This window comes from Erpetoichthys calabaricus, chromosome 12 (assembly GCF_900747795.2).
Source record: "Erpetoichthys calabaricus chromosome 12, fErpCal1.3, whole genome shotgun sequence".
NCBI lineage: Eukaryota > Metazoa > Chordata > Cladistia > Polypteriformes > Polypteridae > Erpetoichthys > Erpetoichthys calabaricus.
This window is the reverse complement of record NC_041405.2, coordinates 93,118,894-93,233,150: the sequence shown is the minus strand read 5'-3', so window position 1 is coordinate 93,233,150 and position 114,257 is coordinate 93,118,894. Positions and strand designations below refer to the sequence as shown.

The following is a 114,257-nucleotide window of genomic DNA, read 5'->3' as shown; positions in this document are numbered from 1 at the left end:
CAGGGAAGGAATTTTTCTGTTTGTCGTGCCAAAACATTATCATTGAACACTGTGCAGAATTCATTTAAATGCAAAGGAAGGGCTGTTGAGCTCTTGTAAAAACGAGAAAAATAAATAAGGGAGTGTTTATCTTCTAAGATCTTCTAACCCACCTTTTCAGTTCAGGATGGTGGGTAGCTTAAGTGCCTTTTCCAGAGCGGCAAATGGGGAAGCAGTCTCAGAAAGCGTGCCAGCCCATTGTAGGGTACACTGACAATCACAAAAGATCAATCCTAACTCGTACAACGGCAGTTCATAGTTGACAATTAACATAACATCTCCAGGATATAGGAGAAAACCTGAGAAAAACCTGCATTGGATTAGAGAATATGTTCCCAATAAAATGTATTTTGTGATCTGCCAAATTTGGGCATTTCAAATACTAATTAAATACTTTAAACGAATACATGTCATTGCTGTTGTTACTATTTTATTACTGGGACTTGAATTTTTATTGCATTGTGCAACTTAGGAAGCCTGGATTTTTTAAGTTATACTGAAAATGAATTCCACTATATGTGTGGAAAATTTCCAAAGAAACGTTTTTGGAGCACTTTCGTTTAAAGTGCCTGTCTTATATCTCCATTGACTGTGTGGGTACCCCATCAACACTTTGAGCAACACTGCACCAGCACCATATTGGTGCCACATTTGTTCCTGACTTCCTTGGCATACCTGGGAAATAAAAACTGTACCATTCCAGATACATAATGGACAAGGAGGCAAGGCCTAGAAGATGATGAAACTTGGTATTCAGTAATATGGTATATTAGTTATTTATCACATTGTAGGTTTTTTGGAAAAGGTGCTATATAAATAAAATGTATTATTTTGTTTTCTGAGAACATTATCCATATATATATATATATATATATATATATACTGTATATATGGGGCTTGTAACGGATTTGTACTTCTTGGTTCTTCCCTTGTCTCATTTATTTCAAAAGATTTTATTAACAGTGATACTTCTTGATGTATGTGCACATATTTAAATGGAAGCACGTTAGCTGGAGAGTTGCTTTGTCATTTCAGTTGTCATTTGCACCACATTATTAACTCATTGCTGTTTAAGAAAGTGGGCAACAATTAAATCTGAAATGCAACTGTTTAAAAGTAAAATAGGTAGCTAAGATTTCTGAGTCTTAACACGCAAGTTAACTAAAACTAAGCCCAAAAAACATACTGCTTTAGTAATAACCAGTTTCTAATTAAGAAATTGTTTAAAGCAAAGATCTGCAGCCACTGTAGCCTCCAAGGTGCAATTAAGGAGCCCTATGTTAGGGGTTGAGATGTAGATCCTTTATGCACAAAGGTAGTAGTGGACGTCAGGAAAAAAAAATACATAATTTGATGTCATTTACAGACTTTAAGCCATAGTAGAGGAAAGGGGAGAATCTGCAAGCTATGTAAGGGATCACAGTTTCACTCAAGGGCATTTATGGACATCTGAACCTTTTTCTTCAATGTGGGATTAAGAGATGAGAAGTAAGGTGGATTCATCAAAAGAAATTCTAACATGTTGACTTTGTAGAAGTAGTACCATAGTAGCATTCTCTGCAAAAAAGGCCTGGTGCCAAGATTTGAGACAGTGTAGCCATTTGCTAAATAAATTGAGAAAAGGAGGAGTAAAATTGAGAGCTTTGGTTGATTATTTGTACTTGTAGGAAGTGTACATGTTACTCAGGAAGACCATTAGGGACTTTTTATACCTAGGTATAAATGGAATACAAAGGTTTATTCCATTGTTACATTGGTTTCTCTTTGTGATCATCCCTGCCCTGTTATACATTGGTTTCTCTTTGTGATCATCCCTGCCCTGTTATACATTCTACTCATTTATCATCCTGTTTTTACCACAGATATGCACATTATATACATGGGTTGGTGCTTCTTCCTGTGCCAGGTCCAGACAGAGGAATTTATTAGCTACGTAATTCACCATTTTTTATCAGTCATCAACTTAGCAATTTTGAGCAACCTTCTACCTTAATCTTTAAAGTCTGTTTTGCTGTTTTTAAGAATATGTGCGGTGATGAACCTGGCTTCCACAATGAAGCATACTGAGAAGTTTTCATTTGATCAAGACATCTTTCTTCAACAAATAATAACAAAAAAACTTTTGCCCAGCTGCAAGCAGTACCTACATTGTTCATCCTGTATGAATAACCAAAAGCAAAAACCTTTTTTGTACACTTTTTCCCTTGCATTCTGTAATTCCTCTCTGTGGCTTAAACTCGTAGATTTGGCAATCTTTGCAATAATCTGACAAGTCCACCCATGGGAGAGCCATGGATAAACAGGTAAAGCTGAAAATAGTACATTTTCACATATAACATGAATGAGAAGTCATAGGAGGTGGTATAATGGGTCTGTAAGCATTTGTCCTAACCTGTTTCTTAATTTAATGTCAATTTTGCTTCCAAAAGAACTCACTGTATAATCAGATAACTTGCTTTAGCTTTCTTCATCTCAAAAATAATATCTACAATAATAATAATAATTCATTACATTTATATAGTGCTTTTCTCAGTAATCAAAGCGCTATCCACTCAGGGAGGAACTGGGAAGCGAACCCAGTCTCCTTACTGCAAAGCAGCAGCACTACCACTGCGCCACCTGTAATAATGTCACTATTATTTTTATTTAGAATTTAGAAAGATACACACTGCTGCCGGTACTTTAATTCCATATAATGTGAGTCTCTTCATTGTTTGTCTCTTCCATTTCACTTCACTAAATTTTCAAGAATTTGAAAGACTTTGTTCTTTTTTATTAACTAGAAGGTAATTAGAATAAATAACAGTGTTGAATAGCAAGAGAAAGACAACAGCTTAATGTGGTGCCATTTTCATATTTACCTGTTTGTAGGTTCATCATTAAGTTGCTGCTTTTCATAAAGTAAGCACCACCACCCCTGCAGTCATGGTGTTGATTTTCCTGGTAAAGTATGCAGGAAGGAATGTGAGACAGTGCAAACTGGAAATGGGTAGAATAAGAATACTTCATTAAATGTCGTGCTTCATAAGCCCAGAGAATTGGTTTCTAATTAGGAAATAGGACTAAACAAAATCCAGCAGACATTATGGATCATCAGGGTTTGGATTGACATCCCTTGTTAAATCCATCCATTCTGCATTGATTTTCCTAAGCCACTTGTACAGAACAGAGTGGCGGGGCAACTGGAACCTATAATGTAGCCAATAAAATGTAATATACAAACCTGAATGATTGTTTGTCCTCACCTTTAACCTGTCTCTGCCACATTTTGCATGGATTCCCCATTTCTACAGGGAAAAACCGTAGGCAATGGTTCATTCAGATATTTGACCACACCTGCAGTTTATTAGCGAAGTGCCCCTAGGAAGCATTTTTGGGACTTGGCACACATATGCAAAGTTGATCCCCATGGTGAGTTTAGTCGGTGCAATTTTGGTTTGGGGCCAAACATTTTCCCCTGGGGAATTTATTTAGTTTCTGTATTTTATTTTAAGTACCACTGATATTAATAAAATTAAAGAGATCTACTTCTGCATGGTGAAACATCCATTAAAAAGAAGTACATAAGAAAAAGTTTTATGAACTGTTTAATTAAATAAATGCATTCACTTTTTGCAGAATATATAAACTGCCAAATTAAAAACCATTGACAGTGGCAGTGGCTTTACCTGCATGCCTGTAAACATGATTTTTTCTTTTCTGTGTATGAGTGTCTAAGTGCTATGGTGAGTCCTTGTCTGGCCGGGAAGCCATAACAGAAGGACTGCATAGAAGGAGGCATAACCTGGCCAGGATGGGGCTAGATTGCTATCCCGCTCAAAAGGAAGAATTAGTGGATGGAAAAGGGGAGGTTGGATATCAAGATATCAAGACCAGTATCCCCATCCCAGAGAGTCCCCACCCACCCCCAGAGCCCAGTATGATAGTTGACAGTACTCTGCTTGCTTGGACCCAGTACGGACACCCGCAGGGATCCATGGGATTCATCGTCCTGAGGGACGATTCTGCCAGGGCCTTTGGGTGCCGCCAGAGGACACTGCAGGAAGAAGGACTTCCTATTTCAAGGAGCTTCTGTCTGACATGGAAGTGCTTCCATTAGGCAATGACCTGACACCACAGTACTCCTGGATCTAACATAAAAGGGAGCCGTCCAGCCTTCTCCACTTGAGGCAGAAGGCAAAGCTCACCTGGAGGAGGAAAAGAAGGATTGTTAATTGGAAATTGTGGAATGGACCGTGAAATGTATTTGTGAAATAAAAATGTTTATTTTGCACCTGGGACTGTTTTGGTGTAGTTGGGGTTTTGGGACTTAGTGGCGCCCCATTTCATCTAATGTGATTAAAACACAAAAAAGTTTAGAAGTATTGTAACCACTATAACATAATTGCAAATTCTTTTATTTTAAATTAATCTGAAAAAAACCCAAAATGTGACAGATATTATCAAACAGATTACAAATACTGACGTTTAAAATGTAAGTAACCCATTTTTTTTTTTTTTTTTACTAAAAAAAAGGTTTTGGGGGCAAAACCACCTAAGACACTTAAAATGATTCAAAGATGAATCTTTGTTTCAATGGAGAGTAACTTGAAACTCTGCTCACATCTCACAATGACATTAATTTTTCACAAGATTGTAGCATTATGTCTGGCTTTGTCCTTTCACATATGTATATATAATAGTCCCATCCTATTGTAAGAAAATGGAAATTACATTTATTTCATTATCTACTTTTAAAAAAACATCAAAATGGACAATTGAAAGTATGCATAAATGTTAAAGAATAGAAGTCATGGAAACCATACAGAAATAAAATGAAATACCATACAGCAAACAAGATTATCTTTTTTCTTGTTTATTTTGTTAAAATTTATAGGGCTAGAGCTCAAAATACATTTGGGGCTTTGCATGATTCCAAAATTCCCATCTTCATTTAGCACATTTTTTTTATGTCTGCAAAGCCTTTATTTTAAGTGTCTGACCCAATTTATCACATAAAAGCTGCATAACAGACATTAAGTCAATTTCACACTAGATATTTCAGAAAGATTAGATTTTGCCAATGAGTACAAGGTATCCATAAAGAGTGTTGAACTAAATGGAAGCTTAAGAGAGTGCTGAAAGTAAATACATAATGCAAAAAAAAATCATAGTTTACAGCAGGGGATAATACAACTAACAGTCTTAGTAAAACAAAACAAATTGTCATTTTCCCCATATAGAATATAAAGATTTTTATTCATATCCAAATGCACTGAAACATTTGAGCACTGAAAATGTTGCTGCAAAAAAAAAATAAAAATAAAAGCAAAGTCATGTCTGACAGTGATTATGAAGACATGTTTGAACAGCCTACTTGCACATCATATGCTTTGTTGGAGTTCTGAAGTATTTTTCCACCCTTCCAAATGTAGGCTTGTACTTTACATTAAATTACCTTATTACGTGGGGAAAAACTATAAAACTTCAAAAATGTCCTGCTTTAGCTTCCTGTTTTATTATAACTGTTTATTGGCAACTAGTGTCAGTGAAATTGACAACTGTCTGTTGATGTTTTAAGAGGCAGCTTTCATTTAGTGGCAAGTTCTCAGTATGAACAGCCATACCTTTCTTTGGTAAGGCTAAACATGTGTTTATTAGATTACGAAACCTTCATTTTACTCTTTTCCTGTGCATTGACCTGTCCATCTCTGCTCTCATCTTTTTCTGGCCGCTCCTCAGTCTGCCTAGCAATGAGCAACCGACATGTTAACAGGATACCAAAAACCAAAGCATGAGCATAGCGTTTTAATGGGTCTCCCACCAGCTGATGGAAGAACAAAACTGCCAGCATGACTAGGAGGAGAAGGAAATTGGCCACATCCTTTGGTCGTCCAGGAACCAGGGTCAGAACAATGCCACATGTGACTTCTAGTGTTCCAATGATCTTGCGCAGTAGTATGGAACTCACACCCATCTTCTTTAACCCTGGTAAGGCCTTGGCATAATTTTTATAGGCACGTTTCTGCAAATAAAAAAAGAAAAGAAACAAAATAGTTTTAGACACAACAATTGTGAAAGGAGAGATACAGCTGTAGTTATACACGTGTGTTTATTTTTTCTGATATGTTACACCACATGGAATGTTGACCTTTATAATCGTCCATCCATTTTCCAAATACAAATATAGTGCTGCTGAGAGCCTATTCCAGCATCACTGAGTGCAAGGCAATAACCATTGCTTGAGCACATTCCTAAGAAACATCTGCCAATCATATGAAGCTGATTTGATTTTTCCATTATAAGTTAATATATACATTCACTCCTTCAAACACCCAGACCAATTTTGAGTCTGCAATCAGTCTAACATATGTATTTGAGATTAAACCAGAGTGCCTGAGGAAACTGCAGTGACATATGGGGAAACATGCACATGCAAACAGTGAATAGGCTGGCATTTGTACCCGTGAGGTCACATTGCTAACTGTGGCACTGTGCTGCCCTTAACTGATCTTAATTGAATTTCAGGAAAAATGTCAATCTAGGTAGCGTGTGTTAATACGTGTGCACAGAACACTGTCTGTTCTGTATCTGGCATTGTTCAAAAACTCTGAAATAAACTGAATGCTGGGTGATGCACAAAGAAAAAAAATGAATACAAAAGGAAAATCAGAAAAAGAAAGATGTTTCCCTTTGAAATGTAGGTGTTCTGATGCATCCCTCTAGCTGTCTGTAATTTATTCATCTTGGCTGCTGAAATCCGTGCTTTGCATTATTCCCTTACAAGTATTCAGCTTTAATTAACTTAAGCACTTGTTCAGTCATTCTCTGTTCATTTTCTGTCAAAGTGTTACAAGCCGCCTTAGATAATGGTACAGATATTTTTTTTATTTGTTTCCTGAACTAGCAGAGTAAAATAAAATGACCTCCATCCATCCATCCATCCATTGTCTCCCGCTTATCCGAGGTCCAGACTTCCCTCTCCCCGGCCACTTCTTCTAGCTCTTCCGGGAGAATCCCAAGGCGTTCCCAGGCCAGTCGAGAGACATAGTCCCTCCAGCGTGTCCTGGGTCTTCCCCGGGGCCTCCTCCCGGTTAGACGTGCCCGGAACACCTCACCAGGGAGGCGTCCAGGAGGCATCCTGATCAGATGCCCGAGCCACCTCATCTGACTCCTCTCGATGCGGAGGAGCAGCGGCTCTACTCTGAGCCCCTCCCGGATGACTGAGCTTCTCACCCTATCTTTAAGGGAAAGCCCAGACACCCTGCGGAGGAAACTCATTTCAGCCGCTTGTATTCGCAATCTCGTTCTTTCGGTCACTACCCATAGCTCATGACCATAGGTGAGGGTAGGAACATAGATCGACTGGTAAATTGAGAGCTTTGCCTTGCGGCTCAGCTCCTTTTTTACCACGACAGACCGATGCAGCGCCCGCATTACTGCGGATGCCGCACCGATCCGCCTGTCGATCTCACGCTCCACTCTTCCCTCACTCGTGAACAAGACCCCGAGATACTTGAACTCCTCCACTTGGGGCAGGATCTTGCTACCAACCCTGAGAGGGCACTCCACCCTTTTCCGGCTGAGGACCATGGTCTCGGATTTGGAGGTGCTGATTCTCATCCCAGCCACTTCACACTCGGCTGCGAACCGATCCAGAGAGAGCTGAAGATCACGGCCTGATGAAGCAAACAGGACAACATCATCTGCAAAAAGCAGTGACCCAATCCTGAGCCCACCAAACCGGACCCCCTCAACGCCCTGGCTGCGCCTAGAAATTCTGTCCATAAAAGTTATGAACAGAATCGGTGACAAAGGGCAGCCCTGGCGGAGTCCAACTCTCACTGGAAACGGGTTCGACTTACTGCCGGCAATGCGGACCAAGCTCTGGCACTGATCGTACAGGGACCGAACAGCCCTTATCAGGGGGGCCGGTACCCCATACTCTCGGAGTACCCCCCCACAGGATTCCCCGAGGGACACGGTCGAATGCCTTTTCCAAGTCCACAAAACACATGTAGACTGGTTGGGCGAACTCCCATGCACCCTCCAGGACCCTGCTAAGGGTATAGAGCTGGTCCACTGTTCCGCGACCAGGACGAAAACCACACTGTTCCTCCTGAATCCGAGGCTCGACTATCCGACGGACCCTCCTCTCCAGGACCCCTGAATAGACTTTTCCAGGGAGGCTGAGGAGTGTGATCCCTCTGTAGTTGGAACACACCCTCTGATCCCCCTTCTTAAAGAGGGGGACCACCACCCCAGTCTGCCAATCCAGAGGCACTGTCCCTGATGTCCATGCGATGTTGCAGAGGCGTGTCAACCAAGACAGCCCTACAACATCCAGAGCCTTGAGGAACTCCGGGCATATCTCATCCACCCCCGGGGCCCTGCCACCAAGGAGTTTTTTGACCACCTCGGTGACCTCAGTCCCAGAGATGGGGGAGCCCACCTCTGAGTCCCCAGGCTCTGCTTCCTCATTGGAAGGCATGTTAATGGGATTGAGGAGGTCTTCGAAGTACTCCCCCCACCGACCCAAAACGTCCCGAGTCGAGGTCAGCAGCGCACCATCCCCACCATATACAGTGTTGACACTGCACTGCTTCCCCTTCCTGAGACGCCAGATGGTGGACCAGAATCTCCTCGAAGCCGTCCGAAAGTCGTTCTCCATGGCCTCCCCAAACTCCTCCCACGCCCGTGTTTTTGCCTCAGCAACCACCAAAGCCGCATTCCGCTTGGCCTGCTGGTACCTATCAGCTGCCTCCAGGGTCCCACAGGACAAAAGGGTCCTGTAGGACTCCTTCTTCAGCTTGACGGCATCCTTCACCGCCGGTGTCCACCAACGGGTTCGGGGATTGCCGCCACGACAGGCACCAACCACCTTACGGCCACAGCTCCGGTCAGCTGCCTCAACAATAGAGGCACGGAACATGGCCCATTCGGACTTAATGTCCCCCACCTCCCTTCGACATGGTCGAAGTTCTGCCGGAGGTGGGAGTTGAAGCTACTTCTGACAGGGGGCTCTGCCAGACGTTCCCAGCAGACCCTCACAACACGTTTGGGGCCTACCACGCCTGACCAGCATCCTCCCCCACCATCGAAGCCAACTCACCACCAGGTGGTGATCAGTTGACAGCTCCGCCCCTCTCTTCACCCGAGTGTCCCAGACATGTGGCCGCAAGTCCGATGACACGACCACAAAGTCGATCATCGAACTGAGGCCTAGGGTGTCCTGGTGCCAAGTACACATATGAACACCCCTATGCTTGAACATTGTGTTCGTTATGGACAATCCGTGACGAGCACAGAAGTCCAATAACAAAACACCGCTCGGGTTCAGATCGGGGGGGGCCATTCCTCCCAATCACGCCCTTCCAGGTCTCACTGTCATTGCCCACGTGAGCATTGAAGTCTCCCAGCAGAACGAGGGAGTCCCCAGAAGGTATGCCCTCTAGCACCCCCTCCAGGGACTCCAAAAAGGGTGGGTACTCCGAACTGCTGTTCGGTGCATACGCACAAACAACAGTTAGGACCCGTCCCCCTACCCGAAGGCGAAGGGAGGCTACCCTCTCGTCCACCGGGGTAAACCCCAATGTACAGGCTCCAAGTCGGGGGGCAATAAGTATACCCACACCCGCTCGGCGCCTCACCGGGGGCAACTCCAGAATGGTACAGAGTCCAGCCCCTCTCAAGGAGATTGGTTCCAGAGTCCAAGCTGTGCGTCGAGGTGAGTCCGACTATATCTAGCCGGAACCTCTCAACTTCGTGCACTAGCTCAGGCTCCTTCCCCTTCAGAGAGATGACATTCCTCGTCCCAAGAGCCAGCTTCTGTAGCCGAGAATCGGACCGCCAAGGTCCCCGCCTTCGGCCACCACCCAACTCGCACTGCACCCGACCTCCTTGGCCCCTCCCATAGGTGGTGAGCCCATGGGAAGGGGGACCCACGTTGCCTCTTCGGGCTGTGCCCGGCCGAGCCCAATGGGTGCAGGCCCGGCCACCAGCCGCTCGCCATCGAGCCCCACCTCAAGGCCTGGCTCCAGAGTGGGGCCCCGGTGACCCGCGTCCGGGCAATGGAAAACGCCGTCCAAAATTGTTTTTCATCATAGGAGGTTTGTTTAAAATGACCTGTCTACAGTTTACATACTGTATACAATATATTAAAAAATACGTCTAGCATTAGCAGAAATCATGTGCATTTTTTTTGCTAGCTAGTTATTATACTGTATTTCTTTAAATAGGAACTAGCTGTGCTACCCATTTAAGATTAGTTGAAATCTAAGCAATTAATGAAGACCTCATGCTTTTCATTTGATTCATGGGTTGTCTATTTGTTCTGGCATACTAATGTGTACCTGATCCATTTCCCTCATGGCAGCCTTTGCCTCTTTGGATGGAGTCACCTGTTTTCACTGCTTCCTCTCTCAGCATCATTCATTGAACTTGCCACTCTTATAGTCAAAGTTTTTCTGGCAAATGTGGTGGAGGCGACTACCCCATTGGCCTGATTTAGTGTCTCTAGCTAAGTTGTGTCACTGCATGCATGTCAATTTATCATTATTTTCACTCATTCATTCCAAAATATCAGTCATTTGTAAACCTTGTTAATGTAGCCCAAGCAGGTGCAAGAAAGTCATTACCATACTGCTGTTGCCACCATATAACATCGGACAACAAAATAGGCTGAAAAGGACAATTTTTTTATTTTTAGATTATTTGGCTTTTTTATGATCATTTTTGATTTTTTTTTACCCTTCTTCTACATGTTTTGCCTCTTTTTAAAATTTTTTCCTAATCCTAGCAACTAGGTGGATACACAGGCACGTGTCCGTTTATTAAGGTGGATGAACTGATTTCTGTCTGTCTGTCAGTTACACTCTGTTGGATGTATTTAGCATTAACATTTTCAGTGCTCCAGCTGTTAGAATGTACAACAATCAGCCACAACATTAAAACCACTGACAGGTGAAGTGAATACCATTGATAATCTCATTACAATGGCACCTGTCAAGGAGGTGGGATATATTAGGCAGCAAGTGAACAGTAAGTTCTTGAAGTAGATATGTCGGAAGCAGGAAAAAGTGTAACGATTTCAGCAGCTTTGACAAGGCCAAATTGTGATGGCTAGACTTCTGGAGCAGAGCATCTCCAAAATGTCAGGTCTTGCAGGATGTCCCCAGTATACAGTGATTAGTACCTACCAAAAGAGGTTCAAGGGAGGACAACCGGTGAACCAGCGATAGTGTCATGGGCACCTAAGGTCACTGATGTATGTTGGGAACGAAGGCTAGCCCATCTGGTCTGATTCCACAAAAAAGTTATGGCACAAATTGCTGAAAGAAATGTTGTCCATGAGAAAAAGACTAGTCAGAGTGCCCATGCTCTCCCTGTCCACCACCGAAATCATCTACAATGGACACATGAGTGTCACAACTGGACCATGGAGCAATGGAAGAAGTTGACAGGGTCTGATGAATCACATTTTCTTTTAGAAGATATGGATGGCTGGGTACTTGTTCGTCATTTATCTGGGATGGCAGCAGGTTGCACTACGGGAAGAAGGCAAGCAGGCGGACACAGTATGACGTTCTGGACTGTGTTCTGTTAGAAAACAAGGGGGCTTTGCCCCCTGCTCGTTTCGCTCGCCTACCCCCGGCGTTTTGAACCGTGCCCACTGGGCAGCCGTAGTTTCAGACGCGCGTTGTAGGAGCTTGCGTTGTTTTGAATCCGTGCTTGCCCTGCTTCTGTGGTTTGAGACGCACGTTGTAGGCGTCTATCCGTCAGTCGAGCTCGTTCAGTTTGAACCCGTGCCTGCTTTGCCTCCACAGTTTCAGACGGTGGGTCACGTTCGGCGTTTTGTACGATCCCAAGCAGCACATTATTCCTAACTTGACTCCGCAGTAGTGCCACTCACAATATGGCGGTGACGCCTGCGCCTTCCTTATTATGTCGGCTTTTACCATGCTGTGTAGGCGCCTTTGCCTTTCGTACTTTCCCGCGCCTTCCGACGCGCGATGTAGGCACCTGCACCTTCCGGGTTTGCCTCCGCTGTGTGGTGTGGACGTTTAACTGTCGTATTTTCTGCTTTTATATTCTATATCTCGCTGTGCATGTGTTTCGTGCCTAGGTTTTTTTGAAGCTGTTGCATTCCAGTTTTCATCATCTGTAACCTGCTCTCCATGTGTTTGGCCCCGTTCTTTAACCTCTTTATGACGTTTTACTTTGTTTCCTACTCTGTCTTTTATTTCTGACCTCGCTTTATCCTGCTTGCGGCATGTCAGACGATTCGTAGTCTCTCCCGTTTCACTCTGGGGAGGGGGGCTTTGTGTGGCGCCTGCGCACTATGTCTCCTGCATCCACGGGCAGGTCCCTGCATCCATATCCGGTTTACCATTCTCGGTTAGTAATATGGATACTGGGACCTTTAATTCATGTGGATGTTAATTTGACATGTGCCGCCTATTTAATGTGTGTTGCAAACTACATACACACATGGCAATGATATTCCCTGATGGCAGTGACTTCTTTCACCATGATAATGTGACCTGCCAAAACTGCAAACGTTGTTCAGAAATGGTTTGAGGAACACGACAAAGAGTTCAAGGTGTTGTGGCAGACGACCAGGGATCTTACCCCACCGGGAGAGGGGCACTATCTTTCCCTGGGCGGTATCGGGGCCTCAATCGTGGAACACCGGAGCTCATGCCTTTTGGGCTCCGTGGCCACCGCCAGGAAGAGCGGAACGACTTAACAAGCCCGTTTGGGCTGTGATGCAGCCACACCTGGAAGTGCAGCCTATTTAGGCTAATTACCACCTGAAGCACTTCCGGGTGGGCTATAAGAGGAGCCTGCAGCCACCACTCAAGGCGCCAGAGTCGGGTGGAAGAGAACAGAGCTTATGAGTTAGAGTGGAGGCGGCTGAAGAGTAGAGAAAAGGACTGGGTTTGTGGTTTGTCCACGATATTGTGTGTGATGTATAATAAACGGTGCGTGTTTTTGTACATCTTGAGTCTGTGTCTGTCTGTGCTGAGGCTGATCTCTTACAGTGTTAACTTGGCCTCCGATTTCCCTAGACCACAATCCCATTGAGTGTCTGTGGGATGTGTTAGAAAAACTAGTCTGATCCATGGGGGCCACACCTCGCAAGTTACAGATCTTACAAGGATCTGCTGCTAACATCTTGGTGCCATAGACCACAGGACACCTGCAGACGTCCATGCCTCCAAGGGTCAGAGCAGTTTTCGTGGCATGCAAGAGAGGGGGACCTACACAATATTAGGCAGGTAGTTTTAATGTGGGCGGCACAGTGGTGCAGTGGGTAGCGCTGCTGCCTCGCAGTTAGGAGACCTGGAGACCTGGGTTCGCTTCCCAGGTCCTCCCTGCGTGGAGTTTGCATGTTCTCCCCGTGTCTGCATGGGTTTCCTCCCACGGTCCAAAGACATGCAGGTTAGGTGGATTGGCGATTCTAAATTGGCCCTAGTGTATGCCTGGTGTGTGGGTGTGTTTGTGTGTGTCCTGCGGTGGGTTGGCACCCTGCCCGCTCCAGCAGACCCCCGTGACCCTGTGTTCGGATTCAGCGGGTTGGAAAATGGATGGATGGATAGTTTTAATGTTGTTGCTGATCAATGCATGTAGTAATAAAATGTATTGCAATTTTCATTCCAAACATTAGCACTGGTTTTACGAATCTTACCAAATGGCATATAAAAGAGACTAAGGAACTGGACAGAAACACAGATACACAGACACTTATCCTTTTATTAAGGTGGATATTGTTATTTATTAAATGCTGCATAATTCTTTCAGAACAAAATGACTGTACTTTTTGCAGCTGACCTGTGGTCTTGCTGCATTATATAAAGGCATAATTTTAAGTTGAGTGCAATATCACACAGAAATAACTGTGAGTTACCCTTGTGCACACAACTGATCTTCATCATTTGGTATAAAGGTTAAAGATCATGAATATTAATCACATTTATTTTACAATATGCTATTTGTTGTGTTTTGAGAAGGCAATGATAATTCAGGTTACCAGTGGTAACAGAAGTTAAGGGCATTGTGTTTCATACCGTTGAGGACAGGCTGCAGTGTTTAGCTGCCAACACAGACAAAAACCCCAATACACTGCCAGCACATCAATATCCAAAGAGTGTGTGATGACAGCAGGTGTCACGACAGCTACTAGTCTCAACAACCAACGTGGAATGCAGCAGAGTGTCGGTGTGCTGACACTACAGAACAGGGTGAGCAAAATGAGGATCCAAGGGCTCTGGATAAGAGGTCAACTCAAACGAGTTGACTAGTGAACGCTCTAGCGGTGTAATCTCCATAGACAGCAGATCAACTTGCATGGGCTTGCTGGTAAAGAGACATGTGAAGTTTTACATTAATGGGAGGCAAGATTTTCACCGATGTTAATCAGAAATACAGGAACTCAGTTTCCACATTGCCTCCTTCATACCCTGCAGTCAAGACTGCCTATGGTGGGAGCCAGATTCACAGGATGCCAGTTCTTTAAGCAGTTACAGATGAGTTTGTCAGTTACAGTACATTATCTAGTGCTGTAGCAAGTCTACATTTATTCACTACTGCTGGGGAAATTTATGTTGCTCTTTTTAAAATTACAACGGAGCAACATTGTAAAGCAAGAGCTCAGCAATTTTACCAACGAGGCAAACACTTAGAATATGCAACAGACTGTTTAATGTAGGAAAATACAAAGCAATACATGTGCGTAAAGAGAAGGTCATTCATAAATACAAGCTGAGTGAGAAGAACCTGAAGGAAGCAAACTCTAAAAAAAAATGGCGCCAACTGGTGTGGCTGGCCGTCTGCTCGTCTCACTAGTCTATGTTTTAACTTTGTTTTTATGTTTTAGTTTATCCCAACGGCCACTGTCCTACGATCGTGAGTCTTTACTAGACATATTTTTTGGCTTGCTTTCCTCTCAATTTTCATCTCTTGGTTGGATTTTTTGTGAACCTCCACCTTTGTTTTATTCATCTCCTGACTTCTTCACCTGGACACCGGTGTTCACCTGTATCAGTGAATTGAATGCCCCTCGGAGACGCAAACGCACCTTCCGCCGTCGTGGGAAAAGAGCTGGAATTGCCGTTAAACAACGCCGACTCAAGTCCCAGAGCTTTGTTTCCCGATGCCTGCGAGTCGTTTATGACCCATCTTCTCCTGCTCAGGACTCCATCACTGGTTCATGGGCGCTGGACACCGGATTTAATCTCTCCATTTCAAGACAGCATCACTTTTCCTCGGCCTGCAATCGAGTAGTAAACATTGCTAATCTTCGCACGCTCACCCGTGCTCATCCTGCAGCGAGCTCTTCATCTATCAAGGCTGCTCTCTTGAACATGAGATCAGTGTCTAATAAAACTTTTATTCTGCAAGACTTTATTACCTCAAATAATCTGAATTTCTTCTTCATCACTGAGACTTGGATTTTAAATGGTGACTCTTCTTGTTTTACTGACTTGACTCCACCAGGTTACTTATTTTTAAACTCTCCTCGCCTGACTCGTCATGGGGGGTGGCATTGCCACTATTTTTAAAAGTATGTTCTTGTGTCGGAGCCTTACAAGGGGTCCGTTTAGCAGCTTTGAACTCCAACTTTTCGAAGTGTGCAGCTCCCCTTCTCTACTGTTTGCCGTGGTTTATAGACCTCCTGTAATTAATGATACTTTCATTTCTGAATTCTCTGATCTCTTGGCTGATATCACCCTCTCTCATGACAAAGTTCTTATTGTTGGTGATTTCAACATTCACGTTTGTTGTCAATCAAAACCTTTGGTCAACGACTTTTTATCACTTTTGAACTCATTTGATTTTATACAGCATATTAATACGCCAACCCACTCTCTCGGTCACACCCTCGATCTCATTCTTACTCGTGATATTTCAGTGAATAATATTGATTTATGTGATGTTTCTTTTACTGATCATTTTTCTATAATGGTGGACCTGAATATTACTGTCGATGTCCCTACTAATAGCTGTCCCCCACGCTGCTCGCGCTTTTTAAATTCTTCTATTATATCTGATTTTAAAACCATTTTCTCTAGTCTTTATGTGCATGACCAAAATAATGGTATTGATGATTCTGTCGTAAAATTTAATTCCTCCTGTAAAACGATTTTAGACTCAATTGCTCCGCCCAAGATAAGCAGTAATAAGGGTAGACCTGCTCCCTGGCTTAATGAAAATACACGATCACTGCGCCGCGCCTGTCAAACTGCTGAACGCCGTTGGAAAAAAGATGGACTGATTGTCTCTAAACAGATTTTTAGGACTTCTCTTTTCAATTTCCAGGCTGAAGTTAAGAAAACGAAACAAAATTTCTTTGCCGATTTAGTCTCCCGTCATTCAAAGAATCCTAGGGTCTTATTTATTTCAATTAATGCGGCCATTCATCCCCACTCTGCGATGGGATCAAATAGCACTGTTCATTCATGTGAACAGTTTCTATCATTCTTTGTCAGCAAAATTGATACTATCCACCGTGGCATTGTTCAGACGGGCTACGAACTTTCTACTGTTAATCATGACATTGTCTTAGAATCCTTTGATCTAGTTTCACTTTCACAGCTAAAAAGAACTATTGACACCCTTAAACCAGCCCCCAGTCCTCTGGATATTGTTCCACCACGTCTCCTAGTGGAAGCCTTTGATGTGTTGGGCCCACCCTTTATTAGCCATCATCAATGATTCTATTAGTTCGGGTGTTGTGCCCTCATTTTTTAAACATGCTGCAGTCCGCCCCGTCTTAAAAAGGCAGAATTAGACCCTGGAGTTTTAGCTAATTTTCGTCCAATTTCCCAACTGCCATTTCTGGCTAAAATTCTAGAAAGAATTATTTATAATCAATTGGTTGATCACCTTAACTCTAATAATTTATTTGAGATCTACCAATCTGGCTTTAGGCGTTATCATAGTGTTGAAACGGCACTCCTGAAAGTGTTCAACGACATCTCTCTTATTACTGACTCAGGTGATGCGGCAGTCCTTCTCCTCGTTGACCTGTCCGCTGCCTTTGACACCATTGACCATGAAATATTGCTGATGTGGCTTGAACATCTTGTTGGGCTTAAAGGGGCTGCTCTTAACTGGTTCAGGTCATATTTAACTCGTAGACACTTTTCAGTGACTTTTAATTCCTCTTCTTCATCTACTGCTCCTCTTAAATATGGTGTTCCTCAGGGATCCATTTTGGGTCCTATTTTATTCTCCATGTTACCTTCACCCTATTGGAGCAATGTTTAGGAAATTTAACATTTCTTTTCACTGCTATGCTGATGATACTCAGGTTTATATTCCTGTCTGCAACTCTGCAATAAATCAACTCCACAACTGTCTCTCTGAACTAAGATCCTGGATGGCTAATAATTTTCTTGATCTAAATCAAAATAAAACGGAGGTGCTTATAGTGGGTCCATCAGCTAAAGCCCAAATTGGTCTTGGTCTTCTCGGCTCTTTCTCTGTCTTTTCCAAACCTCAAGTCCGTAATCTTGGTGTTACCTTTGACAGTAACCTCTCTTTTGAGAAACAAATTCTGTAGTCAAGAGTTGCTTTTCCAACTTCGTCTATTAGGTAAGATAAAGCCTTTTTTATCTTCTAGGGATCTTGAGATAGCTACTCATGCGTTTATTTTTTCTCTCCTCGATTACTGCAACTCGCTGTATTCTGGGATTAACAAATCCTTCATACACAGGTTACAGTTGGTACAAAATGCTGCCGCTTGCTTTCTGGATGGGGCAAGAAAGTCTGATTCTGTTTCTCCTATTTTAGCTTTTTTACACTGGCTGCCTGTCAGTTTTCGAATTGATTTTAAAATCCTGCTGCTAGTTTTTAAATCTTTACATGGACTTGCTCCTGCCTATTTATCTGAACTGTGTGTTTTACACCAGCCATCCAGAGTGCTTAGATCTTCTGGTCAGCTGTCTCTGGTTGTCCCTCGTACCAAATGTAACTCTTTACCTCATCATATAAAGGAGTCGTCTACAATTGAACTGTTTAAAACAAGACTAAAGACTCATTTCTATTCACTTGCATTCAGTTACCTTCAGTAATACTGATTGCTTCCTCTTTGTGATTATATTACATTACTTCTATTTTTTATGTATATAACATTACTTCTATTTATTATGTATTTTATTTTATGTTCAAATATTTTATTTCTATTTATGTTTTATGTAAATTTGTTCTATTTTTGTAAAGCACTTTGGCCACAGCATTACTATGTTTGTTTAAATGTGCTATATAAATAAATTGACATTGACATTGATTTAGGGTTTACACAGAAACAAAATTATCATTCAGACACGAAGGACAAATGTTAAGTTTGATTAAAAACCAGAGGGGCCCAAATCAAGAAACAATACACTCAAACTTTATAATGCTCTAGCTTTGGAGTACCGTATGCAGTTTCGATAACCCAACTACAGACTAGGCACTGAATAAAAGCTCTGCTTGATAAAGTGCATCCCAGGACTAAAATATATGTCCTATTCTGATAAGCAAGGGGAAATGAAACATATTACTCTTGAACTAAGAAGGGGCTATAATCCAGAGCTTCATAATTAACAGACATCAATAAAGGAGATTTCCTCAGAATTCTTTCAGTTAAGCAGTGAGTCACAACAATTCTGAATGAGACATTTAATTATAAATATTATAAATTATAAAGATTTATGATACAATTGGTTACATTTCTTTTGGTTTTCCAATTGGAGCACAGGCAGATCAAATGACTTGCTCATGGTCAAACAGTGTCAGTAGCGGGACTTGAGACCACAACCGCAGAATTTGTAGTCCAAAGCCTTAACCACTACACCATACTCATATGTTCAGTTTAGCTGTTAACAAATGAAAACGTCTCATGTCAATTTGTTAAGATAGTTAACTAAGTCCCCAATTCCTACAATTCTTGTTTGGCACTATAAAAAAATGCCAGGATATAACAAAAATATAATTAAAAGCTTTTAAAAATTAATGATAAGATGCACTGATTTCTAAAATTAATTTCTGTTGGGATTTAAAATATCTCTGGAAACAATGGAGTTGATTCAGAAGTAAAATTTAACTGACAAATATGAACAATAAACATACAGAAGAAAGCAAGCACACCTCAACAGTGTGCATGAGTGTAGAAATTTCCTTTTCATTCCAAACCTCACTTCAGAGCTCCTGTTTAGCAGTATGACATTCTTATTTCCTAAAAAGACAAAATAAGAACTGACCTAATTACTTTGCCAGTTGCCAGAACTGCTGCACTCAACAGCACAACTGACACTTCTTTAAATTTTCCAAATTAATTATACGTTATTTTAAAGCAAATCTCTAGCAACAAGCACTTCAGTCTATAAAGAATTCCAATACTGTACATGTTTTGAATATGGCACAAAATCACTGAAGTGTCATGGGTAGCACCTTAAGTTACAATAAAACTCTGCCCACCCCCAGTCAGTCTGCCATCATATAAAAGCTCCAACACAATTAAATCAGTTTCAAATCGCATAAACAGTTGCGCTTTATACTCAAGTTGTCTGAAAGCCAAATAGTTCCAGCTTACTAATCAGTGCCTGCTCTGTGTTAGCTTTAAAGATTAAAAAAGGAGTTGCATTTAATGGAGGAGGTGGCAGAATGGCTGGATACATAATTACGAAAGATATGTGGGTATTAAGATAAGCTTAGCTTGCCATGTGACAGCCATTTAACTTGTCATGTCCAAGAGTTAAAAATACATTTGGCAGTTTATCTTTAACATGTTCTGCACTGTGTGAATACAAAGTCATTTATGGGTATCTGCGTACAATATGCTTATCAGAGGCCAAAGTAAGAATGGATCATGACATTGCACATAATTGTTGAAACACAATTGTCACAACGATTACTGCTACTCAGTCACTCCACGAGTGACCAGCATATCTAATGAGATAATGACATTTGTGACATACGCCAGACAAATTCAGCATTAATACTGAACTATTGTCACAATAAAGACCACTGGAGGTGTAAAACTGTGTCCTAGTAAGCTAATAACAAAACAAGTTAATGTTAACTTCAATGGCAAGCTACGAGTTACTGCATTTTAGAACTCTACACATAATAATAATAATAATAACAATTAGTTGTATAGCACATTTTCATACAAAAAAGTAGCTCAAAGTGCTTTACATAATGAAGAACAGTAAATAAAAAAAAATAAGAAATTAAAATAAGACAATATTAGTTAACATAAAAAAAAAGAGTAAGGTCCGATGGCCAGGGTAGACAGAAAAAAAAACAAAAAACCTCCAGATGGCTGGAGAAAAAAATAAAATCTGCAGGGGTTCCAGACTACGAGACCACCCAGTCCAACAAGATAAGATAAAAATAAGATAAAATAAGGACCAACGTTAATTTTTGAATAAGCAGAATAAACAACCTAGCTGTTTGGTATAGACTATGAAGTTGAGGGTTGTGGAGTCTGTCTAGGAATCACAGAAAACTGTATTTTAAAGTGCCATTTAACTTGAAAACTGAGAACTAACGAATTACCAGAGAAGCTGCTATAAAATGAAACAAGTATTGATGAGCACTTGGCTTTTAAGCACACACTGTAATGTTCAGAAAATGTAAGCAATAATTAGTATGACATTGTGATTTATTCTTTACATGGGTATATAAACATATATTGAGTTTTTCCAATGTCTACAATTTTTACACACTGATTTATTTTGCATTTATAAACACATGTAAAAGTTCTTCAGCTTGTACTATGAATAGCATACTTTACATTAGATGTGTGAAAGGGACCTTCTAAAATGGAAATATCCAAAAAAATAATAATTAAAAACAAGATAAATTTGAAGGTCAGGCAGAAAAAATCTTTTGATATAACCAAAAATATTACAAAATATCCTGATGAAATAGAGACAGAACCACCCCTGTGATGTGGGGATTAAATAAGATCACCATCTTATGTCTGCTTCGGTAACCCAAAATTCATTTTGGGGGCAGCCATCAAAAATAGGACTGAACACAGAAAACTGATGTTAAACTGGTAATGAAAAGCCAAGAAGCACAAGATAGAAAGGAGAAAATGTGTGTTTGGATTAACTGTAATTTGTTACAATACTTTTTTTATAAGTAAAGTGTAAATAAAACAGCTCAGTGGTGCATTAGTGCTGCCACAAGGATCCAACATCCTGCACCACATCATCCTCTGCGTGGCATTTTCTTCTGTCCATATCCCTAAAGACATGCAGGTCAGATAACCTGGTGACTCTAAATTGGCCCCAGTGTGAGTGAGTTTGGGTGTGTGCCCTCTAATAGACTGCTAGACTACCCAGAGATGTCTTCTGCCTTGTGCCCACTGCTGCCTCAATATGTTCTGGCTTCTTGTGTCATTGAATTGGATTAAGCAGGTCTGAGACTGTTGTGGACCACCCAGGCTGGTACTGCCACCTGAACTCGCCACAGACAAGCGTGGGACACAAGTTCAAGGCACATACGTTTTATTTATTTTTTCCCATGTGGGAAACGTCTTCCCCGTTCCCCACAAGTATAACACAGTCCAAGCAGAGCACAATGCACTAACAATAAATCTACCTTCACTCTTTTCCTTCTCCTGCACTCCTCTGGTCAAGTTTCACCTTCCTCCTCCTGACTGTGGCATCCCCAGTAGTGGCTTCTGGCTCCAGGTGCTTGATTACTCATTTCCGGGAGCACTTCCGGGTGTGGCGGAAGAACTGCCCATAAGGGCTCAGCAGCTTCTGCTGCAGCAGCCCCTGGCGGCGCGTATGGATCCCATTAGGGCTGCACCACACTCCAACTCCCATGAAGCCCTGCGGGTGTCTAGCGTCCCGGGGGAGGTAACGCTATGCTTGCTCACCCGGTCCTCCCAGCATGGAGGCGTCCCAGCCTGGACATGCTACACTGTTTATACTTGTGTATATTTGAATAACACAGTAAAAGAGCAGCCACCATGACAGCCTGCTGATTGGTGGTTGGCCTATTATAATGGTTTTGTCCTGAGCTTTGGATCCTTTCTTTAAACAAACCCCTACTAGACATGGTGGAAGACCTCAGCCACTGACAAAATTAAGTACTGTATGTTTCTGTTGTGCTAGAGACTCCCATACTGATAAAATGGTGCATCACTTTTGTTCTGCCATAAATGAAAACCTGGCTGGCTTCAATGACATGGAATTAATTACCAAGAGATTAGTCAAAGTCAAAGTGAACTTTATTGTCATCTCAACCATATACAAGTATACAGATAGACGAAATTGCGAAGCTCAGGGTCCACAGTGTAACAACATAACGTGCAAATAATAATTTAAAAATAGAATTAAAATTTTAAATTAAAACACAAACAAGACAAGTCATTGTGCAAAGACAAGACAAAGACAAAGAAGTAGCAGCAATACTGATGTGTAAGATATGTAATATAATAAATAAATAATAAATAATAGATATAGATTAAATCAGAAACCAAAAAAATCTAGCAAAGGTCGTAGCTGGACATGAAAGGCAAACAATTGTGCAACAAAAGCCTACCCATGAATTACAACTCAAAGTCTAAACATTCTTAGTCGAACTGTCAAAAAGAAAAGCACTTGCAAAAGGTTTTAAACAATTATCCACAAAGTTGGACAATTATCTGATATGTAGGGATAATTTAAATATTTCCATGTGGAAAATGTCATGGGATGTGACTTCCCAGAATATGTAATATATAGAAATGCACTGCTGCCTCTCAGAAAACAAGCTGCGAAATGACGGCGCCCATAAAGAAAACAATATGGCATTGTCAAAATAACAATAAAATACAACTACAAGTGAAAGAAAAAAATGAAGTATCAAAATGAAAACAACACTTGAAAAAAGTGACATTTAAAACCTTTCCAAACAAAATTATTATCAACATTAAAACACAAGTTGCCTTTAATGACCAAGTGTTTTATCCTCCTTCCCTGGCATTTTTGAGGCGAGATTGTACAGTACTATGCAAAAGTTTTAGGCAGGTGTGAAAAAATGCTGTAAACAAAGAATGCTTTCAAAAATGGAAGTGTTAATCATTTATTTTCATCAATCAACAAAATGCAGTGAATGAACAAAAGAGAAATCTAAATCAAATCAATATTTGGTGTGACCACCCTTTGCCTTCAAAACAGCATCAATTCTTCTAGGTACACTTGCACACAATTTTTTGAAGGAACTCGGCTGGTAGGTTGTTCCAAACATCTTGGAGAACTAACCACAGATCTTCTGTGGATGTAGGCTTCCTCACATCCTTCTGTCTCTTCATATAATCCCAGACACAGTCAATGATGTTGAGATCAGGGCTCTGTGGGGGCCATACCATCACTTCCAGGATTTCTTGTTCTTCTTTACGCTGAAGATAGTTCTTAATGACTTTGGCTGTATGTTTGGGGTCATGTCCTGCTGCAGAATAAATTTGGGGCCAATCATATGCCTCCCTGATGGTGTTGCATGATGGATAAGTAAGTATCTGCCTGTATTTCTCAGCATTGAGAACACCATTAATCCTGACCAAATCTCCAACTCCATTTGCAGAAATGCAGCCCCAAACATTCAAGGAACCTCCACAATGCTTCACTGTTGCCTGCAGACACTCATTATTGTACCGCTGTCCAGCCCTTCGACGAACAAACTGCCTTCTGCTACAGCCAAATATTTCAAATTTTCACTCATCAGTCCAGAGCGCCTGCTGCCATTTTTCTGCACCCCAGTTCCTATGTTTTCGTGCATACTTGAGAACTTCCGGTTTGAGTGAACGCTGGCGGGACTGGTCGCCACTGCTCACCGGTAACCAGACTATTGATTTTGCTATGACTAGTGATTTTGATGGTATTTTTTGCCATTTTGCTGACATCTGTGCGTGGCTGTATATCCTGTGTATGCATATAGCTTCAGCCTAACCCCCGTTTCGTTTGAAACTTACCGGTTTGTTCTCTGGACGCCTGAGCTGCCTGTGGCCTCCTCGCCTACAATGTGGACTGGTAGGATATTCGCCTGGTTAATGTTTGTTTGAAGTCTTCTGTCGCTCGTTATCCAACCTGCGACTGGCCTCCTCCAGTACCCAGCTGTTGAGCTTCTTCGACTGCGTCTTCTCCAGTCTGTGCCTCTACTGTCGGTGCTGTATTTCGACCCAGACGTCATACTTCTCCCTCGTCGGAGATACATCCACCGTGGGTCCCGAAGGAGATTCTGAACGGATGCCTTGAAAGGAATTAACTCTTTTTGGTCTGATTTTCGGCACCCTCCACATAACACAGATAGGAACGCTGACCATAGCGTGTTGGCCAGCTTAGCTCGGTCGACTAACACCACTGTCAAATGCGACAGCAACATTGTCAGCTTTGGTCTACTGAACATCTGCTCACTCACGAGCAAGGGACATCTCATTCAGGATCTCCTCATTTACCGTAAGTTTGACTTTCTCTGTTTAACTGAGACTTGGCAGCAACCTCAAGACTTTTCACAACTTAATGAATGCACCCCCCAGGGTTTGTTTACACTTGTCAACCCCGTGCCTCTGGCCGTGGAGGAGGTGTCACGATAATTTATCACGAGAAGTGGAAAGTCCTGCCGTTGCCTGCTCCTGCTGTTAGCTCTTTTGAATCAACAGTGTGTCAACTGTCTGGGCCAGTTCCTACCATCATTGCAACTGTCTACCATCCTCCTAAGTCAAACAACAATTTTTTGAACAATCTTGCTACCTTCCTTACCCATTTATCTATAATTACTCCAAATATAATTCTGCTGGGGGATTTTAATATACATCTGGACAATATCAATATCCCTCTCACTAGAGACTTTTTATCTTGCCTGGAGAGTTTTGGATACCAGCAGCACACTGATGTTCCTACCCATTGTAAAGGACATATTTTGGACCTGAATCTGCTGTTCCTTTTGATCTCACAGCAGATGAACTCACTACAACCAATCATTTTCTCCTTTCATTCAATGCCAAACTTACCTTTTCTGTTCCTAAGCTTCCACGTCTCATAGCCTTTCGTAACATTAAGAATATTAACTTGAATTTGCTGTCTTCTAGGATTGATTCCCAAATGCACTTTTATAATTTATCCACTCCCATAGAACTGGTCACATATTATAACACTTGTCTTAATGGTACTCTTAATTCTCTTGCTCCGCTAAAAACCAGATCTGTTTCTTTTTCTTTTTCTGCCCCCTGGTTTACGCCTGAACTTCGGCTTCTGAAAGCTAAGGGCAGGCAACTTGAAAGGTTGTTTAAAAAATCTGGACTCTTTGTCCACAAAGAGATGTATAAAAATCATCTACTCTATTACAAGGATTGTATAGCCCAAACCAAATCTAATTATTAAACTCAGTTAATTCCTTGTAATACAGGTAACACCAAGTCTTTGTTTTCTTTACTTAATAATGTTACATAACCTCCAGACTCTTTACCATCTCACCTTTACTCAACTGCTTTCTGTAATTCTCTTATGTCTTTTTTCAATGAGAAAATCCAAAGGATACATCAGCACCTTGGTCCAGATCCTCTCTATATTCCTTCTGAACTACACTCGCCTATTCACTCTTTCTCTTCTTTCCAGCTTCCCACTTCCTCTGAAATCTCAGATCTCATCTGCAAATTCAAGTCATCTACTTGTCAGCTGGACCCCCTGCCTACAGTTCTGGTTAAAGCCTGCCTCCCCTCTCTAGTCCCTCTCATTTCTGCCATCATTCACTCTTCTCTCACTACTGGTATTATTCCCTTATCTTTTAAAACTGCTGCTATAACCCCAATACTAAACAAACCTGGTGCTGATCCTACAAATTTCAACAATATTTGCCCCATTTCTAACTTGCCCTTTATCTCCAAAATTCTTGAAAAAATAGTAGCTATCCAACTTCACACCCACTTATCTCACAATAATCTATATGAAAAGTTCCAGTCTGGTTTTCGCCCTCTTCATAGTACAGAAACAGCACTTGTTAAAATTACCAATGACCTCCTTATGGCTGCTGACTCTGGTCTAATTACTATTCTCATCCTCCTTGATCTGAGTGCGGCCTTTGATACTATTTGTCATACCACTCTCCTTAATAGATTATCTCTGATTGGCATTACTCACACTCCACTTGATTGGTTTAGATCCTACCTCTCAGGCTGCACTCAGTTCATACAGCTTAAAACCTTCACATCCCAACCCACCGCTGTTACTTCTGGTGTGCCCCAGGGCTCTGTCCTGGGGCCTCTTCTTTTTATTATTTACCTTCTTCCCCTTGGCAATATTTTTCGCAAATATAACATTAATTTTCACTGTTATGCTGATGACACCCAGCTCTACCTTGCTGGTAAACCCACCTCCGCTTTTCCACCACCCTCGCTTATTGACTGCATTTCTGAAATTAAACCCTGGTTTTCTTCCAATTTTCTTAAATTAAACAGTGACAAAACTGAGGTTCTCCTCATTGGTTCAAAATCATCATTATCCAAAACCAATAATCTTTCTCTTATTATTGATAACTCTGTTGTTTCCCCATCATCTCAGGTCAAGAGTCTGGGTGTCATCCTCGACAGTACTCTATCTTTCCAATGTCACATTAATAACATCACCCGGTCTGCTTACTTCCACCTAAGTAATATTAATCGCATTCGCCCTTCCCTCACTCCTCATACTACTGCCATTCTTGTTCATAATCTTGTCACTTCTCGGCTGGACTACTGCAATTCACACCTCTTTGGTCTCCCTCATAAATCTCTTCATAAGCTTCAGTTAGTCCAGATTTCTGCAGCACTATCATCACTCGAACCCCATCTATTCACCATATTACTCTTGCGCAGCTTCATTGGCTCCCGATCTAGTTTCGTATTGATTTTAAGATTCTGCTATTAACATTTAAGGCCATCCATAACCTCGCCCCTCCATATCTGTCTGACCTTATTCATGTTGCCATTCCATCCCGTAACCTTAGATCCTCTTCCTCCACCCATCTGACCGTCCCTCCCGCCCGTCTAACCACCACGGGGAGCAGAGCTTTCAGCCGTTCTGCTCCCAAGCTCTGGAATTCATTACCTGCGGAGCTTCGAAACATCAAATCATATTCATTTTTCAAATGCAAACTTAAAACGCATCAGTTTAAAATGGCTTTTTCTTTTTCCATCTGATTATAGTGGTTTTGTTTGGTTTTAATTTTTAGATTTTCTGATGTTTTAAGTTGTTTATAATTGTATCTTTTATTTATTTATTTATTGTTTGTTCGGTGTCCTTGAGTTCTCTGAAAGGCGCCTTGTATAAATAAAATGTTTTATTATTATTGAGTCGCTTGGCCTTGTTTCCACGTCAGAGGTATGGCTTTTTGGCTGCAACTCTTCCATGAAGACCACTTCTGGCCAGACTTCTCCGAACAGTAGATGGGTGTACCTGGGTCCCACTGGTTTCTTCCAGTTCTGAGCTGATGGCACTGCTGGACATCGTCCGATTTCGAAGTGTAATAAGCTTGATGTGTCTTTCATCTGCTACACTGTTTCCTTGGCCGACTATTGCGTCTATGATCCTCAACGTTGCCCGTTTCTCTGTGCTTCTTCAAAAGAGCTTGAACAGCACATCTTGAAACCCGAGTCTGCTTTGAAATCTTTGTCTGGGAGAGACCTTGCTGATGCAGTATAGCTACCTTGTGTCTTGTTGCTGTGCTCAATCTTGCCATGAAATGAAACTGTCTTCCACAACCTCACCTTGGTAGCAGAGTTTGGCTGTTCCTCACCCAGTTTTAAGGCTCCTACACATATGTTTCTGTTTCAGTTAATGACTGTGTTTCAACCTACGTGTGACATTGATGATCATTAGCACCTGTTTGGTAGAATTGGTTGATCATACACCTGACTATAATCCTACAAAATCCCTGACTTTGTGAAAGTGTACCTATAAGAATTGATGCTGGTTTGAAGGCAAAAGATAGTAACACCAAATATTGATTTGATTTAGATTTTTCTTTTGTTCGCTCACTTTGCATTTTGTAAATTGATAACAATAAACAATCATTATTTATATTTCTGAAAGCATTCTTTGTTTACAGCATTTTTTCACACCTGCCTAAAACTTTTGCACAGTACTGTATATTTCAGTTATAAGGTTATGAAATAAAAAAAATAATTTTCAAAAATATACACAACCCACTTAACAATGCAATTGTAAAGGGTTTTAAAACAGTTTTGTTTCAATATAAAGGATGAAATAACTCTTTTTGTGACTATGTATGATGTGAGCCCATGGACATGTCATCTTAAGGCTATGTCATATTAGGTGACTTTTCTGGCAATTTTCTGTCATAGCCTTCATGTACATAATATTAGCCAGACTCAGTGACTCTCGCCAACTAGACCAAGATGTGCTCTGCTAAAGAGAGCTCACAACCAATGAATGCTCATCTGGAAATACAATGCATAGAATGTAGCAATGATCAATATGGAATATGTGTTTTGTTTGTTTCATTATGTGTTTTGAACCTCACAAAAAAGAAGAGAGGTCCATCTTTCTGACATCTTGTGTTTTATGTTCTAAAACAGTAGGGAAAAAGAGAAAAAAAGGGCAGAGACTGTGGCTGAACTCACTGTACCTGTTAACCACATAACCCTTCATACAATACTGGCTCATTCAGTCAGCTCGTTACTGGCTACCACAAAAAGAAGCGAGCACAACTGTGCAGAAAGGTTGGCATGCAATCGGTAAATGTGATGTTTAAATGTTTAAATTGACATGATCTGACAACCAGATTGACAACTGGTCAGCAAGTCTGACATACCCTATGACAAGAAGTCACGTAACGTGACATTGGCTTTATAACAAGTGGCCAGTTTCACTCAGCAGGAACAACAGCAGCCTTAGCTCAGCACCTCAATGGTTCCCACTTTTGTTTTCCAAACTGAATGTATTCAAACTGATGTCTTAAACTGAAACCTTGTCTTTTACTCTGTCTACTTTCCTAAGGTTACAGATGTAGCAGGGTGGAGGAAGTGCTGAACTACAGTACCTGACAGTGTCATTAGAGTATGGGATTTAAGATATTCTGGTAAAGTCTGCATAATAAAGCATATAAAAAGGGAAAATAGAATTACCTAGGTCTCTGTACAAAAAAGCATCAGACTATGCATGCCACCATCTTAAATAGGTACAGCACACCGGAGTCACATGTAGTGAGAAGGATGGACAACTGGTGAGGTGGTGTAGTGGAAATAATCTGTCTCTTAATGTCGATAACATAAAAGAGATACTTGTCGATTTCAGGAGAATATCAGCTAACTATTCCCCTCTGCTCATCTATGGCTCTGCACCTAAGAGAGATGCACATTTGTTGGTCTGTATATTTCTGATGACCTCTCCTGGACAATCAACACCAACTCTATTGTCAAGAAGGTACAACAATACCTTTATTTTCTGCAGAGACTGAAGAGAATCGGATTGCCACAACCCATTTTTACTAACTTTTACAGAGGAACAGTAGAGAGTGTGCTGACAAACTGCATCACTGTGTGGTTTGGGAACAGAAAAGCCAACGAGTGCAAGATTCTACAGTGTGTATTGAGCACAGCTGAAAGGATCGTAGGGGTGTTCCTCTCCTCGATCCAGGACATTTTTCAGACACGCTGTCTGCGTAGAGCCTCCGCCATTGTGAAAGACATCTCTCACCTGTCACACATACGGTTTGACCTTCTGCCGTCAGGTAGAAGATACCACAGCATTAGGATCAGCACAGCCAGGTCCTATAACAGCTTCTTTCCCCAAGCTGTCAGACTTCTGAAGTCCTACATGCCACTCAATGCCATATCCCTATAACGCTTCCCCAATTATGTACTGTCACTTGTGATAGACGGCCAGGAACCTTGCCCCGCCGGGATGCCTGCAGGAAGGAGGAACCGGGAGAGCAGCACTTCTTTTTTCTGGGTACCCGGCCGGTCCTTGATCCCTGGGGGACAGCACTTCCGGGACACCAGGAAGTGCTGACAGACCAGGGATGGTTTATGCCTGGAGTGCTTCTGGGTGCAAGGGCAGCACTTCCACCACACGGGAGAGTGCTGCCGGAAGTTCATCGCCAGGCACCTGGAGCACATCCGGGGCGGGATAAAAGGTGCCGCCTCACTCCAATCAGGGAGCCGGAGTTGGGTGGAGGAAGGATGGAGCTTGCAAGACAGGAGTGGAGGCAGCCACAAGATCCAAGGACTGTGCAAACGTGTAAATATTGTACATAGTGTTGTAAATAAACGGGTGTGTTGTGGACACTGCATTGTCGTGTCTGTCTGTGGCCAGGCTATTTCTTACACACTCTACACTCTGCACTTTACTATCGCTATTGAGCATGTTTGAGCTTCATAGTCCTGCATCTTTTGTTTTGTTACACTGCATTGTTGCACTGGTTTTGGTAATGTTATGGTGAATATTAAATGTATGTTGTGTTGCCAATTCACCGAGGAATATAAGGTATGGAATTTCATCAACCATATAGTATGAAAGTTTAATTGAGTTGAGTGTCGTCATTGAGTTATGTCCTAGGAACCAGCATAGCAACTGCCAACATGGCTACCGCCACAAGAAACCTCAACAGTCATTAAACAACAAACAAAATGGTGTCTTAATAAATAGTAATTAATAAAATAAGATTGATGATAACATAAGGAATATTGCAATAAATATAACATTGACAAAACAGCATTTATCCCACATAGCAACAAGTGCGACCTCAGTACTGATTGATGTCATCAAAAACTTGACAGAAACTTTTGAAATGTAAATACATTTTTAAAATCGGACAAATAAAATAATATCCCAAACACTCTAAAAATAACTGAAAACAACTATGCATCAGGACAGGTACCCTTGTGACTGAGGAGAGGAACAGCGAGAGAGAAAGAAGAGATAAAACCGAGTGTTGTTGGGGCACAGACATGTGAAAAGGAAAAGCCAACTTGGGTAGGCAGGGACTTAACTCCTTACTCCTCACTTAGGTAGGCAGGGACGCTGAAATTATATTGGGAAAGCCCAGAGTGGCTTCAGGTATTTGTTGTGCTTTTTTGATTACTTTGAGTTTGACCTGAATGTGTTTATTTCCATGCATTAGTTTTCCTAATAAATCTGCTTTTGTCCATTATTTTTGTTTCCTTTGCATTACTCTGTGTTCAGGTGTGGCTCAAGTGCACTGATACTTGTATCCTCCTCAACAGTAATAGCTTTCAGAGCACTGGAATGGATTCCATCTTATCTTTATCTTTCTGCATCATTTGACCTCTTTTGTATGGGCAGGTTATGACCCCTGGATTGTCTACTTTATTTATTAACTAGCTATCACTTAACAATAAGATGCAACTAGCAGTGGAGTTAACAATGGAGCAACTTACTTGGTAATATCTGCACCTGTATGAGGTTTTCCATAAAGTTCTCCATTTAAACATTAAGACATAAATAAGGGAAGAAAAAAATCAGTAAATTGTGGAGTGCTGATATGCAGTACTTTACATGTGTTCAGGGATTTATGACAAGGAATAAGGAGGGCAGGAGACAACTATACGATTACAAGTTGAAGCAGGCCTTTAATTAAGGGTCTGACTGAAGCAAATGCCGGCAATGACAGTGTGTCCCCAGAACTATGGCGAAGAACCACTGCATGAGCTTTTATTTAAACAGATTCTTTGGGACAGGGCATGGAAAGGCAATGCAGGCAAGGGAAGAAGGTGGAAATTCACAAATAGCGATTGGGATTCTAACACAAGAGTCTGGAGCTGCAAGGCCCCAGGGTTAAATAAGGCACTGCGCTGTTAACCTACATACATATAAGATACCTGAAGAAAAATGAAGAAATACTGTTTAAGAAGCAGACATAGTGAATGTTAGCAAATTACTGTTTAAGAACTAATCTCTGTCTTGGTGGTCTACAGGCCAGTTTCATAGGTCTAGCGTACTGTTTGGTTCAAAGTAAGTCAGTTCACACTAAAATACTTTACTCCCTTTATTGTACTGTGTGACGAATTCTAAGAAAAGCATCAATAATGGTGGTAGCATGTCATTGCAAACGTAACTAGTGAAACGCGTGGACCTACAAAACTCTCCGTCCGTGCTTTACAAACATAAGAACATACGCTTGATTATGAATTCTGAGCACGTATGTATGTTCCGTGTCCTGGGGGATTATCAATAGATGGGCTTGTGGGGGCCGTGCTTTAATTACAATAAACTTCTCTACCCATCAGGTTGGGTTCTACCTAACTTTTTCTTAAATTTGCAAAACATATCAGGTCATAAGCTTTCGATTAAAACAAAGATCAAAGTTCTAACCCCATTAGTTATGAGTAATTGTGCGGCAGGCAGACAGATATTAACATTTTATAAACAGTATATACAGTAGATAGATGTTCAAATGTTTATATGTCCACTATTCTGAAGTAAAACACAACTGTTTAACTGATTATCAGAATCAAAATGTATTTTAGTTTTTTGCTTACTTCAAATTCTTTTTGTTTTTCTTCAAAGTATGGTTTCTTCATTTCAAAATCCCTGCAGAACCATTACTTTTAAAACTTCTTCACAGCCAAAGGAAATAAAATGTGTACTTTAGTGTTTCATTGTATACCTGATGAAAATAACCCTTTTGGCATTATTCTGCCAAGACATGCAGCTTTTTTTATCTTCGACTATAGTTTATTTTTCAGATGTCTTTATGATATGACAGCTTGAAAACCACATCTTGAAAATCCAGTTTGATTGTTGATACAATACCATGATTTTATGTCTGCAAAAGTACATTAGCTTATCCCTTTCCAAACTTCTCCTCAAGACACCCCTGCATTTGTGGTTATCATCCTAAATTTCCATTTATGTGTTAAGCTGCACCACTAGCACATACTGTATGAGTTAGCTCATTCCTACCTCATTAATGTGAATAAGATGCTCTGTTAGTGGACTTTGACAAATACATGGAATGGCTGGGCTACCTCAAGGAGAGCTCTGGGAAGCAAGCTTGTGTTGTGCTACCCATCTCATTCACAACGGATCAATTTACAAGAAATTATTGTTACTTCGTTTGGTATTGATGTTTAGATAGATAGATAGATAGATAGATAGATAGATAGATAGATAGATAGATAGATAGATAGATAGATAGATTCCCACTAACACGAATAGCCAGCCTGGCCATCACTGGATCGCCATTCTCACGGGTACCCTCGCACGAACTGGACACACTTGAGCTCGACTCATCCAAAGGCCATCGTCAACTACAATATTTATATTTTATAGCGTCCTCTTACATAAAATGACGATGTTTCAAACTAAGATGAAATTTTATAATGTTTAAGTCTAAGCCACTTGATCCTAACGCTACATTGTGCGGTCAGACATTTAATTCCGTCAGCAGAAATAAATGTGGCCATAATAACGTTTTTGTATTCCTAATATGCAGGCAAAGACGCCTTTTCTACACCTCTTGCCCCCACCCAAAGAAAATCAAATGCTCTATCAGCGGGGGGTAACGGCTTCTCGCGGGTGCGAAAAGAATTTGCTGGAATCCGACGCCATTGTCCTCGGAGACAAGAGGGAGAAACAAGGCGGCAGCGGAGCGCGGATCCTAATCGGCATTCTGCCCTAGTTCTTATTAATGGAAATATCACCATGTCGCGATTCGCCAACGATCCCGTTTTGGGTTAAACGTCAACGATGTGAATATCAAACGTCCTGTCTTGGCTGCAAGTGCATCAAGAGGCGCTGCTTTTTGACAGATCCGTTACCTCGCTAACGTCATTCCATAGCCAGTTCACCAGCACACGCGTGCAGCTCAAATGTGCTCTTTCGGTGTTAATTCTGTAAATCAAGCTGTCGCGGTTTCGTGCACTGTAGTAAGGGTGAGTGCATTTTTGTGAAGTGGCATTCGGCTTTATCTTAAGCGCACGGAGTATAATTCTGTCGATAAACGAAAAAGCTCTTTGGCCAGACCATGTTCCTGACTGTAATCAGGTATGCTCTGGAACAGATGGATGTCCCGTTGTGGTTGTTTGAAAAGATGAAATGTGATAAAACCTAAACATCTACAAGATCGCAGTCGGTGTACGTGAAATCGTTTTTTGGGACGGAGGAGGCTCGTCCCGATTGTCTTGTCGTCCGCCCTGAAACGCCGGCTGCGCCTTGCCATCATCTTACACATCAGTGCCCCCCTTCCCCCAGGCGCAGCTCAGTCGCTTACCATTTCATTGTAGGCATCTTTACTGAGTCTCGGGGTGAGCTTGATTGTCCCCATAAAAACGAAGAAGAGCCCGAGAGCGATAGACAGAGCCACGATGGTTACGGTCCTGGGAGAAGCCATCCTGCCTCTATTGTTGATCCAGGAGGAGCGGCGAGAAGCTCTCCTTGTCCTTCTTTCCCTCTCGGGGCTAAAACCCTGCTTCATTCAGTACAAAGAGCAGATGCGAGATAAAGCAGGATTGGCAGACAGGAAAGTGTGAGTGTGCGGCAGCGCAGCCCTGGGTCCAAACGCCCCTTCCACGTCTTCTGAAGCTGTGAAGCGGCGCTGAGTGATCAGAGATGAGAGAATTGAGATTTTAAAAATCATAGACATGTCAACCGGTCGTATACTACTGAGAACTTTAATCAACCACAAAGTTGCGTGTAACTTCGACGGAAGCCTAGCAAGTTATGAATATTCCTTTCACGCCAATTACCGAGTACGCTTAATTCAGTGACCGGAACATCGGGCCACGTTATAGCACCGCTCCTCTCCACTTAACATTGCCAGGCAATAAACAATTACTTTGGATTCTCTCTTTTAATGCAATACAAACGGAACTGCAGTATCCAGCCTTTCTGTTAATAATACGTTCCTAGCTTTCTTTCCCTTCATTAACTTTTTAACTCGCTTATTCTGCTCAGTTTCAGGGCGCGCTCACACCCAACCAAACTGAATCACACTGCGCCAACAGCTGCTATTTTGCCAAATGTTCACAGTTTTGGAAGGTGGGAGCAAATCTTGAGTTGCCAAAGAAAAACCCACAGAACATGCAGAAACCTGCAAATGTCACAGAGGCAGCGCTGGGGCCCAGGAGTTTGGAGGCAGTAGCGCTAATCACTGCGCCACTCGAAGTGCTAGAATGGCCAAATGTAAGGCTATATTGTAATAACTCCTGAATATAAATCAAGGGCTGTTATGCTAAGACTCTATAATTAACTACATTTTTAGCCCTCTGTGCTGCATGTGGTTGCCATGTTAAAATAGCGCATAGATAAAATTGCACCTGCAAAAGAAATAATTTGCACTAAAGTTCTAATTTTACCGCATAATGCCAAGGGAATTTCATCTTTTTAATCTTAAAAAAGAAGATTGCATGAGGACCTAATTTGGAATTCTTCAAGGCTTTGATAACATCGATCAAGCAGTATCCTCTCACCTAAACAGTGGATTGTGGACTCTTGCAGTAATCAAAGAGACGTGCATTTAACACAGAATCCCTGAAACACTTCATTACACAAACATCTGGACAATTTTTTAAAAACTGTACCTTATCTCTAAGGTAACAAAACCAGGCGGTCTCCCCTTGTTTGTCAGACTCTGCCCTGTCCCTAACAACATGCTGTGTATCAGCGTCCTACTCATTCAATGCTGTGTTTGGTTGTTGGGTCAGATTGACTTAAGGGCCCATCACATTACAGGACTTTTCCAGCGATTTTCAATTGCAGGCTTCATTTACAGAATTTTTGCCCATTGGTGGCAGTCATGGCATGCTACCTTGTTGTCTGACATACCACCGACCCAACAGAAATCAAACTCAGTCATTGTGGTGAGCTCTGTGTGTGCGAGAGTTGAGAACCAATGAGCCCCTAGCTGGGAGTGCAATGCACAGAATGTAGCTTTGAGAAGTAAGGAACACGGGTGTTCTGGACTTCACAAACCGAAGAGAGGCTTCTATGTCTGATGTTTTATATTTTACATACTATGAGAGAACGGACAAAGAAAAAAAAGGTGTGAGATTTCAGCTGAACTCCCTATATCTGTAAAGCAGTCGCACAGCACCAGCCCTGTTAGTCAGCGCGCTACTGGCTGTCAGAAAAAGGGGCAAACTTGTGATACCCAGGCAATGTCAAACTGTGTGAGACATTTGTCACAAATCGTCACCCAATTTGTTACCCCTGTAATTTCTAGTCATGTAATCTGACATCCTCATGCAGCTGCAGGCCACAAGTTTGACATCCCTCCTGATTAGAAAGTCATGTAACGTGCCACTGGCTCAAGCTGCCGCTGTTTTCCTGAAAGCTTTTTTGTCTATCAGATGATCATTCCTTAAACTTCATTTTATTGAAATGGTCTATGCTGTCTCCCAATTAAATTAAAACTATCACATACAAATGTGTTCAATATGCTTAACCATACATTATATTATAACCTTATTATTATAGTACCTCAGATGATTGCTCCTAGTGTGAATTTCCCCTTGGGATTAATAAAGTATCTATCTATCTATCTATCTATCTATCTATCTATCTATCTATCTATCTATCTATCTATCTATCTATCTATCTATCTATCTATCTATCTATCTATCTATCTATCTATCTATCTATCGCAACTGCTGTGCCCTGTTGGCCCTCTTTTACTCTTCTGGCATCTTAAAATCAAGAAGAGATTCTTGAATAGGGAAAGCACAACTGAGGCCTGAAAAGTGTCCAGTTTGAGATTCTAAGACTGGTAACTCCGCTGTTTGATGGTGATGTTGTCTTCTTCATTTCCTGCAGTGTTTCACAGTTAAGCGTAATGTTTTTGAGATAACGCTTAACTGGTCGTACGTTTTCTCTAGAGATGAGTGCCTTACTCCCTATAGGCAAAGGCTGAGTAGCTGCTCCAGATAGAAGAGATTAAGTATTTTAGGGTTTTGCAAACAAGGAAAGGTAGAGATTATAATATCAAGCACTGAGTTAGTGGCAGCAGTTTTGCAAAAAGCTGTGCCAGACCATAGTGATAAAATGGGAGCCTCTGACCATACAGGCCTGAAAGAATGAAATTGCGAGTACAGTAACGTTCCTATGCCTGGTTACTTAACTCATCATCCATGACAGTTCAAGATGCTCAGCAATACTAGAGAATCTCAGAGTTGAACTGCTGCTTCTCCAGACTGAGGTTTGGTTTTGTAGTTATTATGTGCCCTTGACACTTGGTGACACTCTTGGGTGGTGTACCACGCACGCCCCACTACAAGAAGACCCAGGACAAACTGAACAGATTATATCGTGCAACTGGCCTGGAGGCAGCTGGAAATTTCCCAGGAGGTGATGAAAGACGATACTACAGGTACAGTGGCCTAGTCTGACAAGCTCAGCATGCTGCCATTGTGACCATTACCAGGATAAACAGAGTGAAAGTGAGATGAAGTGGAAAGCATATTCATTTATTTTTATGTACTATATATACAGTATGATATACATCTTAAGTCTTTTGAGATAATTTTTAAAACTGAGGAATGTTCACTGTAGGAGGAGAATGGGCATCCCAGCCAGGGAGGAGCATGGGTTATTATCTGGATGGGGGGCCCAAGAGGAATGATGGAGGGATTGGCCAGCTGGACAAAGGGATGACTTTGCACCCGGCCGCTGTGAAATAAGGGATGGACCAATGGAAAGCATTCCATCCCTCACATGCTAGGTGGCAGTGGTCCTGGTATGAGAACCCAGTTGGGACACCTGCAGGGGTGCTAGGGAAATGGTGTCTGGAAGTGCAGCCCTGTAGGGGTCCATTGGGATCTGTAGAGGGCGCTGTCAGGGGAGGACCACCCAACTTTGTCTATGGCCTGGAAGTGCTCCCTAGGGGAGACAGAATGGCACTGGAAGCGCACACAGGGACGAGTCAGAGTCGGGAGGCAGTGGGCAACACACAGCGGAAAAAAGAAGGAGGAAGAATTTGTGATTTATTGCATTAATTTATTATATGTTTGTGGCATTTTACTTGAAGGAAATCTACGAATAAATATTCTTAATTTTATTCTAACATGTGGAGCATTGCTGTGTATGTGGTTTGGGTAACTCTGGCACCCTCTTGTGGTCACATCATAAATAAGCAAATATTGTTCGTTCTTTTACTTAGCAAATACTTTTGAAGTAGTGCTGTGCTTCATTCCATCAAGTAGAGTAAGACCAGCATCTCTGAGAACAAACATAATTTTGGCCACAATCTCGTTTTATGATTTCTACCCAAAGTTCTTGAAAATAGCAAAAGAATGTAGACGAACTGCTAATTTTGATCTTTGTCCAAGGATTTAGGTCCCAACAGTCTGGTGCCATATCCATTATGTTGCCATTGGCACACCAATAGACAGGTTATTGCCCCCAAATGAACCCCTCTGGGTGTCTCTGTTATTACTATTATGTTAATATTAGTTTTCCAGTTGTACTATAAAGTCAGTACAAGGTATTGAATCCACCGTCTCTTAAATGGTTAAACAGTGTGAAGAGCTGCTGGGCACAAAGGCACACACAGCAAATAAAGTTTTCCTCAGCAAATTTCATTTCAAGTTACATTGATGTGAATTTGTAGTCTGCTACTGCAAACTCCATTTATGCAGGACCCATCTGAGACCTTGTGAGTATCAGCACATCAATCGGGGTCTTTCCAGTGGGACAACTCCACAACTAGAAAGAGACCAGTCTAAATCAACAAGCCAATGCCATGGATACATGAAAGGCTTGCTATACATTATATCAAACGAGTTGTTTTCAATTTAATTGTACAAATTCCAGGTCCTTCCCTGACATTGAAGTGAAAGAGGCAGTTGCCATGGCAGAACCCACCCTGGTAGTCAGGCTTGTGGACTGTATTTGCCCTCAAATGCCCAGATGGCAAGCTGATCCACTTGGCCCAAAGATGCAGCATGTAGCTGGCAGGGTCCTGTGAAATGGCAGACAGGTGGCAGGAACGTGTGGAACCGAGAGATACCTCTTTGTAACAAATCCTCTATGGAAAGGAAAGGAAAAAAGAGTACAAACAATATCCACAAATGAGACATTTATTACATAAATCCAAGGCACATTATATTACCAAGATTAACTATTCAAAGAGAAAATCATTCTGCTATCCCAAACAACGCAGACAATGTCTTCCAGTTCTATGAGATTATCATGTCATGTCTATAACACTCATCTATATTCTGTAAGAATGGAATATTTTTTGCAAAAATAAATAAAACAAGTCAAAAAGCAAGTGTGCAAAATGTTTAAAAATTTCAAACCATTAATATTTATTATTATCTACAGAACAACATCCAATTTAAATGCTTGTTGATTCCAGAATCATTCATTATTTTCTACACAGCAGACAAATTCTATAATTACAATTGTGAAATTTTGTTTTTTGAAAAGACAAAAACAATACAAAAGTTCATATCCAAAACGCCCAGTATGGTACTGGAAAAATAATTATATGATACTTCTATACAGGTAAAATCTCCATTACAATGAATATCTTTAAAACGAAATTTTCATTAAAACAAAGTATTTTTATGGTCCCGACAGTTTCCCCATATGACACGAGTCTATAGTAATCTCGTTACTACGAAGTACATTCAGCAGATACTTTCATTACAACGAAGTTACACAAGTTAAAGAAAGCACTATATCAATACATACAAAATCTCATTACAACGAAATTTTCATTACAACGAAATATTTTTTAGGTCCCTTGCAGTTCGTTGTAACGGAATTTTACCTGTATTTATTTTGGTTATGGTTATTCAGTTGTTCAGTAGTTAGCGTCATGATAGTTTCCTCAGCAGCCCAGGCAGACCAAATTTAATAATCAAATACCAAAGACTGTAAGAGCCTTAGAGATGTCAGCCATAGCCAGCCAGAGTACTAAAGATCAATAAATCATTTAGCCATTTTTAAGGATGCCTGGTAAACCGAAAGTTGTTGTCCAAACCTGAGACAAAAGCCATAACATTCTAAACTAACAGAATGCTCAAAAATGTTTAGTTACGTCATTGCTTTACTTTACAACAAAGCCGGGACACTGCACAAGGCAGGCAGCCATCTTTTATTACATGGTCACAATGGTATCATGGGTCATGTCTCAACTGGATCACATGCCCAGCAACTACTTAGCATTATAGTGAGCAGACACACAAAATGGTGATACCCGTTGTGAGCAGTGACACAAACTGGCATCTCCCATACAAAAAACAAACACATTCACAAAATGACATCACTGAAGTCACTAGAAAATTAATTACAAAATTAAAATGCAACATCAGCGGCACAATCCTAATGCTGCACACATGAAAAACCAAAACAATATAAAGTAAATCTGGTGAGCAGTGACTTGGGAATTGTACTCCTGATCTTTAGATTTTTTAGCAAGTGATTCTGTTTAAATATCACTTTAGAACAAACACATCCTTAGCCCCTCACTTTCATTGCTTCTTCATGATTTCAGTGAACGAATTTGATCTGTTAAATGAATGCAGAATAAGGAAGCTGAGTCAAGTTAAATATCTTTCACACAAGCAACTCAAAAGTCAAACCTGAACCTTTTAAAATCACTAACAAAATATACAGCGTTCATTATTTTATTATAAAGTAGGGTTTGATGGAAAACCTTTAGTCAGGGCTACCTGAAATAGTCAAGTTTATTTTATTTATTAACTGTATGCATTACCTCCACCCAAAAATGATATTTTTTATATTTTACTTACCTCATGTCATTTGCAGTGATTGCCAAGAAAAAATGTTTTTATGCAGAATGGTAATAACAAAGTTTCTTATATAGTAGGGGTCCATAGTTGTCAATTCTGGACAACAGCAAGCCATATCATAAAGTCCATGAAAAAAGCTTATGATACTTGAGTTGCATAATCCACATGCCCAGTCATCAATTTGTATAATTATAATGTTCTAAACCTATGCATTTTTACTAAAATATTGCTAAATAAACCACTTAGATGCATGCAAACATTTGAAAAATGAGTTATTCATCAAAGGATAAAGTATGAGCCACCATATGTTACATCCCATGACAAACTCGATGTGTGACAATTGTGGTCACGTGATGTATTAAACTGCATCACATTAACAAAGGAATGAAATAAAATAAAATACATTTTTTAAATTCACTTTGAAATGATCAGTCTCATAAATGGATGCTACAGGGTACAAAACAAGAAATAACCCTAAACAAAATGAGCTAATTGTTACAAAAGGTAAAATATATAATTAGTGAAATAGAAATTCAGACAGCAGAAGAAAAAAGTTGTAATTAGAGTATCTGATTACTGTGACCACAAACTACTCAGGACTGATCAAGACATGTTTAATAGTTATTGGACATTTCCAAATAACCGTAAGAAAAACATTTATGGTACTGTATGCTGGAAGGAACTTTTTCAACAGGGCGTGTATTATATAGAATAGTTCTAGAAATGGGTGATCTAATATTGTCAGTTTCTGGAACATCAGTGTTGCTGTCTAAAGGCAATCATTCAGCTTTAGCTTTAAACTCAGCCTCTGAACTTATAAACCAGGAAAAGTACGCAACATTCCCATCTTCAATTAAAATAAAAACACCCACCCTTCCTCATTCATAAGAATATGTTCAACATTTTCCTTGTTTGCCTATACTAAATTTGTTAATGTTTCAATTTCCACAGGATCTATTTTTTTAAAACCTGCTATTAAAAATGTGAATGCCTCTGTCTTCGATGGTAAACCCTTGAGTTTTGCACGGATACTGATAATCAAACCCAAACCCACCCAGGACCACTGCAATTTGTATCCAATCCCACCCATACTCGCTGAAGTTTGTAATCATACCTTAGCTTATCCTATACTCGTACAATGGATTTTGATTTCCTGACACTGAACATTGCTTGCTGTTACTTAAAAATAAACAATCTAACAGTCCTCAGTAGATTATACGTGGCTGTGTCCAAAAGCTTTATATTTGCAACAAATCCAGAGTCATGTATGCACATCCCAGTCCAGGCACTGACTGCACGGAGTTAACAGTGCAAGTTAAGGCTGATTGGTGGCACTAGAATGGCCTGTGATGAGTGAGGGTTTACGCCCTGTTGATTGGTAACCCATGTGGAGTTTCTTTCTGTGTGTTGCCTCTTACTGTAGAACTGACTCATCTCCCTACATACTTGTACTGAAAGAAATGGGAGGATATAAAAAGTAGAACTAAATTTAAAAATAGTGACAACATGTTTTCTTTTTCAAAGAAGGTCCTTATTATAGTAAGCAAATACATTTGTCTAGAAATGCACCTCTCAAATATTGGGGATATTGACACATCACCCAGTTCATCCTATAAGCATACTGATATAACATCAACATCATCATACATTTCTGAATGTGGATTTGCTTATTATATGAAATGGTTTTGCTGAATTATTACATTACATGTTACTACATTTATTTTTAATGACAATTACACTAATCTTTTAAAGATGCTTCCCTACTTCTGAATAAGGGTCCCTTTGATAGAATTATAAAAGAAATAAGAAAAGAACAAAAATCAAAACTACCAACTGGATTTTCTGTGTTCACTGCAGCTTATGCTAGTAACATATGCAAGACAGAGGCATATTCTAAAGTCTAAAGGTTCTATTACATATACACACACACCACAGAATTTCCAGAGTAAACTGAAATATAACAATATGGATGCTTCTGATTGTGTAAAAAAGCAGGAGTCTGTAGGTAATAAAGATAATCCTGTCCTTGAGAGAAAAAATCATCATTTTGGAATTGAAGATACAATTTTAAAAGCAATCCACAATCTGCCAAGGTTGCATGTTTTTTGCCCAGATGGACTGCAATGACCTCTAAAAGCATTCTTTGGGATTTTTTTCTCTGTTGTATTTTATCTAAATCTATATTTTTATTTAATTATGTAATCTTAATTTAGAATGTCCAGACAGTTTGTGGCCTAACAGAAAAGTGAACTGGACACAGCAAGAGGTTGCATAGATAAAGCACCCAGGGACAAAAAGCTTTTAGGGAACGCTGTGTACCACCACAACTAGCCAATCATCTATGTCACAAGGAGCAGAATCCCACTACCTCCATGTCAGAAAAAATATTGATCAGTCTTGAGGACTCAGACAGCATCTTCGTAATATATAAAAGCATTGCACCGTCCCTCTCATTCAAAGATTCCAGAGTGCAGTGGGAAAAGGATCTCTCACTCAACCTCTCAGAAAAGGAATGGAAGGTAGCAATGCACAGAATTCACTCGAGCTCCATATGCACAAAGCATACAATTATTCAACTTAAAATTATACATCGAGCGCATCTCTCTCGTATAAAATTGTCCAAAATGTTTCCAGGGCAAGATCCAACCTGCGAACGTTGCAATCAAGTTCCAGCCTCATTGGGCCATATGTTTTGGGCCTGCACCAAATTAACATCATTCTGGACCAAAATCTTTAAATGCTTTTCAGACAGCCTTGGTGTCACAATCCCTCCTAATCCACTAACAGCTGTGTTTGGTGGGCACACAGAGGGGCTTAAAGTGGAGAAGGACAAACAAACTGTGATTGCCTTTACTACCCTATTGGCACGTAGACTTATCTTGCTCAACTGGAAGAATCCTAACTCAATGGGAAACTGATGTTATATATTATCTAAAATTGGAAAAATTCAAATTCTCACTTAGAGGATCTGTATAAAACTTTTTCAAAACCTGGCAGGATCTAATCAATAACATTTTAGAATAAGTGCTTATATTGGAGAGATAGACTTCATTCCCTCTATACTACTCTCAAAAGTTTTACTCTGGCTGTTGGTTTCAAAACCTGGCAGAATCTAATCAATAACATTTTAAAATAAGCATTTTCATTGAGGAAGCAGATTCTCTCCCCTCTTTTTTTTTACTCTATTTATTTTTATTCATTTATTAATTTATCTATTTACTTATTTTTACTAGCTTAAAGTTTTCCTCTGCTGGCCTAGCTCTCTTTTTCATGGGTAGGGGTTGATTTGCTTCAAACCAAGTCTTGTAAAACTCGACTTATTTGTATAGAATGTTATTTGATTTTAATAAAATCAATAAAATCCAAAAAAATAAAAATAATATACTATATACATTAATAGATAGATAAATAAGAATAAATGAATATACACACACACTTTGGTCTAAACACCCACTGGATTTACTATAAAGCAAGAAAAATTCAAAAGAAAGAACAAGTTTGTGAATTGGCTGTCACCGTCTCAGCGAGGCATCCTACATAGAGAGGCACACGTCCTTTAATAGTGCTGCTGCTTTGCAGTAAGGAGATTGTGGGTTCGCTTCCTGGGTCCTCCCTGTGTGGAGAGCGCTTTGAGTAGTGAGAAAAGTGGTATATAAATGTAAAGAATTATTATTATTGCTGTTGGACATAAAGATTGGCTCTCTGATAGACAGAGAAAGAGAGAGAGAAAGAGAGAGAGAAAGAGAGGGAGAGGACTGAGAATCCATTTCCGCCAGAGGGACTCCATTCACTTGGACATTGAAAATGGCATCCACCCATCAGCCCAACTGCTGAATTTAAACAAGCTACTCAGGACGACACCCACTTTTGACATTGATGTTTCCTTTGCTGCTAATCTTCAGTAAGCTTTCTGACTTTAGTGTAAGAGTGTATTTTTATTTAAGGCTATAAACACAGTTTACTATCCATTTCAACTTTCTACTATATTTTTTAAATAAATGCTACTTTGCTGCTATATTTCTTGCAAATCTTAAGCAGTTAACATAATAAAGTAAATTCAGGGCACTTGGTGTAGGGAAACTGCGAGTTTTGTTTTTCTCACAGGGTTAGCAGGCTGAGAGATATGTTCCCAACAGAGAGCAGCGCAGTGAAAATAATGCATTGCTGTTTGGTATGTGGCATTAATCAAGGTGTGTCAGCCTTCATGTGTCTAGCTTAGTCTTGGGGGCCAATGTAGCCTTTAAGTGTAAATTACATCCAGGTACACCTGTGAGTTGTTCACACTGAAGCTAGTGAGTCCCCTGTGCTGAGTACTGAGAAGTGATAGGCTGTCCTTAGGTGGTGTAGCGGACAGCCAGAGCCTTTACCCGGCCTGGACACCTTCATAAAGGAAGGACTGGGGGATAGAGGATGCACAGGGCATTATCTCCCCCAGATCACTAGTTGGCAGCCCCCCTGGGTTGCAGTAGTGCCCCAGATTCCAACAGGACATCATGGGACTTGGAGTTTGCATACTGAACCTGTTGGGTTCCGTGGGTGCTACCAGGCGGTGCCTCTGGGACTGCTAAGCCCTATTTCTGGGCTACACTAACAAGCCACCGGAAGTACTCCCAAGTGTCACATAAAAGGAGCCAGCTGCCACTGCTCAAGAAGATAGAGTGGGGAGAAAGAAGACAAACCTTGCTGGGAGGAGTGCAGCCAGAGAGGGACAGAAAGAGAAGAAAAAGAGATAAGAAAAAGGGCGTTGCTGTGTGCTGCTTTGATTGTACTGTGCTTTGGTGGTGGGATACAATTGGGAAGAGTTTCCAACAGCAAAATAAAAAGCCATTGTTTGCAGAGACTTGTCTGCCTGTGTTGTGTGCTGGGGAGCTGGAGCACCCCTTTCAGGCCACAAGTCTTTTTTTGTAGGTCCCAGCCAGCAGATGACCAGGAAATCCTGCTGACTACTTCACTTGTGGCCTGAAGGGGGCGCTCTAGTACCCCAACACCCAGCACAGACAGACACAGGCACAATATTTGCACAGTAGACAAGTTTTTTATTCTGGTGGAAATGCTTCCCAAATCATTTCCCACCAGCAAGCAGTGTACAAAGCACCAAAAACAAAGAACACAACACTTTGTCTACTTTTCCTCTCCTCTTCTGTCTCTCTCTCTCTGTCTCCTCCTTCCTCCAGCAAGTTTCGTCTTCTCCTTCCCAACTTTCACTCCTGGAACCGTGGCAGCAGGCTTCTTTAATGTGACACCCGGGAGTACTTCCGGTGGTCAAGAAGCACTTCAGGGTGAGGCAATCCCAGCAACATCCCTTGGCAGCAAGCCTGGAACCCAACAGGGCTGAGCCCAGAAACTCCAAGTCCCAGCGTGCCCTGTGGGAATTCAGACTGATGTAGCAACTCAATGGGGCTGCGACCTAGCAATCCTGGGGAGATAATGCCTTATGCATGCTCTCTCCCCACAGGTCCTTCAGTTATGGGGGTCATCCCGGCTGGGTAAGGGTGTTGGCCATCTGCAACAGTGGACAGGACCTGTGTGTGTTTGTGTGCGTCTTTCTTTGTGTGTATTAATTTTACAGTGCAAGCACAGACTAATCCAAAAGTGAATTTGATAGATTCTGTTTTCCTCACAAAAATAAACAACCAAATACCAGAGAAATGTTTATTTAAATTTTCTGCATTTACTAATATCACTACTCATTTCAAAACATTTGGTTAAATTGTGCCATGTAACTTACATTTGCACATTACTTCTGATTTTAAAATAGCTTTCACGTTGCAGCAGCACTTATCTTAAAGTGAGTGTTTAACTTCTGTTGCTCTTCAATGTTAAAGTTAAAATCTCTTGTTGATGCACAAACCAACTCAGTTTACCATGAATACTTGATTTTTGCAACCATACATGGAGCATGCAGCAGTCGGTACTATCACTTCCTAAAAGATAAGCATCCTCACAGCAGTGGGGCAACAGTCCTGTCAGAGAGAAAGGATCTCACTGATAATGTGATCTTCATTCAACAGATCGGTACTGATTTCTGAGGAGCTATTCACTGCAGATAACAAAGTGAAAATTGGCACAGGCACAGATAAGTAAAAAAAAAGTTATGAAATACACAAGTGTCATCATCAGTTAGCAGCCAGTGGTTAAATTGCCTGTAAAGGCTTGATTTTTGTCTTTCCAGATAGGATGTTGCAACTTTTAGAACTCTGGCAAACAGTAAACAATATCAAAAACAGATTATGAACTTAATGCTGACAAGCATTTTTGCAAAAGACACAAAACAACTAATATGATGTGCCCTTAGCAAAATCTTGTGAAAACTAACACTGTGAACACTTAATAAATTCAGTTAAAGCATTGGCCATAGTAACAGAAACAAAATAATTCCACAATTCACTAGTCATTTTTCCACAATTTTTTTTCCAATAACAGCCAGATGATTTTTTTTTTATTTACCATCCCCTGGACACTAGAATTTTATGACATAAAGTCAACACTAACCCAGAAAAATCTAATTTGATTGTATACATGTTAAAAAGACATGGTAGATAAGTACAGTACTGTTTACTGTGTTTTGTTTTTTTTTTGTTTAAAAATACATAAACTTTACACTTTTTTCCTCTATGGTTAATCCAACTTTATTACCTCGGGTGAAGGACAAATCATTAAATCACACCCGCCTATCTCCTTGCCATAAATGTTTTCAAACCCATTGTGACCGTGGGTGTAAGGTAGTTCTTAAACCCACACCCATGGGAGTCCCACAGATACCAGTAGGCCTGAACTCACACCTGCACTCTAATGCAACTCTAATAAATGCCTCCTTTATGATGTCAGAGGCAAAGTTTAAAGCTGATTTTATGAAGGTGAATGACTGTCCTGGAACAACAACTCTGATGTTATTCCAGGAACAATGAAAACCCAGCCATATTAGATCCATCTTTTAGAATGAATACCATCCTCCAGCTCTTTACTTGTTTTCTTATTTTTCTTTTCTATTTAAAGAATATGGCAGACTTAAAGTCTGAAACAATCAGGTGTCAAAAAGCATAGAACCTATCTCTGGCTTTGAATTAAACGAAAGGACAGAGAGAGATCCATACTTCTGGGTAAGAATTTAGCGACCATAGTAATAAAGAAGAGATCACTAACCAAAGTAAAGATAAGCAATGGCAACTAAAGATTTTGTTTATATCCAAAGGCTAGGATAGTTAAAATGTCGTAACACCATCATAAATAGAGTAAATGGCTACTGTTATGTTTTTTAGTATATTATGTAATTTTAGAGTTTTAACAAAAATTTCACACAAGTTTAACATGAAAGATAACCTGCTGTAGTATTACGCCTTCTGTACTGTGGTCCATTGGGCAGTATATCATATGTACAGTATATTATATTTCTGCATACTATACATTACTGTCGAATGGGTTTACATTTTCTGAATTTCTGGTACAAGACTTACACTTGATCTTATATATGATCTGATCAACCAACAAAGTCTAGATAATAGAAAGAATTTTGGACTGGAATTACCCTTTAATGGACATGATTACTCTGGAGGTTTAAATACATTTTGCAGCAAAAAAAGCAAATTTCAGATCAATGTGTTCAAAAACGACATGCAGAGAACAACTTACTACTGGTTTATTTTGACTGACTTTTATGAAGACAGCTCACATTTTATGTCAAGTTTTACAGTATTTATAATACTCAAATCATTATAATGAAAAATAGTAAATAATCTAATTGACTTTAAGAATTGGCCATTTTCCACTACAGATTATAAGAAATGTGTAAATATAAATTGCAAAGAAAAATAACAATAAAATATGGCATTCTAATGATTCTTCTTACCCTGAAGCCAATCAACTCCTTCTTGCAGCCCTTCCCCTGTCAAAGCATTGCTGGCACTTTAATGACAGATAAATACAGATTAGTACAATTAAAGTATCAACTGATTATCCAAAACTAACAATATTTTGTCTTAGCTCTACTGTTCTGCATATTAATTATTAGGCTTTGCATTTAAAATATAAGAAAGAAAATCTTTTCTGAATTGTAAAATAAATATGTAAATATGTTTTAATTATGGCCTTAATTAAAAAGGTACAGTATATTTAAGTTTTATTTCTTAACTTTCTAGATGGCTAGGTGTGTGCATTATGGAATAAATAAACACTGTCTGAAGAACAGAACACTGACACTCTTTAATATAATTTATGTTGAGTCATACCCATGTTTTATTAATATGACCTGCAGTGGCACCATTTGTGTGACTGAAAAGCACAGCAACATATGAAGAAAGAAAAACAAAAGCAATATAACAATTTACCAATGCACACAGTAATACTTTAATGGACAGGATTACTCCATTCTTAAACATTAGGTTACCACAAGAACTGGCCCAGGCAGTGGGCCACAAGCTGCAGATTGTTGTAATAGTCAATAAACTGCTATGGCAGCTAGGAGGGAAAGGTCTTTGTTTGTGCAATCGTTTTGGATTGACCAATACTTAAAAAAAAATCCTTCACTTAAACAGGCCTAGAGTACATAACTGTTCCTTTCTATTAGCAATCAAGAATAAAAATCGACTCTTTTAAATTTGCTTATTCCATTACAGGGTTGGGCGGCACGGTGGCGCAGTGGGTAGCGCTGCTGCCTCGCAGTTGGGGGACCTGGGTTCGCTTCCCGGGTCCTCCCTGCGTGGAGTTTGCTTGTTCTCCCCGTGTCTGCGTGGGTTTCCTCTGGGCGCTCCGGTTTCCTCCCACAGTTCAAAGACATGCAGGTTAGGTGGATTGGCGATTCTAAATTGGCCCTAGTGTGTGCTTGGTGTGTGGGTATGTTTGTGTGCGTCCTGTGGTGGGTTGGCACCCTGCCCAGGATTGGTTCCCTGCCTTGTGCCCTGTGTTGGCTGGGATTGGCTCCAGCAGACCCCCGTGACCCTGTGTTCGGATTCAGCGGGTTGGAAAATGGATGGATGGATTACAGGGTTGCAGATACCTGGAGAATATACTGACCTCACCAAGCATCCTTTGAGTAAAAATACCTTTGAAAAAGTAGTACCTGCGTATACTTTAAAAAAAATTTCCTTTGTAATCAACAAAACATTAACAACCTATTCATTTTAAAACATACATTCCTTTACAGTTTTACAGTAAAATGGAACCTATCCCAGGAGCACATGGAACTACCCAAACAAGCATAAATGGACACAACTCGCATTCACACAGGGCCAATGTAGAGTTTCTAATTAACATAAAATGCACATCTTTTGTGAGAAAATCCACGTGAACCATTGCCGAACATGCAAACTGCAAACAGACAGTGACGTAGCTTCTCTAAGTTTTAACATAACATAACCTGCAAACCTGTTTAGTCCAATTCAGGGTCGTTGGTAGTTACTGAAATCTGTCCTTGCAGTAATGGGCACAAGGCAGACAACAGTCCTGGACAGGAAATTAGTTCAACACAGGGGACCCCACTCCCACTCCCACTCGTACACACACAAGACACCGTTTGAAAATAACAGCTAACCTGACCTGCACATCTTTAGAGATGGGAGAAGAAAACCCATACAGACACCCACACAGACAATGTCCAGGCACAAGATTCTGGGTCTATGAGGGAGCAGCACACTCACAGATGTATACAGACAGGTCTAAGCTGACGCCCTGATCAGGGTTGCATTAAGCAGGTTTGAAAACATTATGTCATGTGTTTTGTTTCGTTAAAATTATTATTAAAAATGCATATGCCTTATTCTTTACTGTGGTCTTGACAAGTATGATATATTTACCAAATATGCCAAGGCTTATTTTTAATGTTATCCAATCCCATCATCTGAGACACCTTAACAGAGGACAAGGAATCCTGTAGGTCTGATTTGTTGGCAAAGAAAAGGATTGGAATCCTCCTGTGTTTCACATCTGAGGTAAGAAAAGAATGCAACACAAAGAATGTACAGTAGAATGTTTAATAAGGAAGCAGGCCATGTGCTCAGCAGCACACAATAATGTATATAACCGTTATTTTTTACAATAATAAATTAGAATAAAAAATCTAATTATAAAAACACTAGTTGCAAAATATACAAATACTAGTCAAATTTAAATAGAAATTGAAAAAAAAAACAGTTGGGAATTTCTGATTTGACACAACGTATGAAGAAATAGCGGAAAACAAGCACATTTAATTAAGACAGGAGTTCAGGCATTGCATGGAACAAAAACTGCAGCTGTAGTCGCAGGGCTCTCCCACAAACAAATCTGAGAACTGCTCTTATACATCTGGCAATCTAAGTAAACTGCATTTTCTTTTACTTCCAGAATTCATTATGCCCCAAAACCTCTCTATACTATTATACCTTGTAATAATTTCAGCTCTACATTTTTTCTGGATTTGTGTGTCTAAATTGTGTAATTGATGAGTAAATGGGAGGCTGGGGAACTAAGAGGTTAAATTCACAATTATGGTCATTTTAAAGAGATGGTATAGTTGACCATTATATTTTGATCACATAATGCATTTTCTTTTAAGAATGATGTTATGTTACAAGTTGGATTTAGATCACTATCTGTATCATTTGCTGTTAGTAATGAATCAAATGTTTATTATCCATTAGGTAATATGAATTTGCAAACCTAATAGCTAGAAAGGGTCCTCCCTGCGTGGAGCTTGCATGTTCTCCCCGTGTCTGTGTAGGTTTCCTCCAGGTGCTCTGGTTTCCTCCCACAGTCCAAAGACATGCAGGTTAGGTGCATTGGCGATCCTAAATGGTCCCTGGTGTGTGCTTGGTGTGTGTGTGTGTATGTGTTTCTGTGCCCTGCGGTGGGCTGGCGCCCTGCCCAAGGTTTGTTTCCTGCATTGCGCCCTGTGTTGGCTGGGATTGGCTCCAGCAGACCCCCGTGACCCTGTAGTTAGGATATAGCAGGTTGGATAATGGATGGATATTAGCTAGGAACATTCATCTTAAAACACTAGTTGGCCCAAAGTAATCTCCTTTCAGGTATAAAATGTGTTTGTTTTGGGTATTCCTGTCGCTGTGTACTTAAATGATATAATTAGGCATCCATTGAACTAGTCAATGGAACATGAGAGAACACTACCGTTTGTTACACAGTAATTTAACCCTCAGTGTATAGCTTTTGCATTAAGGAGCTTTAAGAAAATTAACTAACTTAGTACGGCTTATGAGAGCATAGCACCAAAAGTTGGATAGGATATTACAAATAATTAAGGGTAATTAGAAACACAAATAGTAGAAATGGGAAAAGATAGCTTAAAGAGATTATTTCACTATTTCAGAAGTAAAGAAAAAAGTTATCCCATAATATAAAAAGGTGACTTGGTTGATACGAGAAACTACAGACCTGTAAGCTTAACATGCACAGGTAAATTAATGGAAGAAATTATTAAAGAAAATATTGAGCATCACATAGTAAGAATGGGTGTATTTGTAAACAGTCAGCTTGGGTTGAGACAGGAGAGATTGTGTTCCATGAATATGATGGAATTAAGCAATGAAAACATAGAGGTGCATATGATATTATTCATCTTGATCATCAGAATGCTCTTGATAAGGTCCCACATGAAAGTCTAATTATCAAACTAAAAGAAGTGGGAATTCAAGGCGCAGTACGTAGATGGGTGCAAAATTAACTTGAACAGTGAAAGCAAAGGATCATGGTGAGAGGAACATTTACAGAATTCAGCAATGTTAAAAGTGCACACCTGCAAGATAGGAGCTATGATGAAAGATTGAAGGAGATGGGAATTAAGAGGTGGCATGATTTAATTGTTTAAAATTTGTAAGGAAATCTGTATGTGGGATCCCAGCTATTCCTTTAAAATAAATTCTTTTAACCAAGAACCAATGAACACAGATAGAAAATTGTTAAGAGTACATTCAAAGAAATGATAGAAGATTTTTATTCAGACAAGGAATCGTAAGCACATGGAATAAATTACCAAGTAGTGTGGCAGGCACTGACCAGAAAGCAGGAGACAGAGCTGGAGGTGGCAGAGTTAAAGATGCTAAGATTTGCAATGGTGTGACGAGGATGGATAGGATTAGAAATGAGTACATTAGAAGGTCAGCTCAAGTTGGACAGTTGGGAGACAAAGTCAGAGAGGCGAGATTGCGTTGGTCTGGACATGTGCAGAGGACAGATGCTGGGTATATTGGGAGAAGGATGCTAAGGATAGAGCTGCCAGTGAAGAGGAAAAGAGGAAGGCCTAAGAGAAGGTTTATGGGTGTGGTGAGAGAGGACATGCAGATGATGGGTGTAACAGAGCAAGAGGCAGAGGACGGAAAGATATGGAAGAAGATGATCCGCTGTGGCGACCCCGAACAGGAGCAGCCGAAAGAAGAAGAAGAAGAAGTGTGGTAGGCAGAAAGACTGTCATTTTGGAAACTTTAGGTGAATATGACTGGCAGGCTTGTTGAGCCAAATAGTCTGTTTTTTCAAAATGTTTCTAATATTCTAATGTTATTATTACTGTGCATCAATTAAAGAATTTCCATCCATTATCCAACCCGCTATATCCTAACTACAGGGTCACGGGCGTCTGATGGAGAGAATTTCTTTATAGCTATTTATATACTGTGTGTCAGCAAAACTGAATAAGTGGACTTTTTGATTGAAGTGTTGAGAAACTGATTTCATTAATTTGCTGTTCATAATGAATAGCTTGAAAAGTTCACTTCAGCTGGGTACCTCGGTGGCGCAGTGGTTTGCACTGCTATCTTAAATCTTTAAGGAAAGGGCTCCATCTTCAGTCTTTCACTGCTTGTATGTAACTTGTGCTGATGTCTTTAAATTGACTGAGTGTGAATTAGCGTTGGTGTTTGTGTACTGGACATGTGTCCTCTGAAGGATCGACATCCTTGTTTGTTCTGGCTGTTTGCATGGGTATATACTGTAATTAAACTAAATATTTTAAGGAAATGGATGTAGGCAAATTTCACTCACTGTCAGAGTCTTTGGCTAAATTAGCTACTGACCTGGAGTATTGTGAATGACAAAATTAGTTTAATAATCCTCAATCAATGAACTGTAATGTATGACTCAGTATTATCATGTTGCATCTATTGCATCTATTGAATGAAGAAAGTCTCAGGGGAAAAAACTTTTTTGTAGTGAGCTCAACTAAAGTTTTGTTTAAAGGTTTTGAAAACTACATTAACAAAATGCACTTTCATCATCTATTGAGGTACTGTTATATTGCGTAAAGTTACAAAAAGTCTTCCCCACTGATACAAGGCAGCAGTTAGTCAATTATTTTTTTATTGGCGTTTATTTCATTAGACTATAAAGAAGGTCTAAATTTATACATTTTTATCTTAGATTTTTTTTTTTGAAGATTGCTTTCTAACTGAAATTAGTGGGGGAATAAGATTTTTAAAAAGATCTAGAAAGATTTTTAGAAAGATTTTTAAAACGGTTTAAAATATTCTAAAACTGAATTAAGATTATACTAATCTGCAGTTAGGATAGGCTACACTGACAAACAAACAGCACAAATACCATCCTAACCCTTAGGCTCATATACAGTAGAGTTATAGTATTGAAAGAGTAAATTCATTTTAATCTAGTATTGTAAGAACAACATTTTTACTACACAAAATCACCAAATTTCTACTGTTAACCAATCAAAATCAGTTTAAAACTTTTTCCCCAACATACACATAATAACATAAAATTACATGATGATTTTTTTTTAATTGAACAGTGCTGTATGATGTATTGAATAATTAAATGGCATATTTCCTATTAAAGACAGTAAACAGTTGCAAGAGGTAGAGCAATACCAGAATGATGAAGAAGCATATCCAGTTCTTCTTTGGCAACTACAATCCTCACTTTGTCTCCACTGTCAATTACGAAGATTATGGCATGGGCGTCCCTAAGAATGTTTGATAACATCAAAAAATGACTATGTGAAATTTACTGATGTATAATACCAACCACCAACCAAAATACCAACATGGATAAACAAGACAATAGATAGATAGATAGATAGATAGATAGATAGATAGATAGATAGATAGATAGATAGATAGATAGATAGATTATATGAATTTATCTTTCTTCAGCAGCAACATACAACATAAAGTCATAGTGTAAACTATGACATGTGAAAATAAAAGTGACATGAAAACTATACACAAAAGTCTCCATGAGTCTCCATTGCTTTCACTAAGCCTTCCAAAATGAAAGAGTAGCTTCCTTCACTGAGTCACTTTCTGTTCTAAGAAATAGTATTATAAATATTTTCCAGGTTCTTTGAAAAAATGTACTTTATTAGAATATTAGTTTACTTTTTCACCAAAAAGATAACAACTGAATATGCACAAATCAATTAATTAATTACAAAGGACAACAGAATAATATGAATTAGTAACTTTCTTAAACAGAGAATAAGAGAAAATGAATACCTGTAATAATGTTCCCAAAGGCTCCGGTACCGTCCTTGTCCTGACATATCAAATACAGTAAAAGTGAGGCTAATGAAAAAGAGAAAAAAACACATCGTAACTTCAATATGCCATGTTATTTAAGTATAGTAAAAATGATCAGACCTTTATTTTTATTAATTTTAATTCAATATTTTAATAATAGCATAACCTACAAGCCTGCTTAGTTCATTTTATTATTGCAGGAGTACAACAGCTTATCGTAGTAGCAATGGGCATAAGGCAGGACCCAGCTCTAGAAAAGTTACCAATCCATTGTAGGGCCCACACATGTACACAGTCACACTCAGGAAAATTTATAATTGACAATTACCCTAAACTGCACATCTCTGAGGGTGTGGGAGGCAAATCCACACAGACATGGAGACACAAACAGTGCAGACACAGGAATTGAGAGTGCTGGACCCTTAAGGCAATGGCAATATCAAATGTGCCTTGCTAATCTGATATTTTAAAAATGAAATACAGTTTTCAAACGTATGTTTTTATCAGAAAAAATCTACATTCATGGGAAAGTGTGAATTGACTGTCTTTCAGATGTGTATATTTGCACAAGCACATTTACATACTGTATCAGGACTTAATTAACAATCAACTAGTGTTTAGCAAGTCCTAAAAGTAGATGCTGCAGATAAATGGTGGGACTGGACCGCATGTCTGCCTGGGGGGGTGTAATACCAGGATCCCAAGCTGTTTCGTTGTGTGGTGGGTATGACAACATGCTGTACCAGTACATGCTCCCCAACCTGGCCTGACATGACAAACAACCCATAATACATTTTACTCTATTATTATTATTATTATTATTAATTAAAAACCAACTAAAAATGCTTTGAGGAATATTTTACCAAATATTCCTTCATATTACTGTATACTGTATTGTATTATAAGATTGTTATTGTTACCTGGAAGTGCTGAATTTTTCAACACAGAATCCTATAGTTGGCACAATATCTTGAGTCTGAGCCTAAGAACATAAGGAAAAAAAACATTTACTGTAAGTCAATCTTTTCTTCTAAAGTAACAGAAATGAAACAGCACACAAGACATAAAGTTGTACTTAGCTTTTAAAATCCATTGTAGAGTGTTTAATAGAAATACTGAAAATACATAGCAAATGTCCCAATAAATTACGTCATTTTATAATTAAAATTATATTCAATTATTTCTAATTGATTTTAGAAACTAGGGGGCTTCTCCCCCTGCTCGCTTCGCTCACCAACCCCTCCCTGCCCCAACACCAGCACTACGCTCCGTTGTGAAGAGGGGGGTTGAACGCACCCCAAAGAGATGCGGCCGCTCCTCTGAAACCCCTCTTAAACGGTGATACGATGGGAAACAAATAACAGTTCTTTTTTTTTACTTCCTCTTTGCTCAGTCAGCTGTTGGCTTGGTGCTTCTGCCATGCCACGTGATCTGCATTTTGTGCGGCGCTTCAAACATTTAAAAGCCTGTACAGCACCTGTCCTTTTGTCTCACTGCCTTGTCTCTTTGTCCTCCAAACATCCTCAAACACTATTCTATATGTTTTCACTGTTCTGTTGTTTCACCAAGTAATTTTTTCCATTTGTTTGCGCTAATGCAATCTTTACTCTCATTTTTTTTGAGGCTTTTGAATTTTCATACTTCCATTATCTCTAACCTGCTCTGCATGTGTATCACGGGACTTGCTTCCCAAGGTTGTAAGTATGACGTGACTTGTCCATCTCGCGGGACATGAAAGTGTCTTTCTGTCTCTCTTCCAAAGATCACGTATCGTTGCAAGATTTTTTTTATAATAGAGAGATAATATGCAGAAAGAATTTGCGTAAGAGCTAAGTTCATATGTTTTAGTGAACATCCATCCATCCATTATCCAACCCGCTATATCCTAACTACAGGGTCACAGGGGTCTACTGGAGCCAATCCCAGCCAACACAGAGTGCAAGGCAGGAAACAAACCCCGGGCAGGGCGCCAGTCCACCGCAGGTTTTAGTGAACGTATAGCTTAAATTTCCAAATAACCTCTTGTGAACAGTGCAGTTATATAAATAAATCTTTATCTTGAGAATCACTTTTCATGACACATCTACAGTACACAGTAAGCTTCATGTTTCTACAATGAAATGAAAGCCAGCTTCAATAATTTAGTGTAATGAAAGATTATTAAAAATATTAAAATATCCTATAGCTCTGGATAAGATTAAACATGTTCAAAGTCTGATGGACCATATGAGTAAAACTACAGAGTTATATTGAGCTTAGGAGATACAAAGGGTTACTTTGATTGTCATTTTATTGTATATTTGAGATCCATTATTTTAAGGACTATCTGGGACAAAATAACCACCCCTTTAACATTTAAGTCCCTTCATCCTATTTGGGCCTGCCTTCTTCGATGTGCCGCAGTCTTAAACCTTTTCTCACTATCTCTACCTCTGCATTTCTGTCACTCAAGTGAAAAGTGACGACTTTAGCTACTTCTTCTAGTCACCCATGCACCTACAAGCTGGGATTAACACACGCTGACCTTTCCCATAGTACACTTTAATAGAACTCTCAGCATCTCAGAACTGGCAGTAACAAAATAGTGTTTTACCACCGCCTGCTGGATACAACTGAGATATACATATAAGATGTACACAGATTTTCAACTAAAGGCAACATTCATAAAATGTTAGAGCTCAAAGAAGTATAAATGTGACACATATATGGACTGAATTGTCTAATGTAACAAGAAAGATAATAAAAACATGAGCATATAGGAAAAAGTGGAAAATATGGCTAGTGTTATATGGTCTGGGCATTTTAGACACATATTGAAGTGTTTGTGATTTTTTTTTACCGATTTAGTTTTTAAATTTTATTTTTATAAATGGTAGGCTTTGATGTAGTGTTTGCTTCATGCTCATTGCTTTAGAATGGTTTAGTGAACATATGTGGTAAGGAGCTTCTTAATAACACCAGGTTATTTAAAGGTGGCAGGTGAGATTCTAATTCTTTAATAATTCTTTGCATTTATATAGCGCTTTTCTCACTAGTCAAAGCGCTCAGCAATTGCAGGTTGAGAGCCTTGCTTAAGGGCCCAAAAGAGCAGAGTTCCCTTTTTGGCATTTTACGGGATATGAACCGGCAACCTTCCAGTTGCCAGTGCAAATCCGTAGCCTCAGAGGGGATCCAGGCAGTGGTGAGGATTGTGCAGGATATCCCACTTGTCATAAAATCATTGCAATTGTGAGTGAGGCTTTCTTTTAATAACTAATGGGGCATCATTTAAAAAATAATGACTATGCTTGTCTTTTTTAAGTAGAAAATGATGAAGGTGCTGCATACTGGTAGAAAAGACTTTGCTTACTGGTAGAAATCTGCTGTGCATGTTGATAGAGAATAAAAGATGATCGGCCTAAGTGGGAACACAGGCCGTTGCTGCACCACTACTGTATTATACTGTGATGATTTTACTCTTTTGATTGGTACGTGCTACCTGAAAATTTCTACCGCATGTTCAGTGGAACAAGTCATTATTAAAAACGACAACTCATCCAATTATGCTCTTAGGACAAATCATGGGTTCCTGGCAGCAGATTCCAACCCTAGAAACACCACACGTAAGGCATATGGGCACACCATTGTGATATGTCTCTTTAGACTACACTACTATGCTCCACTAGTCATGAAGTGTGTCCGACATACTGTACAGTAGTAAGAATTAACTAGAACTGTGGGTAACTGAGCTGAGTGCTGAGCTAGCAGGCAACCAAAGAAAACATGAAAACGTTTCTTTGTTAGGGTCTTAGCAAAAGCAGTGAACACAGCAGCTCTCCTTAGAAACACCTGGAACTGGAAACAGAAACTGTAGTGACATCTTTTGTTTAATAATACCAAAATAAGACTGTTTTCTCTATTTAACACATAAGGAATTTTTGGAATTGTTTTGCTGGTTCCTGAGAAATTGCAGAGAGACAGACATGGCAAAGACAGAAACTTCCTTTTATATGGAATACGCTAAAAACTAAAGCTGACCTAGGTTTAAATACAGATAAAAGTGAGCTGTTTCAAACTGGTGACTGCCTTGCTTGCTTGAACCACATTTTTCTTCTTAAAAGGAAATGCTAAATATAACTAAATTATATTGTCCACAATGCTCAGATAATAAAATGTGATGGAAAAAATGAAATGCTACATGGAGTTATAATCACCCAAGTGAGTCTCACGCTATCATGCATTACAGCATACACATAAAAATATTTCATAGCATAAGTAAGTAAAAATAAAACTTACAGAAGATGGCTTCAGCTGGTTAATAATTGTTGACTTCCCACTGTTGTCGAGCCCCACGCACAAGACATTGGCCTCTTGACGTTTTAAACGTAACCAGTTACTCAATTTATGAAAGAGGTTCATCACCGAAGTAGCAAAGGCAGATTAACTTTCAATGAAGAGTATCTATTATTTTTGAAAAGATAAAGTAAAGGTGTATTGGAATGAAAGTACTCTAGAGCAATAATCAAAGCTTTTACAGGATCACACAATATTAGGCTAAAATGTGAGAGCAGACTTTTGGAGAGGATTAGATCATAGAGTATATTTAAAAATTAGTATGCACAGCTTTTTTTCTGAGTACAGCATAACAAGAATTAAGAAAAGAATTATTATATATGATAGCGGGCAGGAAATGACTTTCTGATGGATCATACGCCAATCAGTCCCAACATTAAAAGCACCTGCCTAATATTGTGTAGGTCCCCCAAAACAGCTCTGACCTGTCAAGGCATGGACTCCACAAGACCTCTGAAGGTGTTCTGTGGTGTTTGGCACTAAGACATCAGCAGCAGATCCTTTAAGTTCTGCAGGTTGTGAGGTGGGACCTCCATGGATTGGACTTGTTTTTGTTTTTTTTGTTTGTTTGTTTCTCATACCATTCCTGAACAATTTTTGCAGAGTAGCACAACGCATTCTCCTGCTGAAAGAGGCCACTGCATTAAGAGGGTACCGTTGTCATGAAGGTTGCATGTGGTCTGCTACAATCTTTAAGTAGGTGGTACGTGTCAAAGTAAAATCCACATGAATGCCAGGACTCAAGGTTTCCCAACAGCCCGTTGCCTAGAGCATCACACTGTCTCTGCCGGCTTACCTTTTTCCAAAAGCACATCCTGCTGCCATCACTTCCCCCAGTAAATGACGCGCACGCACTCAGCCATCCACGTGATCTAAAAGGAAATGTGATTCATCAGACAAGGCCACCTTTTTCCATTGCTCCATGGTCCAGTTCTGATGCTCATGTTCCAAGTGTCAGTAGACAGGGGTCAGCATGGCCACTCTGACTACTCTGCAGCTACGCAGCCCCATACGCAGAAAGCTAACACCTTTCTCTCATGGTCAGCATTACGTTTTTCAGTAATTTGTGTTACAGTAGTTCTTCTGTGGGACAGGACCACACGGTCTAGCCTTGGATCCCCACACACATAGGCCCATGGGCACTCATAGCTCATCTCTGGTTCACCGGTTGTCCTTCCTTGGACCACTTTTTTCTTTTGGCAGACACTAAACACTGCATACCAGGAATACTCCACAAGACCTGCCATTTTGAAGATGCTCTGAACAGGTCATCTAGCCATCACAATTTGGCTTTTGTCAACCTCACTCAGATCCTTACGCCTGCCCATTTTTCCTGCTTCCAGCACATCTTCTTCAACAAGTTACTGTTCAGTTGCTACCTAATATATCCGACTCCTTGGCAGGTGCCACTGTAATGAAATAATCAATGGCATTCACTGCACCTGTCAGTAGTTTCAATGGTGTGGCTGATGGATGTAAATAACATTGTTTTACCGCTATGACAGAATTGACTTTTACAAGGATGCAATATGAGGACGGTAGTTTTTTAGCAGAATAACTGATGACATACATACAGTACAGCTTCACATGTGTTCTCTTCAACAGGGAAACAAAATATTGCGGAGAGGATAACAGTCTACCAGAAAATTATACTCTTTCATAGAATCACTGTGGGATCTCTTAAATGTGTACTCCCAAATATGTATCTTTCTTGGATTATTTAATTATATTAAAGTGTATAAGCACTCACCCATCCACATCAAGAAAGGATTAAATAATATTAATATATGCCAAGTGTGGGCTTTGCTGTGGGCAGCAAGTGTTTCTGCCAATCTGAAGGACACCTTTCCTCACTGGCATGGTGGAGCTTATGGGGCTGCACCCAATGTTTGTGATCAGTAATATTATAAAGATGACTGAAAATTATTCAGAGATAACATAAAAGTGCTGCCAATTGAAGCAGGGGAGGGATGGAGATATCTGTATTTATATACTTTCCTGATAGAATATACTTTATGTATTTGAATAAAGGTTATTTCCAGACTGAAAAGGAAAGAAGGTAAAGAGTACAGACACAATATTTACGCTGTGCAGCCTTATTTCGTTTTTGGCGTGAAGATAATCTTTAATTTTGTTTTTTCTTTGCAAATGACAGCTGATGCAGCCCTTTGCTAACTCTTCTTGAATAAATGCAAACCCACTACTAGCTCCAAAACTGATTAGTAGTTGTTGGTCCTTCGCTCATTTCTCCTAATCATTCCCAAATATTTCAACGAGATGGTTACTTTATCAAGAACACACACTAATTTTGCTGTTGAGTTGATAGGTTCTGTGTTATGGGTGTAACATAATATCACCCCAGCTTTGTCCAAATCAGGATCACAAAGGACTAAAGCCTATCCTGGCACATCTGGTACATGGTGGGTAACCCCTCTGGAATGAAAACCAGAGAAGCCACTCACACACACAACCACAACCACTCAAGGGCCAATATGCAATCACCAATTAACCAGAGCAGCACATCTTTGGGGATGTGAGAGGAAAACCTGCACAGCCATGGGCAGCATGTTTAAACTCCAAATGGACAACGTGCAGGTGCCAGACTCAAACCAGGAACTCTGGATTTGTGAGGCAGCAGCAAGATCCGGTGAGCCACTCTGTATAATAGCCTAACATGCTTAAACTGGCAGGGTCACATGGGGAAGAACCTGTCCATGTAGACCTTGAGGAAAGGCAGGACCCAATCCCAGATGGGATGCCATTTATAACACTGATGTACAAACACCTGCCACTAGAAATACTACAATCACCTCTATCTGAATTTTCATGCCAAAAATATAATGAGGATGTGATTCCATTATATTGGAATTGACAGAAAATAGATTGTAATGGAGTGACAGATGTTCAGATGATGGTAGCACACGCCAGTTTCTACAATTTAAGAAATGATTTGAAGCACTGTAATATAACAACCCTTTTTTTAAAGGTTGCCCTTTTTATAGTTGAAACTTTGAAATTGATGGGAGCTATTTTAGCAAGGGGAGATGGCTACAATATGGTGTTATACATCAGTTTATGAAGCAATTCTCAAAAAAGAGAAAATCAATAACAGCAAAAAAAGCACAATGCAGTGCCAGATTTTCTTTGAAGAGGACAATAGATTATTAATCCGAGTATCAATGTGTGAAAAATGTGGACACATTTTCTTTCAGGCACGCCAGATTTTCTTTGAAGAGGACAATAGATTATTAATCCGAGTACCAATGTGTGAAAAATGTGGACACATTTTCTTTTAGGCACATTGAACACATTACTACTACAAAGAATAAACATGCATATCCTTTAAAGTGCTTTAGATGGAGCTGACATGGTCATGTTAGTTATATTAGATGAAGAAACAATAAAACAATCTGCAATGCGAAAAAAAACAAAGACAACAGATACAAAATTTTCTTTAGAAACAGTTGTTTAGAAGAGAGCACATATAAAACATTTCAAAAGCACTAGACAACTGAATATGAAGTAAGGTACTGTTAAACATGTTACTGTATCGTGCCATATACTTCATTGTACAATATATTAGTCACAAACGTTTCCCGTTATATGCAGCATGGACTTGCCTTTAGGTGCAAATACCTCCGACACATCTAAATTCAATGCACGGAAGAAAATAACCGTAAACTTCTTGGACGTGATGGATGATCTCCAAGACAAAACAGCTTCACAGTCAATGGTGCAGGTTGGCAGTGCCCCATATCGGCGTCACCCCCAACCCAGTAAACGTATTAGTTCTCCGTTCAAGCTGCACGTCCCACGTCCGCCTTAATCAGATCACTTTTTTAAGCAGCCTTGAGATTATGGATAGGCGGATTTCTCAAGTCCCAGTTTCGCTGTGATATTCTCATCCTTTATATCCACAGCGAAGATCTTCTCACCGGCCTTCTAACGAGGACTCGATTTAAATCTTGTTTTCAACATCAGCATCGCGGCATATACCAAGACAACAGTGAGAGCGGGGATTGGCTGACAGAAATGACTGATATCAGTTTCAACCAATAAGAAGAAGTTAACAAGACAGAATCTCCTTGGAAACGCCCATCAGAGTAGAGGCGTAACGATTTGAGTCACAAATCAAACGGTGTAAGATTGGTAAAATACCAGCACTGCGCGGGAAACGTTAGTTTGGGCAAAACATTTATTCCGGACTATTCAAAATATTGCAAGATCTTCTTTCAGGCAAATTATCGTATATGTCTTAAAGCGACTCTTGTGGTGTCTCCAAAATGTTACCATCACTGACGTCTTTCTGCAGAGGTAAAGGCTGCCTTTGAAATTGTTCGCTTGGATTTTGTCCATATTATAGGTTTATAGGATCATTATCGTTATGTGTTCAGAGTACAGGGAAATTCTTACTTGTCTGTGTTAATTGTTCTGCTACACGCTCTGTCCTCTCCTGCTCCAGTATTCGAATAACCAATGCATAATAACCATAAAATAAGTTAAACTCTTACGTGAAATTTGTAAATTTATAGAAAGGAGTGCCTCTATTGACCGTGGAAGAATGAAAAGAAAGCATATGTTTTAATTACCTATCTGGGATATTAAATAGCAAGCCAAGCTAAATATTTAAAGGTACCTCTGGATTGTTTACAGATATCACTAAAGCTATACAGCATCATATTTCATTTCAAGAGGCCAACAAACAAAATGATTTGAAAGCATCTTTAAATTATTTCAACATATCTTTAGATGCAGTTTATGAAGGTATCTTGAACTGATTTGCAATTGTCTTACTTGTATTTAGTGTCACCCGTAAATGATCAAGATATCTTAACTATTTTAAGATATCTTTAACTCCATTTAAACTGTATCCCTATATGATAGTGTGGCTCGTCATATTGTTATGCCTTGTAATTCTGGTATTTATGTAGAAGAATGGTTTTCATATTGATTTCTGAGGTGCAAAGAAGAAACGTTAAAGTCGTTCCTTGAAGGGGCTTTGGAACATTTTTTTCTTTCACAATTTGACATAATCAGACATCAGCTCCATTCCTGTCCACATTTTGATAAAGATCAGATGAGAACATCCTTAACTTGATTTGATTAAGCTTTAGTGCAGAATTTTATACACAGAAGGCACAAAATCTGCTTTGACCTGTTCGCAAATGAGGTTCAGTTGTCACTCATTGACATTAGCTAGTCTTTATTTTACTAGACCATCCAAATATGAGTATTTTATTGATTTCATTTTTTTTTTGCACTACCCACTACATGACATCACCATTTGAAATATAATTCATCCATTTATCAATGCATTTTCTGAATCGTTTTGTATTTCAGGGTCAGTCTGAGCAGGAGAAAAACCTGGCAGCACCAGGCCCAAGGTACAGTACAGTAGGTATCAATCCTGGACAGGGCAGCAGTCAGTCGCTGGGCACTCTTATGCTAACCAACCCAAATTAGAGTCAACAGAATACCGAACACATTTATCTTTTAAATGATGGAGGAAAAGAGATCTAACTGCTGACTCAATGGCACCAAGATAATCATCTCACCCTCAATGTCAATGAAATCAATGAGCTGGTCATTGACTTCAGAAAGGAGAAGGTCTACCACACTTCCATCTACATTGGAAGGATGCCGTTGAAGTGGTGAGTAGCTTTAAATTTCTAGGAGTAATTATCACAGGTGAACTGGAGTGGGCACAACACATGTGGGCTCATGTAAAAAAAGCCCACCAGAGTCCTTCCACAAAGGACAGCTCACATTTCTCCATCAGTTCTCATAAAGTTTTACATTTGCACAGTAGAGCCCACCCTCGCTGGCTACGTAACATCCTGGTATGTCATCTGCTCAGCACAAGATCATAAAACACTGCTGATGAGGGGTGAGGGCCACACAGAATATTATGGGCATCCAGCAACTTTGTGTTTGGATATTTACAACACTCACTGGCTTAGGAAAATCAAACAGTACAATTAAAGACCTCAGCCATCTTGCACAGCCTCTTTCACTCATTCCTCCCTTTTAGCAAATGGTATAATGCCATAAGAAATTAAATCCTGTAACGTAACAAATATTGTGTATAAATATATAATAAACTCACAAATACATATTGTATATTTTTTGTATTGTGTTTTTGTCAGTTGTCATTGTATTATGAACACATGATTAAAAAGCCTGACTTAACTTGAAAGCCTAAACAGGAGCAGGCAAAGTGTAAAAATGTTACATGGGCAGTTACTGGAACTAAGAGGCAGCAGAGCTAGGGACTGAGCCACTTTATCACAATAACAATACTTATTTCTATAGAACAATTTCATACAAAGCTCAAAGTGTTTTGCAAAATGTCAAAGATTAGTTACAAACACAGAAAAAAAAACTAAGTAAAATTAGATTGAAACATTAAAGAATAAATGCATACAAAAGTAAATAATGCGTACTTACATATGATAGATATATAATTAAGAGAAATAGGGTCCTTAAATATAGAATGTTTTAAGACTCTAAATGACGGAAACAAACAAATCTGTAGGGGTTCCAGGAAAAACCCACTGTGTGCTGGTCATTCTATGTAACATAAAAATTCTTAAGTGGTTCTTTATTGTTTTTTTTTTTTAAGGCTTCATCTTTGAGGATTCTACACAGTGGGTCTCATGGCAGATTGGGGTGTCCGCTTCATTCAGGTGCTGGTGGCCACAGAAGAACCAGAACAGAAAACAAAGGAGAGTAAAGATTAATAATGAATTGCAAATTCATTGAAGAATATGATGACTCGGTACATATTTAGTTTATTAAGAGTTGATATAAAATATAGCTACCAAAAAGCAAAACTCAAAATAAAAAACAGTTTGTGAAACTTTATGCCTTCTGAGAAACTATTCTGATACCACAAGGTACAGGGTAAGGTCAGTTTTTGTCAGTCTTGCTACTCCATTGCAGGACTCACTCGACTACAGGTAATGGCTAACTTAAAGTTTCCAGACAGTTTAGGAGAATGTCTTCAGACCGTGAGTGGAGCATCACACAAACACGTGATAAACTCCTTAGAGAAGGCTCTCCTGAGAAAGACAGAAAATGAGTCAAGGCCCTAGCATTATGGGACCCGCTAACCAGTTGTGACACCTCTAGCCTTATTGTACATGTATTCCATGTTTTGTTTCTTATTAATGAGCCAGTGCCCTAGACCTTTTAATGAAGAAACTCCTGTTTTATGTATTTTTTATAATAATGTGTGTTTTTTCAGATGGAAGGTCTATCCCTCCATAAAGCAAATGGTATAATGCCATAAGAAATTAAATCCTGTAACGTTAAGCCCTTTCCTCTGGTATCTTTGTCATCTTTTTAAAAAGACTCGCCTGACCAGGATCACTCTGTAATGAAACAGAACTGGTGCCCCCTCTACAGGATGCATTGCATATTCTGTCTGTGTCCTCCAGCTTTACTGAAATTGCAGTTGTCCTCTGACAAAATAAGAAACATTGGTGGAAGCAAGTAGCTGTCAGTTTGGAAGACGAACAGTACAGAGAGTGAGCTTATGATGACACATTGAGTTTTAATACATTTGAAAACATTTCTGAAGACATGTTTTCAGTTTGCCATTATGGATTATTTAGTGTAGATTTATGAGTAACAATGGCAAATGTATCCATTTAAAATTAAATCTACAACACAATAAAGTATGCAAAAAAGAAGGGTGGGAATATTTTCTGAATCCTCCATACTAAATATGTATATGCTATCTTATTTTTAAACATCAATGTGTGGAAGTGTACCTGTCTGTCTGTCCGGCCCGGAAGTGAGAGGTGGAGTCGGGGTGAGGGCTCCATCTCCAAGGATACACAAGTGAGGCGAGCGCATCTGCAAAATGAAACCTCTGAAGAAAGAGTCACTCACTTAGCTGCTAATACAGAAGCAAGCCGAGCACGTCGACAAAACAAAACCTCCTAGGAGAGAGAGATGCCCAGAGTAGTTCCTTTCAATTACCTGACATCTCTACATTTCAATTTTTTTTCTGACAATTTCAATAGTTTCTAGGACCCTGGGCTTTTTACAGCGCGGGCTTACACAGCTAGTATATATATATTATATATATATATACATATACTTTGTATATGCCAAAACGCAGAAGTACACAGTCTTGAACGGAGGCTGGCACGTGAGTAAGGAGGGCTCTGACCGGCTCCCTAAACCTGACGTCACGCTTCCCACTCCCCTTGGCCCGCAGCCTCTGTCTCAGATTAGCGTGAATATATCACTCCAGCAAGCAAATTATGATTCTTAGTGTGATGAGAGAAGTTGCAAAATCAACTGGAATGTTCAAGCAAATTCTAGAAAAAAAGCCCAATCTAAATCCGTTAAGTAGTTCTCTCGTTCACTAGCTAAGCGGATGTAAGGAATGCCCCGAGGCTGGTGTGTGAGGAGGGCCCCACCCCCTTCCTTTTGACCCACTGCATCTCTCCTGGACTTGTGCAAATAAATCGGTACCACAAGCGAACTATGATACACTAGCCAACCCGCAGCGTAGCATACACCGCATAATTATGTATTGATGGGTGAAAACTTCCTGAAAGACACAGTTGTCCAAATGGGGTGGGTTTGAGGATACGACTGTAAGTGAATGAAAGGATAGAACTCTGGAGAGAGCAACATACGCACCTCTGAGCCACGTTTCGGGCCGGGTGAGGTATCCCATGTTGAGTCAAATTAAGCCAAAGGCTCCACACCTGCTGGTGCCCTTCCGTCAGTTCCTTTAAATTTCAGCTTTGCAACTATACTCCCCCCAGAACCCAAAGACTTTGGTTACCAGGTTGGCTGCCCGGCGGGTCATGGGAATAACGCCGCCGGATCGCCAGTCGGCATCGTTTATGGTCGGAACTACGATGGTATTTGATCTTCTTCAAACCTCCGACTTACGTTCTTGATTAATGAAAACGTTCTTGGCAAATGCTTTCGCACGAATTGTTGTCGTGCGTGTGCCATGGTCGGCTGCTTAGTGAATTGTTGGTGGGCGGGGCTCAGTCTTGCATGCGTCTTGCTTGCCATGGATTGCGTGCGTCCTGCTTGCCATGGACATAGTGAATTATGTCATGGGAATAACGCCGCCGGATCACCAGTCGGCATCGTTTATGGTCGGAACTACGACGGTATGTGATCTTCTTCAAACCTCTGACTTTCGTTCTTGATTAATGAAAACATTCTTGGCAAATGCTTTCACTCTTGCGTGAATTGTTGTTGTACGTGTGCCATGGTTGGCTGCTTAGTGAATTGTTGGTGGGCGGGGCTCGGTCTTGCGTGCGTCTTGCTTGCCATGGACTTAGTGAATTATATATATAGATAGCGTGATCAGACAGGTCGCAAAATCATTCACAATGTTCAAGCAAATTATAGTAAAAAACTCGATCTTAATCCATTAAGTAGTTCTCTCTTGAGAAGCGGACTGACATACAGAAAGACGTTGGATTTTATATTGTAAGATTTGCTCGGACACCACCAGTCGGAAACCACTTCTTTATAAATTGCACATGTTTATTAATCATAAATAAACACAGTCCCACAACACCACACAATGCACAAAGCAATAATCACCCCAAATATCTCTCTGTTTCAGTCCTTGGCAGCCTCTGTTCTCCTCCTGGGAGCTTCGTCCTGCTCCCACTCCCGACTCTGGCTCTCCGACTGTAGGAAGGCAGCGCCTTTTATCCCTGCCCGGATGTGCTCCAGGTGTCTGATGACATCCATCCGGCAGCACTTCCTGGTGTGGCGGAAGTGCTGCCCTTTGAACCGGAAGCACTCCAGGCGTCCCTGGCAGGTTCTTCCACCCTCTTGCCAAGTGTGGCGGAAGTAACTATTTCCAAGTCCTACGAGGCTTAAGGCGCCCCCTGTTGGTGGCCACAGGTCCCAACAGGCCAGAAGCTCTTTGTTCTTCTCCCGTGGTCCTCTCCTGCTCCAGGGCGGTTGCCCCCTTGTTGTCCGGAAGCTATTCCTGCCACATTCCGGTCCTTTTAGGCATCCCGGCCAGGTAATGACCCCGGCAATCTGCCACAATATATATATGCTATAAATACTCATATCTCTTTTGTATGTATGCTGTATCGTACATGTTCAAATATACATATATAAAAATTTGCAGCCTCCTGTGTCTACCTTTACAGATACTCCACTTCATGGCCGGATATATCATCAGGGTGACTCAGGTGTACACCCTGGGGTCATGCTCACAAAGGGTTCTTTGCATATGTGAGAAATAAAAATGCCTATTAACAGGAGAAGTCCAAGTTTTCACTGACTGGCACTCACAGCAACACACTATTCAGCACCCATCCCTTCCCCATTTCAATCCCCATTGTTATAAACCTAAATAAAGACATTTTAAAACAAAACCACAAGTGGGTAGACACAATCAGTAGTGTAGTGCAGTAGAGCGACGGTCTTAGTGGTCACATTTATGAGATTGTACATTTGATGTGTTACCAGGCCGCATAAGAGAAAATGGATGGGCATTCAAAGCAAGAGAACAGTAGTGATGCTAAAGGAAAAATAAATTAAGAGAGAGAGAGAAGCAAAAGATGCTGTTTTGCCCAAAAATACCTGTACTGACATTTGCAGTTTTTAAAACAAACAAAATGAACCTAAATGATGATGTGAACAAGCCATAAATACCGCAGTTCAGACTAATAAAACTGACATTACAGAGAGTTAGGAAACAGCTAATACAGTAAGTCTGCTTTTAGTAACTTTAGCAGCAATGCACAGTCCTGTAACAACAACATAGATGTGGACAACAATGTAGAAGACACCAAACAATGTCACAACTTCATGATTTTTGGTGTAAATACAGTATGTGAACACAAAGCACTCAGTTATATATTATCTTTTTGCCACAAAGTTGCGTAAGCCTTTTAAAAATGCTGAACAGATGTTCATTAACTGGGATATCAGAAGAAAGTTGATTCCCCATAGATGTGATGCTGCACTCATTAATTCATTTTTCACATTAATTGTAATACATTAATGAACAGCCATCGAGGGCCTGTGGAGGCCAGGCTCCCCCATCCCAACACATTTGCTTAGCCCAAAATGAATTCTTAATTTGCATAATATTATATGTATTATATACAGTATATACTGTATATATACATAGTGTGAGTTCTACGCACGGCGTTATGCATGAGGCCCCTGGCCCCATCAGGATGCCGCGAGAAGGGAAGGACGGGGAGAAGGGCAGAATCTTCCCTGGAACGTAAAAGGGTAGCCACCCTGGATTGTATGGGGGCCACGAACCTGGGGAGCCCAACCCTGTGGAGGGACGTGGCCACCGCTAGGGGACGCCTGGGATGCTCCGGAACTGGGGTATGCAGCACTTTAGCCACACCCGGAAGTGCTGCCGGATGTTAATTGGGGAGCACCTGGAGCACTTCCGGGTGCTGTATAAAAGAGGCCACCTCACTCCACTCGGAAGCCAGTGTCAGGTGGAAGAGGACGGAGCTTGTGAGTGAGGAGTTGGAGGTGGCAGAAGAGAGAGCATTATTATTGCTATTTTGTGCACTGTGGTGTTAGCCTGTAGATAAACGTGTGTGTTTTGGGACATTCTGTGTCTGCTTGTTTGTGTCCAAGTCCGAATTACTACTATATATATATATATATATATATAATTATATATCTTTATTAACATAATAAAAATACACAATACAAACAAAAAAAATACTGGTTTGTGAAAAATGTAAAATGTACCATTTTTCCTGGACAGTAATTCACTAAGATTTTAAGAATACTGTATAAACTAACAGTGCAGGACAAAATTGTTTCAAAAAAAGGCGTAACAACTGTGTTCACACTCAAGGCATTGCCTCACCTCCCTGGGGCCCGTGGTGGTCTTAATCCAGCTTTGCTCATCTTATTACCTTTAAAGGTCTTGTTGAGCCCTTTTCTGTTCGGTACTATCATCATTTTAGGCGTAGATGCCCCAGAGGACCAGTATTGTCCCCATTTAGTCCATCCTTCCATTATGGTATCCAGGCCGGGTAAGGACTTCACCTTCATAGTGGATGGGATGCTCAACTCTCCTCTGGGGTATCTACAAGGTCATGAACAATGCTAAATATGATATCTTTATCACTTAAGTTCTAATAATAGGCAATAAGAATGTGAATAAAAATGTATATATTAGTATCTTTATTAAATTCAAGGTCTTTGTTGATTACATCTTGCCTGAAGAAGGGGCCTCAGTTGCCTCGAAAGCTTGCATATTGTAATCTTTTTAGTTAGCCAATAAAAGGTGTCATTTTGCTTGGCTTTTCTCTAAGGTCTTTGTTGGAAAATAGATTTAGGAAATGGTGGCACCTTCTGTAGAAAAAAAATTGTTTAACCAAACATTTTTTGTGGATTGATTGTACCTGGACACATTTCACCCCTTTCTCTTTACAGAACTGCTTCTGTTCATAACTATTTTTGTCCTGTCTTCCATGGACAGTTTGCTGCAGTTCATGCTACACCCTTTCTTTCATTATGGTTAAAGTTAGTTCCAAAGTACAAAATGGCTCCTGCTCCAGCCTTTCAGTCAGTCAGTCAGTCATCTTCCAACCCGCTATATCCTAACACAGGGTCACGGGGGTCTTCTGGAGCCAATCCCAGCTAACACAGGGTGCAAGGCAGAAACAAATCCCTTGGCAGGGTGCCAGCCCACTGCAGGACACACACACACCCACACACCAAGCACACACTAGGGACAATTTAGGATCACCAATGCACCTAACCTGCATGTCTTTGGACTGTGGGGGGAAACCGGAGTCCCCGGAGGAAACCCATGCAGACACGGGGAGAACATGCAAACTCCACGCAGGGACGACCCGGGAAGCGAATCCAGGTCTCCTTACTGCGAGGTGGCAGCACTACCACTGTGCCACCATGCCGCCTTCCAGCCTTTCACTTATTGTTAAAAAGTGGTTAAGGTTAGATCTGGGTTATGATTGTTAATATGGAAAGTAGGGTAAGGAGTACATAAGGTAAGCTGACTTGTGTGTTCTATTAAATAAAATGCAGTTATGTATTTTAATACATTCTGATTTGCCATGGCACAGGGGAGTGGCGACATCCTGCATGTTGGTTGAACATTTCAGGTACAATTCTGTACACAAGACAATACTAGTACTACTTCTGAAAAGTGCATTACAAGATTGTATTAACATGTGTCCTCACAGGTGGCGCAGTGGTAGTGCTGCTGCTTTGCAGTAAGGAGACTGTGGAAGATCGTGGGTTCGGTTCCTCCCTGTGTGGATAGCGCTTTGAGTACTGAGAAAAGCGCTATATAAATGTAATGAATTATTATTACGGCTGGCATAGAGAATTAGTTTGTATGTATTTGAGTGCAAAACTTATTACAGTAATTAACAAAGACAACAATTCCTTTACATAAAGAACTGCAGTGTAGAGGAAAATGCATTAATGTTGTTTTTTTAATTGCAATCATATTTACAGTAAACATATAGAGAGAAATACACTTTACACACACTGAATACTTTCACATGAACACTCTTGTCATTGTATATACTGTAACTGTTAGACTGGAAGAAACAAAGAAGTCCGTTTCCATAGCATGTCCTGTAAAAGGAGGGCATTCAGCAGGCAACAATCATGTAAGTACAGCCACAGCCAGTATATCGTCACTTTTTGTATGAATGTGGCAGAGATTTTTTTTCTATTTTGTTCTTCTTGTTTTTTTAAGCATCTCTAATTTTATTTTAGCTTTCAATAATACCATTTTTTAGTTTAAAAATAGGATTAGGGTTGGCTGTAGACAGTTGTAAGTCTGAAACTTAATTACCATCTCGTTGCTATCAAGCATGTCTTAATTGGCATAAGCATATTTGATCCTTCATCTGCCTGAAACTGTGCTGTGTTTAGCTGGTCACGAGTCTGTGTAAGATCTAAATCTGTAAGTAGATCCTATTGATGACATATTGCAAGTGTCAAATGCTGTTTCAGGTCAGCAGCAGCAGGAACCACGCAGACAGATATCAGCTGGTGTATTGTAGGTCACAAGAGAGATTAGCCTAATTTTCAATGTTTCTGTTCTTGTCTCGCTTTGAGGGCCAATATGGCTTTTCTGTACAGATCTAAAGGAAAGGAAACAAAGTGAAGAATGATCATCTTATTGACAGATGTGCTTTTAATTACTCTACAGTTTATGAAACATACAAACAACATAAAAAAACCCATATGATACTGAGTGCCTGTTATTGAAGAATGGGATTGGACTGTTTTGTGTGCATCAGGAAACAAGTTTAGGTTGAGACCAAATGAAGTTTTTTTTTCACGCTGTTTAAATTTACACACAAACATGAAAGTTTCTTTTCCAATGTGTATAAAGCACTGTATGAATCAGTTAAAAATAACTTTTACTGTGCACTCTATTTTGTAAACTGATGAATTACAGTGTACACAGTGGATTCTTAACTGAAATACATTAGATGAAAAAATTGAACTTTGGAATTAAATAAACATGGAATAGTCAAGTAAGGAAAAGGAAACAAAAAATTACTGAAAATATAATAGGAAATGTTGCCTGCTGGCTAAGAGTTCAGACTGTGAACTATGACAGAGTTGGTTCATTTTCCATCACTGATTTACTGTTTGACACATAACTTCAAAGTGCACCAATTTTAGAATTAGGTGTTATAATAAGCAAGCATAGCATTTATTATTGAAAGTTGTTATATACAATGAAGTTTGCTTCTTTTTAGGAGTATTTTAATAGTTCATCCATTTCTGCCTGCCAAGAATTCACAGCACCTCACAGGACTTTCTCCCCGTTTCTACCTAGCATCTAAGCTGCCATTCCTCACTTTTCCAGAGATCTCCCATTCTCAGTGTATTTATCTGCTAATTCTTCTGACCAGGTGATAGTGGCAGGCTCTGATGTGAGGCAGATAATGCAGATTCCTAGTTATTACATGACTGAGCTCCAGGTACACTTAGGTCTGCTTTACTGCAGCTATTCCCACTTCATCTAGTCACTCTGGTATGGCTGCATTCTGCCATATTCAGGCCAGCATCTGTGATACTGTATGCCCACTTCCACAGCCTATGCTGTCTGTCATTCTGTAGACAAATGTGCTCATTTATGAACAGAGAAGCAGGTTTCTGGTTCTGCTTTGTTCTTCTCGATGAGCACTTCATGACACATGCCAGTTCAGTTCAGCCATATCTGATCATCAACAAGCACACAGGCGGAGTGGTGGCTCTGAGGCTAAGGATCTGTGCTGGTATCCCAAAGGTTGCCGGTTCGAATCCCCGTCACTGCCAAAAGAGATCCTACTCTGCTGGGCCCTTGAGCAAGGCCCTTAACCTGTAATTGCTCCAGGGGAGCTGTACAATGGCTGACCCTGCGCTCTGACCCCAAGGGGTATGCGAAAACTACCAAATTCCTAATACAAGAAATTGTATAAGGCGAAATAAAGAACAAAAACTTTACAAAGCTGTGAGGTCAGAGGCAGTGCCCATATACAATACATAGTACTGTATTTAACAATGTTGACAATTTGGATAAACCCAGAGAGTGGAAAACATATTTCTTGTTACATGGAAATTAATAAAGTCTTTTTGTTCAACTGCCGAAGTATTAAAATGCTTTTTTGACATATTGGTCTTGTTGAATTATCAGGTAGCTAGAGCCTGTCTCTGCAACAAAAGATATGAAAAGCAGAGTAACTGCCTAGAAACACAGGAAGAGCATGTAAACTCCACAGAGGACAGAGTCCATATCTAAACTTCAAATCCAGGTGCTGTGAGATGGTGGCACTTCAAGCGAAGGTACTCTCCTTTACTCCAATACTTCCTCACCAGTGGGCATTATAACAATTTGATATTAAATTAGAAAATTAATAGGCTTTTTAGATAGATAGATAGATAGATAGATAGATAGATAGATAGATAGATAGATAGATAGATAGATAGATAGATAGATAGATAGATAGATAGATACTTTATTAATCCCAATGGGAAATTCACATTCTCCAGCAGCAGCATACTGATACAATAAATAATATTAAATTAAAGATTGATAATAATGCAGGTGAAAAACAGACAATAACTTTGTATAATGTTAAATATTAACGTTTACAAATCCCCGGGTGGAATTGAAGAGTCGCATAGTGTATGGGAGGAACGATCTCCTCAATCTGTCAGTGGAGCAGGACAGTGACAGCAGTCTGTCGCTGAAGCAGCTCTTCTGTCTGGAGATGATACTGTTCAGTGGATGCAGTGGATTCTCCATAATTGATAGGAGCCTGCTGAGTGCCCTTCGCTCTGCCACAGATGTTAAACTGTCCAGCTCCATGCCAACAATAGAGCCTGCCTTCCTCACCAGTTTTTATTTCTTTAACCTAAACATTTGTCACACTGTTACTTTAGATCCTGTGATCCAAAGTAAAATTGTATTTGGTGCAATCCATTTCTTTACATTCATTGAAATACAGAAGAGCTGAATACTTTGTTTGCAGAAGCCACTTACCAAAGGTGTCAGACATATCCACGGGTTGCGTATATGATGGTGGAGCTTCTTCTGAATTGATTTGATTTTTCTTCTTTGCAACCTTTTTACTTTTCCCTCGCTTCCCTAGTGTTGATAAGCAGAGTTTCATTATGAAAAGGCAAATGCAGATCTTTTTAAAAGCTATTATTTGTTTCATTTATTTTGACAAAGTGCAGTGCAATGAAACTTAAAATAAAGACATAAAAAGTTTGACAAACAAGAAGAGACTAGTTTCAGTCTATCATGCTTATTTGAATAACTAATAATGTCCCATAAGTTGACTTAAATAACTATTTATAAGCCTTGAATTTTTTCTTAAAAAGGATTGATAGACTACTGGGGAAACTGAGCCATAAAAGTAGGAGCTGCCACCTACGCCACTGAGCAATAGACACAACCCCACCCAGTCCATCAAACTCACACTCACTCGCATTGGACCAATTTAAAGTTTTCTAAGCTACCCTAAGGAAATCAATGTAAACACTGAAAGAAGATAAAAACTCTGCCAAAATGGTGACTGAAACAAATATAGAGGCCATATAACTGTTTCTATGGGATAGCGTTGCTAACCATCGCACCATCCTCTATTATCTGCTGTGGCAGACGACCAGGGACCTTGCCCCACCGGGACACCTGGATCAGGGAAGGAACGGGAAAGGGGCTATATCTTCCCTGGACACAAGAGGGCAGCCCCCCTGATTTCCATCAAGGGCCACGGATACGGAGCTGGGAAGCTTAACCCTGTGGGGGTCCGTGGCCCAACCAAGGGGCTGCCTGAATGGTTCCTGAGCCCTGGAGGACAGCACTTCCGTCACACCAGGAAGTGCTGCCGGAAGACCATCACCGAGCACCTGGAGCACATCCGGGGCGTGATAAAAGGGGCCGCCTCACTCTCTTCAAGGAGCTGGAGTCAGGTGGAGGAAGACGGAGCTTGCAAGAGGGGAGTGAAGGCGGCCAAAGAGAATTAAGACTGAGGAGTCGTGAGTGAACTGGTGAAACCAATTGTAAATAGTGTTAAATAAACAGCGTGTGTTTTGGACATTGGTGTCGTGTCTGTCTGTGGCCGAGCTATCTTTTACACTGCATACTATACAGATTTTAAGTACTGTGATATATACATCATAATATTGAAATAATCAAATAATTATAAACAAACAAAAAATTAACTGATATAAAAAAGCAGTTATGATTGTCCTTCTGCTTCTTTGTCTTGACTTAACTACAATATGTGGCAGCTGCAAGTCATCACTATACCACTCCCACAGTACATATGAGGTGGCACTGCTACCACAGTAGTGGATCTGATTAGTTGCAGGCCCTTCTGTGCCAGGTGGGGTGGCTCACCCACTTGCCAAACACTCCTAGTCACTATTCACTGTGGGCACTGGGCGTGAGTGGCCAATGACTTACAGGCATGGGTTTACATTCAGGGGCAAAATAATTCATATAAACTAAGAGTCACTATAAGGATCAGGGGCTGCCCAATTCATCCCTAATTAAATGCCTTCTTATGGCATTTTTCAGCACCCATTAACCATAACTTGTAGTTAAAGTGTCAGGTAGCCAAACCTGATCCTGCACTACAAGTAGCAGAACCTCTAGAATACCAGTTCTGAGCTCACATGTACCAAACCAGGCTTCTGCTGGACCCTCATTGCAGCCCTCCACAAAGTGTTTTGGTGTCAACTGTTTACTAGCACTGAGTTTTAAATGAACTCTTCTTTTAGTTAGTGACCCTGTTTGGCCCTTTCTCTGTCCTTTGCCATTTTGGTGCATGTTTTATTGATATATATGTTTCCTGTTTACTCCATATTTGTGTGTACTAGGTATCTAAGCACATAGCATAAATTAGCAAAATGCAAGAAATAAAGTTTTAAAAATAGTTTATTGCCCCAAGCTCCCCAGGTCAAAAACCTACAATATAATTAAGTCAAATACCTTTTTTAGGGCTAGAGTTTTCTGCCCGTTCCTGCAGGTCTGTTTTTTTTGAGTCTTGATTGAGGACTTCGCCCACCTTGTTCACAGCTAGAGGGACACTTGATCTACAGGTGACCTTTCCAGATTTTAAGGAGCTTTCATTTTGTATCACTCCATTGGATTCGTCTTCCAGATTTCCAGTTTGTCTGATGTTCTCTACCAGTTGTCCTTTGGATTTAGACAAATCACTTATTTTTACTTTCTTTTTTTTCAACTTCCTTTTTAGCTTGTGTTCCTAAAAATACACAACATTTTTATTCTGTTTAGCATTAGACAAAGTACTTTTGTCATCTTTGCTTTGGCACAGCACATTAGACTTCAGCTTAAGATGCAGCCCTCATTTACTAACAACTAAGCGCAAGTAAGTGTGACTTCTTTGTAGGAATGCTATGATGGCCGCTTTGGAATGCAGCTTCTGGATCTCTATCGAGCAAGACACTATCAATCGCAGTCAAATTATACTTGTTCTGGTATATCCAAGCTCCAGAATTCTCAGTCTTGTACTGTTTATGACTTAGGTCAGTGAGATCAACCTTCATGGGCAAAACTGTGCACTACAGTAGTTGATTTAGCTTATGTGTGCCCGACAAACCAAAGGCAAAATGGCCAGCCCTGGGCACTAGCTATATGATCACTCTATAACAGCAGCCTTGGGTTTAGTTTTTACTCCATAGTGGAAACCATAACTGCATAGGATATGACTACTAGTGTCCAACTTTAGCACCAGAAGACAGTACATACTTAGTCCATTCCATGCTAAAGGACAGCATGGTGCACAAACTAGAGAGTGTAGATAAAAGCAAATCATTCTTCTCGCTGAAGTAAACAATTGACTGTTCACCAACTCTCAACAGACATATTCTATGCTTGAAAAAGAGGGCCACTGTGTGAAACATCAAAAGAGTGTAACTTCAGTTCACCATAAGGTGAGAAACACAGGGAAAAAATAAAGCATCTGAACAGAGAAACACAGAACATGCTCATCATCTTTCTCCTTCCATATATGCCAGTAAAACTCTCTCTGTGTATCCAAAAGTAATCAGAATTAGACAGTACCACCACTCTTTGAGACAACAGGAACCAAATAAAAATAAGAAAAGTACTGTTAATACACTTCATTCTGAAATTAATATTGTTTGTAGTTAGGATATAGCGGGTTAGATAATGGATGGATGGATGGATGTAACTTAGTAGCAAGGATAAAGCAAGCAAAAATATTGGCATATGTATTTCTGGTTGTTTGTGTTACTTGAATGGAAAGTAATAACCTGTTGCAATTCTTGCTCTTTAAAACTTTTTTTCTGAATGAATTAAATTTTTTATACGTATATTTTTGACTTTTCTTATATTTTGAATCTCAGGATTCGGTAAACAACATTAGTTTTCTAATAGTAACTATTATTGTTAATACATTTTACCAATTCAATTTTATTCATCTACTGCAATGTAATTATGGACAACCATATTTAAGACAAGAGGTTGGGCTGTTAGAGGCAGCCCCCTGGAAGATGAGTCATTTTGCATCATCATCATCATCACAACAGTTATTAAAACCCATATCACAATAGACTTTTTATCTAAGATTGTGGATATTTTTAAAAGGCTTGTGCAAAGATTTATCTATTTCTCTTTGGCATTTTGATATAAGCTTTACTCTTGACCTTTATTTTTGACAAGTTCTTGAAATAAGACATTTTGATCTCCCAGTTTTGAGCTTTGCTTTGGCTTTTGACTAATGATTCATTTCCAGGTCCTGCTCAGTTATTTTGTCTGCACCCCTTGAAAAATGGTGTATCACCATAACCAAACTACAGCATAGTAAGCCAAGGTTGATTTGTGTGCACCTTCACTAAATTGAAACTGCTATCTTTTCACAGTCCTGGTGTGCCACTTGAACATGAGAGCTCAAATCAAGTCACTCAAGACCAAATCTCTGTGTTATTTACTATGAATTGTAGGAAAACTGCAGACATTGCAGCACAATTACTGAGAATCTTCCTTTCCTGGCCCAAAATAAATCTCCCCTGTTGCACCACATTGACTCTAAAAATATTCACCTCCCTGATCTGATCCATAAGCAATTTTCTTTAATGTTGGTTAAGGAGTGGTAGACACTTTCACTGTGGTTCCCTGGACACTTAATGGTCAATAGTACAAAGGTGAGAGCAGAAAGCAGACAGCTCAGGAGATTACAGGGCTGCATGACATTCTTTTTAGTGTGAGAAAGACAGGGAGACCATTGAGAACTTACAAGAGGCCAAAAGAAGACTGAGGATTTATAGCGCTCAGACATTAGGGCAGCTGGTGGGACATTTGGTCTGGCGTACCTCTCACCAAAGAAGAACCACTCCTGCAGCTTGTCTAAATGTTTCCATGGCAGGAGTCTAGAATCTGATGGAAGCAAAAGCTTGCTAGCAGGAGGAACAAGCCAGGTTGTGAGACACACGTGAGATGCAGACTGAAGTGTGCTTTTGGTGGTATTTTGGATGTGAGCAAATGATCTTATTATTCAAAGTTTTATAAGACAGCTAGTATGTTATGGATTAGGCAAGTCTGGGAATATTTTACTTTTGATAATCATTTTTTTCTTTCACTCAAAAAGGGTTTTTTGGAGAATGTTAACTGTAGAGAACAATATATTAACATTATTTGTCTACTGTCTTGTTTCCGAAGCAATGATGAATTTTATTAACATGTATTTGGTGCTTGCAGTATCGCCATTTCAAGATCCATTACTATGATGTGACTCCACGTTGCTGGGGGTGCAGTTCCCAGAAGTCCAATGTTGTGACTTCACTTGTTTCACATTTTAAATAAGCCATTGCCACTTGTCTTGTAGAACCCAAGATCGTGCACTGCTTTCAACAGACTTTTTCTCTGTAAATACTTTTAGTTCTCTCGATTCTTGTGCATGGATGTGAATATAACTCCTGGTTAGATTTTGGCTATGACGCTTAGGTTATTTGGAATTCCTGATGACAAACTAACTCGTCTTTAGGTACACAGTCATCTATCTTGTGCTCTTATGCACCCCTGGTGGCTTGCCACAGTAAATTCCTATGAGGCAGAATATAGAGGGCACCTTCTGCTGTGTGCTGGCCTAGCCCTACTTAAGAAGAGAGAGAGCAATGTCATTTTTCACTTTGTTTTCCTTTCTGGCTTTTTCATAATGAAGAACACATTACTCAAAGGTTACAAACTCTGTACTTAAAAGAACCGTAAATCAGACACCAAGATTTAAAAAAAAGAACTGTTTGAATTGTTTTTGCCTACACTATATAAAAAGAGTAACTTAAAATATGCTGCTTATATTGAAATCAACCTACCTTAGTTATAATATCATAAACAGATTTTGGGGCTTCTTTCAGCACTGACGAGGGCTGCATCTGTTGCACAGCATGTTTTTTTGAAACTTTAACTTCATTTCCCCTGTAGTAGAAACAAATGAAATAGAATACCGGTAAATGTTATAAATGATTAATGATGGTAAATTTAATTAAGACTGTGCTTTTATGTAACTGTATGTGACATGTTTATTCTATGCTATACAGTCAGTTGTGTTCTCATGTGGGTGGTGTGCATGTGCATCACAGTGAAAAAGTGTTTGCCCCAATCTGAATTTTTAATTATATATTTTTCATAGTTTTATAGTTAATATTAGCATGTCCTCAGCTACAACCTAATGTAATAGCTGTAGTATGCTGCTGCTGGAGTATGTGAATTTCCCCTTGGGGATTAATAAAGTATCTATCTATCTATCTATCTATCTATCTATCTATCTATCTATCTATCTATCTATCTATCTATCTATCTATCTATCTATCTATCTATCTATCTATCTATCATAAAAAGCATACTAAATAAACAAATAACTAAAGATTCTGAAAATATATTTCTTTTATTAAAGTTATATAATAACCAATACCCTATTTGAAAATAACTTCTTTGTGCCGTCTTTCCTGTAGTTATTAATCAACCCCTCAGTTTACTGTGGAGAAACTTGTGGTCCTCTAATCCTGGCAGAACTGCTTCATCTTGAGGATCTGGGGACACTTAAGCACGTTTCCACAAAGTGTTGGTATTTTTTGGTTTCTTTCAAATAATTCTTTTTCCTTCTGTTTAGGTATCCTTGGGCATAAAGGAACAGGGCATTGCTATCCCACCATTCCCATCTATTTGGACCGTATGGGTCTGACTGCAGTTTAGTTTGGCATTAGAACCTTAGCAATAGCTATGCAATTCTTTCCAGACTGATAGATATTGGAAACCTCTCACCCACAGGTTTTAATAAATGTTTTTTAAGGATTTTTTATTGTAGAATAAGATGCAGTGCGTTGGCAACTTCAGCCTAACAATAAGGATCAAAGTTCTGAAGATTTATCTTAGACGCCGTTGTCCTAATATATGCATGCTTGCCCACCAAGAGTTTCCAATAGTTGATGCTAGTTGCTCCTTTAACTGGGTTGAGTTCATTAGGAGGCAGTGACGTTTCATAATTGATTATCTTGTGTAGAAAAAACAGATGAAAAATAAATTGCTGATCAAGACAGTGAGCCTTGTAAATGTACAGGATGCCTCTAAAATGCAATTAGTGGGTTTAGACAGAGAATGAACATTAATCTGTAAGCGAATGGATAAAGTTCTTCAAGACACAAAAAAGGCAAGCAACTCCAGGGAAACTTAACCTTCTTTATCAAAAGAATGTCAAGACAGATGGGCTGTAAAAATAAGTTTATGTATATATGGGCCAAAGGAAGGCTGCTATGGACAAGTGGCCTTTATAAGGCAGCTAAGCCAGGAGGAGAGAAAGTACTTTAAGGTGGGCAAAATAGCCAGCCCATCTGACAGACCCAGTTTAACAGTTTCAATTTACTTAACCTTCCCTTGTGTTTACGTATTAAATTTAATTTACCATATTTGCATGTTTTGACCTCATTGGCATCACTCTCAGTTATGAGGGCTGCTACAAAAGCGCCACCTCCTGTTACATGCCTGTTCTGCCATGGTTATGCTCACAAAGCTGCAGCTAAAAATACAAGGTGTATATTTTACAGTTTGTCTCACTTTTCTTTTCTGGACTTAGAGCCTCGTACTGTCTTGTTTCTTTGGTTTTCTTTTTCCACCTGACATTCTGGTTTTGAAGAATCTCCTGCCACACGTGCACAGAGGTCACTGTAGTCCAAAGATATAGCATGAAGAAGCCAGCACAGTCCCCTTAGTGTTCTCCTCTCCGACCACCTCTGAAAATCCAGTTTTGCTGAACATGGTTCCTAGAGTATAAAGAAGAACTATTTGAAGTTGACGTTCATATTCATTAGAAATCAGATTTGGGATAACTAAAAGTTTATGTAGATTTTCTGAATCCAGGCAGGGTACTCACAATATGGCAGCGTGAGTGACTTTCATTCACTAGCCTCTCCAGTGACAGCACCTCAATGAGCTCATTTCCTAGCATGGCATTTGCCTTGTCTTGTTTATTGGCCAGCCTGACAAAGAGGAAATAATGCATCAGTTAGTCACAGGACTCTGATTTACACAATTTGCATTACTGTCTGAGACACAAGGGACTCGACTGTTTCTGTTCGGAAAAGAAAATGTCTTAAATGGATTTGTAAAGCACATATTATACAAAGATAGATATAAATTATCTAACTATAATGACATTTTCATCTTACCGCAGTCTCCAAGAGCTTTTAGTCACTCTAATTATGTTATAATTATTACTTATATGGAATCCAATCAAATATACAGTAATTCTTCTTAATAAAAGCATTGCAAGAATAACCTAGAAATTTTAATTCTTTGCTATTAACATAACAAAATAATATTTTGAAACAGTTCATGTTTAAAATATTGGAATGAATATTTTATACATTTCATTTTTGAGCACAAACTAAACCATAAAGCACCATATTAGAAATACTATTCTAATTTTGACTTTTTATAGGATCGTACAGCAATAGAGGTTTTCCAGACACCCTGGAATGCTTCAGCATGCTGGCCAGTTGGTTCTTGGCCTCTCCAATTCTGTCAATATCACTCGCATCCAGAATAAAAATAAATCCATGAGCTTCTCCATAGTGATTCTTCCAAAGGCCACGAGCTTCTGATTTACCATCCAGATCTATGAGGGAGACATCAAACTGTCCGACTCTCAGCTGCTGCTTTACAAAATTAGACGTAGGAAGTCCATCATCTGGTGGAGCTGAGCAATAAAAGACCAAAATTAATAATTTATACTTATTGTAATACAGCTAATCCTTTCATCCATTGTCAAACCCACTTGATCCGATTGAAGGGTCCAGAACCCATCCCAACAGCACAAGGAGCAAGACAGGAACCAAACTTGGAAAGTACATCAGTCCAGAGTTACAGATCATACTAGCTCATACACTGCCAATTTACAGTCACCAAGTAATCTAAAGTGCATATCTTTGTGATGTGGAAGGAAACCAGAGAATCCAGAAAAACAACCAAACAGAAACAGCAAAAAAGGCAAACTCTGCAGAGATATTAATGATCTGGAATCTAATCTGAACCCGAAAGTTCTAGGGCTGGGAGGCAGCAGCACAAATAAAAGTATTGTGACACATCTTTCCTGTTATAATAATAAACAGATTTACACAATTTTTTTCTTTGCAGTTTGTGATACTATAAATGATTGCATCTGATCAATAGTATGGAAATGGCAGAGAGCAGTGGGCACTGTAATGTGTGTAGACAGGAATGTTTGTTTTACTTTCAGCTTTTGCTAGTTGGGAATAGTTTAGTACATTAATACATTGCCATTTTATTATATAATTGATATTAGGAACTTCATTAAATATTTGACTGACCTGACTCTTAGATACACCTACTCTGCTAAGTACATGAACTCAGTAAGGAGTCAAAAGTGAAGCACTGGTATGCCATCCACTTTTATCTCTAATGCATTTTATTCTTATAAATTTGCAAGTGGCGGTCCATACTCTTAATAGCTCATTCCTTCTTGTGCCGCAGATACTTGTTAAATAAGCATTGGATGACTAGGCAGGCCACTATATTATGCTCAGTTCAGTGTTACGATTCTGAATCTAGACCTTCTGAAAAAACTGATTTACATATGAGTACACCAAACCTGACTGGTCACAATGTTTAGATATACCAAGGCATTTATATACTACTCTTCACATATCAAGGAATACAATTTGCTAAATACTGAACACACACACACAATTTCATCATTACAACCAGCAGTGATGGGCCAGGTAAGGATCAATCCAAGGAGTCTTGGGTTTTATCATATCCTGCTTCTATCATTAGGACAAGCCAGCAGGAACTGGGATTTAACAGAACAAGTGATACTTTACTCATCCCGTGCCAAGCATTTGAATTCCCACTGATAAAAACCCAGTAGAACTGGGTTGTAAGCTGCAAAGCTCCTTTCATAGCAAGGTGCAATGAGTTGAGCATTTCATATGCCTTTTTACAACACCACTCAGGCTATAGATGCCTAAGTGCAGCCTTCTGCACTTATTCTTTATGAATACTGAATTCTTTAACAATTTGTTTCTGCTCCCAGTTGTCTGAATGTTGTATTGTGTCCCAGTCTCAATACATTTTTGACACTTTTATATTAAACCCTTTTACTGTTCCTTATACAATACTTGTATCCTGACCATTAAGTATGCTACATTGGAACTTAGTCTCTATCTGAGTTGCGCACACATGCTCAAGTACCATTTGTTAGTGCCAGCCTGCACACTTTAATTAGCATTGTCTGCACATACAGTATGATTCTGTAACTTATTAAGCATGCAATTACATGTAAAAGGCAGGTGCATCTAATAAAGCGTCCACCCAGTCCACATACTGAATATGTATATTTCCTGGCAACATGGCGGCACAATGTTTAGTGCTGCTGCTTCACAGAGTGTGAGTTTAAACCCCGGGCTATACTGAGTTTGCACGTTCTCTGTGTGTCTGTGTAGGCCTTCTTCAGTTACTCTAGTTTCTTTTCACAACCTATAGACACAGCAACTCTAAACTGGCTTGGTGCGAAAGTATCCTGCAATAAGATAACTGAGATAGACTGATGCCATTCTACCCCTTTTATCAGGTTCAGAAAATCTGAAAAATGTATGTTTTAAAGTACTTATTGCAGGATGTGTTTGTTTTTTATTGCACAGAATTTTGTGTTTATGTTGTTTTATGTTAGATCTTACATTTGGAAATTTGTAATGTGTAAAGAATGCTGATCATGTAAATAGGAAATGCTCAATACAGCAATTACTTCACTTATTTAGAATATATTATAACAGTAGTCTGATATATGAAGATTATTAATATGAAAATATACAATTGTTTATACAGTTGTTTGCAGCCACAATGGTATCCTAATAATGACAATTAACAATGAATGATGTAGTGAGCAGGGCAGATGAAACAGAATGATAAAAGGTCAGACACCAGAAATTGTAAAACCAGCATTGCTAATTTTATGGCAATGTAGCAAATATGTATGTTACATGGAGATAATTTAGTGTTTTAATATTTTTTTTGAAGATTTGTAATCATTATTATCACTAGAATGATTTCTACTCTGTTTTTCCAGGTATTCTGGTTATTTAAGCCATTGTTTTCTAATGACCACCCTAGTGGATCTGACAGTAAAGTAGCCGCAGCCTTTCATCATCCACCCATCCATTTTCCAACCCACTGAATCAGAACACAGGGTCACGGGGGTCTGCTGGAGCCAATCCCAGCCAACACAGGGCACAAGGCAGGAACCAATCCCGAGCAGGGTGCCAACCCACCGCAGGACACACACAAACACACCCACACACCAAGCACACACTGGGGCCAATTTAGAATCGCCAATCCACCTAACCTGCATGTCTTTGGACTGTGGGAGGAAACCGGAGCGCCCGGAGGAAACCCACGCAGACACGGGGAGAACATGCAAACTCCACGCAGGGAGGACCCAGGAAGCAAACCCAGGTCCCCAGGTCTCCCAACTGCGAGGCAGCAGCGCTACCCACTGCGCCACCGTGCCACCGCCTTTCATCATTCACTGTTGTTTTTTCCTGTGTCTATTCTGCTCAATGTTCATTGTTATTAATAGAATATAATTAATGGTGCAAATTTAAGCATTTAAAGCTGTGGCAAAAATACAAATATTTCTTATAAATATAAATCTCACACTACTGCACCTCTGTGAATGCAGAAGAAGAGAAGAAAAAAAATCCAGCTAATTAAACAATGAGATAAATTAGGGATAAAATGACTCACTATTTCTGAAACTGGTTGAACAAAAACCTGCTGGCAACAAGGAGATCCCAAAGAGTAGAAGTGAAAACCACTGAGTGAAAAAGTTTACAGTGGATCACTTGAAAATTCAAAAACCCTATGATTTAAGGATCTACTGCCTACATATATTTTTTCTCATTTTGAAAGTTATAATATACTACATATGTTGACTTCACAGAATGTGTTCAGTCTACCATCAGCAGTTATATAGTAGATTATGTAAGTATAATCTCATATAGTTTCATATAGTTGAGTAAAATATAAAAAAGTGTGACTCATAAATCAGCAAACAAATTAAAATTTATATTATTTTTAAATCTATTCACAATTAAAATACTTAAATGCATGATAGAAATGGATGTATCACTTTTATCATCTAGTATATGGCACAGCAATGAATGGCATCATATATTTTACAAAGTGAAAATAAGGCTTATACTTTTACAGATTGGAGCTGAAACAAGGATTTGGTAATGTTATAAATATGATGGGTCTGAGTGTGTGTTTGTGTAAATATCCTCTACAAAGAACTGGCACCCCATCCAAGTGAGGGTCATGCCTTTTGCATAGTGGCACATACATGGGCTCCAGCACCACCATTTAAACTTAACCAAGCCAGTTTAGTCAAGGAACGGTCAAATATGACAATTTAGAAATTGCAACAAGTAATTTTGGAGCAGAGAAAGATAATGCTAAAATTGTATATCTTATGAAGATTATTCCTAGGTAATGAGATCAGGTTATAAAAGTACAAATACCTTTCAGTATTCCTTTCACTGTCTCAGTTTTTCCAGCATTGTCAAGGCCCACCACGATCACAGTCACTTTCCTGAAGAGAAGATGAGGAAATTGAGTAGTCCACTGCACTAGGGTACTTTGTGAGGAATGTTATACTTATTCTGCAATGTTGTCTTCCATTCTGTACAGTAGTTCCTGTTTTTAGATTAACTTAGTCAGACAATGTGAGTGGTACAATAATTAAGGAGATGAATTTTGAACCAGCAAGAAGCAGGGTCAAGTCAGGCTGTTTTCTCCTTCTTAGATTCTGAGCTAGTCACGATCTATCAGTACAAACTTTTAATGTTGCAGATATATAACATGATATTTTAGTTGAAAGAAATTATATAATAGTTAAATATGAATTTTGGTGCAGGGTTCTCTAGCTTGAATCAAATAAAAACATCAGCAGTTCAACAGTTTAAATAAAAGATGTGGTTCAAGCCCTCCTTGTCAGCTCTCCACACCCAGAAATACACCAAAGAAGTCAGAGAGGTAAAAAAAAAAAACACAACCACAGAGAAGAACAAATACAGGAAGTAGTTTAAAGTGCAAAATAAATAGGAAATAAAGAAAATCTTGCTGCCACTCTGGGCCAAACTTTACAAGTCTGGAGGAATCTTTTTCAGGTGGGGTGGATATCTCGTTTCCATTAAATAGTACAACACCAACGCACTCCCTTTCTCATTTCCCAGCCCTCCTTTACTTTCTTTTTATCTCTTCAGACCTAGGCCTCACTTTGCACCTCCAGATGAGTTTTGCTCACTCACCACTTGATTCAGCACTCAAAAGACCTCTCGCCATGAGTAAGATTTAAACATTCCACAGTCACTTCCCGCCAGGCCCACAAGTCACTCGTACAGTCAAGGTTAACTTTCTATTTGGCATCAAGCTAGAACTTCCTGTAGTGGCACTTGATGTGCCTGCGCCTCAAACCTACTATTGCAATTAAAAGGGCCAGCCCCTCGAGTCAGTAGCCATTCTGCCTGCTCTACTACACAGGCAGCATGATTTTATATGCTTCCCTTTGGAACAGTGTGACATCTAGTGGCACTGGCCAAAAATAATTGCCACATCAGGTACATCCTCTCTTTTTGGCAAATGGACAGACATCCATATCCACTACAAAGTAACCTGCCTTCTAGCTATCTAAGTCATCTACTCCTCACTAATGCACACACACATACAAAGTGTACTCCAGGGTACACACACACAGAAAGTGTACTGCTGTATGAACTTTAAAAATATGTGTTGCCTCAGGTGACATTGGCCCTGGGCACAACTAAATAAACATAATGAGTTCCATTACAAAACTACCATTTAAATGCACCAAATATTTTATTATGTGTCATATTTGTAGTATGATTTAAAGTACAACTTTTCCCCAAAGGAACACAACAGTATGATAGCACGGTTTCAATTCATCATAGTTTTACAAAATTTAGGAAAATGCAACATACCTTTAGTTTATATACTAACTTCTTACAGAGTACATTATCAACAAAGCACTCATTCATTTTCACAAGCTACTTTTTTTTCAATTCAGTGTCATCAGCTGCAGCGTCCATCCACCTACACACAGACCTCTGGTAGTTTAAGTCCCTTGAAAGCCCAACTCCAATAGGGACTGCCTTCAGGTGTTAATGTCCTGCACTATATTAAATTAATGTTTAAGGTAATTGCAACACAAAAAACAGGAGCAAGGAGTACATCAGGCAAGATGATTTTAGTTTTCTATTAATTACAGTGAAGTTCTGAATTGTAATAAATTGTGATGTGTTGCATGCTCATCAGACATACAGTACAAGTCTCACCGTATTCTGTACACATGACAATGCTACTACTACCGCTAAGTCATTTGCTCAGAGTCACACAGAGAGTAAGTGGCACAAACTGAACTAGACGTCTGGCTAAACATATTCTATCTTATCATTAGATGGTTTAAAGTAATGAATGACTAAGCTATATATATATATATATATATTGTGGGAGATGGCCGGCTGTTCATCCCGGCCAATACCCCCAGTCCACTAGATGGAGCCCTCCCTGTAGCATGGAAGTGCCCCGAAGACCAGCAGGGAATTATGGACAATGGAGTTTTTATTCCCAACCCTGCTGGACACCGTGGGGCCCACCAGAGGACGCTGCAGGGAGGCTCAAAGACTTATACATGCCCTATAATCCAGAAGCACGTCATGATCATATGACCAGAGGGAACGACGTGTTTCCGGGTTGAAGAGAAGGACTTTTTATCTGACCCGGAAGTGATAAGAAATCACATGGACTGTGCGATGGGAAACACTTCCGGGTCAGGGAATATAAAAGGACTCTGGGAAAGCCAGACATTGAGCTGAGCTGGGAGGTAGGGTGGCGAAGTGTCTGGGAGTGGAGGATTGGTGATTATTGATTATTGAATATTGTAGTGTACTTATATGTGTAGTGTGGAGTGGAGGGTGCTTTGTGCACATAGTTATTATAAAATAAATAATAATTATAATTTTACCCGGTGTTTGGAGTGGTACCTGAGGGTTCAAGGGAGCTCTAGCGCCCCCTACTGCTACAATATATAGATATATTCATATTTTTTTTGCTGCTATTGATTGCTGTATTTCTTGAAATTTACTACAATTTTCAAGCTGATCTCTTTTTGTGATTCTGAATATCTTCATCTTATCTTACCATTTGTAATATAAATCAGTAGCCAGCTGCTATGGCTATTTTTTTACTAGTGAGTGATAGGGTATTAAGGGTCCTTGACACAAATAAATCAGAGTAAAATAGCTAGGGTTATATTTCTACATTAAATCTGGAGAGACCTTCAGATTTGGCACAATCATTTATTTAATTTAAAAATAGTTCTTATCATCGATTTTCTGCTGTTTTCTGTATTTAGCAATTTGTATTAATTCGATAAAAAAAGGAAAGAAACAATGTATTAGATTATACATTTTATTTTATAATCCAGTTTCTTTGCTAATGCCTGGCTTTAGTGGCTCTCACTGACATTTTACCTTAGGTGGCAATCAATCAACGTACCTGACAGGCTCATGCAGTTTCTTCATCCAGCTGCAGCAGTTGCTTATCAGAGTAAACATGGTCTAAAATAATGTAGACCACCATCACCTTTAAATCTGAAATATTTAATGAAACAAAATAAAAAAATATTCATATTTACATATTTAAGGAATATTAGCTTTGATTCAACCATTTCCTTCCTCTAATGAAATTCTGATGAGTCTATGCTGTATGACTAATGCATTTACTCAATATCAGTGGAGCCAAGGGGCAGTATGTTGACACAGTGGTTAAATTTGGTCTTACACAGTTCATGTGATCTAGTTTTATTGTTCATCTAATCATTTGACTGTTCTCTCCTTGTCACCTCCTGTTTGCTCACATATTCAAACGATGTCCATGTTACAAATATTGCTTATTAAATGTGCCTTATAAGATAGACTGAGGTGAAGTGTGCCCTGTGACGGAATAACATCCCAATCAGGTTAGCACTAATTGCTCCTGGAGCTCGTGCAGCACAAGAGCGAATACAAATTATTTTTTAATTGTGTGCAGCTCCAGAAAACATACCAAGTAGGAAAACGCAACACAGGTAACAATACACCAAAAAAAAAACTGCTGAGTATTACATCATTTGCTTTGACCGGGGCAGGGTGTGGCTGCTAAGCTTGACCTTAAAAACAATACAATTCTCTCATAAATGAAAAACGAAACCCTTCCCATCCTCAGTTCTACTTTTCTCAGGCTACACTTCTCACCAGCACAATTTTGCTTGTCAGTTGTAAGCTCAGTGGAGACTCAGGCCATGGCTTCTTATATGCTGTCTGTCAGGTTGCATTCTCTGTCATGGAAGTGTGAAACATTGCGAAACACCTGAGTCGTCCAGATCTTTCCTTCTCTATTCATGCTTCCTGATCAAATGCCTTGAAGTGGGCTGGTATGCTCTGCTACACAGTATTGGCACTTCTCCATTTTTTGCAGCTGCAAACTGGCAGCGTTTTGGTGTGTACCACCAGTGTTTGTTAGTATATAAAATATTACAAAACCACTCCAATAAATAAATAAAACTCTAAGGGGTAAGCCCAAGAGCCCCTCATCCCACTGTCAGATCTAAAGTTGGTATATATCAACACTTGAAGGGGGCCTTCTCGCCCCCACACTATTATAAAATCAGACTTAAATACAGAGTACAAGCACTTATGTGTCTCCACTTCAGGCACCTACTAAGTGCACATACTGTATTCGAAAGAACCTGCCAGTGTATCCTTTCTCAATATGAAAACACCATGTCTCATTATATGAATTAAGGTAACATCAATCTTTAGTTACTTATAAGAGGATTTCATCCAAAGTGGCCTTCAGAGGTTAATAATTACCAATGCGTGATGACCGTGACAGGTAATAAGGGGATATATTTTCAACAATCGTCAATCATAGAAATACATCCTCAGTCACATAAAACAACATATAAAATAATGTACTGATTAAATTTAAACATGCTACTGGTATATCTAATGCAATAATATATGAAATTACATTATAATAGAGACAATAAGTTAAAGCAAAAAAGGGAAGCCACAGCAATCTGTAGAGGAAAAAGCATAATGCCAGTTTATATTTTAATACTCAATGTCGGACAGTAACCAGACCCAGAGTCTACGCTTACAGGTCACAGCCATTTGGTGAAAAGTCGAAAGAGTCGGAGATGAATCTGCACCGTGGGTTACAGTGGATTTCAACTAATGTGATGTATGCCTAACAGACACAAACATTTTGAGATCTCCAGTGAGCCTATGAACAACATAGGAAATTCTATACATTTTAAATCTTCTATCAAAGACATATGCACTAAGAACATGAGGCAGAGTGGTCAGTTAACAGAAATTTAGATTAAAGGGGAGATTTGAAAATGGAGGAAGCCAGATATTTTTGTGCCTGCATTTTAAAATCTAAAAGAGGCATACATGTTTTTCCCTGTGTAAATCTTTCTTTTTTTCAATAACTATTCATGTTGGACAGGACTGACCATTCCAAAAGATGGCACTATGGTGGTCAGCAAACAATAAATATTACGGCAACCTCTCCCAACTATGTGCAGTGCATGAACAATAATCTCAAAATGCTGCCTCCCACCAAGGTACAATGAGAATACTACTATTTTGGGACCCTGAAATGGTATGATTGAATCTCCCACCCACTGTAGGCTCCTTGTATGCACATGCTAGTTTTCATTTGCCTCCTTTCACCAATGTGGCATACATTTCCAACATTTTACTTCAATATTGGAGGCTTCTTGTTTAAACCTCCTAACACTGAACCTTCCATCTCAATCCCCAGTGAACAATGGGGGTTTGAGCTAAGACATAGCAAATGTAATGTGTAAAGAAACCTTTCAGAGGATGTAAACCTATAGTAACAGGTCCAGATGGTGTTAGACCTTATATCCTCAGGACCTCTGCAGATCATCTAAATTCTGTATTCACAGATATTTTTCATTTATTATTGTCTCTTTCTATCGTGATTGTTTTATTAACAGCACTATAGTGCAATTATCCAGGAAAACCAAATTACTGTGCTTGAATTACTTTTGTAACTATGGTTGGAAAGGCTAGTAATGGACTACAGCAACAAAACAATTATATTTGATGTTTTGGTTGTTATTGTGGACTGCCTAAAGCCCACTTTTTGGCTTACATATGAACAGACTAGTGGGTGATGCTTGGTATTTGGCTCTACATATTGCCCTTGAATAAAAGAGGCAAGATACTAGATAAGTTTGTATCAATTGTTTATTAAGATTCTATCTATTGCAATTAAAACAGGGGCATTCTAATGGGTAGACCACAGGTGGTAACAATAGTCAACAAAACTTCATCTCTGCAGTTTTTAAGCACTACTTCCTTTTAATGCTGTTGCCTTAGCAACAGACTGTTCACACATTTTATCTTGCACAGCCAAATAAGCAACACCCATGTAGTTGAATTTGCTGATAACAACACTGCACTTGGATTAATCAACAGCAATGACAAAACTGAACACAGGAAATACACAGCAGATATGGCAACATGGTGTCACAAAACAATAACTTGGTCCTGAATATACAGTGGATTCAGAAAGTATTCATATCCACTCGCTTTCTGCATACCTTATTGTGTCGTAGATATAAGTTTAAATGGATGCATTTACCATTTTTGTCCATCAATCTACACTCAGTTACACATAATGACCAAGTAAAAATATGAAAAACTGACATCTCTTATTTCTTTAAGTTTTCAGACCCTTTGCTGTGGCATTCCAAATTGTGGTCAGGTGCATCCTGTTTCTTTGCTTTAAATATCCAATCTAGAATAGTTTAGCAAGGCACACATCTGTGTAAATATAGTCCCTTAATTCAAACTCCATGAAAGGACAGAAACCGAGACATGAAGTCGAAGAAACTCTATGTAGACCTCCAAGATCAAATTGTGGAGAGCCATAGATTAGGGTATGGGTAGAAAAATATTTCTAAAGTTATTCCAGGAGCAAAGTGGCTTCAGTAATATTTAAATGGAAAAAGTTTAGAAACTCCAGGACTCTTCCTAGAGTAGGCCATCCTGCCAAATTGAGTAATTGGGCAAGAAGGAATCCAGTGGTCACTCTAGCAGAGCTTCAGAAGTTCTTACCTGAGGTGGAAAAACCTGTCAGAAGGATGTCCATCTGACCAGCGCTCCATCAATCAGGAGTTTATGGTAGAATGGCTAACTCCTGGCCAACCTCCTTTTAAAGGTCTCTGAGAGCAAAAGGAGCAAGATTTTCTGGTCTTGAGAGTCAGAAATTTAACTCTTTGGGTAGAACCACCTAATACTATCTCTACAGTGAAGAATGGTAGTGGCAGCATCATGATATGGGGGTGATTCTCATTGGCAGGGACAGGGAGACTAGGGAAAGATTAATGGAACCAAATATAGAGAGGTCCTAGAAGAAAACCTCCTTGTGATTGCAAGCTAGACTGGGGTAATGGTTTACCAGATGTTTTCTAACCAGTATAACAAAGCTCGATAGGATCTGCCACAAAGAATGAGATAAACTGCTCAAATCCAGATGTGCCAAGTTTGATTTACGCAAGAGAATTCAAAGCTATAATTGGTACCAAAAGGACATCTAGTACTGAATTAAGGATCTGAATACTTTCATGAATGAGGGATTTCAGGTTTTGATTATTTAGTAACCTTGCAAACCTTTCTGAAAATTTATTTTCACTTTCTCATTATGGTTTATTGAATGTAGGTTGATGGGCAAAAATGGCAAATTTATCCATTCAAAATTAAATCTACAACACTACAATACATTGTTCAGAAACTGATGGGCTCTGAATACTTTTCAAATCCACTGTATAACAAAAATATTAACTCATTGTGTATTATAGTACACACATAAATCAACCAATTTTAGTTGATCATCAAATAGAAACATAGCTACTTCAGAAGTCTTCAGTTTGTACTTGGAGTGGATCCACAACACACCTATCACTTTGAAAAATGCACATGAGCATCCTCACTATTTGAGCCATATGAGAGCAAATTATCTCTATCTTCTATTATCTGCCGTTCATCATGAGGCAGACTCTCCTAGGATTTTTCTTTCTCCAGCTGCTATATAGGAGATATATGCGAAGAATCCTGAATTTTTTTGGAGGAATAGTAGAAAATGTGGAGTCACTATAATCAATATAATAGAGCAGTGGTTAACTGAAACAGTGGCTGATCATTGTGTTGTTCTCCCTTAGAGAATCCCTGCTGGTTGTTGTCCTTCCCCCTTGAAGTTTTCCTGGCAAATGTCATCCGGTTATCACTTGGAGAATTGCCACTGACCATTGTCTGGGATGGGGGAGGGGGGATTTCTCCCTTGGAGAATGGCCACCAAACATCATTCTTTTCCCCCTTTTAGAATTGCCAACAACTGTCATCTGGGAGTAGTGTGGGGAGAAGTGTGCGTGTGAGGGGGTTCCCCCTTGGAGAACTGTCGACAAAAGTCATCTGGTGGATTTGTGTCAGCCATGCAAGCAGCAACCCATCGCAATTCTTTCCGTTAACTGTTTTCTCCTTTTGTCATTACCTTCAATTGTAATTTATGACTCAGCGCAACCCAAGTATAGATATCTCAGGACCCAAAATGGGTCACAACCCAAAGTTTAAGAAACACTGTAATAGAGTATATTACTTTTCAAACAGCTATTTTAGGAAAATACAGTCGTCACTTAAAGACCACATGGAGCCATCTCAGCTCACACAAACATGGCTGTTCAAAGACAGAATGGTGGGAAGATAAAACATTATTTGAATCCTCTTAAAAATCTGAATTGTTAACATGCTGTCAATGCACTTTTGAAATAATTCATAGTATATTATGAATTGTTATAGCCATATTGTTGTGTTGCAGGCCAGGGTGTTATGGTTGTTTTTGTTAATTTTTGATTATTATTATTCATATTGTATGTAATTTCTCTTATGTATGTCTACAATTTAATATACTGTATCTATAAAATTGCTGCACCATGTGAGCAGAACCCTGGGGAGCAGGGCCACCATGACATCACTTCAGGTGGAACCTCCCTCTAAGCTTTATAAGTTGACTGGAGAGAAGGATTTTTTTTCTTTTAGGTGCAGATTCAGAATAGGGGGTATTTTATCAGATTGGTGGAAAGTTAAGTAGTAAAAGTAAACAATACAAAGTACAATTTGAAAACATAATGTAATTATTAGTTTTGCCTCAGTAATTCCAGTCCAGATCCATTAACACAAAGACAGAAAATTAAAAGAAAAATATATCATCTGACATCAATGCCCATGTCTATGACAGAAAATTGCTAGAAGAGTGGTGTGGTGTGATGTGTGTGTGTATATAATATATAATATATATATGTATACATGGGGATGTGGGAGGAAAACCATTGTACCCAGAGTACAACTTACCCAGACATGGGACAACATAAAACCAGCACATAGACAACAACCAGGTGTGGAATTTGAAGCCAGGACATTGTAGCACTGTGGTACAAGTGTAATCCACTGCACAACTGTGCAGCACATCCCTGTTGTTCCAGTACCTAAACTTAATGAAATCTAAACATTCAGGCAAGTCTTAAACAAGTGAATGTGTATCTTATGGTTAAGACAAAATAAGATTATTGATCACCTTGGCAACACTTGTTTCCTATTTAGATTCAACCATGGGTTACTGGCCAATACCTCTGAATGAATCAGCTAAAGAAAAAAAAACATTAATGCCCTCCATAGCCACAAGTAGCACCATGACCTAACCTTTTGGTTTCCAGTTGGTATTGCTAATGTTTCAGTGTCTGGCTGATAACTCTTAAAACTGATTTGAGCTTAAACTTCAGAATACTCCGATGACAGTATTCTTTATTTTAAAAAGTAGAAGAGTTAAGCACAGTATGCTACCTTACAGCAGATTCAGAAGCTTTCAGAAGGCAAATCTTTATACTATATATATAAAGCGATAAAAGGTCTGTGCCTGGGTGTAATGTCATCCAGCCTTCACAAAAGGGCAGGATTGTCCAATGAACAGGGGCAAGTGGCCAGCGGAAGATAGTAAACTGTTCAACGTAAGTCCATGTGGCGTATATCTGTGTGTCATGTTCTCTGGCGTCCACAAATAGGGTCAGAATATCAGACGAAGAAAGGCAACAAGAAGCACAAAGAATGAGGGATGTAATGCATATCTGGTGAACAGAGGTTAGTAAATGCATCACACAGTCAAAATAGATTACCATTGTACCATTAATCCATTTTTATAAATGGGCATTTTGCTATGCTAGTCTTCATATAAAATTAATGCTCTCTTTCACTAACTAATATTTAGCATATGTTGTAGCAGAGGGCCAAGTGATGCTGCAAGTATCCATTTTTAACTTTGACAAAGCCAAAGGGTTAGGGACAAATTTGAGCTTGTTTGGAGTTAGTTAGAGACTTGAAGCGGTTTCACTCGCTAGAATGATGAAGAAGCAGGACCTGTATGAGTTAAGCAATTCTTCAAAATGATCTTGTGTTCTGCACCATTTTGACTTTTGTTAAATTCTATATGCAATTTATTTTTGGAAGAATGCCCATTGGGTTCCTAGCCAGGAGGTCACACGAAAAGGTGTTAATTGACTATTGAATATGAAGCACTTGTGGTTAAGTGAGCCCTTACTGTGGATGACTAACAATAGGGTCATTAATGCATTGATTACAAGGTAGTTCTTGGTAGTCTGTGCTTACAGATACTGCATGATCCATTAGCAGATTCTCTGAAATGATAATGTTGATGCATTCAGCCATTTTCATGGCTTCATGGTGAGGTCTGCTCCACCCTATTGAAGATTAAAACCCTGCTGTCTGTGCTTACCTTTGTTATCCTTAATGTCCTCCTACAGCTTTGATAGTCTCACATGGTCTGATCACCAGCACCATGACTGTACAAGCTGTACACTGTTGTACTGTATGTCATAGTTTTTTTGTATTCTGTATTGCAAATTATACAAAGAAATTAAGGGAAATCACACATCAAATGAAATATTCAAGTAGAAAATCTTTTACTGAGTATGACTGTTTAATTTGTTAAGAGCAAAACGATGTAACAATGGTCAATATTAGACCGTGATGATTAAGTGTTCCCTTAATTTCTTTGAGCAGTATAAATTTCGTATTTGAAAATATTTTTATTATTTTTTCAGTATATTTATTTATTTATTTATTTTGTTTAGAAGAAACAAGCACAAAAGAAACTCCAATGCACTGAATTAACACAGTAAATTAAACTTGAAAGTTAAAATGAACATTTTCATTTTACCATAGCACATCAAACTATGTCAAGTAAAAGCCACCTCCTTTTTAACATTAGTAAAAATATGGTAACGACCAAAGACATAAGGGAATAAATCATTCCAAATTATAAAAGAAAGCATTCTATGCTGGGTCTGTACAAAGATGCGACATTCTCAGAGGATTTTAAAGAAACAAAGCAATAGCTATGTTAAAAAAACTATCAAACAAAAGCTTTCAGGCTGCTGCATATAAAAATGTTCTTAGTAAATACCAACACTGATGCCGCCCTAACTGACACACCAGCTTGTAATGAAAAACAAATACACTGCATTTATAAAATAGTACTTGTCAGTTGAATGCCAGCCCTGTTCCTCTTCCACTTGGCATTCTTCCACATCCCCACCCCTTGCAGAGCAAAAAATAATTAAGCACAGCTAAGTGAGCTAAATGTATTGTTTGCCAAGTAATTAACATAAAATTAAAACAAACAGGAACATTTTAATAAATATAATATATACACCAAATCTTTAGTATTTATCCATATTCCAAAATTGTGTTTTACACTCCTGTCTCACAGAGAATTGGCGCCTATTGTGCTGTAACAAGAAACAAGACCTGATGAAGACAGTCATTTATCCCAAGGCACACCTGCATACCCATGCTCACTGAGAAAGGTCAATGTACTCTCTTCAGTGTATCTAACTGCAAGCTTTTTTTGGATTGTAATTGGAGAAAAACAATTCCTAGAGGAAACTAAAGCCAGCCTAGGTAGAACTTACATATTCCACACAGCACAGAAGAACATCCAAGTTCTGAGACGGGCCTGCCCTGCTCACTGGATAGCCATGTTCTTCTAGTGATTACAACATACCCATCAACTATCTGACCAGTTTATATCCAATGCAGAAATGCAGGATTTTACCTGAGCAGCAAAACAAGTAAGGTAGGAACCAGCCTTGGACAGAATGCTAATTTATTGTAAGATATGTGTAGTTACACACTCATACTCAGCAATCTGAGAGTCGCTCAGTTATGGGAACAAGTGTGTCCCCTGCCAATATCTCAATTTTACATAACGCAACATATTCAAACTCATTTCATCCAATACCGAGTCACAGGGACCTAGAGCCTAATTATCATCTGCAAGACGTGAACTTCCTGGATGGGTCATCAGCCCGTTGCAGGGCATATGCACACATAATTTAAAATTTTGAGTTAATCTGATACACCTATGTTTGAAATGTGGGGAGAATTTCAGAGTACCCTGTGAAAAATATGCACAGACACAGGGAATACGTGCAAACTCAATATTTGAACCCAGAGTGTTGGGTCTACTATATGATCACGCCTCATCTACTAAGATAACTTAAATACATTTTTATTCATAGGAATAATTATTTGTTCATAAACTACATTGTCACACTTTATGATCAGTTAAACTAATATTGTGCACAGTGGGAAGAGCTGCCACCTTACAGATCAGTATCCTGGGTTCAAATTCTATGCCCAGATGGTGTCTTTATGAAGTCTACACATGGGATTTCCTTCCAGATCAACAAACTAGTGTGACTCAGGTTAACTGGCAATTCCAAATTGGTGCCTGTGTAACTGTTTGTGAGTGGATCCTGTGTTGGAATAGGACTTTTTCCAAGGCTGTTTCCTACCTAGTGCCCAGTATTGCCGGGACAGGCTCCATAACCCTGATTTGGACTTAGTGTGTTTAAGAATGTTCTGTTAAATCAGTATCATATGCATTTTATATTGACAATTAAACATTTAAGATTGTGTGTTTTTACCATTGTGAACGTGTTCTGAAAAACTGGACATAATAACTCATTGCTTTTGTCTTCTCCTAGTCTAAAGAAGCAGAGGTCACTGTCTACTTAAATATTTATTTGACATTTGAAATTAATGACAAAAAAAACAATAAAAAAGTGGACCAACATATTTTAAAAATCCTGTTCTTTACTGAGATCAAGACCTAAATGTCCACCCATTCATCCATCTCCTATTAAAACCTGCTTAATTCAGTTTGGGATCTTGAGAGCCTGAGCCTATCTGAACATGGAGGTAGAGGCCATCCCTCAAATGGCCACCAGTCCTCAACTGGCCACCAATCCATTAAAAGCCACACTTAAATACATACCCACACACACTACCATGATGCAAATTTAAAGGCACACATTAAAATTAACATGCATGTTTTTGTGGATCTGGGAATATAAAAGTGAGGGAGTGAAAACTTGCAAACTCCAAAATCAAATCAAATCAAACCCAGGACAGTGTTAGTGAAAAGGAAGCAGAGCTAACCACTGTGCCACTGTGCCAAACTTATAAGTGTTCCCTAATTTTTTTAATAATAAAATTTCATAACCAAAATTATCTACTGTAAATGTATGATGCTTTGTATGCACCTCTATGTGTGTCATATGTGCCAAGTGACAAGCTTCAGAACTGGGCAAACACTTGGTAATTGCAGTTTAATATCGAAAAGTGCAAAGGGTTACACGTGGGCAAAAGAAACATCAATTACAAATATAAGATGAGAGACACTGTCCTAAAGGAAGCAACCTTTGAAAAGGATTTAGGGGTTTCCTTTGACATAACATTTCATTGTCTAAACAATGTGCAAAAGCAATTAAAAAGGCAAAAAAGGTTTATGTTATATTGTATAATGTGTTGGCTGTAAATCAAGAGATGCTATTCTCAAGAGTATATAATGCACTAGTGAGCCCGCATCTGGAGTATCTGTTTGCAGTTCTGGTCATCATGCTACAAGAAAAGCATAGCAGCACTTGAAGCTGTGCAGAGACAGGCAAGCAAGTGTATCCCAGGACTTAAGGACATGTTGTACTCTGACAGACTCAGAGAAGTAAACCCATTTATTGTTGAGCAGAAGAGACTGTGTGAGGACCTAATCCAGGTCTTCAAAATTCAAAAAGGCACTGATGAAGTAGATCCAGTGGAAATTAAAGGGAGATACATTTAGGACTGAAGCCAGGATTCACCTCTTTTCCCAAAGAGGTGTAGAATTCTGGAACAAACTACTAGTAATAAAGTTGAAGTAGAAACCCTTACAACCTTTTAAAAGTATTTGGATGAGGTACTGGAACAGCTAGCTGTTAACTAAACAAACATGCCTGATGAACTGAATGGTCTCTTGTTTGTCATATTTCTTATGTTCATAGGTTCATGCTGAAATATGAGAACGGAAGACATGGGAGGAGTCAGGGCGAGGTGGGGTCCCTGTATAATGTATCTTTAATCTTTTACCATCAAATAAAGTGCCTGCTATTCTGCTTTCTGAGTTGTTGCTAGTGCATAAAGATATCCAAAGTAATTATTAACCACATAAGTTACATAATCTTCTATAGTGCCTTTCACAGCACACTCCAAAGCAGCAACATCCATACATAAGCTAAACAAGAAAAATTCAGGCTTCCTACTGTACATCAGCTTTGGCTGCCTGAAATGATCTGTTAGGATTTAAAAAACTAAAAAGATTCTTGAACACTTAGTCAAGAGAATAATCTGAATTTAGAAAGCTAACTGTGCTGTAGAAAACTGCCTTGTTTAAACTGAAACCACCAAAAAAGCTAAATGAAAAGTGAAGATGAGTCTTTCCTGCTGCCTACCTAATGGCAAATTTAGACGTTAGAGATAAATTCCCCACCAGATGCTTTCCAACAATTAGAATACAACATTGAGCTATGTAATGTAAAGGAAAAGGTTTAGCTATCGCTGCCTAGATGTAGAGGGGAGTTCCAAAGTGTTACAACAGACATGCATCTAATATGTTTAAAAAAAACAGATTAAATTATTAATCACATTTTTTAAGATAAAAGACAATAGAAAACAATTCTACCCTTATTGAAGAGCATTAAGAGCATAAAGAGCTCAAACAAAGTAACATTAGGTCTGAACTGCTTCTTTGACTAAATGCAAAAATTTAAAACATGAAGAATCAGAATCCTACTGACCTTTGGAAATATTCTGAGGGAATTCATGTCATCACAAACAAAAGGAAATCCAAGATACAGTAAAATTGTATTACAGCACAATATGATTATGCTGGAAACAAGGAAAATAAAATTAGCTGAGCACCAACAAATACAATAAATTACTTCATACATCACTGCACAAATATGTTTCTACTGTATTATGCACTGCATATATTTTTTAATAATTTTCACTACTGTAACAGAAAATCCAGCTGACCACTATTTGGAAATCTGAAAGAAGCTACCAGAAATTAAAAGAAAATGTTGAGATTACTTAGCTATTAGCCCAAGGACCGACAGAGTGAACTGAAAGGTCTTGTCTCATTTGTACAATTTCAAATATTTATGTAAACCTTGAGAAAATATATTTTTATATTATTTGATCTACTTTACGTATACTTTATCTTTTTAAATTTTTAATAATGTATTATTTTTTTACCATGTAACATTATAAACATAGAGGGCTCACAACTGAACTGTATATTTTTGCAATGACACCTTCTATGATTAGAATGTCAGCTTGGTTAATTTTATAATCTACAGTTTCACATTAAAATAAAGAAAACAGAGAAAATTACTCTACTCACTTAGTGATGTAACATTAACAAAAATCCATTGAAAACAGAAACATAAATATTTTTACTCACCTTTAAACTGTGGTTTCCAATCGACAGCAAATCATTGCCACCTGGGATACAGGCATATTCTGCAATGGCAAGTTAAACCTAATCTGATTTTAAATAATTTACTAATCTCATTCTGGTCTAATTTTCACAGGTGGATTCTGGGAATGGCCATCTGGTCTAGTATCCTTACAACACAAGAAGGCACTGCCTGTCCATCACCTGATCTTACTGCTTTCTCATTTAGAAAACTAACAACTGGCTACTAGAAACAGCATCTCATGACTATGGGTGCCTCACATAAACAATCTGCAGAATTTTAAAAACAGCTCCATTTCTAATGTAGGAAATAACTTCAGAAATCACTAATGTGATGATTACTGTCCCTTCTTCTGTTTTCCTAACCAGATAGTCACAGGATGCAACATGTTACTCCTGTGGTAACAGATATAATCAGAAATCAGCCCCAAAGAGAATTCAGTCCTTCTCAGAACTCACTCACAATTTAGGATCTCCAATTAAGCTGAATGAATCTTGCTGGTCTATAAGAAAATCCTTTGAGGTTCTTAAAGAAAACTGCAGATATATATAAAGTACATGGAAACCCTACATTGTACTGAACATTTAGGGTGAGTAGGTGTTTAGGACAGCTTTTTTTTTTAATTTTCAAGGAAAAGGATAGAGAGATTCAAAGATCAAAAGATGCAGGTAGAAACTAAGTATTATAAAAAAGATCTAAGTACAAATCACAACAAACCAAACATTAAAGCCAAAGTGCAAATCAGGTACATACAGGTAGTTAATGAAACAAAGTATTTTGTTTATAATTCTTTTTGCAAGGTTGAGCAAATGCTTGAATAACAAGTGTGATGCCAGTTTATACAGGCAGAGGGTGACAACAAGGTGCATCACATGATCCTTATGCATTGTGACTGGCAATGGCCTTAGCAACTATAACATGTGCACAGTTATGAAACATAGTGAAAAAAACTGTTAGCAATGACAAAATGCAAAACCGCATTACCAGAATAATGGTAATGTAAATTGATAAGTGAAACTATGCGTGTAAAAAATCCACAAACTAATTGAAACGGGGGGGTCACAAACCTGAGATTTATCACACACATAGAAAGCATCCCAGCTGGAAATGAAGGTGGGTTTCAAGTGTTATGAAATGACAACACTGCTTGCTGTGCCACCAGGCTCATAAATAAATTCAATGGAAAAAAACTTGCTTACAACCTGCATGGAAACTAGCACACTGTTATGTTTAAGCCAGTTTTCCTCCCTTGGCTTATGTTTTAATACAATAATAAACAACAATAATAAAATGTTATTTTTTATTCATTTTTTATTCTGTAATTATCACGGTTTTTGTTAATATTGTTATTTATTGCTGTCTAGTTATGTATTCTATGACAATTATATTCTGTTAATTTAGTATTTATTTTCTATGTGCGTATTCTTGCTCTCCTATATTACTTGGATTTTATGGGTGGACCCCCAGGAGGTCAGACCACCAATACCTCACCCCATGGAGCCACGCCCTGCCTTTAAAGGCTAGTGTGGAGAGCAAGTTCCTTGTGGTTCACTGAAAGCGCTTTGGCAGTGTGTTGGATCTTCTCCGAGTATCTCTTTGTTTCTTTGGATTTGCTGGTTTCATCAATTCATTCTCTATCTGTTTAAGGATTTCAATTAAGGATTTTTGTTTGGAACTTGTTTGCTTTCAGATTGTCTTGTCTTTTTCCCTCTTTTTTGCTCTACTGAGATTTTGATGGCTCTTATTTGATAAACCTTTCTGGCCTGTGTTGTCAGCTCAATTTTGGAGGCCTCACACATTTGCCACGAGTCAAAACATATACAAAACAAGTGACATGCAAGGCATTACTCCATAAAGGACTATAGAAATGACTTATAGGACAAGAACAGCATTCATGTTTAGACCTGTATTCATAGCCTTTTAGTGGCAGATTTGTATACATGTCCAAGTTGATTTTTCATGTTAGTTCCAGCTTTTTGACATTTTGGGCATTTATTTAGTTGTACGTCTTTTTCAGTTGTTCAAACATTTAATGGTTCTATTTGCATAATAAAAATGAAAAGATCAACAGAACATAAAGGCATGGGGTCCCATAGGATACTACTTTTACCATTCATAAAATAAAGAAAAGCAACCCAAGAAATCAGGTGGCAAGCAGAGGTCTAACCTCTTTTCCAGTTGGTTCCAAAGTGACCAGAGACTTCTGTGCAGCAAGTTGTTTAAATAGGGCAGTAGCCTAAATAGTCAGTTCTTCAGAAGTGACACCAGAGAACTTTCTGTGAGTGTACATCCACTCTAAGATAGGAAATTGGTAATGCTAGTGTCACTTTAACAATCTTCCCCCTTTGTCTCCCCTGACAATGACCCGTTAGGCACTTCCAGTCCTTCCATGTGTGACAGTAAGTGTTTTTATGCTCAAGTGAACAAAGTGGTTACCCACAGAACAGGACCCTTTATGGGTCTTTTTAAAGGTTGCATGGTGCTACCGTATTTTTGAACCTTAAGAGCCCTGATTTCTAGAGAGGGGTCTGGCTGCAGCCTTTGAAAGCTGTGGAGCTCCACACTAGACAGCAAACACGTGACCTACATGTAAGCTTGTTTTTGTCACTTTGATTCAGATAACCCTTCCCCAACCATAATCTTAACCATAGTGTAACAATGCACATTATTTAAGTGAGATGACCCCTCAAATAACCTAATCTTAAATATAGTATAACCAGGTGAAACACCACGATTTGGAATGTGGAGGTCATGTGTTTCCAGTCTAGCGTGGACTTCCACACCTTCCAGTAGACAGTGGAGGACATATGTTTCCTCCCTAGCATTGAGCTCCATACTTTGCAGCACCTGCAGTCATATACTCTTGGGATCTCTGCAGGATGCATTTTACTGAAGAGTTTAACGAAGATGACTTATTCAATTTCCTTTCACACCTCCTGATGAGGGCCATGAAGGTAACTGACTGAACTGGTCAGACCAGATTTTTCTTTGCCTAGCAGCAATTTTCAGCGCTTCTGGATACTCCCAGGCCCAATGTGAATTACAGTACTTTCAGTGTGCCGTGAACCTTCTCAAAGTCTTCTCCCTGTATGTTGTGTCACAAGAAGGAAAGTGTTAAATTAGCATAAGCCATTCATTATTTCAAGGCACGCTTACCTGGCTTGGGGAAATACGGTAACTGGTTATGCTTTGCTAGGTACAGAAAATGCCTCCCAGCTTTTGGAAGACACTGCGATAGGTTCTTATGCGCACTTCTCCAGAGAAACATAAGAGCTTAGCAATTTATCTTTGTGATTTTTGCCACAAGAAGAAAATAGTAGGTTAATGTCAAGTTTTCACCATTTAAGTAAGAGAGCAGTGATGTACCTGAAGTTAAAACATAAAACTGATACTACAGTTTTCATATTATATTAAAAACACATGAGTTTGGTAATTAGCAACAAATTCCACTTAAAATTCAATCTAGCAGTAAGATATTTTGTTAGGAATTTGAACAGAAAAAGACTTGGGCAGCATAATGCAATGTTGAAAGATATGCATGCTGCAGAGGTTATGATCATTTAACTGAATGCTATATGCACTAAAAATGACCCTGTAATGTATGCAGTTGTTTTAAGTATCTCTCAGTCCTGACTCTTATGCAAACAAAATAAAATTACAAGAAGTAAAACCTTTTAGAATAGAAGTCATAAGTAAACACAAGGAAGATGAAGGCAGGATCAATACAGGTTTAGCTATTCTCCAAACACCTGCTAAAGGGAAGGAAAGGCAAACAAAATCAAAAAAGAGTTATAGCCCTGATTATCTAAAAAGAGAAGCAAAAGACAAAAGGGTGAAATTGAAAAATGTATTTAGAATATAATTAGTGTTAATATCCATAAATATAGTACAACAAATGAGTGAAACTTGGAAACACAGATACTATTTGAAAAGTTCACATAGGGAAGAATGTAAGAAATTAACACTTAGAAGTAGAAGAAATGCTAAAAGATTTGCTAGGAATGGCTGTTAGCAAGATTTGAAGAAGAACAGGGAAAGCAAAGTCGAAAAGATCCTGAGTATTATTATACTACCCAGTAATGATGAGGATTCAACAACTGAAAACAAAGTCTATGGCTTTAAAGATAGTCTTCCCACTTTAGAAACAACAGAACACAATTAAAGAGAATAATCAATGAATATATTCACCCAGATAAGAAAATTGAAGGGATAAGTTGGAAATCTACTTAGAAAATAGTAAAAGAAAGAAAGAAAACAGAAAATATTAACATTTGAACTCAAAGAAAGCCCCAATAGTTGTCCATAACATTTTCAACCACAAAAGAAGAAAAGTGATATATAGATTTTATAAAGAACAATATATGATAATATTGTATATTTACAGCAATGTTGCATTCCAGCTGTAAAAACATATTTACATTTCTATTCAGCATAATCTGAGTGTGATACAATAAGCAGAACCATAAACAGAAGTGCTACATAAAACATACAACCTGGATTCTTGTGGCTGCAGCAGTTTTAAGATGGTCTTCATTCTCTGTAAAAAATTAATAAACAAATATATGGGGTAAAAATACACCATTTGAATGGATTTCCCTTTAAACCTTACAGTAGGTTAAATAAGAAAACAACAAGTTAGTAAACATAGCATAACATTCAGGTGAGCTTTGGCAACTAAGTTAACTGACACAAATTTGGAGCATTTCACATTTTTTAATTTTAAATGCTAGTCACATTACCTGTCAAAGACAGGTAATAGAATAACTTTAAAAATGATTGCTTTCACTTTCCTTTATGTACCTTCAGTGCTTTTCCTCAGGATCCTGGTGCTTCTGAACCTTTCTTGTCCAGGACTCCCACTCTCAAGTACATTCCAGTAAAGATTCTTTCATTTTGAGACACCTTACTTGCCTCCTGTCTGCTTTTATACTTTGCAGGTGACTGTCAACATGCCTCTTTATGCCTTTAGTCCCCCTCATATGTCTGGCACTTTCTCTTTTAACCATGTCACCATATTGACAAATCAGATTGCTGGGAGAACTCAATCACACACACAGACAATAGTGTTTTATTATTTAGTAGATATTTTTGTAACACTAAGTCGTAATCAAAAAATAATAGCAATAATAGAAGACAATTACATGTATGTGTTAGTATACTAAATTAATATAATACTAAATTTACAATGGAGTTAAAAATGGAACAGAAATACTTGCTTGTGGTGGTCCAATAACTTTTATAGACAGCACATTCCAATTCAAGTGATGTGACAATGACATTGATTGATGTGTGCTAGTGGTGAAGGGTCTGTGATTAACTGCTGTTCAATTTTGCTTAAACATAGCATTTTTGAAAGTATACCCGACAGAGTACTGCCCAATAAATAGCAAATAAAAAATATAATACAAAATGACCAACACTAGCATAAAATTACTCTCAATAATACTATATCCATCCATCCATCCATTTCCCAACCCGCTGAATCCGAACACAGGGTCACGGGGGTCTGCTGGAGTCAATCCCAGCCAACACAGGGCACAAGGCAGGAACCAATCCCGGGCAGGGTGCCAACCCACCGCAGGACACACACAAACACACCCACACACCAAGCACACACTAAGGCCAATTTAGAATCACCAATCCACCTAACCAGCATGTCTTTGGACTGTGGGAGGAAACCGGAGCGCCCGGAGGAAACCCACGCAGACACGGGGAGAACATGCAAACTCCACGCAGGGAGGACCCGGGAAGCGAACCCAGGTCCCCAGGTGTCCCAACTGCGAGGCAGCAGCGCTACCCACTGCGCCACCGTGCCGCCCAATAATACTATATGAAAGGAGAAAAGCAACTAAAATAAGTTTCCCATCTAGCTATTAATACTAGTTAAAACACAGCAATTCATTAAAATTATATAAATAAGTACGTACGAACTTCAAAAAGGAACTGCTTACTTGTATAACAGGAATATGAAAGGCGACAATTATCTTACGATTTTAATTTCAGTCTGAAGATACATGGATGTAAAAAACAGCTGATTGGGAAACGAATGAACTGTAACCCACACTCAGTCTGTTGTATGTTAAATCACTAAGTAATCAGCAACTGTAATCCTGTCCTTGCTATTAGCAGCCAGCATAGTCCTTGTGGCATGCCCAGCTCACAGATCAACTACAGTTCTTAAAGACATCCTATATTTATATCAGTCAGGGCAGCTGCACTTTTCCCATGTAATTAATCAGTTCAAACACCATTTAGCTGCAAGTTGATAACATTGATTCTTTACAGTAATAACCAGCTAATAATATTAGTTAAATCAATTCAGTCTCATATATGCTTACATAATTGTTTTCACCTTCTGTTTATTTCCAGAGAAAATACCTTATTTATTTTTTTTTGTGCTTCTACAGTTAAATTACCTAAAGCAGTAAGAGAAGGGTGCAGCTGTGTGAGGGGCTAGGGCGTGTGCACATTCTCCCAGGTGTCTGACTTGCTTGTATTGTGCATTTGAGCAGCTGTCAGATGATTAAACGAGGAAATGATACAAAATACTGTATACAAGTTCACTTGCATGTGAATGAGCGACTGGTTCAAGTTTTCTCTTTAACTCTTCACAGATTGTAATTAGATCAAAACACCCATAGCAGTATAAAAGGAGGTTGAGAAGGCGCAAGAGGGGAAGACTGAAAAAGAAATAAAAGGCATAAATGGTAGAACAAGCCAGCATGGTCAGGCAATCAGTATCCCTAGAAAAGAAAGAAAGGAATGAAGCTCCAGGGGCATATTGTCCCACATTGAACACAATGGAGGAGTGGGGAGCAACCGAGTGGACTCCTAGGGATCATATAGATGCCAAGGAGGGTTTATGGATGATGGAGGGCTGAGACGCTGAAGGATGGTGGTCTGGAAGAGTACTGGAGAGAAGGACTGCAGCTGTCGCCATCTACATCTGGCTGAAAGATCCAATGAGTGACCTGAGGAGGCTGTGGGAGAAAGACATGCTGGGCCAGTAAGAATGGAAAGGAAACCTAATATCTATATGGTTTTGATCTGGGATTTTATCTTTGTTATTGAGGTTTTTATCCTCCATGGAGAACTTGTTTTCATTGGGGTTATTTATTTATTTATTTCAAGAAGCACTGCACTTTGTTTTTGAACAATTTTGTAAATAAAAGCACAGAGCACTTTTTAAACCTACCCTTGCTTTATGGGTTATCCTTGCCCAGTTTTTCCTCAGTTTCATAACTATCAATGTCCCAGTTTCAAGAGGTGTATGCCACTTGCAGGCTGCCCTGGCATTACACCCGTTCATTTTGCTAACAGCAATTTAGAGTACTCTTACATTGACAAAAACAATCCAATACCACTTTAATGACATGCTTTCCACCCATACCATTACTCACCTGCCACATAACCAATATTGCCTAGCAACAAAGATAGAATGATGGGGTTAGAAGCTATTAGCTTGAAAAAGAAGGAATCAGGGAGAATCCTGGGAATACACCTAAGAGAACCACCCAGAGGCATCCTTACCACATGATTAAAGAACTGGCTTCTACAGAGGCTCCACTCAGAGCTTACTCTATGTGAGAGACTGAAGATTACAGGAAAAACAAACCTGATTAACCAGTAATGTACAAAGCACTATATAATAATGTAACATAACTTTTCAAAATCTCTTTTATGCAGTTCAAGCTTAAGGAGGGCAAAAGCCTATCCAATTTAGAAGATAATCTGATTAAATAAGATATAGTAAGGGAATTACTGGCTAGAAGGAAATATAAGCAAGCATATACAGTAAATGACTATAAACTAAAACTGCATGTCTTTAATGCTGAATGTACTATATTTAAAATAAAACAAAAAAGAAAATAGAACTGTATATAGTTTTCCAGTATTAATTGTTTGTTCATTATTATTGCAGTCAAGGAGCAGAGAATGTTATTTTATTTTTCAGAACAGGGAAATAAAATCTATAAAATACATATAAGAAAATAAATGAAATACTCATTGACTTTTTGAGGTCAATAATAAGTTGCTAAGTACAATTAATTATAAAGAAGATAGAGATTGCCAAGGGCAATTCATAAATAATGGCAGCTAGTAATCAACAATAACATTTATTTAAATAGAACATTTTTCATGCAAACAATGTATTTCAAAGTGCTTTACAAGATGTCAAGGAGAAAGCTACATGAAAAGAAAAAGCAAAAAGATTAGGAAATAATATTAAAGAATAAGTAACAAAGAAAATACAAATAATGTCTCTTATGTCTCTAAAGATGAGTCCTGGTGATAAGGTCAGACGGCCGGGAGGACAGTAAAAACAAAAAAAACTCCAGTTAAGTTGAAGAAAAATACAAAATCTGCAGGGGTTCTGAGGCCAAAAGCCAATCCAGCCCCCACTGGGTATTCTACCTAACATAAATGTTCTTAATTCAATCCTCTTATTTCCAGGCTTCATATGAGAGGATTCAATGAAGTTGGTCTTGTGGGCAGCAGAGGCACCCGCCTTCATTCCAGCATCACAGATGGCTGCATGATGCCTTGATCATGTGGTGGTGGTGTAAATTTCCACCACAGAAGAACCAGAAAAGACAGCAGAGAAAGATTATTAAAGATTGGAAATCCCTGAAGAATATGATAATGATATGCCTATGTAGTCTATTAGGAGTACAACTAAAATGTAGCTACAAAAAAGCCACATTAAAATGATAGGCTTATAGCAAGTTTTTAAAATGTTCCACAGTATTAGCCTGGCAATTTTCTCATGGTAAAGTATTCTAAATTTTAGGTGCTGTGAGCGATGGCCGGCCAAATATTCCGATCCACACCTCCAGGCCACCAGATGGAGCCCTCCCAGCAGCATGGAAGTTCCCCAAATTCCAGCAGGGCATTATGGACATTATAGTTTTTATAAACAACCCTGCTGGATACCATGGGGACCACCAGGAGCCGCTGTAGGGAGGCTTACAGAGTGCTACGTGCCCTATAACCTGGAAGTGCGTCATGATCACATGACCGGAAGGAATGACGTGCTTCCGGGTTGAAGAAAAGGACTTTTAATCTGACCCGGAAGTGATGAGGACTTATGGATTGTTGGGATGGAACCACTTCCGGGTCAGGGACTATAAAGGATTCTGGGAAAACCCAGACGAGTGAGCTGAGCTGGGTGGAAGGGTGGCAACGTGTCTGGGAGAGGAGGATTGATTATTGTATTGATTAGTGATTTGTATGAGTAGTGTGGAGTGGAGGGTGCTTTGTGCACATTATTATTATAAAAATAAAAAGTCTTGGACTTTTACCTGGTGTTTGGAGTGGTGCATAAACATTGAATGATTATAAAAAAAGGTGATTACACCAACCATGCTAAATATAGAATAGTTTATTTAACTTGCATTACACACATATTAAAGAAAGCAATTATAAAACATAAGCTGGAACACCAGCTGTTCAATTAGCGAATAGTCAATTTAAAATTAGACAGGAGTTTTAAGAGCAGGACACATAGGCATTTGAAAGTGGAGTATGCAATATTAAATACCTCTACTTTAAAAAGCTTTTGGGTATGGTATACCATGAGAGGTCCTCTGTGAACCTGAATCAGACTAGGCAGGTTTGACAATGCTATGCTATGCCATGTTACCCAATGAGAGGTCATTTATGAAATTAAAAGTGAAAGAGTTTCAGAGTACAGTTATGGTGATGCATGTTAAGGGTTCATGGGAGTATGGAGGTTTTTATATAAAAACAATGCACTCAGGCTCTGGATGGGCGTAGGTGCATGCAGCAGCATGACCCCAGGGTGTTGATGAGGAGATTGCCCTGACGTGCACGCACAGGCAGACATGCACAGCTCAGTCAGATTCCTCATTAGCGCTCTGTGGCACCTGCACCCACTATAGTATGAAAGGAACCTGTGCAGAATACAGGGGAGATCAAGAAAGAAAGAAAGAAAGAAAGAAAGAAAGAAAGAAAGAAAGAAAGAAAGAAAGAAAGAAAGAAAGAAAGAAAGAAAGAGTCAAGGTTGAGCCAGTGCTGCTGCTGTGTAGAGGATATATACTGTATATTGTCAAGCTTGGGTCACAAAGTTTCTTTCTTTCTTTCTTTCTTTCTTTCTTTCTTTCTTTCTTTCTTTCTTTCTTTCTTTCTTTCTTTCTCTCTCTCTTTCTTTCTTTCTTTCTTTCTTTCTTTCTCTCTCTCTCTTTCTTTCTTTCTTTCTTTCTTTCTTTCTTTCTTTCCTTTCTTTGTTTCTTTCTTTCCTTTCTTTCTTTCTTATCCACTCCTCCCCAAGTGAGCTTTGTCCACTGACTGTCCTGACTCTAAATCACCAGGATGAGGTGTGTCACTGGGGCCAAAATATTGTTTCCAGGAAGCACATCCCGGTCAGGTGAAACCTTGGTAGGACAGGGGTCCTCCTCCCAACAGCTCCACTTGGTGACACTCAAACAATCTAGCCCACTGGAACAATAACTCCCATACTGCCCCGTGGGTGTTTAAATGGTGGATTGCCAAGAGAAATACTGCTACCGCTTGTTCTTGGAGAACTATGTAACCCCAGGATGCTGTCTCTCACGGTCTCTCCCTTGTTTTGGGTTTGTAATCAGGAAAGTGAACATTAACCATTCCATTCTGGATCCCACTCCACTCATACAGCCCAAGTCCAGTCTCCTATTAGGAAAAGGGAATACCACATGTTTC

General features: G+C 39.3%; 3 protein-coding genes across 3 annotated transcripts; all 3 read right to left on the bottom strand.

Annotated features, from left to right (window-relative positions):
- Positions 1 to 4,680: 4,680 nt before the first annotated feature.
- Positions 4,681 to 34,484, bottom strand: tmem35 (transmembrane protein 35). The gene is made up of 2 exons (XM_051935075.1): positions 34,234 to 34,484; positions 4,681 to 6,043 (listed from the first exon to the last, which is right to left on the bottom strand). Exons 1-2 carry the CDS (start codon positions 34,435 to 34,437, stop codon positions 5,681 to 5,683), a joined length of 567 nt encoding a protein of 188 aa, XP_051791035.1. The 5' UTR covers positions 34,438 to 34,484; the 3' UTR covers positions 4,681 to 5,680.
- A 5,531-nt stretch (positions 34,485 to 40,015) lies between these two features.
- On the bottom strand, positions 40,016 to 59,608 carry LOC114662441 (ADP-ribosylation factor-like protein 6). The gene is made up of 7 exons (XM_028815910.2): positions 59,446 to 59,608; positions 56,091 to 56,152; positions 55,147 to 55,215; positions 54,520 to 54,614; positions 50,506 to 50,635; positions 48,564 to 48,619; positions 40,016 to 40,472 (listed from the first exon to the last, which is right to left on the bottom strand). Exons 1-7 carry the CDS (start codon positions 59,566 to 59,568, stop codon positions 40,447 to 40,449), a joined length of 561 nt encoding a protein of 186 aa, XP_028671743.1. The 5' UTR covers positions 59,569 to 59,608; the 3' UTR covers positions 40,016 to 40,446.
- Positions 59,609 to 72,928: 13,320 nt separating this feature from the next.
- On the bottom strand, positions 72,929 to 103,640 carry arl13a (ADP-ribosylation factor-like 13A). Its single transcript, XM_028815909.2, has 11 exons — positions 103,544 to 103,640; positions 102,876 to 102,966; positions 91,112 to 91,206; positions 88,057 to 88,127; positions 83,966 to 84,215; positions 83,391 to 83,496; positions 83,075 to 83,280; positions 81,337 to 81,439; positions 77,972 to 78,245; positions 76,013 to 76,117; positions 72,929 to 73,616 (listed from the first exon to the last, which is right to left on the bottom strand). Exons 3-11 carry the CDS (start codon positions 91,168 to 91,170, stop codon positions 73,561 to 73,563), a joined length of 1,230 nt encoding a protein of 409 aa, XP_028671742.2. The 5' UTR covers positions 91,171 to 91,206; positions 102,876 to 102,966; positions 103,544 to 103,640; the 3' UTR covers positions 72,929 to 73,560.
- Between the last annotated feature and the right edge of the window lie 10,617 nt (positions 103,641 to 114,257).

Excerpts from the sequence above, each read along its gene's own strand:
- tmem35 (XM_051935075.1), bottom strand. The coding sequence starts at position 34,437 with ATGAAGCAGGGTTTTAGCCCCGAGAGGGAAAGAAGGACAAGGAGAGCT. Across the intron at positions 6,044-34,233 it reads AAGATGCCTACAATGAAATG|AAACGTGCCTATAAAAATTA; the intron begins GTAAGCGACTGA and ends TTTTATTTGCAG.
- LOC114662441 (XM_028815910.2), bottom strand. The coding sequence starts at position 59,568 with ATGAACCTCTTTCATAAATTGAGTAACTGGTTACGTTTAAAACGTCAA. Across the intron at positions 56,153-59,445 it reads ACCAGCTGAAGCCATCTTCT|GCTCAGACTCAAGATATTGT; the intron begins GTAAGTTTTATT and ends TTATGTTCTTAG. Across the intron at positions 40,473-48,563 it reads AGGAGTTGATTGGCTTCAGG|ATCAAATTCGTTCACTGAAA; the intron begins GTAAGAAGAATC and ends TTCATTTAACAG.
- arl13a (XM_028815909.2), bottom strand. The coding sequence starts at position 91,170 with ATGTTTACTCTGATAAGCAACTGCTGCAGCTGGATGAAGAAACTGCAT. Across the intron at positions 84,216-88,056 it reads AGTGAAAGGAATACTGAAAG|CTCCACCAGATGATGGACTT; the intron begins GTATTTGTACTT and ends TTTATTGCTCAG. Across the intron at positions 83,281-83,390 it reads GTCACTCACGCTGCCATATT|GAACCATGTTCAGCAAAACT; the intron begins GTGAGTACCCTG and ends TTTATACTCTAG.